Source organism: Sinohyriopsis cumingii, chromosome 18 (assembly GCF_028554795.1).
Source record: "Sinohyriopsis cumingii isolate HCF-2022 chromosome 18, ASM2855479v2, whole genome shotgun sequence".
NCBI classification, from domain to species: Eukaryota; Metazoa; Mollusca; class Bivalvia; order Unionida; family Unionidae; genus Sinohyriopsis; species Sinohyriopsis cumingii.
Genome location: NC_142978.1, coordinates 645124 through 789302, shown reverse-complemented (window position 1 = coordinate 789302; position 144179 = coordinate 645124). Strand labels below are relative to the sequence as shown.

The 144179-nt window shown below is 40.1% G+C and overlaps 1 protein-coding gene across 1 annotated transcript; it reads left to right on the top strand.

Annotated features, from left to right (window-relative positions):
* Positions 1 to 24859: 24859 nt before the first annotated feature.
* On the top strand, positions 24860 to 132116 carry LOC149775946 (uncharacterized). The gene is made up of 8 exons (XM_089941426.1): positions 24860 to 25612; positions 59260 to 59441; positions 83470 to 83578; positions 87198 to 87308; positions 89819 to 90009; positions 110381 to 110660; positions 112051 to 112191; positions 130962 to 132116. Exons 1-8 carry the CDS (start codon positions 25549 to 25551, stop codon positions 131042 to 131044), a joined length of 1161 nt encoding a protein of 386 aa, XP_089797552.1. The 5' UTR covers positions 24860 to 25548; the 3' UTR covers positions 131045 to 132116.
* The last annotated feature ends 12063 nt before the right edge of the window (positions 132117 to 144179 follow it).

Genomic DNA, 144179 nt, shown 5'->3' with positions numbered 1-144179 from the left:
TGACTTACGGGTCGTGAGAGAACCGTTTTCGAAAATGGAGTTTCACCGTGACTTTTCCTTTGGTGAATGGAATATTTTGTCCCAGATCTCCTTTTATAGCTATGTTGACCGTGTCCAAATACGACTTACTAACTGGCAAATAGTGATGATGTACAAATTCGCGGTGAACGTGATAGTGTTTCCACCTTCCTGGTCACTGGTCGTGGTAGAATCCACTTTGAAAGGAATGACACGCAGTAACTGTACTGAGGTGTGTCCCACCACGTTGTACTCCACCACATCTGAGTACACCAACATCAAATTCAGTCCTTGGTTCAGTTCTACAGGGAATCAAAAAACTTGTAAAATTCCGTATTGCTGTTGATCTTCGGTTTAAAATTTGGAGCCATTTTTGTGTCTCCACCTAAAATATCAAACAAGTCACGATTAAAACTGATGGATAACGTTTGGGTATCCTGAAATTCATCAGTAAGCGACGAGCCACTTTATGGTACTCCAGGGTGACACTTTTTTTTATTCTGTTCAGGGCTTTGCCAAAGGCTAACTCGAACCTGTAATCAATGGCATCCACCAAATGTTGGCCACTAAAATAAAACCCTGACGGAATTTTCAAGGTGTAGATACTGAAGGGTGAATTGTTGGATGGTCTTGTGTCCCCTGAAAACCCGATTTCATTCATGGCTTGTTGCATTTGTTCGTTCATTATTTCCACCTCAAAAGTGTTCTGCTTTTCAGTGATGTTTTGGATTTGTGTAGGGTGAATCATTTCTACTAAAGCCACTTCCCAATGGGCTTCGTGATCTAATTGGATGGCCTGAGGTAATTTGGCCATGTAACAGCACAACGTGTTGTGTGGAAACACCTCCAAGGAACTGTCTCTGGGTAAGGTTAAGTAAAATTGGTTTTAGTGACTCATAATTCCAGAGTTCTGTGACTGTCCGAGGGGTTACTGGAAGTCAGAGGAGTGTCACCGCCCAAAATGGGGTTGCTGTTGTTGGAGTGGTGACTGACACTGGCACTGGATACAAGGTTCCTGTTGTTCCCGTTGGAAGAGAATTTCAGAGAAGGATTGGGAAGCAGGTAACCGATGCAACTGCTCAATAAAATGGTCCACAATTGTTTGTCTCCTTCTTGCAAAGTCAAATTGGCAATGGCTGCCCCGATGACACAATACACCAAGAAGATTTGGCAGAAAAAACGATTTGCGTTTTAGGCACACGTTCTCCACACCACACCCACAAGGATTGTTTTTGTAAATCTTGCAGAAAAGAACTCGGTGAAGGAGTTGTCGCCGTAGCTGCGTCTGTGTGAAAGGGCATGATGGTCATTATTTTTATAGTCGATGACTTGCGAAGCGTCGATCCAAGAATCAAAACTGGGTGGATATCCTTTCCAACGTACTTTGACTTCTTTGACACGTCGATTGCCCACTTTACGGGTTCTGCGTTCGAGAATGCTTTCGATGTCGTACACGTCGTCTTCTTTTATGGTGACACGTTGTAACTCGGGCAAATAAACATTCCTTTGGGCACTTCTCCGTTCATGTCTTCCAATTTATAGACGGGAGGATGACGGCCATGCACTCGTTCAGTGACACGAAACAATTCGGTGGTCCTGTTAGGTAAGTAACCTTTGTCGAAAGTGCATTTGGTTTTGCCAATGCGTACCCAATCTACTACGGCCAACACTCCACTTTTCTTGGGGACAGCCTTCGTAGTGGGCGTACCAAACAGGCGATCAGACATCAACACCTCGTTCTCGGGTGTCACCTCTTGCGGGGCACGTCCAATGCTTCGATGGTAAGATTGGTTGTACGCTTGTACTAGGTGCGGTAAGATGTCGATGTACTTCAGAGTGTGTTGATGCGTAAAATATTTCCACATGCGGTCTTTCAAAGTGCGTTGAAAACGTTCCACGATGTTGGCTTTGGTTTCAAGATTCTCGGTGGTAAAAAAATGAATGGAACGTTTCTTTAATTCTTTTTGGAAAGCGTGGTTCAGAAATTCGGTACCTTTGTCCGTTTGCCATCGAAGAGGGTGACGACCGCTTTGTTTTAACACTCGTTGCAGGGCTTGCACTAACTCACTGTTCGATTTGGAAGTCAAGGGTACGACCCAGGCAAATTTTGAAAAGACGTCGATGACACAAAACAAATATTTGTAGCCGCGATTGTAGCTGGTCAAATGAGAGACATCGGCTAAATAGGCTTGGCGTTGATGATCGATGCCTTCCACTCGGGTGCGACTTCTGGCAAACTTGCGTCGAATGGGTTTGTGTAAAGTGTAACTAGCTTGTTCTTGAAACCATCGTTGCACTTGAGGTAAACGGAGACTTTTCAGTTGCGTTTTGGCAGCACGATACAATTTTTGAACTCCTGCGTAACCTGCAGGATGGGAGGGATCGTAATAAATGCTGGCTAACACTTTTTCCATTCTTTTTGTTTGTTAATAAGGTACCCACTCTTGGAGGATGCTGCTCTTTTTCTTTTGGGGTATTTTCTTGGATTGCAATGCTTTGCGTGTGCGACCGGCAATAGGTGTCGAAGAGGAGGATGTCTTAGTGGGGGATATCGGTTCTTGTTTCACTTCTGTCTTCACGTTCTTTTTCTCTTCGATGTAGAAGGGGTGGTCATCATCTTTTTAATCCATCCAATTCTGGAGGTAGGTGTTGTTGTTAACTTGCGTACTTTTTCTGGTGGAGTTTGAAACCCTTCTTCTTCTTCTTCTTCTCCTTTTTCTGTCTTGGTCACTGGTAGTGGTGGTAGTAGTAGTGATGGTGCTGGACTTTTCATCAAGGTCTTAAAATCTTTCAGAGTGGGAAGAGCTGTTTCCTCTGAGGCTTTTTGGTGAAAGAGTTACAGTCGTTGAAAGAGTTGACCGTACTTTTGCGATTTTTCTGTTTCGGACAAATCTTGGCGATCCATTAAGGACTGCAATTCGTGTTGTAACTGGGACATCACTCTCAAATTGGGATTGGGAGGTAAATGCGGGGTGCGTTGTTCTTGCCAACGATGATATTCCATCCATCGTTTGTAAGACACTAAAGCTAGTTTTCGTCCTTCCATGTGATGTCAGGGGTCAATTCTGAGATCTTGGGACTCCAGAGGGCCTTTTTATCTTGCTCCAACCAGTCCTCCCAACACTGTTCCCAAGACTCCTTTCAGTAATGGGCCTAGCAAGAGGGGTAAAATTCCTCCACTTTGGACCAACATCTTCTTTTTTTGACGAATGGGAATTTTCTTTTGAACGATTTGGCGAAGAACGTGACGATATTTGCCTAAGCATTGTTTCTGGTGTTTGGACAAAGGGATCGTGATTTTCAAGACGTTCAAACAACATTCGCACACGGTATCGATGACCTCTTTGGAGGCTGATTGAATGAGTGTTTTTCGCAGGGGTGGAGAAGCTTTGGACAGGACAGATAACATGTCCCCATGTTTGACTAAACGTGGAGGCAGTCCTTTCCTTTTGTTTCCTTGGGGTTTAGAAGAGGAATGTTTTCTGGAGGGTGACATCTTTGCTTGTGAGTTCCAGGACATTCACCAAACATACACTAACGTCTATGACTTAACACACGCCCTTTTATCTTTTTTGGGGGATTATCGCTTTGTCATAAAGGTCACAATGTTTTTTCCAAAATCGCCAAGGAATCCTCCCCTTTGTTGACGCCTCTTTTTCTTTGAACGACTGTATCTTTTCTTAGGGTAACGTCGATGCTTGGCTAAACGCTTTGTCGGATGACGAGCCTGCCTTTGTCTCTTTCTTTTTTGACGTCTTTGAGGTGACATCGTTTGGGAGTTTACTGATACCCCTACTTGGTCGCAGGTCTTTTTTATACTGGAACGCGTCGCCACTGATTGTCTTTACGTCGTATCAACTTGAGGACAGGCATGACACGTCGTGCAGGGGTACGCAACGGACTTAATCGAGCCAGTTCTTGCTTGGACAAATCCAGTAAACTTTGTAACATGTCCGATCTTTCTTGGACTTTGATTTTGGGAGAAGGCACTTTGTGAGCAGCGGCCACTGCCACTAAATTGGAGGGTCCTGGCACTGGGGATGTTCTTGGGGTCATTAACGGAGAAGTTCTTGGTGTGATCAACGTCTCCAAGTACTTCTCAGTTCTTGGTGTCATCAATGGAGAAATGAATGAACCTGAGGCTACCGGAGACGCGGTCACCGCCGTTGCAAGTCGTGGTTTGCGAGTGTAAGGTTGCGTCCTGGCCGATGTGCCTCTCTTGCGACTAGTTTTTTGTGGGCTTTTCTTTTTCTGGGGACTTTTTTCTCCTTCTGTTTCTGGGGGCTTTACTTTTTCCGGGGTGGTGTCTGGTAAGAGGAGGGTCCCGCCACTGGAGAAGTTCTTGGAGACACGGGTCTCCTTGGGGATCTGGTCTTGACAACGTGGCTCTTTTTTTTCTTCTTGGAGCATCGTTTGGCTTTTTCTTGGGGACAGCTTTGGGAGCATTAGGATCCCATCTTAAGAGAGAGCGAATGATGACCCCTCCTAGAGTACCGCTCCCTCCAGGTTTCGAAATGATTTGTTTTTTGGTTTGAGTGTCGATGCGGGGATGAGCCAGTTGGGTCAAAGCGACTTTGTTTCGATCAAAAAAGCATTTGTTTTGATGAGGAATTTGAATGATCCCATGTAGTAATTGACTTGCTGTCACCGTGAACCATCGTAAGACTTCTTTGAGACTAGCTTCTAAGACACGAGCCCGTATTTGGGGACTTTTTTCTCGACTGATGCCATACAAGGCACGAATCAATTTGACGGGAAGATGCGACTGAAGGGACGTCATGTTCAAACTGTATGAGACAGACGAAAAGTGTCTGAGGTTTTTATATATTTGTTTTGAGTGAAGTTAAATCGAGGACGGAGACGTGTACAGGACAGACCCTCCGTCTTGGCACCAGTGGTGAAACAATTGGGTACGAAATCGCAAATCCTCGGGGGTCGTAGGTTTCAAATCGACGAGTAAATAGGCGTGTGGAGTTTGAGTGGCATCGTCGTACGCCTGAGTCAGCCAAGGCGTTCCGAACTGTTTGGCTAAGACTTGCACTTGCGATTTATCTCAAGGGCTTTTAAACAAGACCACGTAATGCGCATTGAGACTGATGGTGCGATGGGCTTTACTTTGTTGAAACAAATTTTGAGTGATGTAAACGACACTGGCATTACGGTGATGCCCTTTGCGCGTAAACCACAGTTTAATTTCTTCTTCGTCTTCTCCTAACATGTTGTCGAAAATGACCAAACGGGTTTGACGGGAGTCAGAGACGATACCGTCGTCTTCTTTAGGAATGCCTTCCACAAACACGATGGAATCGCCTTGACTTTCTCGCAAGAGACTGTACGAGGATTGCCACTCTTTGTAACACCACACGATGCGTTGAGGTGGTCGATCGATCAAATGATGTTTATGTTCTATCAAACGTTTGACGAATTCGGTTTTGCCTGAACCGCTAGGTCCAGCAATGAGCATGTTAAAGGGATGGCGAAGATACAAAGCCTCCCAACTGGCACGATCTAAGTGTTCGTCGATGACTTTGACAGTGGAGGAAGAGGGAGCAGAGATAGCAGAGGTAGCCATAGTGTTAGGAATGTCATTTGTGACACGAAAACAGACAATACAAGAGTTTTTATATTTTTTTCAGGACACGTTTATTGAATGTTTTAAACATGAACGCGAAAGACAATAATACATAAAAGCAAGTACAACGATAAAAGGCACATGAAAACCAACGTGGAATACAAACAAGTTTTTATACAACATGTTTTGGGTAATGTTCTGACCAGTTCTATAGGGGGTAAGGTCACACAAGGGTGAAAGGGTCTTTCAGGAATGTCCACGACAGTCCTATCCTGAGTGACGAGTTCTTCTTCTGGTACTGTCACTAACACAGGTTGAAAAGTGACTTTTTTCTTTGGACGTTGAAAGGAAGGATCCCAACTCTCGAGCATACTGGGCCACTTCTTGGGTCCAAGCCTCAAATCCCCTTTTTTTTCCAGTCACGTACATCTGTCCAATGGGGGTGTAAGTCACAAGCTACACACACATGGTCATACACGTCTTGGGTCGCTAAAAGTTGACGAATCGTTTTTTCCTGTAGAGGTCGAGAAGTATCCAGGTGAAAACGCAAGGCTTTGAGCAAAAGGAGTCTTTCGTTACCATTTAAGACCATTTGGGTGATAAGTACTGTTCGTAAAGTGTCCACAAGGAATCGGCTGGTAAACGAAATCCCAGAAAACAAATCACTAAGACACACACCACTTGTCGACCCAAATTGAATGGATACAGTTCTTGTAATAATTGATGGTAATGATCCACGGTTTGATTATGGTCATTGAGTTCCTTCCACGGAATCTGTTCAATCACTTGTGACATAAGCCGTGGCATGGATTCCTGTTTTTATAGTCTCTTTATTTCGGAAACAATAAAGGTACTTTCTAACTAGAGATCTTCGTTCTCCAGTTGGGAATCTAAATCTTGCATACTGTAACCTACACTTCAGAGTTCGTTTAGAAGTTTTCTCTTCCGCTAAGCAGATTCCACGTAAACTATGTTGGTAATCCTTTAACTCGTCATCCTCAATGCGTTGCTCTAGGTGAATCTCAAAGTAACCAAATGATGAACATTTCGTTCATTCACTAACTCAAAGTGTTGAACAAGGTCTGACCACTGAAACAATTTCTGACGAATCAGTCCTCTTATCAGGTACCAGTGGTTAAACATCTGGTGACGTAACGGATGTAGCTGTTCTTTACGTTTGACTTGTATTTTGACCAGCTCTCGGTAAATGCGTTCTCTCAACTCCACATGCAAAGCACGAATGTTCTGTTGTAAAGTATCCATGAACAGGTCAGTCCGTACAATTCACAATCTTCTCCTAGAGCAAAAGTAATCCACATAGTAAGTAATTTCTGACCACTGCCACTCAGGGTAACGTCCAAGAATCTCATTGAACTCTTTTGATGCAAACGGTCTAGAATGATATAATAGGATGAATGCACACTTGACCCAGAGAAATCTAACACATTGGTTGACTTTTTTCACTTTCCTCTTGTGAATTTCTCGGCATAAAAGTTCTACAGTTACCCATTGATATTTCACTCTGGCAAGTCCCTGCCAAACTTCCTTGTAAATCTTCTCTTGCAGTTCTTTAGGTAATGATTCAATATCGTTTTTGAAATGAAGTTTAAATGCTGGTCTCGCTGATGTCCAACATTTGACTCCTAACCAATATGGTTTCTTCTTCAACGACATGGTAAGTTACTTAAATGTCTCGGTCCCACTAAGGGTAAGTAATGACAATTCGGTGACCATCGAGCATGTTCTAGGTAGGTCGAATCTTGTGGTTCCCAGTGGTGAAGTGACACACCGCAACTGAAGCACTTGACTTTATCCCCTTCGCCCAAGTAGAAAAATCCTGCTCTGGCTAATTCTTCGGGGGTCGGTCCTCCCAGATACTTAGGCCATTTTCCTTTGAACGATTGAAGACAATTTTCAAAGTCGCAGTATTCCGACAAACGCACAGGGAACGAATATTCGTCTTTCACAGGTTCTTTTCGATGAGGGTTGGGTGACATGGACAGGAGTTTGTTCAGGGCTGGATGACATCCGTCGGGGGGGGGGGGGTAGACGTGCAGGTGGACATCCACATTTAAAATGAACCCAGTAAAGTGCCTAAGAGGACGAGCGGCATCGCTTTCGCATCCCTCAGTTTTGACACGCACAGCATCACTTTCCATGATAGGGGCAGTGACACTGAAGTTCCTATGATGCTTTACGGCATCGCTAAAGTCACAGCGTACAGCATCGTTCCCATCGCAAGGCTCACAATCGCATTCCACTTCAGAAGCCCCAAACTTGAATTGTGCCTGTCTGAACTTGTTTTGTGTTTCTCTGAAAGTATTCATCTTGTTCGCTGGGTCTTGGTAGTCACAATGAACTATCGATCTTGACCATAGCCCCTTTGTATACTAGTCGCAATGCAGTCTCAAGCTTGTACATCGTTCCTTTTTTATGTCTAGTTTTGGAAGGTACCGGCTCTAAGGTACCGTCATAATTGTACTGTAGTGTAATGGGTGGAAAGGCCATAGAAAGGTAAGGGCAGTGCGGAGACCATCGAGTATGTTCCAGAATAGCTGAATCTTTATAGATACATAGATCCATTCGTAACTTCAGTCCATAAGCGAAACACTGTACTTCGTATCCCAATCCTGACTCAGGTCCCAAGTAGACAAATCCTGTTCTAGCTAAAACATTCGAAGAACGTAATCCTTCCCTATCCGTAGGCCATGCTTGAAACGTTTCCAATCGACGGGCACAATCACAATAGTCAGGTAAGAAGACCGGAAAATGGTAGGGTTTGAACTTGGAGTTCTCACTGGATTTCTCACTCGATTCTTGCTGTGGCGAAGTCATACTTCTGGTGGGTGGCTATCCTCTTACAACTAATGATTTATACCGACATGTCCATACGGCAAAGTAAAGTGGTTGGGAAGCCGCACTCCCTTCTGGTACACGATTTAATAGACTTTTTCCAAGGGTCGACTGACGATGTGGTGAGTGGGTAAACGTACAATCTTGTTGGGTTGATAGGTGGTCACTTTAAAGTGTTCATCTTCTCTACACTGCAAAGCTTCTTTCAATACGCCAAAGTTCACCACTCGACTGGTACGATAATTCAGAGTCAGTCCTTTCACTTTACACTTCGTGTGCACTTCTCCTTGTTTGTCCCGGTATTCGTAGCCGTAATTTGTAGGACCGCCACTGGCGAAACTTAGAATCTGGTCGTCGGGATGCTCCTAAACGGTCTCCTTCGATGTTAGGGTACTGTTGAATCGGGTGATCGATGTAGATGCAACTGTCCGTGTCAAAGTACAGGACACGTTCCCCTAACAGGTCTAAAGCTTCGTACAGTTTTAAGCGAGCATGAGCTGTCACGTAAGCCGCAATGATGACATTTCCAAAAGGGTCGGCTTCTACACAGTCCAGATCTTCTTCGTAATTGACTAATCAAATCTTCGCGAACGACGTCCACGTGTTTCATAAATTTAGTTTTGTCGTGAATCATCTGAAAGTAGCGGGAAGGTTCTGTCAAATATTCCGTCTTGGGTAAACACGGTCGTTGTGCCATTTTACCCCACAAGCAATTTAACATCACTTTGGCAAACGATCGCCTGCCTTCGTTTTTCTCGATGTGATCTAAAGTAATGCCTTCTTGTGCCCAGCATTTCTCTTTGAATGTCTTTTGGTCTTCGTTAGTGTGACACCAGGACGAATAACCACGGGCTTCTTGCTTTAGTTTCAAAAAGGCATCCACGTAGTCTGCTAAAATGGCTTTCTGCTTGGGGTCACCCTTGTGGTATTGTTGTGTCTTGAGAAAGTGACAAATTTCGTACACTTCTAACAGTTGGTATCCCATGTCCAGAGCTTTGAACAATTCTACGCTGACCCACGTCCCCGTCAAGGCACGTTCTTCCTGGGTGTGCTGACAAGGCTGGTCTTGGTTGCACGTTTCAGCACAAGTACGGCACAAAGGAAACATCAGTTTGCCTTGACAATGGTGAGGTAACACGGGATGGTACAAGTCCGTGGGAGGCAAAACTTTGCACTTGATCAAGCCTTCGTATTGTCGAATGTTTTTCAGGTCGATGTGTTCCGAAAACGACAATATTTGCACACGTAGGGATACAGCGAACACAAGTCCAAGTATTTGATTTCTTCTCCTTTCTCTTTGGTACAGCAAACAGGTGGGATTGGTCCTTTCTCCGTACAAACTATCCCTCGGGTTCAGGGGGTCCATGAACTGGTAACTTTCCACGATGCGTTTAAACTCGGGATCGGTTTTCATACGGTGATCGTACTCGTGTTCCCACATTTCCACCACTTGGTATCCTTCCTGTTCTAACTTTAGGCGTCGCTGACAAGTGGCCTGGTACAAGTCTTCCATGGTTCGATGTAAAAACTGATTTTTAGTGCCACTGTCATGGTAACAGACGGGGCATCCGTGAAATAAGCAACCGTTAAACTCGTACACGATCTTGGGGTTTTCTAAGTCCCAGCCATCGACCGAATGCGTTCCGATGGTCTTTTCGCCCCCTCCGTTGCGGGCATGCTGAATCCATTTGTCTTACTTGTCGCACAAGTATTGTAACTAGCGTAGGGCTTTGACCGAGTATTGACGTTTTACATAGTTTGTTGTTTGAGGACTGATGACAGCCACGGTGTTTTCAGGTATCAATCGTTACCGGTACACTAAGGAAAACGCTTTGGCAATGGTGCAAGCTTCTTTCAAAGGATCGACCCATCCGTGTTCCATGAACAGTTCTCGAAATTTTCCACAGCATCGCCGTAAAATGTCCAGGTCGGAACCACAATACTTTAACATTTCTTCCTGAAAGTCGAAAAGGTCGGAGGCATGAACCTGGTACCAAGCGTAGAAAGCTTCTCGTTGTTCGGTACGCATGTTGTCGGGGTCGTAATAGTGAGCCTCAGGCAAATGGGGTAGAATGGCATGTTGATTGGCTTCCGTATTGAAAAAGTGAGGAAAGTACCCTTTAGCCATTTCTGTCATTCCAAACGTTTTAGGCATTCCACTCAAAGGCATGGCCAAATAGCTCATCGAATCTTTAAACTGTACTTGTCCCACTTGCATGAAAATGATTTTGGCTCCGTTCAAAGTGACTTTAGGACGTTCGGTGCCATGTTCTGTATAGTATCTGAGAAGAAACTGTCCATCGTATCCGGAGAAATTGTGAGCCATCACCGTGGCATGACGATGACAATCTCCATAACGTTCGATGTCCTCTTGGCTCCACGTCTTGTCGATGGGGTCTAAGACCCATCGGACAAAATCTTCTAGCGTCTTGGGTCCTCGAAAGATTTTTTCACGTCCTCCAGGAATCTTGCTGCAGTGAGGGCAATAACTCAAGATAGGTTCTTGAATGCACTTCTCGCACGCTCGATGAGCCACGCAGAAATTAGAAATGTGAATATCGGTCTCTTGCATGCATTCGAAATCGAAAAAGATGAAATTGCCTATCTTCTTGTGACCGTTCTCTTTCTCTGGTTGGGATTGGTATTTTTTCACGTAGCATTGGTGTTCCAAGTCCACGATGTGGTTTCAAATGTGACATTTTTTCTTTCCTCGACATACGTGTGCCTTGGTATTATTGGTACATAGGCCTTGTCCACACGTGGGGCACAATCTCAGGAGTTGACAAGCGCATGTCTGCTGTGAAGCTCGTGTCTTCAAATGTTGCTGGTAACAGGCAGGGCTGACAAACGTGCGCAGACAAGCTGGACAATGCACTCGTTCTTGTCCTTCGCTCAGACAGGGTGGAGAGGCCATACATCCTGGGCATTTCGATCCACAATGTTTGTGTTGCTCTCGATTGTTATAACCATAGTCACATTTCTCACAGTAATAACTGTATCCCAGGAATGCAGTGATACTGGTAATGGTATTGAAATGGTCATCGTGATAACAGAGGTGAATGTATTTTCCATCCTTAAAGTCTTTCCCTCGAAACAACAGAGGCCCGCGTGGAGCTAGGACATCTTGCAATTTTTGCATCTCAGGAATGCCACAGTGTTTGTCTTTGGGCAGGCCGGCTTGTTGTAACAGGAGTTCTGCTTCGTTTCGTTGTTTGGCTTGGTCCGATTGTCGAATAGTTTTTCAGGCTCTTTTCCATTCTGCCGTGTCGTTTTTGTCGACATAGGTTCGTCCCACCACGTTAGCCCTGGCTAAACACATCTGGTCTTGAGAATTGTGAATTTGGACGAGGCTACGCTTAATGCTGCGAAGACCGTTCACCAATAACACCTTTTTGCGTTGTCCGGTCCCTTGAGGAGGAGAGACGTGGGTCATGTCCAGTGTGGCTTTTCCATCGGTGATGTCAAACTGGCCATTAGATTATTGCACGTGTTGAATCTTGTCCATGACTTTGGAAGCAGTCAATTCTGCAGGGCTGCTAAACTCGATCGAAACAGGGGATTTCAAGCCGTCGTGTTGTATGGAAAGTCTCAAGCGATCGTCTTCTTTGGGTTGACATTGTCGTTTGAGTGTGGTGAGCGAAGAATTCCACATTTCGGTGATGAACCCCTCTGCTTTCTCTATCGGTACTTCGGCCTTGAAATCTTTTAACTTCACCGTGTATTTGTATGCCGTGGTTCTAAATTTTCTAGAGGGACGCTTTTCCGTCTCTTGAATGGAATAGTACTTTTCAGGGTTGACTAAGGGTGGTAAACTTTGTTTAGAGGGTTCGGATTCTGGTTCACTCATGTCCTCTTCAAAATCACTGGCATGAATCTGTGCCAAGACTTCAGCCCTGGTACGAGGCGATAGATCACGTTTCTGCCTCTTACTTTCTTCTTCTTTCTTCCCGAATGAATTGGATCGTTTCATCTTGATAGCAAAACGTCAAATGACTAAAATTTAAACACCATGGGTTATTTTATAGTCATGACAGACCAGCGTATATAAAGGGTGTGTGTCTTGTCCTTCCACTATTCATTTCACTCTCAAACCGAGCACAATGATGGAAGAGCTACACAGATCGAACGTTTCATCAGAGCTTTGCGAGGGGTTATCCGAAAATTCTCTTCAGACCAGCCAAGGGACTACTCACCCTCCTATCGAGATAAAAGTCAAGATACTTGCTATATCTGTCAGAAGAAAGGGCATTGGTCTTCAGAGTGTCCAGGCCGTCAAAAAAAAGCAAAACAGGGGTTAAAAGAGACAAAAGTCAAGATACCTGTTATTATTGTCAAGATAAAGGACATTGGTCTCCAGATTGCCCTAAGAAACAAGAGGAGTCAGAAGAAGAGAGAGATTCTGAAGAGGAAGAGAAGAGGAAGAAGAAGAGGAAGAAAGCAGACAGGTGAAGAAAAAGAAACAGGAGAAGAAAAGAAGAAGGGAAGAAAGTGCGGATGTAGAGGAGGAAAAGACTGTGACGGTGAAGAAATTCAAAAAACAGAGAGAGTGAACAATGAGACAGAAGAAGTCTATGAACTTTTTAAAGTGCTCTGTTGTGAATTGTGAATTGGATTGTTAATATTTATAAAAGAATAAATTAGGTATACAAGGTAAGTGTCTTTGGGTTTTAATTTTAAAATAAGAAGCTATACTCACGCACTCATACGCAGACACGTGCTATAGGGGTAAAATGATTTTTTTTGAGTTATTGGCAATTGAAAGTCTATCTCTTTTCGAGAGACATGGGTGGCACTGAAAAGGGCCTTTGGGGTAGGAGTGAGTTTAAACAATTAACTTTAACTGCCTTAAGCCTTTGCCACGGCCAAGGCCTACTTCTGGACTGCGTACTGTTGATGATGATGATGATTTGGTTGAAATCACTAAGGGTGGTTCGGTAGGCTTAGTCACAGAGTTGGAGTGTTTAGCTCGGGAAGGTCGTATTCTCTTCGGTCGTAATAAAGAATTCTGATACATTTGTTTCAGACTTCTTAACTCCGCTAAAATGTCTAACAGTACCGTGACCGTTTGATTTTCACACCCTTGTTTCTTTGCTGCTGCTTCTTCTTCTTGTTTTTTTTTCCTACCTCGTTTTCTTGCTGCTGTTGCTGTAGGAGAAAAGCTTGTTCCGCTTCCTTTTGCTGTTGTATAAATTTCTCCAATTCTTCTTTCTGTCTCTGTCTAAAATTCTCCACGTGCGGTAATGAAGGAGAAGGTGACGAAGGTTCCGGAACAAATTCTTGCGAGGTAAGAAAATCCACAAAATCCCAATTCACCTCTTCTGAAAGTAAGTCCGGGTTCCCTTGGGTAGTCACCACGGCTGGTGCACCCCAATTTATCGTTTTTTGAGTTTCCGTCATGCTGAAAAAACTGTCAAATGGATTGACTGCACTTAGGCGCTAGCGAATCTATATAGGCCATGCGACGTCACAGACTACTCTCTTCGGATTGGACGTGAACTGACTGAATTTTGTAACGGGTATTTGGATTGGTTAACCAACTCAATCCGTTTCGATCCTTCCTCTACCTATAAATAAGCGCAGTTCACTGCATTCCTTCACCTGTTCTCAGCACCCCAACATGTGGACCGACGTGCAATCTTCAACACTTGTGTCTTCCATGATGTTCCAGACGGACATACCGATGTATGTCCGATCCAACTGGACAGTTATCCACAGGACAGACACCAGCCTGTGGATGCGAAGAATATATGTGGAGCGTCAAGGATGCCTAAAAAGAGTACTCATTTACGATCCTGCAGTGAGGCGCAGCTTTAGGACAAGAAGAAGACAAATGCGGTGCTCTTTATGTTAATATACCCTTAATATTAACATAAACCCAAAGGCCCTTTTCAGGGCCCCTTCAATGCCTCTAAAAGATCTTGACTTTCATTGCCTACCCCCCATTTTTTTTTATTTAAAAAAAGAAATAGAGACCCCTCCCTGTTTCAATTTTCCCCTGTTCCATTTTCATAGACCCATCAGGTCGGGACCGTATTAAAATAGGGTCCCGACTCTGTTCCATTTCCCCTTGAGGCTAAACAGGCCCAAGATTTTTTTTCCCATGTTCAAATTCCCTTGAGGCTAAACAGGCCCAGGGTTTTTTTTGTGCCCATGTTCAATTCCCTTGAGGCTAAACAGGCCCAGGGGTTTTTTTTGCCCGTGTTAAATTCCCTTGAGGCTATATCGCCCCAGGGGTTTTCGTAATGTTAAATTTCCTATTGAGGCTATATCGCCCCAGGGTGGGTTTTAATGCTAATTCCCCTTGAGGCTATATCGCCCCACTTCACTACTCATGCTATACCTAAATTTTCCTCTAATTAATGCAAGACCACAGATAAAGCAAACTGCCAAATATCTATCAACCACACATCTGCATGTTTAATCTTCATCATGTTTCCGTACCGCCAACCGTTCACGCCTTAGAAAATATATGAGTATCCCCTAACACTGGGAACTATTTTAACTCCGCCACCTTGGGCCAGTCAATGTACGCTTTCCAGGCACATTTCGCCAATATAACTGCACCATATTCGCCCGCATGGCGACATAAACGGTGTCTGCCAAGTCCCTTCTTATTTATACCCTTGTGCAATTTACCTGTTTAATACCGTAAATACTGCCCTTGCAGTCACACCACCAATGTACACCACTAAATGTTAATATGGACTATCTTACGACAGGGACATTCATTCGGTTTTGGCCGGAATTCACTACTAGTGAACCATGGAATCATGGAAACACACTAACACTTCACTCCGCGACGTTTGCTCCAAACAATTGGCTCATTATTTCGGGCTAGGAATATTTCCATGGCGCCGAATTCTAATAATCACACAAGTAATCACACAAATCTAAGAATTCCTTAAAACGGGGCGCTATATCCAAATGCGTATACTCCATATTAATTACAATATATATATATATATATATATATATATATATATATATATATATATATATATATATATATATATATATATATATATGCGCACCGTATGTGTTTGATGATGATAAAGACAGTACAAAAGACAGAACGAGAACGACTAAACGCGGCACATCTGAAGTTCACATCATGAAAAAATTCTGAATAACAGTAACTCCGCAACGAATGGTCGCTCATAGAAACAAAAAGTGTAAGTAATTTTTCCGAAAATCAATGGCATTGTTTGACCAGCGATATACGACCTCCTGTGACTGACAGCAGTTAGCACATAATTTTTCGTTTATATGGATTAATTTAGTTTTGAACGAATGTCTTCTCGCACAAACACGTTGGGGCTGAGGAAGACTTGAGTAATGTTTGCTCTCCACTCATAGATGTAATTAAAAATGGCGTGTGCGGGTTTTCTTGCGTTGCTATTGAAGCGAAATTCTTGTGGAAATAGCAAAGCATAGATTAATGCTCGCGCGAGTGCGAACAACATATTTCGTAGCAACGAATCTTCTTTTTTAACCAATGACTTTCAAACAGGTGATTTGCAAGGATTCAATTACGCACGTAACTCTTCTGAAGATTTTGTTGGAAAAGGAGGGTTTAGAATATCGACTGCGTTAGGTAAGAACAAATTTCACTTGAAAATGACCAGAATATATATCAAAGCTTTCAGCTGTGGTCTGATTTGTGCAGGTGGATATTTTATCTGAGGCCGGCTATCCAAGAGAGCTTTAAAAAAGCACGGTCAAAATCATCGTCTTCGTCAAATGAAAGATCTACACAATCGCAGCTTATGTATGTATATGTCAGCAAATCTGGGCTGCATTGCATAATGCAACTAGCTATCGTATTCATAACTCTGTCCCGACCATTCTTCACCACAAGCTAGTATTAAAAATTGATATTATCACTTGTGAGTGTGGATATAAAGCATCTGTTCCCCTTAAGGAAAATAAGCTAAAAGAGCTTAAGCACTGCCTTAGAAGATGACGATTCCCAATAATTGCATTAACTATGATAAGGACAAAACTGGAAACATTGGCAGAAATTCACTATTGTGATATGAATACAAAACCTCTAACAAACGCATCGCTTTCGTGATTATCCACCAAACAGATAAATCAGTCTTACAAAAGATCATTTAGAATAACTGGAATTCATTAAAGGATGTAATTCAAACACCGTTCCATCTAATATTCCGTGCAGACCATTGATGTCAAAACATTAATGAAATGTACATAATAGTCTGTGATTCCTTCATTTGTCTTTATCATGGAGAAAATTTAATGCATTTAGGTTTCTCCATATATAAAAAGCATTTACACTGATCAAAATACTTGTATCAGACTTGGGCAGTACCAAACCCATTCATCATGCAATACTTCATATTATTTGATCACAATACAAACAAGTATAATAAGAACTTCAGTACGGGCTGTGTCCGTAACTGCACGGACGTTCACCTGATGATATTCTTAGCTGCACGTAATCCAAGATTATGTTAATCTCATTGTGTTTTAAGTGCCATTTTCATTGTATAACAAAATTAGTTGCAAAGCATAGGTTTGAGGCTAGGAGGTAAAACAAGCAATCAAGTAAGATAAGTGTCATGTAGAAGGAAAAGATAGTGAATAGAAACCAGCATATCAAATGAAAATCTCATAATCGTTACTAGTCATATGTTGGTCAGTTACATATGTTTGTATCATATTAATTTTATTAATAGATCAATCAATTAATCGTATATCAATTGTAACAGTGTCTAAGATTTATAGAAGACAAATCTGTATTGTTCGAAGTAAGCATCTGCTTATCTAATTAGAATTGCTTGTTAACGCCCAATTGCTTTAGGTCAACAGTGTTCTTTTTACCCATATCCAAAATCAGAGGCGAAGTTTTGCATACATAATTAAGATAATCGTTTTTGTTAGTCCTGTGAGGCAGACGATGATAATACCTTTTAACTATTCAGATTTCGGTGAGAACGTGAATATCTGATCTAACTAATTTGTTTTCTTAAGTGTCTGTTGCATACTGGACAGAGGACATGCTTCAGTTCTGAGATTTGGTTTGCTCGCTCTGCAATTATCCTTACTTCATAGTCTGTATCTCTAGTATGGTTAATACTGAACCCTTGCGAGATGTTCCCAAAACTCAGGATTGATTTTGATGTGTTTAAATGATAACCTACTGGAGTAATTGGAACGTTTAAACTGACCTCCCTGATAGTTAGTCTCCTTCTTCAGCTCGCAGAAGACGTTCTTGATTTGTACTCCCTTGAATGACAGCTTTGCGATAGCCAGGAATACCTGACCGTGTTAAACCCGTTTCTGAGACCTTGTTTTCCGGTCGTATCCCCATCAGTTCCTTTATGCAGCCCTAATATGAATGGTTCAGAATCAAGGCATGATCTTTGTACTTTGATCAGCGTTCGTTTTGCAAGAAGCACGGTCAGGAAAGCTTGGAGTTCGTAAACTAGTTTTGTTTACCGACTAATGCATATGCGCTCGCACACATAGTCTGCCAAAGGTGACTCTTGCTTTAGCAATTCTAGTTCCGATTTCGTCATCGATACTAACTGGACGTGTGAGTGTAGTACTGACGTAGGTGAAATTGTTTAATGCCAGCACAGTTTGTCCAATGATTCTGATGACACTCTACGTAAGGTTTACTTGGCTCAGGATAGCATATCGCCTCCCTCTTCTTTGTAGCGACCGTGATACTAAAATTGTCAGAAGGTGAAGACAAATGATCCATATTATGTGTGTTAGACTAAGATTTAGTATTCAGGGAATAGTCATCAGCGAATAGAAGGCTACCAACATTTGCTTCTTGGGTCTTCTCCTTTGCTGTAGTCTTCTCAGATTGAAGGGTTTGTCATCTGTCCTACATATGATTCCAGTGTCACAATTATCGACAGCATCTATAAGTATTGCAGAGAAAATCATACTGTAAAGCGTTGGTGCCAACATGTAGCCTTGCAAATCTAAACTTCTGCCTGGAAAGGTTCACATAACTCACCATCTTCCAAGTCACAAGCAAGCATCCCTTCATGGAATTACCGAACAATTTAGTCGAAAGCTTTGGCTAGGTCGATTAAAGTAGTGTACAGATTGAAGTACATTTCCTGGTTTATCTACTCTAGTTGACGAGCTGCAGTCATTGTGTAGATGGTCCCATCGTCCTATTCTGAAGCCACATCTACCCAAAAGGTAAGAGCGCTTGATCGGCGTGATGCACTGAGCTATTCAATTGAACTTCGCCGGCTATTGACAGCATACTCGATAGTTTCGCAGGATTGTATTTGTCTTTCCGCAAGAGTGGAAGAGAAAAGCATCCTGGCCCCCTTGTGTATATTTCCCCATTTCCCCTTTGATATGAAGTGTTCTGTGAGTGTCTGAGCCATATCCGAACCTCCGACCTTGTAGTCTTCTGCTGGTATAGCATATGATCCTTGTTCAAGGAGCCGCAAATGATATGTTGATTTTAACATGGGCAGTCGATCAATTGCTTCCTCTTTGATAGCTATTGCTGATTGAGGACTGAGGATGTTGTAGAAGTGTCATGGCAATAAGTGTAGTCTTCCTTCTTCATCCGCCTGCAGCGTGGCGCCATCAGCACTTATTATGAAATATATGCTGATGAAGATCTCCTGTAGATTAACTTCAAGTCATGTCTTCGTAGACTCAGTCTCGTCTGCTTTGTTGTTAAACCATCAGTACTGCAACTCTCCGGGTTTGCGTTAGAGACACATATTGACGTTGTTTTAAGACTGCCTACGCACATGATCATGTACGGCTTTCTTAGACACAGCAGAGTAGACAGACACTCTGAACGATGCCCTGTTTTCCTCCAGGATCTATGAGTTCGTATGAATTGTTACTAGAAGACATTACAATTCTTTAAACACGCCCTTAATAGATTCTCCTTTTTCTAATTTGGAGCCACTATGTTTTTTTTCCGGGGGATGTATCTTTGCCCTGTGGTCGGATGTGATCTCATCATGGTTTGACATGTTTGGTGCATAAGTCTTATCGATTGTTGCTTGATTTTTCCCAAACATGTGGAGTCTCATTGCTCTGTCTCTCAAATATCCTCTACTGAGGATATGCTAGCCTGTGGACTAGTAGTGATTTAATGGCAATCCCGAATACCAACTTCACGTTTCTCTTTTTAACTTTGGCCACTCCAGAAGTATGTGTAGCCTGCTCCTACTTCAATGAGTTGTCCTAACTTGATCACTCTATTTTCTACCAGGCCCTCTACCCGCATGCTCAATCTATTCCGTCCTCTGTCGCCATTTTTATTATGTTTTCTGGTCTACCTGTTTGTGTACTGTCTGCTAGTATGCGCATATACCGGCCACCTTTGTTTTCTTTTGTGTTTTTCGGCAGTTAAGGTGAGATCCTCATCAACAGCGGTATGTAGACAGGACTGAGGTGAATGTGGCAATGTTCTATCTTACAATTCATTAAATGAAAATGAATGGTTATAGTTAAATAGTGTAAGATCGCATTTACACTTTACGCAGTTCATACATTTACAGTGTATTTACTTTTCTATATGCTGAGATTATACAAAAGATTACACAAAAGAGAAAAACGTCATCAGCATATGATGTATTGACTTTTGCAAACAAGTTACGTAAAATTCAATTCGGTTTGAAAGTATTGTTCGTGTTTTAAAAGTGTTTTAAACGTTTTTTGTTTATAGTCGCAATGTGCCACTCCGACTAGTGGGAAATGGAAGTTTGGTAATAATGCTTGATGCTTCTGTGTCAACCTCATTAACGCATAAAAGCCCGTTTATATATGTGAATATAGAAGCTCGATAATATAAATCAGTTCAGATATTGTATTTGCTAGCGATTCTAAACATTTCTCTCTATTAATCTGCTACTTATATACCAACTGCCTCTTGAGCAGCCTCACGAGACATGCTGACATTGGTAAAAGGCTTCTTTGTTATTATTTACACCCGTATAAACTAAAACGACTTAAAGAAACCCACAGGAACATTTCAGATTAAAGGGATCCATGCTGATGATATTAATAAACCAGAATGTTGTGCTTCTCTATCAATCAGCATATATCTGTACTTCTACTTTACCAGATGAACATTTTACCTTAACTAGAGTCACGGCAGTGTGTGTGTGTGTGTGTGTGTGTGTGTGTGTGTGAGCATCATTGAAAATATATGAAGAAAATGATTTAATATTTAATATATCCAAAATATTCTGTTACTTAAACTAAAGATAGGTCCAGATGCGTTAACTAGATTTCTAGTTTCCACGTGATTTCATAGATATATAAAGATATTCTCCTATAATCAGCTACATGAATGACACCATATACGTTTAAAAATATTGTTAAGTTATAATCTAATTTATTCGTTTCAGATTTCAGATTGCCTTACAATGGCGGTGACAACACGGTGCTAATTTGTCGACATATTATGAATAATCAGGACATATTGGCGTGCATTATTATCGCTTAATCGGTTGTATCACCTCACATGTAAAACATTACTGATATATATCTTGTGACAATATGTTAGTATTGTTGTCAGAGGGTGAACACATTGTTATTATTTTACTGGTCCTCATGAGTGAGGACAGCAACATTGTTCAGTAATGTAGAGCCTCAAAAGAGTTCGATGTCACCATTGTCACCTTTTGTTATTACGGCTATTGAACCGCAAAACATTTTTGCCATAAAACATGGTAATTGTCCCATTTAAATGGGTAAGTTATAAGGAGTACGCTTTTCATACAACCAAAATGGCTGAGTACCTGACACAATACATGTTGAACATAGTTCTTGTCATTCTTTCTTTGGTGTGTATACCTATATATATTTCAACCGACATATTGCAATTTGCTACTAAATCACGGTGACCTATTCTGATTCATAGCCACTGGACTAAACTGTATCAGACACAAGCAACAATTTATTTTAAATACCGTTCATTGCTCAATTGCGCTGTCAGCAAACTATGGTATGAAAATGTTCGTTTACGTTTCATTTTTTATTTAAACGTTTATTTGAACTTCTGGTGAAATGTATTGTATAAATATTATATTTCAATAATATTTTCAGATAGAAGTAATCTTGTACGGCAATTACGTATTTGCTGCATTGAGAAAAAAAATCTAATCAATATATATATAATTTATAAACTATATATAATTTAGCTTTTTGTCTCAAAAGCACATGGCCCAAAACGTGTACCACTTGCAGCTCCTACACTACACACTTTCTGACGCTTGTCACCAGGGGCGGATTAAGGCTCACTGGTGCCCTAAGCACTGACAAATCTTGGTGCCCCCCTCCTTTCCACGTACACCTAGTCAGATAACCCTAGGGTGTACCATGATCAAGAAACAGAACATTATGATCAATTTGCACTAGTTGTATCAATTTTTTTTTACAAATCTTCATTCGTTTTTTTTTTCTTTTCACCCTTTTCTCAACTTTGTGGTGCCCCCTTTGGTCCTGGTGCCCTAAGCACGTGCTTAGTCTGCATAATGGTTAATACGCCTCTGCTTGTCACCCACCTTGTATGTTACGAAACTGAAAAGAAAACCTCATGAGTAAAGTTGAAATAGGTGTGGTATGCATATTTAAATTTTTGACTAAAGCAGGGCAGGGCAAACTACGTCCCGCGGGCCGCATTCGTCCCGCCAAGGGTTTTCATGCGGCCTAGGAACAAGTCATCATTCTCACCGACTCTGTGTATGTTACTCTGTTTATCAAATAAAAGTGCTTCTTTTGAATTTTAAGTTTAAGTTTTCAAATATTAAAAACATTGAAAACTGAAAATTAATTATGCTGTTATTTAGAAAAACCTTTTGTTTCTGCTATTTCAAATATTAATTATTTTACTTAATGAACTATGCGGTCCGCGATAAGGTGTAAATTTGTGTATGCGGCACTTGCACTGGAAACTTTGCCCACCTCTGGACTAAAGGCTAACATTACTCATATATACACTTGTATCATAGTACTCAAGTCACAATTTTTACTTCCGGTTCAATTTCCACGAATGTCGCCCCGTATAATTTTAGAGTATTTTGCTAGTCTCATTTTGGTAGTAATGAGCGAGGTACATTTTGGTGTATTGATTTAAAGGTAGAAATTTTTTTTTGTTTAGAATATGAGCATTATGTTGTTGTTGTCAGTATTTATTTTGAAAGCAGTGGAAAGCGAGTAATGAGACATTAACGCTGATCCGGAAGTGAAATCAATGATTAAATGCATGTTGCTTGTTTATAGTCCAGCCTCTCAAAAGCATGCTAACCTATGACAAGAATTTCACCGTCAGTTTATATTTGAAGATACACAATATCGACATGTGATTTATTAGAATTTGGATACAGTGCAGTAATAACAAACATATGTAGAGAATGTATTGGAAGATTAACCGTGGTCAAAGGCCTGACAGTGTCATCGGCATTAAAGTTAAGGCATATCAAATTTGGATAATTTGCGTATATTGACGTATATAATAGATAAATGAGATTAAAATTGTTTTATAAAAGATAAAAGTTAATTCAATAGCAAAATTAAAAGTATGCGATATTTATTTATTTCACATGTGTAAACTCTTTGTGGCTAAGTGTTATCAGCATGCATATATTCCTACACCTGATACAAGAATCAATGGTGGATAGTTTTGAAATTATGTTAGAGAAAATATCTTTCAAAATTAGAACGAGGACTTTATTGGAAATATCGGAACATATGTTTCTTGTTGTTATTGTTGCTCCAGGTCATTTAGACTATTTATGTATGCAAGTAGACATTTTGATGTGTTTATGACTGGGAAATTATATGGGTTATGCAGACCTGCTTGAAGAGATCTCAACAATTATTAATACATAAATTTATGGCACTTCCTGAGAAGAATGAGATGAAACATCTGTAGATGAAGGTTCATGAGTTGTCTATTAAGTCATTTTAAAATGTCATAAAATGAAAAGTGTCAAAATAAATATAGGAGGTTAAAGAGATAATAGGCACTTCCCCCTCGTATATTTACCTTGGATGTAAGAAAACAGCAAAATCAATTAAGTCTAACACAAAATGGAGTCCATGTTATTGCTTATATTGGTTAAGATATCGATTGACAAAATGCGAAATTAAGGCATAATCAGATATCTCATTATATCAAACCATTCACTTTAGCCATTAATACCAATAAGTGTTAAGTGACACCCTAAGCATTACATCTGATGTGTTCAAATAGAAATTTTACATTAACTTTGTATAGTTGATCAGAACATGGTTTCGGATCGCACATGATGAATTGTCCGTATTTTGTAGAACAATATTTCACATTCAGTACAACATATAGGATCTCACTGTACCGTTAGTAGATCTGGCACATATTGGGTCCATGCACTCAAAACATCTCAAAATGTTACTTAAATCATGGTTAGGCTCATATCTGGTAAGATAACTCAATAGGAGTGTTTATTTTCTAATGCGGATTATCACTGTTGAATGAGGGTTGGGGGCTGGATCAATCAAGAGCAAGAACAAACTGGCAGAAAATGGCTTTTCCATGTGTTTGTCCGTAAACTTCGTCATTGTCAAATGCAATGCATACTTCAATTTTCTTCGATACTTTCACATCTAAAACTTAATTCTTTTTACTCTTAAAACTAAATAACATTGTTCTGAATGTCGGTCTTTGCCAGCCTGCGGAAACTAAACAAATGTCTGTAGTAGTTTTCGATTCAATGTTATTATCATCATTTATTAAAAACAAATATTAGATGAATTACGATTGAGAGATTACAATTATTTATTGCAGAAAAAAAATGAATTAGTTATAAGACATTAGGTTACGTTGAAGAGTAAGAACAATTTAGTACTGTGTCAGTACCATTGCCAATGGCTAGATCTTGTTTACTAAATCTTACAAATATGTTGATAAATATCTAATGGATGCTCGCTAATAATACCGACCTTTGAAGAAAGAAAATATTTGTGATTCTGTTAGTTTGATGTTCAGTATTAAGATATCGAAGCCACTACTAGTCACGTGATGAGTAACCGGAAGAAAAGATCACATGCTTGAAAGTTGTAATTTGTTTTTTACTATTTCCTTGCTGGAGTCGTATACATTTAAAAAAAAAAACTTATACGATCAAAATATTTGAAATTTTAGAGAGAAAGGTATTTTGAAACTACTTGTTATTATATATTGCACTTCATACAATGCTATGATCACTAGTAATATTATTCTGTAAGAAAAGTGTATATGAATCCTATATACCGCTCTCCCTCTGTTAACCCACTTACGGGCAGCCGCAACTTGATTCACACTCGTTGGGCTGCCTTTCCTGATCCAGACCAGATCCAGCCTAGCATGCTGCAGTGGTAGATCTATACTCTGCTCCCATTGGATCGACATTAAAAAGGCTTTATGTGAGACTGGGCCGCTTGAAAGCAACTAGTCAATTAAGCCAGCGTCATATACACACAGGGAACAGTACAACTGGCTGCCACACTCAATAACATTAGTCTATAGAGATTGAAACCTACTAAGAACATTATAAAGCGTACGTCGGTAAATAGAATATGCAAAATAATGATTAAAAAATATACTTGTGTAGAGGAGACGCTAACAGCAACTGAAAAGAAAACATAAACAGTGAAATACGTTTGAGTTTAACATGATCGTCAACTACGTAATGTGTTAAAGTTTAAATTACGTTTTTCGCAATCAGTTGTAATCGAGTAGTTTGGACCTTATTTATTAGTGTTCAGTGAAAGTGTCCTCATCATTATCGACACACAATATTAAAAAGGTTTTGATCCATTGGGGAACGACATTAATACGTTTGGTGTAAATTGAATACTTTGAAAAGATTAGTGAAAGACTGAGTTCTTTTGGTGTGGGCATTGCCCGTACAAGGCACATATTAATATTTACATGTACTGGACGAACCCTCTGACAGAGGCGTGTGTAAAATATTGCATTGTGTTGTAGAGGCTTGTGCAAAATGACTGCAATTTTGAAAGCTGAACTTTTATGATACGCGCATGACACTCACAGGTAGCATTTGTTTAAATGCAACGTCTGTGATTGTTTGAAATCTTCACTCTGTTTGCACCCAGGACAAATGGTGGCTCTACAGAATTCTAATCTACATAGGATGGAAAATTGTTTGTGGATACTTTTTGTGGGTAAGTTTGCTTCAAAATACTATACCTACCTAATGATTTCGAACTGCATCTTTAAAGATATTATTTTGATATAACTTATGTTAACAGCGTATTTGTCAAACACCAATATCCAATGTCACAGCTGCAAATAAATGTTATAGACAATGAGAAACAATGCAGCATAAGACGACATTAATGTTACCAGGGTGTACTGGGGATCTCTCTCTCGCTCTTTCTCTCTCTTCATGGTTGTGTGTGTGTGCGTGTGTCTGTATAAGAGAGAGAGAGAGAGAGAGAGAGAGAGAGAGAGAGAGAGAGAATTGAAGAGGGTTAAAGGGAAGAAAGATTGCTTGAAATAACTATGATTGGTGTAAGATATACCTTTAATATTATAAAGGTATATCGTCTGTTATTGACGAATAATTGCAGAAGGCGTTCTATTCTATTTATTAAATACCCTTATGTTGGCACCCCATGACTCCGTTCCAGCACACGCTGGTAAAGAGTTGTAGGTGTCACCCTGTTTTTTATTTTCTGAAGGTTATAATTTGTAGTTATGTATCCCTGCCCTCTCCTCCCAAATGTAGTTTTCGTGTGTATGAGTGGAAATAATTTGTTTAAATTAAAATTTTTAAATTTTAGTACAGTATTTTCTTCAAGGTTGATCTTGGCTTCGTTTCATCATATTTTAGAGTTGTCCCTACATGCTGGTTCCGAGATGTACTCGTTCCCGTCCGGTAAGCAGGTCTGTTTCCATTCTCATGGCAATACTTGCATATCAATAGAGCTTGTGAGTGTTTCCTTGACCTTGAACCTTTCATGCATGAAACTTAGGATGGTACTCCTATTCCCCTGGGCATATGTCCAAGGTTTTAGTTTCCGCTCCCGTACCCATTCGGTTATCATTATTAGATTTGAGTGACTTGCCATTGTCGTTATTGTCCTGGTGTGGTAGTAGTGAAAGGGGCCACATTAGCGACAATGGGAATTAGCATTACAGACCCCCCCCCCCCCGGGCCACTTTAGCGACAATGGAAATTTAACATTACGAAAAACCCTGGGCCACTTTAGCGACAAGGGGAATTAACATGGGAATAAATCGTGGGTCACTTTAGCGACAAGGGGAATTTAACACGGAACTATAGTGTGGGTCTGTCTAGCGACAAGGGAAATTAACATGGGGGAATAGAGTTTGAGCTTGTCTAGGGACAAGGGGAATTGAACATGGGATTTTTTTATTTTTTTTTTAAATTTAAAAAAAGGGGTAGGCAATTGAAAAGTCATTCTCTTTTCGAGAAATATGGGTGGCCCTGAAAAGGGCCTTTGGGTTTATGTTAATGTATCCATTAACATAAAGGGCACCGCATTGGTCTTCTTCTTGTCCTTAGGCTGCGTCTCACTGTTGGCCCGTAAATTAGCACTCTTTTCAGGCATCCTTGTCTTTCTACGTAGATCCTACGTATCCACAGACTGGTGTTTGTCCTGTGGACAACGGTCCACTTGGATCGGACATACATGAGCATGTCCGTTCTGAACATCATGGAAGACACAAGGGTGGATGATTCGACTGTGGTCCACATCTTGAAGCGACGAGAACAGGTGAATCAATGCAGTGAACTGCGCTTATTTATAGGTAGAGGAAGGATTGAAACGGATTGAGTTCATTCACTAATCCAAACACGCGTTACAAAATTCAGTCAGCCCGCATCCAATCCGAAGAGAGCAGTCTGTGACGTCACGTGGTCTATATAGATTCGCTAGCGCTTGTGTACAGTCAATCTATGCGACAGTGATTCAACATGACGGAAACTCAGAAAACGATCCATTGGGGTGCACCAGCAGGGGAGACTGCCCAAGGGAACCCGGACTTACTTTCAGAAGAGGTGAACTGGGATTTTGTGGATTTTCTCTCCTCGCAAGAATTTGTTCCGGAACCTTCGTTACCTTCTTCATTACCGCAAGTGGAGAATTTTAGACAGAGAGAGAAAGAAGAATTGGAGAAATTTATACAACGACAAAAGGAAGCTGAACAAGCTTTTCTCCTACAGCAGCAAGAAGAAGAGGTAAGAAAAAAACAACAGCAACAACAGCAAGAAGAAGTAGCAGCAAAGAAACAAGAGGGTGAAAATCAAACGGTCACGGTACTGTTGGACATTTTAGCGGAGTTAAGAAGTCTGAAACAAATGTATCAGACTTCTTTATTACGACCGAAGAGAATACGACCTTCCCGAGCTAAACACGTCAACCCTGTGACTAAGCCTACCGTACCACCCTTAGTGATTTCAACCCAATCATCATTATCAACATTACGCAGTCCAGAAGTAGGCCTTGGCCGTGGCAAAGGCTTAAGGCAGTTAAAGTTGATTGCTTGAACTCACCCCTACACCAAAATAAAAAGGCCCTTTTCAGGGCCACCCACATTTCTCGAAAAGAGATAGCCTTTCAATTTGCCAATAATTCAAAAAAAAAAAAAAAAAAAAAACCATTTTACCCCTATAGTACGTGTCTTTGTATGAGTGCGTGAGTGTACCTTCTTATTTTAAAATCAAAACTCAGTGACACTTACCTTATATCATTAATTTATTCTTTTATCCCTTGTTACAATCCAATTCACAATTCACAACATAACACTTTAATAAAAAGTTCATTGACTTCTTCTTTCTCCTTATTTAGTTTCTTTGTTTTTTGAATTTCTTCACCGTCACACTCTTTTCCTCTTCTTCGTCCTCACTTTCTTCCTTTCTTCTTTTCTTCTCCTGTTTCTTTTTCTTCACCTGTCTGCTTTCTTCCTCTGAAAAATCCCTCTCTTCTTCCGAAGAATCCCTCTCTTCTTCTGAAGAATTTCTCTTTTCTTCTGACTCCTCTTGTTTCTTATTTGGGCAATCTGGAGACCAATGTCCTTTTTCTTTACAATAATAACAGGTATCTTGACTTTTGTCTTTTTTAGCCCCTGTTTTTGTTCTTTTTTGACGGTCTGGACACTCTGAAGACCAATGCCCTTTCTTCTGACAGATATAGCAAGTATCTTGACTTTTATCTCGAAAGGAAGGAGAGTAGTCCGTGGGCTGGTCTGAAGAGAATTTTCTAATGACCCCTCGCAAAGCTCTGACGAAACGTTCGATTTGGTTAGTCTCTTCCATCGTTGTGCTCGGCTTGAGAGTGAAATGAATAGTGAAAGGACAAGACACACACCCTTTTATATACGCTGGTCTGCCATGACTATAAATTAGTCTATGGTGTTTAAACTTGAGTCATTTGACGTTTTGCACTCAATATGAAACGATCCTATTCATTCGAGAAGAAAGAAGAAGAAGAAAGTAAGAGGCAGAAACGTGATCTATCGCCTCGTACCAGGGCTGAAATCTTGGCACAAATTCATGCCAGTGATTTTGAAGAGGACATGTGTGAACCAGAATTTGAAACCTCTAAACCAAGTTCACCACCCTTAGTCAACCCTGAAAAATACTATTCCATTCGAGAGACGGAAAAGCGCTCCTCTAGAAAATTTAGAACCACGGCTTACAAATACACGGTGAAGTTTAAAGATTTCAAGGCTGAAGTGCCGTTAGACAAAGCAGAAGTGTTTATCACTTGGGTGTGGGATTCTTTGCTCACTGCACTCAAGCGACAATGTCAACCCAAAGAAGACGATCGCTTGAGACTTTCCATACAAAACGACGGTTTGAAATCCCCTGTTTGGATCGAGTTTAGCACCCCTGCAGAATTGACTGCTTCCAAAGTCATGGACAAGATTCAACACGTACAACAATCTAATGATCAGTTTGACATCACCGATGGTAAAGCTACACTGGACATGACCCACGTCTCTCCTCCTCAAGGGACTGGACGCAAAAAGATGTTATTGGTGGACGACCTTCGCAACACCAAAAAGAGTCTCGTCCGAATTAACAACACTCATGACCAGATGTGTTTAGCCCGTGCCATCGTAGTGGGACGAACCTATGCCAATAAGAACGAAACGGTAGAATGGAAATGAACCTGGAAAACTATTCAACGTTCCGATCGAGCCAAACAACGAAATGAAGCAGAACTCCTGTTGCAACAAGCTGGCCTGTCCAAAGACACACCCTGTGGCATTCCTGAGATGCAAAAATTGCAAGATGTCCTAGCTCCACGATACACCTTGAAAGTGCACCCTCAAGAAATGCGCGGGCCTCTGTTGTTTCGAGGCCAAGATTTTAAGGACGGAAAATACATTCATGTTTATTATCACGATGACCATTTCGATACCATTACCACCATCACCGGATTCCTGGGATACAGATATTACTGTGAGAAATGTGATTATGGTTATAACAATCGAGAGCAACACAAGCATTGTGGAATGAAATGCCCAGGATGTTTGGCCTCTCCACCCTGTCTGAGCGAAGAACCAGTGCCTTGTTCAACTTGTCTGCGCACGTTTGTCAGCCCTGCCTGTTAGCAACAACATTTGAAGACGCAAGGTTCACAGAAGAAATGTGCTTGTCAACTGCTGAGAATGTGCCCTACCTGTGGACAAGGCATACGTACCAATAATGCCAAGGTACACGTATGTCGAGGAAAGAAAAAATGTCACATTTGTCACCACATCGTGGACTTGGAACACCAATGCTACGTGCAAAAATACCAACCCCCACCAGAGAAAGAGGACGGTCACAAGAAGAAAGGCATTTTCATCTTTTTCGATTTCGAATGCATGCAAGAGACCGGCATTCACATTCCTAATTTCTGCGTGGCTCATCGAGCGTGCGAGAAGTGCATTCAAGAACCTATTTTCAGTCATTGCCCTCACTGCAGCAAGATTCCTGGAGGGCGTGAAAAAATCTTTCGGGGACCGAACACGTTAGCCGATTTTGCCCAATGGGTTTTAGACCCCATCGACAAGACGTGGAGCCAAGAGGACATCGAACGTTACGGAGATTGTCATCGTCATACCACGGTGATGGCTCACAATTTCTCCGGATACGATGGACAGTTTCTTTTGAGATACTATACGGAACAAAGCAACGAGCGTCCTAAAGTCACTTTGAACGGAGCCAAAATCATTTTCATGCAAGTGGGACAAGTGCAGTTTAAAGATTCGATGAGTTACTTGGCCATGCCTTTGAGTCGAATGCCTAAAACGTTTGGAATGACAGAAATGGCTAAAGGTTATTTTCCTCACTTTTTCAATACGGAAGCCAATCAACACACCGTTCTACCCCATTTGCCTGAGGCTCACTATTACGACCCCGACAACATGCGTACCGAACAACGAGAAGCTTTCTACGCTTGGTACCAGGCTCATGCCTCTGACCCCTTCGACTTTCAGGAAGAAATGTTAAAGTATTGTCGTTCCGACGTGGACATTTTACGACGTTGCTGTGGAAAATTTCGAGAACTGTTCATGGAACACGGAGGGGTCGATCCTTTGAAAGAAGCTTGCACCATTGCCAAAGCGTGTTCCTTAGTGTATCGGCAACGATTCATGCCTGAAAACACCGTGGCTGTCATCAGCCCTCAAACGACCAACTTTGTCAAGCGTCAATACTCGGTCAAAGCCCTACGCTGGTTACATTACTTGTGCGACAAGGAAGACAAGTGGATTCAGCATGCTCGCAACGGAGGGGGCGAAAAGACCATCGGAACGTATTCGGTCGATGGTTGGGACTTAGAAAACCCCAAGATCGTGTACGAGTTTAACGGTTGCTTATTTCACGGATGTCCCGTCTGTTACACTGATCGTAGCACTAAAAATCAGTTTTTGCAACGAACCATGGAAGACTTGTACCAGGACACTTGTCAGCGACGCCTAAAGTTAGAACAGCAAGGAAATGTGGGAACACGAGTACGATCACCGTATGAAAACCGATCCCGAGTTTAAACGTCTCGTGGAAAGTTACCAGTTCATGGACCCGCTGAACCCGAGGGATAGTTTGTACGGAGGAAGGACCAATGCCACCTGTTTGCTGTACCAAGCGGACGAAGAGAAAGGAGAAGAAATCAAATACTTGGACGTGTGTTCGCTGTATTCCTACGTGTGCAAATATTGTCGCTTTCCTGTAGGGCACCCGCAAATGTTAACGGAACACATCGACCTGAAAAACATTCGACAATACGAAGGCTTGATCAAGTGTAAAGTTTTGCCTCCCACGAACCTATACCATCCCGTCTTACCTCACCATTGTCAAGGCAAACTGATGTTTCCCTTGTGTCGTACTTGTGCCGAAACGTGCAACCAAGACCAGCCTTGCCATCACAGCCAGGAAGAACGGGCCTTGACGGGGACGTGGGTCAGCGTGGAATTGTTCAAAGCTCTGGACATGGGATACCAACTGTTAGAAGTGTACGAAATTTGCCACTTTCCCAAGACACAACAATACCACAAGGGTGATCCCAGTCAGAAAGGCGTTTTCGCTGACTACGTGGATGCCTTTTTGAAACTGAAACAAGAAGCGAGCGGCTATCCGTCCTGGTGTCACACTCCCGAAGACCAAATAGAATTCAAAGAGAAATACTATGAACAAGAAGGCATCACTTTAGACCACATCGAGAAAAACGAAGGCAGGCGATCGTTTGCCAAAGTGATGTTAAATTGCTTGTGGGGTAAAATGGCACAACGACCGTGTTTACCCAAGACGGAATATTTGACAGAACCTTCCCGCTACTTCCAAATGATTCACGACAAAACCAAGTACATGAAACACGTGGACGTCGTTCGCGAGGATTTGATCTTGGTCAATTACGAAGAAGATCTGGACTTTGTACAAGACGACCCTTTTGGAAATGACATCACTGCGGCTTACGTGACAGCTCATGCTCGTTTAAAATTGTACGAAGCTTTATAACTGTTAGGGGAACGCGTCCTGTACTTTGACACGGACATTTGCATTTACATCCATCACCCGAGTCAACAGCACCCTGACATCGAAGGAGACCGTTTAGGAGCCTGGACAGACGAGCATCCCGACGACAAGATTCTAAGTTTCGTCAGTGGCGGTCCCAAAAATTACGGCTACGAATACCGGGACAAACAAGGAGAAGTGCACACGACGTGCAAAGTCAAAGGAATGACTCTGAATTATCGTACCAGTCGTGTGGTCAATTTTGGGGTATTGAAAGAAGCCTTGCAATCGGGAGAGGATGGAAACTTTAAAGTGACCACCTATCAACCGAACAAAATTGTACGTTTACCCACTCACCACATCGTCAGTCTGCCCCTGGAAAAAGTCTATCAAATCGTGTACCAGAAGGAGTGCGACTTCCCAATCATTTCACCTTACCGTATGGAAATGTCGGTATTGGTCTGTATATAAAAAGGAACCCTAGGCAAGACCGATAGTTCATTGTGACTACCAAGACCGAGCGAACAAGATGAATACTTTCAGAGAAACACAAAACAAGTTGTTTAGAAAGGCACAATTCAAGTGTGGGGCTTCGGAAGTGGAATGCGATTGTGAGCCTTGCGATGGGTACGATGCTGTACGTTGTGACCTTAGCGATGCCGTAAAGCATCATGGGAACTTTGTTCTTACGACCCCTATCATGGAAAGTGATGCTGTGCGTGTCAAACCGGAGGGATGCGAAAGTGATGCCGCTCGTCCTCTTGGACATTTTACTGGGTTTCGTTTTAAAGGGGAATGTTCACCTTCACGTCTACCCCTCTACGGATGTCATCCAGCCCTGAGCAAACTCCTGTTCGTGTCACCCAACCCTCATCGAAACGAAGCTGTGAAACATGAATATTCGTTCCCTGTGCGTTTGTCGGAATACTGCGACTTTGAAAATCGTCTTCAATCGTTCAAAGGAAAATGGCCTAAGTATCTGGGAGGACCGACCCCCGAAGAATTAGCCATGTTTGTGCAAAGAGTACATTTCTTGTGTCAGACCAAAGAGGATTTAGTATGACCTATTCATGGATACTTTGCTAGAGAACATTCGTGCTTTGCCTGTGGAGTTGAGAGAACGCATTTACCGAGAACTGATCAAAATACAAGTGAAACGCAAACGCAAAGTTATTGAACCGTTTTTAAATTATGCTCTGTTCCAAAGTACAAGAAGACTGATTATGAGTGGATATTACATTAGGCACAAAGTTAAAGGAGGCTATTGGCCACCACCCAACGATTCCAAAAACAGTGTATATACTTATGGATACTTTACAAGAGAACATTTTGGGCTTGCCTGAAGAGTTGAGAGAAAGGATTTACCGAGAGCTGGTGAAAATACAAGTCAAACGTAAAGAACAAGTGCATCCGTTACGTCACCAGATCTTTAACCACTGGTACCTGAATGGTATAAGAGAACTGATTCGTCAGAAATTGTTTCAGTGGTCAGACCTTGTTAGTGACTTAGTGAATGAACGAAATGTTCATCATTTTGGTTACTTCGAGATTCACCTAGAGCAACGCATTGAGGAAGGCGAGTTAAAGGATTACCAACATATGCTACGTGGAATCTACTTAGTGGAAGAGAAAACTTCTAATCGAAGTTTGAACTGTAGGTTACAGTATTCTAGATTTCCTTCTGGAGAACGAAGATGTCTGGGTAGAATGTACATGTATTGCTTCCGAAACAAAGAGAGTACAAAAACAGGAATCCATGCCACGTCTTATGTCACAAGTGATTGAACAGATTCCGTGGAAGGAACTCAATGACCATATTCAAACCGTGGATCATTACCATCGATTATTACAAGAACTGTATCCATTCAATTTGGGTCGACAAGTGGTGTGTGTCTTAGTGACTTGTTTTCTGGGATTTCGTTTACCAGCCGATTCTTTGTGGACTCTTTACGATCAGTACTTACCACCTCAATGGCCTTAAAGAACTTCCCCAGTGGCAGGACCCTCCAATTTAGTGGCAGTGGCTGCTGCTCACAAAGTACCTTCTCCCAAAATCAAAGTCCAAGAAAGATCGGGCATGTTACAAAGTTTACTGGATTTGTCCATGCAAGAACTGGCTCGGTTTAGTCCGTTGCGTACCCCTGCACGACGTGTCATGCCTGTCCTCAAACTGATACGACGTAAAGACAATCAGTGGCGACGCGTTCCAGTATAAAAAAGGCCTGTGACCAAGTCGGGGGTATGAGTGATTTTTGTTGCTCCTGAAGACTCAAAGATGTCACCCTCCAGAAAACCACAAGGAAAGAAAAGGAAAGGACTACCACCACGTTTAGTCAAACATGGGGACATGTTATCTATCCTGTCCAAAGCTTCTCCACCTCTACGAAAAAAACTCATTCAATCGGCCTCCAAAGAGGTCATCAATACCGTGTGTGAATATTGTTTGAACGTCTTGAAAGGCACGATCCCTTTGTCCAAACACCAGAAACAATGCTTAAGCAAACATCGTCACGTTCTTCGCCAAATGGTTCAAAAGAAAATTCCCATTCGTCAAAAAAAGATGTTAGTCCAACGTGGAGGCATTTTGCCTCTCTTGTTAGGCCCCATACTGAAAGGAGTCTTGGGAACCATGTTGGGAGGACTGGTGGGAGCAAGATAAAAAGGCTCTCGGAAGTCCCAAGATCTCAGAATCGACCCCTGACAACCCCATGGAAGGACGAAAACTGGCTTTAGTGCCTTACAAACGATGGATGGAATACCATCAGTGGCAAGAACAACGCACCCCACATTTACCTCCCAATCCCAATTTGAGCGAGATGTCCCAGTTACAACACGAATTGCAGTCCTTGATGGATCGCCAAGATTTGTCCGAAACAGAAAAATCGCAAAAGTACGGCCAACTCTTGCAACAACTGCAACTCTTTCACCAGAAAGCTTTAGACGAAACAGCTCTACCCACTCTGAAAGATTTTAATACCTTGATGAAAAGTCCAGCACCATCACCAGTATCAGTACCAATACCAGTAGCACCACTACCCGTGACCAAGACAGAAAAAGGAGAAGAAGAAGAAGGGTTTCAAACTCCACCAGAAAAAGTACGCAAGTTAACAACACCACCTACCTCCAGAATTGGATGGATTAAAAAGATGATGGCCACCCCTTCTTCATCACAAGAGAAAAGAAAGTGAAGACAGAAGTGAAGACAGAAGTGAAACAAGAACCGATATATCCGCTCAGACATCCTCCTTTTCAACACCTATTGCCGGTCGCACACGCAAAGCATTGCAATCCAAGAAAATACCCCAAGCGAAAAAGAGTAGCATCCTCCAAGAGTGGGTGCCTTATTAACACACCAACCAACACAAAAAATGGAAAAAGTCTTAGCCAGCATTTACTACGATCCCTCCCATCCTGCAGGTTACGAAGGAGTTCAAAAATTTTATCGTGCTGCCAAAACTCGACTGAAAAGTCTCCGTTTACCTCAAGTGCAACGATGGTTACAAGAACAAGCTACCTACACTTTACACAAACCCATTCGACGCAAGTTTGCCAGAAGTCGCACCCGAGTGGAAGGCATCGATCATCAATGGCAAGCCGATTTAGCCGATGTCTCTCATTTGGCCAGCTACAATCGTGGCTACAAATATTTGTTTTGTGTCATCGACGTCTTTTCCAAATTTGCCTGGGTCGTGCCCTTGACTTCCAAATCGAGCAGCGAGTTAGTGCGAGCCCTGCAACGGGTGTTGAAACAAAGCGGTCGTCACCCTCTTCGATGGCAAACGGACAAAGGCACCGAATTTCTGAACCAAGCTTTCCAAAAAGAATTAAAGAAAAGTGACATTCATTTTTTTACCACCGAGAATCCCGAAACCAAAGCCAGCATCGTGGAACGTTTTCAACGCACTTTGAAAGAACGCATGTGGAAATATTTCACGCATCACCACACTCTGAAGTACATCGACATCTTACCGCACCTGGTGCAAGCTTACAACCAATCTTACCATCGAAGCATCAGACGTGCTCTGCAAGACGTGACTCCCGACAACGAAGTATTGGTGTTTGAGCACCTGTTTGGTACGTCCCCGACGAGGGCTGTCCCTAAGAAAAGTGGAGACTTGGCCGTAGGAGATTGGGTGCGCATTGGCAAAACCAAACGCACTTTCGATAAAGGTTACTTACCTAACTGGACGACCGAATTGTTTCGCGTCACTGGACAAGTGCATGGCCGTCATCCTGCCGTCTATAAATTGGAAGACATGAACGGAGAAATGCTCAAAGGAACGTTTTATTTGCCCGAGTTACAACGTGTCACCAAAAAAGAAGACGACGTGTACGACATCGAAAGCATTCTCGAATGCAGAACCCGTAAAGTGGGCAAACGACGTGTCAAAGAAGTCAAAGTACGTTGGAAAGGATATCCATCCAGTTTTGATTCTTGGATCGACGCTTCGCAAGTCATCGACTATAAAAAGAAGTGACCATCATGCCCTTTCACACAGACGCAGCTACGTCGACCACTCCTCCTTCACCTAGTTCATCTGTACAAGATTTACAAAAACAACCCTTGTGGGTGTGGTGTGGAGAACGTGTGCCTAAAACGCAAATCGTCTTTTTCTGTCAAATCTTCGTGGTGTATTGTGTTATCGGGGCAGCCATTGCCAATTTGAGTTTGCAACAAGGAGACAAACAATTGTGGACCATTTTATTGAGCAGTTGCATCGGTTACCTGCTTCCCAATCCCTCCCTGAAATTCTCCTCGAACGGGAACCACGGGAACCTTGTCTCCAGTGGCAGTGTCAGTCACCACTCCAACCTCAACCAGAACCCCATTTTGGGCGGAGACACGCCTCTGACGTCCAGTAACCCCTCGGACAGCCACAGAACTCTGGAATTATGAGTCACCAAAACCAATTTTACTTAACCTTACCCAATGACAGTTCCATGGAGGTGTTTCCCCACAACACGTTGTGCTGTTACACGGCCAAATTACCTCAGGGCATCCCCTTAGATCACGAAGCCCATTGGGAAGTGGCTTTAGTAGAAATCATTCACCCGACCCAAGTCCTCAATGTCCTTCCCAATCAAAATTTTTTTGATATGGAAGTTCATGACGAGCAAATGCAACAGTGGATGGATAGCAATGTCAAATACGACAAGAAAACCCGTTCACAAAATCAAAAGTACACTACCTATCACTTGTTCATTCCCCCAGGCTATTATTTTAGTGGTCAACATTTGGTCAGCACCATAGCCACCAGGTTTAATGGCGTGTTTCTGAAAGCTTTGGAGAGTGTCAGAAAAAGTGTCACCATGGAATACCACAAAGCAGCTCGTCGCTTCTCGATGAGATTTGACGGGAGTAAAATCGTGTCCATTTTATTTTGTCCTGAATTGTATGACATGTTGGGCGGAGACATGAAGATGAGAATGGCCATGATCAAGAAAAACGAATTACCCATCGTTTATGACAACGAGTCTTATAGCAAGTTATTTCGTACCGCAGTAGAACTGAATCAAGGACTGAATTTGATGTTCGTGTATTCCGATGTGGTGGAGTACAACGTGGTGGGACACACCTCCGTACCGTTACTGCGTGTCATTCCTTTCAAAGTGGATTCTGCCACGAACGCTGACGAGGAAGGTGGAAACACTTACCACGTTCACCGCGAATTTGTCCATCCTCACTATTTGCCTGTCAGCGAATCGTATTTGGACACGGTCAACATTACTATAAAAGGAGATTTGGGACAAAATATTCCATTCACCAAAGGAAAAGTCACGGTGAAACTCCATTTTCGAAAACGGTTTTCTCACGACTCTTAAGTCATGTATCCAGTGTACCGAGGGGTTGCTCGACAGCGAGGACACGGTTTAGGAGATATGTTAAAATCGGCCTTTCGTTCGGTGGCCCCAGTGTTGAAACCGATGGTGACATGCGGATTGCACGCATTGAAAGATGCGGCACTGACGCAAGTCAAAGAATTTCTCCAAAATGTCATCATCGACAAACAAAACCCTAAAGAAGCCTTCATGAGGGCAGACAAAAATGTCTTGCTTCAAACGGGCAAAGACATTTTGGGTCGCCGAGAAACACCTATAAATGCCCTGCACGTTACCGAGTCAGGCATTCAGCAAGGACAAGGCAGAAAGAGACGACACAGAAAACACCCTTTCACCAGACTTCAAGCTAGAAAGGCCAAGAAAAGAAGAACCGTTCGAGACTTAGACGTTTTCGATTATTGAGAAAGAACAAAAAAAATGATGCACCGAGAGTCTTGCGCTTGTTCCAAGTCGGAACTGGATCTGTTTGCCATGCCCCCCACCATGATGACCATGCAAGAATCCCAGTGGGTGGAATTTCACCTCGTCTCCTCTTTGACGGATTCCGCTCCCATCGACTTTGAAATCAAAGGACAGCCCGAAGATTACATCGATCTGAATAGCAGTTACTTGTACCTGAAAGTCAAAATTCTAGATAAGACTGGAGGTGCTATAGACGATGAAGCAGTAGCTCCCGTCAACAATTTCATCCATTCCTTGTTCAGTGGAGTGGACTTGTACTTGAATAACAAACTGGTCAGTAGCAGCATGGATACTTACCCTTATCGTGCCTACCTGGAAAATCTTTTGACGTACGGAATAGATGCCAAGAACACTCATCTCGATGCCTGTGTGGTATGGGAAGCTGACGAACCTACCAAGTTTGAAATATTGGAAACTGATGAAAAGAAAGACAACAATGATGGATTTCTAGAACGAAGAAAGAGAATCACGGGAGTCGACACAAGTTTAGAACTGATGGATCGTTTGCATTTGGACATGTGGTTGCAAGAAAAGTATTTGCTGAACGGGGTGGATGTCCGCCTGAGACTGAATCGTAGCAGTACCGCTTTCCATTTACTGGCTGATAGTGACGGTTACAAAACCAAAATCCAAGAAGCCAGACTCTACGTACGCCGTGTGGAAGTGTTACCTTAGGTGGGAAACGACATCAGTCAGACGTTGAGCAGAACGACCGCCAAGTATCCCATACGACGCGTGGAAGTGAAAACCTTCACCATTCCCAAGGGACAGCGATCCATGATCGAAGATCATCTGTTCCAAGGACAGTTACCCATACGTTCGATCGTTGGTATCGTCGAGAATACAGCCTTCAACGGAGCTGCCGGAAAAAATCCTTTCTACTTTCAACACTTTGGCGTGTCCAAAACCGAAGTCAGTCGCGATGGCAAAACCTTGTGTACCCGACCTTTTGAACCTGACTTTACCAAGAAGAATTACTTGAGATCGTACTTGTCCTTGTACGAAGCCACCGGACAGTTAGGAACCAATACAAGTCACGGTATTACGTACGAGGATTATGCAGGAGGCTATGCTTTGTGGGCTTTTGATTTCACTCCAGACCAAGGCAGCGACGAGGGACATTTCCACCCTATAAAATCCGGCCAGATTCGTGTGGAAATTCAGTTCAAAGACCGAGACCCTGATGAAACGGTGAACGTCATCCTGTATGCAGAATTCGATAATACCATAGAAATTAACAGTTTGAGAGAAGTCATTCTAGATTACTAGAAGCCATGGAAGACTGTTATCCCTCTTTACCTAGTGGAGAAACTTTGGACATGGAATGTGAGGAGACCATGGAAAAAGAAGAAGTGATCATGATGAAGTCGAGATGGCCAGAACAAGAAGCCCATTTAGTCTGCTGTTTTGCCAAACACTTGGTGGAAAAAATGACGGAATTGATCAAGAAAGATTGCTATGGATGTCAAAACAATCATCCCATTCAAATTCAACACGATACATGCCTGAAGTTGAGTTAAGAAGAAAAATTGGACGTGTATCTGGACGAGGCTTGGAGTCTCATCTCGGACGAAGACGTGTGGCACCAGTGGTGTAAAGACTTGCGTGAACATTCTTGTCCACCATTAACCACTCAAGAGATCCATCGTATCGAAGCTCTCCTGAATCAGAGTGAGGAGACGAAACGAAGAAACGGTTATTTGTCAGACATTTTCAAGCAAAAAGTCAGATCGAATTGACGACTTATTATTACCTGTGAAGAAGAAGAAAAAAAACACACAAAACATGGATACCTGGGAACTTTATTACCTTTTAAACCACAGTTCGTATACGGCTTCTTGGAATCCTGTCGTCTGTGCTAAAGATGAACTCCCTCATCGCAAACCTCAAAACCATCAAGCTTATGTCATTAACACGGACGACAGTCATCTCCCAGGAACCCACTGGGTAGCCGTTTACTTTCCTCAAGAAGGATGTGTGGAATATTTCGATTCGTACGGATTGCCCCCTTTGGAAGACGATATTATTGACTTTATGAGAAGAAATGCTCAAACCACCCGATTCAATAATGTGAAATTACAAGGCACAGATTCCTTGGTGTGTGGACAGTACTGCGTGTATTTTCTGCATCATCGCAGCCTGGGCTATTCCTTAGAACATTTAGTGACTCATTTTGATCCTCGTTCTTCTTCTAGAAACGATGTGAAAGTAGATCGATGGTTTTGTGACCATTATGCTTATCTTTTGTCTCAAGCTAGGAAACGTAGTGTCCATCAATGGCCTAATGACTTCCAACAGTGGAAATCACAATTTCATTCACAACGTTGTCAGCCCTGTTTAAAGTAGAGTGTGAATTGAGAAAAATGTTTGTCATTTTTTAAAAAAATGTTTGATGTTATCATGTTGGATTATTGTTAAAAATGTTAGAAATGTTGTTGTTTAGTGTTAAGTGATTTTTGAATAAAAAATGTGTTTTGAAAAAAATGCCTTTGTCTTTTGTTTAGCTATAAGAATGTTGGATTCATGCTCTTTAATTTCTTACTATCCCTCTCATGACACTCATTGAACGTTGCGGCTCGAGAACCGTGGAGGGATGTTTTCCTTCACGGCCGCGCTTTGACTTTAAGAACCGGGGTTGTTTCCAGTCTAACCATCCATTGTCGACTCATCCTCCTACGAAGATGTGCTCCAAACTAGCTAAGCTCAACGAAGCCTACGTGAATTTGCATAGGGTCAGACACAGTCTGATACCGAAGCCAGAAGAAATAGAGAATGTGAGAATGCTAAAAGTTACTGAATACCTGATAGAAGAGCTCTTCAGAGAAGAAGTGAACAGGGAGAAAGAAGAATGGACAGAGAAGTACAGACTTCAGAGACAGCAGCAACAGCAGCAGCTACAACAACAACAACAACAACAACAGCAGCAACCTGAAGCTGACAGAGGCTTTGTCGATTGTCGTATCGACACCAAAGAGTTCTTCTTCTCTTTCCGAAGAAGCAGACCTATCGCCAGAAAGTCTATCCTTAGAGGACATCGCATTCTTAGAAACTAAAAAAAGATTGCCATAGCAAACAAAACAAACAAAAAACAGCCCTTTTCAGGGCTACCCCAATACTCTAGAAAAGAAATAACTATCAATTTGCCAATGTGTGTAGGTAGAGTAGTGTGAATATAAACACTAACTCTTTTTTAAAAAAAATGTGAGGGTATGTGTTTGTGTATAGGATTGTGTGTTTGTAAGTGCTCACGCAAGTTGGTATGGATAGTAGATTAAAATAATGTTTTTTGGTGTTTCAGGTGTAGATTTGGGGTTAGATTGGATTGCTTTGCGTATGTAAATAGTCTATTGAAGTGATTTATAAAAAATTTTTAAATTTTAGTGATGGGTAGCATAAAAAAGTGAGTGAGTGAGTGTTTCTTTTAGGTCCGCGCGTTGTTGTTTTTGGTCATGATCTAGGTAAGATCAATTTTATGTTTTTTAGGGGGATGTTTTCCTTCACGTCCGCGCTTTCACTATAAATTGTAACTCGTTCGGCAGTCTAGCTACCCTTGTTGATTGATCAACACCAAAAATGAACACGAGACTGGCGAAACTGTTGGAACTTCATGTGCATCTGGAATATGCCAGGCGCATACTAAATGAACTAGCCGCGGAAGCCATTGTGGAAGAGGGAAGGATAAGAGAGGAGGAGGAAAGAAGAAACAAAGAAGAGGAGGAGAGAAGATGCAAAGAAGAGGCGGAGAGAAGAAACAAAGAAGAGGAGGAGGAAAAGGAGAGAAGAAGAAATTTCAGAATCCCAGAAACCGAAAATTGGGATTCTGAAGCCACATATCCTGCCTCTGCTCTCTCCCCCAAAAAAGTAAAAAGTAACTGGGGAACAAGATGTGTATGTGGCGCTAGGCCTGGAAGGTGTCACCATTAACCAGGTGTCCATGAAGTTCAAAAAAAAAAAAACAGCCCTTTTCAGGGCTACACAATACTCAAGAAAAGAAATAACCATCAATTTGCCAATGTGTAGGTAGAGTAGTGTGAATATAAACAATAACTCTTTATTCATAGTGCGAGTGTATGTGTTTGTGTGTTTGTGTTTGTGTTTGTAACTGCTCAAGTAAGTTTGTGTGAATAGTAGATTATGGGTTTCTTTATTATTTCTTAGCGTATGTGAAGAGTATAGTTTGGGTTTTATTATATGAAATGAGAAAAGTGGGGGATGTTTTCCTTCACGTCCGCACGTTGTTTGGTCATGATCTAGGTAAGATCAATTTTGTTTTAGGGGGATGTTTTCCTTCACGTCCGCACTTTTTAGTATAAGAACCCACAACGTTCGTCGTTCGCACCATTCTAAGGAATAAAGGAAAGAAAATGGTAGCTGTAACAGAATTGTTTAACCAGTTAAAGGACATTTGGTATTGGATGGTGGATGGAGCTTATGCAGTGGAAAGGATTGAACGTGAATGGAAGTATGAAGTAACCAGGGATTTTGTAAGAAGGCAAGTGACAAACCTAAAATCAGCCATGGATCTGGTGGCAGAGATGATAGAAGAAGAAGTAAAAAGACTAAGAGGCTTTATAGATCCAGAGTATGTAAAGATTGGCCACTTGAAAGAAGCCATGGATAATGTGCTAGAAGTAAGGTGTTTTTTGGAAGAAGTAATGGAATGGACAGAGTGGTCCTTTGTTAAAAAAGGCCTGGACCAGATTAAGAAATCGGAACAACTTATGAGAAAAGTGATGGAGGAAGAGGTCATGAAGATCAAAGACAAGTGGAGTAAAGAAAGAAAGGAGAAAGAAAACTTAAAGAAAAAAGACGCATTTGAAAAACTCAACAGCAATTGGATAAAGATACAAGAGAAGTTCAGGGCTATGGGGCACCCAGACTGGTTACCAGAAAAAGAAAAGAGGAAGAAGAAAGGAATTTTGGGAAAGATTAGGGGGTGGATGAGGAAATGGAGGAAATAGAAGAAGAAGCAGAAGAAACCCAAAGGCCCTTTTCAGGGCCACCCATATTTCTCGAAAAGAGAATGACTTTTCAATTGCCTACCCCTTTTTTAAATTTTTAAAAAAAAAAAAATCCCATGTTCAATTCCCCTTGTCCCTAGACAAGCCCAAACTCTATTCCCCCATGTTAATTTCCCTTGTCGCTAGACAGACCCACACTATAGTTCCATGTTAAATTCCCCTTGTCGCTAAAGTGACCCACGATTTATTCCCATGTTAATTCCCCTTGTCGCTAAAGTGGCCCAGGGTTTTTCGTAATGTTAAATTTCCATTGTCGCTAAAGTGGCCCCGGGTGGGGGTCTGTAATGCTAATTCCCATTGTCGCTAATGTGGCCCCTTTCACTACTTGTGGTGCTATTTGTGTATGTTGTGTTGCTACTGTATATTTTCCTGTAAGGGCTGGCACTATCTAGAATTCTAGATCATATCTTGAGAATTTTATGTTACCTATCTGATTTTCGGTGGTGGTGTGGTAGGGTTGTTTTATTAATTTCCTGCTGATGGTCATTTGCATGGATTTGTAATGTTATTAGGTTGGATTGAGTGTGTTGAGGCAATTTTGATAGTAGTTCTTTTCCAAATTTAGCTTGGTACTGTATTATGTCTTTTTCCTTTTTTATATTTGGTTAGATTTAAAGTGTGGGGCAATTTTGATAGTAGTTCCCTTCCAATTTATAGCTAGGTGGTTTTTGATGGCTGGTAGAGTTCTGTTTATTACTCTTTGGGGAGTGGTACTACCAACATCTTGAGGTTTATAAACTGCCTGTTAGTGGCTTTACGGTCTTGGGGTGTAATTAATCATTGTCAGTTAGAATTATAGAATTTGCGGGCATTGTTAATTAAAAAGGATATTTTTTATAGGTTAGTTTGTATATAATTAGGTTATTTAGTAATTTTAAGGGTTCATTAGTGATACTTATGGCTTATAGTCAGTTTAAAGTTTGAAATGTGACCCAATTAAATAGTTACTGAAGCGTTCACATACCTAAATGATTGTAAAAGCCTCTTTTACTATTTGAGCCTAGCGTTGCTCAGTTTATGACATAGCTCGTGATGCTAACGGCACCGTCTCTGAGTGCTACCGTGCTTCTGCGGTAGCACAGCACCTAGTCCAAAAGAAGATGCATCTACAGACACAACTGCTTCTCTATTTCGATCATAATGTGTTAAAAGTTGGTGAAAATATAATTTCTTGCTTGATATCATTAAAGGCTTGTGTTTGATCTGGTGATATGTTAAAGCTTACACTAGCATACTGTCTTACGGTATGTGTACATTGTGTCTTACGGTATGTGTACATTGTGTCTTACGGTATATGTACATTGTGTCTTACGGTATGTGTACATTTTTTTGGCAAATATCTAATAAAACAAGAATGGAAATCAAAGAAAATTTCCTCGAGTTAAAAGTGCGAAGTGTCTCTCTTATTCATCCCAAAGTATACGATGAAAACGAATATATCAGTAATATATCAGTAACATTAGCATACAGGTTCGAAGTTTGTTTCCAGTGGATCATTGATTTAGTGTATTACAAGTCATCCCCATTTCCATGTCGGAACCACACACCCCCATCAGAAACAAAGCTTTGAAAATCTGTAGAAACGATTTGGTAATAATAATATGATAATGGTGTCTCATAAACAAAACTAACAGTTTAACGATTGTATATGTTCTGTGAATTCTGAAGGGGCATGAAGGAGAAATGCAGAGCAATCACTTAGTCGAATAGCAAAGTTCGATTGGTTCGTAATCGCGATGACGTCGAGAATAAACTTACATTATGGATAGTGCTGTAATAACCAAAGGGATTTCTTTACCGAACGATGTAAAATTCTGACGCGAATCCCGCTAAGAGTCTTATGCTTCCCTTGATTGCAAATACTCTAATACAACTACTGTCATTAACTGGTAAGGTCAAGATGTCCATTCTGTATAGAATTTTACTATACTTAACACAAGACCACAAATCACACAATTTCCCAATTGTCTGTCAACTGCACAACGGCATGGTTTCTTTTCATTAAGTTTCCCTAACGTACCGCCAGCATTTCACGCCGTGAAGCTATACAATTCAACCACCTAATAAATGGAACTATTTTTACTACGCCACCTTAGGCCAGTCAAATATAAGTTTTAAGCCACATGTAGCATGTAACTTTGCACCATATATACCAGCAACAATAAATGGCGCCTGACGACGGCGGAACAGTCCCTTCTAGTTTATTCTATTGTATAATTTACCAGTGTCCAATCATTAATACTGCACCTGGAGTCACACAATCAATTTGCACAACTAAATTTTATTAGGCACTACTGAACTCGAAGGACACTCGTGCGGTTCTAACCTGAGTTGATAAAAAGTAAATCATGGTATCATGGAAACTTACTACAGGTTCACTCCGTGACTTTTGCTCATAGTAACTGGATAATTATTTCGGTCTAAGGACTATATTCCCAGCAACGACTTCCCATAATCAAACAAGTAATCACAAACATCTAAGAAATCCTTAAAATGGAGAGAAATAAACAAATAAACAAATGTGCATACTCCAAACATATTACAGTACTGTTTTCATAGAGACCATGTTTGCGGCTAGCCACTGAAAGTCAAAAGGAGAATAGATCTTAAAAACAAGTGCGCTATTACAGCGATTGATCAATATATACATATCGTTGTAAGAGGGCCATAATGCCACAAGTTTCAAATAAATCCATCCATATTTTCAAGACTAGCTACGATCACATAATAGTCCAATACCTTCCATACTGCTTAAAATTAAACAAATGCAATAGCTAAGTTTTATAGTTGCTTGTGTCGACCACTAGAATTCACTTATAACTATATCTCTTTACCTAGGCGATCGAGGATCGGGGTGTATTAAAGAGTTTATGGGTTTATGGCTGAATATGTGCTATAATCTAGGACAAACTCGATTTACAGTTTAACTTCTGGAGTTTTCTGTGAAACAATCGCTGAAGATAAAAGAATACCAAAACGACTTAATATCTCCATCAGGTGGATAACAACTACATTGAAAATTAATTCCATAGAGACATATAAGCAATAATTACTCGAAATAGGATAATGCAGTTCACGTGGCTGGCTGTTGCAGTGTCCACCACCAGTTGCAGATGCTAGCTTGCATGCTCCAAAATGCAACGTACTTGATATTTCAACTTGTCTTCCTCTGTATCTCTATCTCTCTACAGCAACAGCACCCTGGTTGACCTCCCGTCTGTCTTAACCAAGTGGCAAATGATTTTATATTTCTATTTTCTCGTGTGTAGTATGTGTGTAGAGTCAACAGGGCACCCCATTCCCCTGATTAACATATTTGTATCACTGAGCGTTTACAAATAAAACCAAGTGGCTCGAGACTTGCAACATGATAACAATTATAACCTTTTCTTTGTCTTGATTTTTTTTTCTAAGAACAGCATATATAGCTAAATTGTACTTAGATAATTATTCAGTTTTTCATATAAAAAGTACAACAGCTGATGACCTTTATCTAGAGTGAGAGGCAACAATAATACCCGAGGAATACTGTGTTTTGGATCTGCTAACTATAATGCAAAAGTTATTTTGATTTAAATGGAAAAAAATCATTTGGGTCAGACAAATAATGTATGTGGGAGTTTCAACCAAGATAAGGAAATTCCAGTTGCTGGGTTAACTTTCCTGTCTCCCTCTCCCCTCGGCAGAGCTTCGTGGAGATAGACTCTATTATGCCAAAATGGAATGGAAGTTTAGAAAACTGCCTTCAATTGAAAGTGGAAAGATAAACATTATTTTGTACTCATCAACATAGAAATTAGTAACGTCACCTAACAGAGCACATCGCAAACACAAGAGTTATACGCATAGGATGAACAATAATGTATTCCTAACTTTAACATACATGGCAGAAGGCTGCTTCCGGTGGGCGAATCCGGTTCATTCGAACCTTCTCGCCATTTTCACCAGACAGTCTTGAAAAACTTGCAGACAGCACTATCGGTGGTTGGCAAGATAGCCTGTTTGCGTTAAATTCAGCAAGTAAACGTTGGAAAATCAGATTTACCTTTTGATCTCAACTGTTAAATAACTGTCGATTTACAAAGATTTACACCTATGTCTATCTTGCCAGGATATCTTCGACTGTTCTTGGTGCTCTTCTACTCAATGGGTCCTCGTGATGTGGAACCTGGACCTTTTATTCAATGTAAACCTCGTGTCAAGTGTTGAATTTTGAAGTACAGAAAATTTAAAGTTGAATGCATTTAGCAATTAAAGTTATCGCAGTTAAGCCAGGAAAGTCTTTGTGAAGGGTCACTCTGAACTTTCGTCGCTCATCTCCCCCCCCCCCCCCCATGTCAGTGTAAACTTCAAAGGAGCAATACTTCCGACCCACTGAAATTGATCGGGGTATCTTTAAACGGTTTTTAGAAGTAAACATTTGAGCTACCGATCCTAACCTCTCGGTAGGAACCTATGTCCACTTATCATATGTTCAAAGGGAAAATTGTGACGCACTGTCGTACACAGATTATGAGCTGTCATAAACTGATTTAAGAAATTATTTCTTTGGGAAATATTAGGGACCCTTGCCTACGATTGGGTAGAATAAATTAGCACGTACACTTTATAGCAACCTGACTTTAAAGTGACGACCCTAGTGTAAATTCTTTAGTCTGGGAATTTCCTAGAAGAGGAAACTTTGTCTCTAATCCGTGGAAGCCTAAGATTAATGCTTTCCTCGTGAAACAAGAAAGGGACCAGTGGGTCGTCGTGTAAACAGAAAGGCATGTTTATTGCTAGGACGCACAAGTCCTGAAAGAAAGAAAAAAAAAAGAAAGAAAAACAGCGACGAGGTACGCAATTTTAGTTTCAAGTAATATTTTATTATTTGATTGCTTGCTTTATGCAAATGTGTTTGTAATGACTAGGTTTCCCTATTATGTACCGTTTATTCAATTCATGGAAAAGTGTTGATGTTAGAGTTGTTATGCAACTTGCTTTATTCAATTTCATGAAAATATGTTGATGCGAGAGTTATTATGCAATGTATTTTATTCAATTTCATTGAAAGTGTTGACGATAGAATTGTTATGCAATTTACCTTTTTAATTTTATAGTTATTAGTTTATTGGTAGAATTGATTGCATGCGATCCAAATGTTCACACGTGTAGGATTTCATATGGTTATATGAAATAACAGATCATCGTGAGTTAACGATAATCACCTAATTATATATGATTTTGTAATGCTTGGATAATCTTGTAGTCAAGGAATGCCATGAGTTACATTTCTTTTGAATTTCATGCAATAGTGATCGAACATGTAGTAGCATAGGTAAATTAATACGGTAAAACATAGTAGTCACGTGGTAATTTAAGACATGCCGCTGGAAAGTGAGGTTAATGTCCTACCGTACTAAGTCAGAATGTACGCTGTGTGTGGATAGCCACAGGCTCTGAATAACGATTAAGTGAATTGTAGTATGTGCCTCTGAACAGGAAGGATATAGTATACTGGGATAAATGTGTCCTTTAGGGAACACCTTTCCGAGAGAAGGACGAGACAGTCCGAAGACAGGAGTACGGGGAAAGAAAGAAAGAAAGAAGGACGAGGCCAGAGTAAAAGGACCAGGAAGTCCATGAAGGGCCAGAACCTAGAGTCCAGGAAGGATGAACTAGGAGACGTTGATATACGGTCAAAGTGAATGAAGGTGATGCAATCAATCGTGGATATTGCGCTCTTTCACCTCTCGGTATGATGATGTGATAACTCCTAACTGGACACACCTGTTAAATTCTACTTATATAATCTAACTTGAATTTGAATTACCGTTGTAATTTTTTTGATTAAATTTGATTTTTTCTTGTCAAAGGGGGCTCGTATTGTTTATTTCTTATCAGTATTCTCGCTCAGTTCTCTGTTGAAATTTCATTCTTCTTTCACTCCCGCCGAGCTATAATATCGAGGGAGGTCATCCTCTGGATAACGCAGCCAAACCCAATTACCCACCCCTCTTTATAAGAGGGGGACGTTAGACCTCGGTACTTCATGAATACCGTGATCTAACTGTTGTTCATGTTTTCCAGTAAGGACGAGAGATGCCGCGCCCCAGTACGAGAGACAAGGCATTCGACGTTGTATCTATTCTTTGTCAAATCATATCTATCCCTTTATCACAGGAATCAGACCCTCTCTTTCTTCTACCGTGATGCGTGAGCAGGGCGTCTTGCCGTCCTGCCGTGTGCTGAAGTGAAGTATTTTGTTAAAGGTTTCGGTTTTGAATGGAAGCAGTGGTAACAATGAAGTGATCGTAGTGTACAGCTGGCTACTACATTATCAGATTATTTTGCTGAAGTGTGGTGAGCAATGTTTTATTACACTTTTTATCTTTATATCCTTTGTGTTTATTTCATAGGGTCACTCTTCCTTTTTGCGATTTTATTTTCCTTTCTTCCGCAATCTCCTCATCTTCATCTTCTCTTTCGTCTTCTGTTTCTTTGTCTTCGGTTTCTTTCTGCTCATTTTCTTTCCACTTTATTATCTTCGCCTTAGCTTAAAAGATTGGGGACATAGCGAAAACATGACAAAACGGTTTTAATTAAATGAAACCGTTGCACGAAAGAGTCGAATAAAATATAAATGAATTGGGACTTCGGTAAATGTAGTCTAAAGCTATCAATTGTTTGCAATGAAGCAAGACAGCATCAATTCAGATTTATAGCAGTTACTTTGCACTATTTGTTTTCATGAAACTCGTATTAAAAGGCATGCTATTAAAATGTATAGCAAAGTGCAATTATATATATATATATATATATATATATATATATATATATATATATATATATATATATATATATAATGTCATTTGACTTCGAGAATGGACCACGGCTCGCTGTACATAACAAAGTTTGCCTATGTTTGGACCAAAAACAGGGTATTCGTCTGGAGACGACGAAAATACATACACTGATTGAAGCATACACAAACGTGACACATCTGAAGTAATCAGCATGCACATTTTGGCAACAGGAAAAAGAAACTATGAAAGAAAATGGACGGATCTTAACTAAGGGAAACGAACATAAATAACTGGAAGCAATCAATGTATCTGGGAAACGATTTATTATCTAAGGAAACTGCAAGACGTGTGATTTGCTAAAAGCTTTTAGTTAGTTCAATAACGGTAGATTGTCTGTCATATGATTCTTCATTGTTGCAAATATATCGAGTTTCATATATCGCCATAAATAATTGATAACTTTGTATCACATACTTCTGCTTTAGTAGTATCATTATGGCACTTTTTGGACCGAGCTTACTCATGTAGGCCAAAGTCTTCAATACCACTCGTCTTTCCCTTGAATCACATGCGAGCAAGTGCCTACGAACCTCAACCCGCTGAGGTTGCTTCCATGTGTGAGAATATATAGCTAGCGGAATGTATTTCACCGATATATGTTTTCTTTGTGTGAGAATATTTAGTATTGATTGTTGCTTAAATTACTAATGAATGTACTGTGCGAGAATATTGTAGTCGCATCATAATTCACAAAGATTGTGAGAATATATTATATAAAAGAATTATCTTATATTATATAAATGGGGAAAAACTCGGAGCTTGATACGTTTAGTTTCTTGGAAGAATTCATCAGCATATACAAATATGGGATTATGTTACGGGGGCAATGGAGTCTTTCTAACGTTACTAAAAAGAGTAAATTACTGTTTCGCTTAAATGTATAATGTAGGTTTATCAAAGAGGCTCAAAATATGTTGTATACTTTTTTAATATGTATTTGAAGCTTCTTCATACTTTAATTGACTAAGCTTGGCCAATCGTTTGAGAATAAATTGTGAAAAGTCAGCAAATACTCCAGTGACGTAATTATCGAATATGGTAATAGCAAAGATCATCAAAGATACATTAATTCAGGAAATGCCTTTAGCATTGTAATAGATGAAAGCACCAACGGCATTTTTTCGTAAGAATGTTATGAGCTTCGTACAAAGATATTCACATGCAAAAACACATAATACATAGAGTCAATACACAAGCAGCTCATGCTTTGTCATGGTACAAGCGGAGGCCTTTTGCAAGTTGAAACGGTGTTTTGTACTGATCATCGAGTAGTGTGATTTGGTCAAATACTCAATCGAAGAAAATTGTATTTAAACAAAAAAGTATATTTTATGGTAACCCTCAATATTTGCGATCTGGTGAGAAAAAAAAAGTTGTTTACAACTGCCCAGTGTTTGAAAATTAATATCGTAGGTAATAAGTGTTTTTACAACAAATGAACTACGCTGTCAAGCAATATCCACGGAGAGCGTGGTTCAATCAAAGTGATCCACAGTTACACCTGGAAATATTATACATTGCCCATGTAATTAGAACATGCAAAAAGTATTTTGGCAGAAATTATAGAATGCATCATAAAACATCATTTATTTACAATTATTTTAAAATGAATCACCTGGCAGAAACCTCGAATAACATCATTTAGTGGAGTTGTATGATTCACGGTAATTAATGATACGGGAAACTGGGGACCAGTCTAGAAAGGGGTTAGGATAAAATAGAGTGTTGATTTGGCTGGTCATGGATGACTTAAAATGAAATGTATAATCTAGTCCTTGAGTCTGTAAAACTTGTTTTTGAAATTAGCAACGGACTCTTTGGTGCGAAATTGGAAGTACATATTTCAAACACATGTATATCCAGAACATGCTGCAGTTTGTATGGTTTTCTCTACACAGACCTTGTCATCAAGATGTGTCTATACTGATAAATATACGTTTGATGTTGAGCTTTTAGAAATCTAGTGTCACTGAATTTTTAATATCATAGTGTTTTGCTTAGGTTTACATTGGAAGCTGAATTGGTACCATGAGCCCTACAGAGAATAACAGCCATACAGTGGTTCCACATGCATGTACAATTAATATTGATATAAATGCAAATGTATGGTTCTATTTATAGAGAACAAGAAAGATGAATACCATTTGTAAGCCTCCAAATTACTTTCAGTGGGTTATTAAACACACTTTCAGTGGGTTATTAAACACACTTTCAGTGGGTTATTAAACACACTTTCAAGTATGGCAAATGCTTCCATAAAAGGGTAGGGATAAAGTGTGTAGACTTAGCAATGCCTGGTGGAGTGTTTTGCACCATGGTTAATATCTATACAGGTATATAAAGGTGAGACAATGTACCATGTCTACAGTAAATGTGGACAGCAATGTGATATTTTCTGGTAGTGTTCTGAAACATTATGATACAGATATGATCACTTACCACCATGCTTTTAATGGTGACGAGCCCACACGACCAACTGTCCAACCAATTTCATTCAGTAAATAGTTTGAAACTTCACGTGTTATAGTTTTATTATCTTATGCCTACCTTACTTTAGTTTTCAATTATTTGTGATTTGGGGAACGTTTAGTCAATTTCTGACATTAAATTTCCTTGTCTGTAGTAATACATGCACATATAGTTGGTCACCTTAATCTTCCACTTATTTAATGCATACTATGACAAGGCTGGTAATATATTTCAATATCGACCTGAAGAGTGATAAATCTTGAAAATAAAAAGGGATCTCTTAATTAGACATGTTTATTAAGGTATTGTTTTCAAATTCTGAAAATGAACAATGTATAGAATGTCAAATAATATATAATTAGTGAAAAGGAATTCAGTAATTTCTTTCTGAAATAGGGTGAACTATTTCAAGCATTTCATAAAAGCAGTTAAAATATATGAGAACACATTATTCCTTTACATAACTCTTCATTTGCACACTCCAAATGCACTCTCCACGGCAACTCTATCGTTTGAGTGGACGTCATTATACCTCTGGTCTGTCCCATGCCTTGGTTTCAGTATGGGAGTATTTAGTTTGGGTCGATATCGATACCCTGAATCTACAACAAACCACCCATTGCCGTGGTGTGTGTGTATGTATGTATGTATGTATGTATGTATGTATGTATGTATGTGTGTGTGTGTGTGTGTATGTGTGTGTGTGTGTGTGTGCGTGCGTGCGTGCGTGCGTGCGTGCGTGGATGTATGTATGTATGCATGTATGTATGTATGTATGTATGTGTATGTATGTATGTATGTCTGTGTGTGTGTGTATGTATTTATGTATGTATGTATGTATGTGTGTATATGTATGTATGTATGTATGCATTTATGTATCTATGTACAGAGTGGATAGAAAGAGTGTTTTCTAGTGATTATCGATGTATACGTTACAGCTGTGGTGAAACAGTGCTACACTTGTTTTAGACTGCATAGTATATTTTAATGAATATGCATCTTCATTTTATTAAATGATGCAGAATGATAAATGAGTGCAGTTTTTTTTGTACATACATTATTATTATTATTAGCAATCATATATACAATAAATGTGAGACTGGTATGTGGATGAATATATTTCTGACCAATCACACTTGACCAGATGCCAATAGTCGGTCATCTAACCTGACCTGGTGTTCATCGAATTGAGTGGTCAATGGCCATTGTAATGTCTTCTGCATGAGAGTTGATTGACATTTGTCCCACTGATAGAGGATGTCAATAGAGCGGGGATAACGCTGCCTGGTGTTGCTTATAATGGTCAATAGCCCATGTAATGTCTGCTACATGATTTATAATTGACATTAGCGCTCTGATCGACACCGACAGTAGATACTGGGTAACCCTGCCTGGTGTTGGTTTGAGTAGTCAATGGGACATGTCTACATACACATTGTCAACAGAGCGGAGTTAAAGCATGTTGTTTGATTTCAACAGTGTAATGGCACAAGTTGCATCTTATTTAATAATAAACCATAAACCAATAATAAACCATCCTTCCTATCTCATCATCACACGTACACTCACCAGAAAGAAATTGATATAATGAAAGAATAGTTTTCAGTATTTCAGACTGTATTTATATACGTATATTTTATTTTCATTATGCTATCTGACCATCGTATTTAAGTCCATCAATAACTTTGAAGGGTGGGGAATTTTTTATGATTATATCACATCTACAAAAGATGGACACTAAAAGACACAAAAATTAATATTTAATTTTATTCATTTGAAAAAATGGATGTAAAGTTGTACAGGAAATTGCTAAAAACAATGTTAGAGTATGAACTATTGACATTAATCTTGTATTACATACAAAAATCATTTTTATGATAATGAAACAGGAAAAGTTATATCGCTGTAATTATACAATTCAGTTGGTATAAAACAATAAACACACATGGGGAGCCACATGCTTATACAGCCCCCTAACAGAGCCTCTAATATTTCAGGCAGGTTGAAATGAGTATATTACTGGCTTTCGCACCTATAGGTAGCCATAATTAGCATAGAGTGAACATTTACCAGTGTCGTAATGATTAATTTGAAATATAAATGCTAGTTACCCAAACATATCACTTGGACACAATAATTAAGCACATGGACCCGTTTCACGACGCAATGCAAGTTTACGCATACAAGTTTTTCGCCATTTTTAAACGTAAGAAACCACTATGCTATTCGTAAGTGTGTTCTCAAAGATATCCATAGGAACGTTTCGTATGTCTAAGAAAAACAATTGCGTAAGCTACTCTTTTGCATGTGATATAGATAACAAATCGGTAAAATACGGCAAGATCCTTACAAAGGACGTAGATAAAGATGACGAAAACAAGAACAATAACAATACAATAACCCCCAAAATATCGGGGCACTACATGTCTTGACCTATTGGTCATAGTGAATAAATATAGGCATTATTTATGATGTGTGTTTATATATATATATATATATATATATATATATATATATATATATATATATATATATATATATATATATATATATATATATATATATATATTTATTTATTTATTTATATATATATATATATATATATATATATATATATATATATATATATATATATATATATATATATATATATATGTATGTGTGTGTGAGAGAGAGAGAGAGAGAGAGAGAGAGACGTTCAACCAGTAGTCAGTGAATAAACATAATTTAATTTACTCATGAAGGAAACGGCTAAGCCATATTTCTTTAGTTATCTCTATCAAAATGGTCATCTAATCACTTCACTACATTTGCTGACTTTTATTGCTTTAAAATATATGAGTGTACCTAATTGAAGTCCTCATGCTGATATTTCCAAAGACAAAAATGCAGATTCCACCATTATAAACGAGAACGTAAACATAACAAGTGATGCAATTCTTTGTGTCAGCCACAACCATCTGAACTCTTTTGTATTTAGTGCATTACAAAGAATATAACTAGATTTGGTTTTAATTTCAATTTTGCGTCACTTCTTTGCCATTGTAATACCAAAATCTGAAGAGAAATAAATTAATTCATGCTTTAACCCAACACCCCCCCCCCCATGTGTGCAGGGTTGCCAGACCTTATAATAGAAAAGATTACAATGTATACAGTGGAATGTGATGTAGATTCATTGTCTAAAATGTGGTGATCTTCTCTAAGTGTTCTCTCTCTCTCTCTCTCTCTCTCACACACACACACACACACTACATAAAGTCTCCCATTATAGGATTAAGATAAGTTAATGACCATTTATGTTTACTATGTTTTATGTTTTGTTCCACAAAGCATCGCGAATTGTCCCTATCAATTAGAATAAGGGCCTTATGCACCCACCAACCCCCTTTCTACTATTTCCACTCATTAATTGTGTTGGACTAATGGGCTAAGCATCTAATAGTGACCACAATGTTGCGAACATTTGAAACAAAAACAAATTCCTAACTAATGTGTTTCATACTTTTGTAGTTTTCCTAGATATCATTTTTCCAAAGTTTCAACTGGCCAGATTAATATTTGGTTCTCTTTTCCAAATGTCTTATTCATACTGACGTTTAGCTAATTAAGACCTTGTAGTTGCACAGATTTCTCATCTGTTCTATCATCCAAGACATCAGGATCAGTCTCTTTTGACCTTCGTTGAGTAAACATTGCACTGCTTCTCCAATAGCGATCTTCGTCTTCTCACTTTTATCTCATCATTTCTGTGTGAAATCTTGAAGACATCTACACCCAATATTTTGCATTAGCAAGCCTTTTACAAACATAATGATTGGCTTTGTATCAATTGATTTAAATAGACATGAGGCAGTCATGACTGGTTCCAGATTCTTCTGCAGTGCTTCACTAATCCTTATGGAATAACACAAACTCCGACTGCAGAGTTTGTGAGCTTTTCCGCTATCGAACTTTTAATGTAGCTTTAACAATGTTTCAGTCATATCGCAGGTTATAGTGATGTCTAGCACTGGGGCATCATGCCGCAGACATGTAACATGATGTCCCACCCAGTCACATTACCCTCACCAGTCCTAACACTAACCTCTTAATGCTGAGCGCCAAGCGAGGCAGCTGTGTGTACCATTTGTGTAAGTCTTTGGTATGACACGGCCGGGGATCGAACTGACAACCTCCCGCATCCGAGGCGGACACTCTAACTAGGCCATTGGAGCGGTTAGGTAGAATATCTAAAGGCATCTATTAAATTATTAGGATTTATAAAGGTTGATATCAACTTTTGCAGTTTTTTATGTGCATCAGTGAGTCATTCACTTTTGCCTAAGTCTGATAATACCCAGTTAAAATACCCACCCCACCCCCATAATGCATGGTTGTAGAGCGTAACGCTGAATGTAATGGTTTGCAATAGTTTTAAAATTGGTTTTTTTTTTTTGTCGGGGGCGCTACTCATATATATATATATATATATATATATATATATATATATATATATATATATATATATATATATATATATATATATATCGATATTCCGTACGTTTCTTGTATTAAAATTCTGTCAAAGTTTTAGATTGAACAATTATTTTGTTAATTTTATTAGTAATACCGCTGATATTCAAAGTCAAGATTTGTAGGTTTATTCCCTCCGTCTTGGAGCACGTACTGATCCCAAAACTCTGAACTATGCACACTTCCAACACTGTGGAGATTAGGTGTAAATATCGTTAATTTTGAGTAGCAGACGGACTCGCTTGGCGTCCCAGTAATTACACCTTCTTAAAATATACGTTCTCTCCCGATTCGAGATATTAATGTACGCTATGCTTGAACCCTATTTGAGTTCACGTGAAATATGAAGTGAGATTAAATGTAGACAGAAAAGTAGCATAATGGTTATAGAATTAGAACTTATCCTCAACTGATATCCAGGTCTTGCAGTTATGGCACCTCTCGCCATGACTGTGCGCGATAATCCCTTCTCGACTAACAGTATTTACCACATAAAGGATATCACGTAGTCTTGAATGAAGGCATTCATGTATATCTGACAAAATCAAATAAGGTACCCTGTCTCGTGATTTCTGTCAGAGGTTGCTGGAGTGACTGTGCATTAGATGTGAGTTAATAGCTTGGAGTCATGCATCTGTGTCTGCTGCGCACAAATGCTTATACCAGCAACTATCTTCCATTCTTTTGGGGTATTATGTGCATGGAAGAGAGAGCGCGTGCGGGCAAAACAGTTGTTTCCCTAACCCGCGAATGTGCGTTAGAGTCTTGGTAGGGAACAAATTTAAAATGTTCTCTGACTTATACGATACCATTTTTTCACAGTTGTTTCATTCTCATGTATAATCCAAGACTTGCAATTTCTGCTCTGTCTGCTGTATATGTGTACCATTTTATATTGGTTTACGTACACCTTGTCATATGAATCCTGAGTGACTGTCTACTACAGGGGTGGGCAATGCAGCCCGCCAAGGGCTGTCATGCGGCCTAGGAACAAGTCATCATTCGCACTGACTCTGTTTATGTTACTCTGTTTATCATATAAATGTGCTTCCTTTGAAGTTTAAGTTTTCAAATATTAACAACGTATTAACAACTGAAAATTAATTATGATGTTATTTAGAAAAACCTTTTGTTTTTGCTATTTCAATTGTTAATTATTTTACTTAATGAACTATGCGGCCCGCGACAAGGTGTAAATTTGTGTATGTGGCACTTGCACTGGAAAGTTTGCCCACCTCTGGTCTTCTAGAAGAGAGCTATTTGCTGGGTCGTCATGCGTTGAGTCTGATACGCACTAATGTTGATACGACTATATTCCATCCTACAATAATGTTATGTGTGTGTCTATAAATATATATATGTGTGTGTGTGTGTGTCTGTGTGTGTTTTCCTGTTTTTCTTACAGAACACGTTTGACACTATCTGGGCTTGATAAAAACATATAAGCTATGCATAGTGCACGCGTACATTTTCATAATTGAGTGCTGAAATCTGCAATGCATTTCAAATCTTATTATCGAATTAAGGAAACATTTCAAGAGCTTGGACATAAAAGGACGCTTTGGGTGGAGATATAGTTTTGTATTGGCCTTGATACAAATGTGTTCATGTTTGCTACTTTTGTTTCCTTTCTTGAAACAAATGTGTTCATGTTTGCTACTTTTGTTTCCTTTCTTTACTTTCCACAGTGACAATATGCCATGCAGCCGATATCAACTACATGAATACCACGATACAAGAGCATTTCTCCAACATCCGCCATCATGAAACAAACCCGACGTACAAGGAGATGGCAAGAACATTCATTTACCAGGAATTTCAGAGAAGTGGGCTTGACACTGAGTTCCACAACTTTACAACGACTCTCAATGTTTGTTTCATCAATAGATTTATGTCATTCAACCATTGGGGGGGGGGGGGGACATAGTAACTGTCGGAAGCAGAGGAGGGGGTTGAAAACGTTTATATCTCGACGTAATACCACCAGTCACAATTCAGTGTCCTTGATATAATGCCCATATCCAAGTGCCGGCCAATTGTTTTTAGCATAATGCCCCGGGGAACCTATCTTTAAATATCTTTGCCCGACTTTTAACGGAAGAAAGTTTTCCCCCGATGGCGTTCCCAAGGCACAATGGTAAATGCGTGCGTGCGCGCGCGCGCGCGCGTGTGTGTGTAGGGGCTGAATCTCTTTTACCTTGCGTTTAAGTAACAGTAGACAATCGGTTCGACTCACAATGCGTAGTATTCACGTTAGAAGGCATATAATACCTTTTAAATCCATTTTAAAGTAGGCATTGTCTTAAAACGATCCAAACCGCTTTAACACGCAGGGCGGGAATATTTGAGATTTGGTGCTGAAAGGAGCAAATAACTGTTCTGTCATCCCTGGTAACTGCCATCGTTACAATTAACCTTATTGTTTAAACATTGAATGCCTTCTACAGACACGTATGTATCTGGGATACTACTGTCTCATTCCATAAAAATCAATAATCCTGTTTCAGTGACGTCCCCTTAAATTGTTCGCATCTGGGTGATAGCGCATGTTAGCGTCCTAAAATGTTTACATATTGCGCGTTTTAATAATTAAAGTGAAAAATAATGTAACTGAATTAAGAGTACATATATTAGCATGCTATTCTTTATTTCTGTACGCTATGACATGATTTAATATCAAACTCGTTTATGTTTTGAATTTTAAAAAAATAGCATCACTTGTTTCTTTAATAAGGTAATACAGCATCCTCTGTGTCAAATTGTCCTTTAACACGCTCTTGATTCTGGTCATCATATAATAATGACTTTCCATAATTTGAAAAGGAACATAACAATTTACCAATGGATGCACAAAAAGATGCAAAACTATGTGAACGCTAATTAAGGGCCAGTTGTGTGTATTCAAATAATCCTTACAGAATAACTAAGATAAATCACGTTGCTTCCTATTATAAACAAAATATCAGTGTGCTTGTCACTGTTTAATTTCTTTAATGAATCACTCAAATCGAATGTAGTGTGTGTGTGTGTGTGTGTGTGTGTGTGTTTTATTCTTAACGTAGCTTTAAAAAAATACAGCCATGTTACTACGATGTCTGTAGTTTAGCAGTTTATTGCACTGGGGCATCATGCTGCAGACATGCAGCATCATGTCCTACCCAGTCGCATTATCCCGACACCAAGTCGACCAGTTCTAGCACTAACCTCCTAATGAAGAGTGCTTAGCAAGGCAGCTGTTAGTACCACTTTTTTACGACTTTGGTACGAATCGGTAAAGGTTTGAATTCGCGACCTTCCGCATGCGAGGCGGACGTCAGTAGTGAAGGGGGACAGATTAGCGTCAATGGGAATTAGCATTACAGACCCCCCTGGGAACGATTAGCGTCAATGGAAATTTAACATGGAGAAAAATCGTGGGACAGATTAGCGTCAAGGGAAATTAACATGGGAATAGGGGACTGTATAGCGTCAAAGGAATTTAAACAGAGTGGGACTTTATAGCGTCAAGGGAAATTGAACAGGGGATTTTTTTTTTTTAAATTTTTTAAAAAATGGGGTAGGCAATTGAAAAGTCATTCTCTTTTCGAGAAATACGGCTGGCCCTGAAAAGGGCCTTTGGGTTTATGCTAATGTATTCATTAACATAAAGGGCACCGCATTGGTCTTCTTCTTGTCCTTAGGCTGCGTCTCACTGTTGGTCCGTAAATCAGCACTCTTTTCAGGCATCCTTGTCTTTCAACGTAGATCCTACGTATCCACAGGCTGGTGTTTGTCCTGTGGACAACGGTCCACTTGGATCGGACATACATGAGCATGTCCGTCCTAAACATCATGGAAGACACAAGGGTGGATGTCTCAACTGTGGTCCACATCTTGAAGCGACGAGAACAGATGAATCAATGCAGTGAACTGCGCTTATTTATAGGTAGAGGAAGGATTGAAACGGATTGAATTCATTCACCAATCCGAACACGCGTTACAAAATTCAGTCAGCTCGCATCCAATCCGAAGAGAGCAGTCTGTGACGTCACGTGGTCTATATAGATTCGCTAGCGCTTGTGTGCAGTCAATCTATGCGACAGTGATTCAACATGACGGAAACTCAGAAAACGATCCATTGGGGTGCACCAACAGGGGAGACCGCCCAAGGGAACCCGGACTTACTTTCAGAAGAGGTGAATTGGGATTTTGTGGATTTTCTCTCCTCGCAAGAATTTGTTCCGGAACCTTCGTTACCTTCTTCATTACCGCAAGTGGAGAATTTTAGACAGAGACAGAAAGAACAATTGGAGAAATTTATACAACGACAAAAGGAAGAGGAACAAGCTTTTCTCCTACAGCAACAGCAGCAAGAAGAAGAGGTAAGAAAAAAACAACAGCAAGAAGAAGTAGCAGCAAAGAAACAAGAGGGTGAAAATCAAACGGTCACGGTACTGTTGGACATTTTAGCGGAGTTAAGAAGTCTGAAACAAATGTATCAGACTTCTTTATCACGACCGAAGAGAATACGACCTTCCCGAGCTAAACACGTCAACCCTGTGACTAAGCCTACCGTACCACCCTTAGCGATTTCAACCCAATCATCATCATTACGCAGTCCAGAAGTAGGCCTTGGCCGTGGCAAAGGCTTAAGGCAGTTAAAGATGATTGCTTAAACTCACCCCTTCACCATGAAGAAAAAAGGCCCTTTTCAGGGCCACCCACATTTCTCGAAAAGAGATAGCCTTTCAATTTGCCAATAACTCAAAAAAATATTAAATAGCCATTTTACCCTTATAGTACGTTTCTGCGTATGAGTGCGTGAGTGTACGTTCTTATTTTAAAATCATAACTCAAAGACACTTACCTTGTATCATTAATTTATTCTTTTCTCCATTTTTTTACAATCCAATTCACAATTCATAACAGAACACTTTAATTAAAAGTTCATTGACTTCTTCTGTCTCCTTGTTTAGTCTCTCTGTTTTTTAAATTTCTTCACCGTCACACTCTTTTCCTCTTCTTCTTCTTCCTCCTCGCTTTCTTCCCTTCTTCTTTTCTTCTCCTGTTTCTTTTTCTTCACCTGTCTTCTTTCTTCCTCAGAAGAATCCCTCTCTTCTTCCGAAGAATCCCTTTCTTCTGAAGAAGAATCCCTCTTTTCTTCTGACTCCTGTTGTTTCTTTTTTGGGCAATCTGGAGACCAATGTCCTTTTTCTTTACAATAATAACAGGTATCTTGACTTTTGTCTTTTTTAGCCCCTGTTTTTGTTCTCTTTTGACGGTCTGGACACTCTGAAGACCAATGCCCTTTCTTCTGACAGATATAGCAAGTATCTTGACTTTTATCTCGAAAGGAAGGAGAGTAGTCCGTAGGCTGGTCTGAAGAGAATTTTCTAATGACCACTCGCAAAGCTCTGACGAAACGTTCGATTTGGTTAGTCTCTTCCATCGTTGTGCTCGGCTTGAGAGTGAAATGAATAGTGAAAGAACAAGACACACACCCTTTTATATACGCTAGTCTGCCATGACTATAAATTAGTCTATGGTGTTTGAACTTGAGTCATTTGACGTTTTTCACTCAAAATGAAACGATCCTATTCATTTGAGAAGAAAGGAGAAGAAAGTAAGAGGCAGAAACGTGATCTATCGCCTCGTACCAGGGCTGAAATCTTGGCACAAATTCATGCCAGTGATTTTGAAGAGGACATGAGTGAACCAGAATTTGAAACCTCTAAACCAAGTTCACCACCCTTAGTCAACCCTGAAAAATACTATTCCATTCGAGAGACGGAAAAGCGCTCCTCTAGAAAATTTAGAACCACGGCTTACAAATACACGGTGAAGTTTAAAGATTTCAAGGCTGAAGTGCCGTTAGAGAAAGCAGAAGTGTTCATCACTGGGGTGTGGGATTCTTTGCTCACTGCACTCAAGCGACAATGTCAACCCAAAGAAGACGATCGCTTGAGACTTTCCATACAACACGACGGTTTGAAATCCCCTGTTTGGATCGAGTTTAGCACCCCTGCAGAATTGACCGCTTCCAAAGTCATGGACAAGATTCAACACGTACAACAATCTAATGATCAGTTTGACATCACCGATGGTAAAGCCACACTGGACATGACCCACGTCTCTCCTCCTCAAGGCACTGGACGCAAAAAGATGTTATTGGTGAACGACCTTCGTAGCACCAAAAAGAGTCTCGTCCAAATTAACAACCCTCAAGACCAGATGTGATTAGCCCGAGCCATCGTGGTGGGACGAACCTATGCCAACAAGAACGACACGGCAGAATGGAAAAGAGCCTGGAAAACTATTCAACAATCGGACCGAGCCAAACAACGAAACGAAGCAGAACTACTGTTGCAACAAGCTGGCCTGTCCAAAGACACACCCTGTGGCATTCCTGCGATGCAAAAATTGCAAGATGTCCTAGCTCCACGATACACCTTGAAAGTGCACCCTCAAGAAATGCGCGGGCCTCTTTTGTTTCGAGGGCAAGATTTTAAGGACGGAAAATACATTCATGTTTATTATCACGATGACCATTTCGATACCATTACCAGTATCACCGGATTCCTGGGATACGGTTATTACTGTGAGAAATGTGACCATGGTTATAATAATCGAGAGCAACACAAGCATTGTGGATTGAAATGCTCAGGATGTTTGGCCTCTTCACCCTGTCTGAGCGAAGAACCAGTGCCTTGTTCAACTTGTCTGCGCACGTTTGTCAGCCCTACCTGTTACCAACAACATCTGAAAACGCAAGGTTCACAGAAGAAATGTGCTTGTCAGCTCCTGAGATTGTGCCCTACGTGTGAACAAGTCATACGTACCAATAATACAAAGGCACACGTATGTTCAGGAAAGAAAAAATGTCACATTTGTCACCACATCGTGGACTTGGAACACCAATGCTACGTGCAAAAATACCAACCCCCACCAGAGAAAGAGGACGGTCACAAGAAGAAAGGCAATTTCATCTTTTTCGATTTCGAATGCATGCAAGAAACCGGCATTCACATTCCTAATTTCTGCGTGGCTCATCGAGCGTGCGAGAAGTGCATTCAAGAACCTATCTTCAGTCATTGCCCTCTCTGTAGCAAGATTCCTGAAGGGCGTGAAAAAATCTTTCGAGGGCCGAACACGTTAGCCGATTTTGCCCAATGGGTCTTAGACCCCGTCGACAAGACGTGGAGCCAAGAGGACATCGAACGTTACCGAGATTGTCATCGTCATGCCACGGTGATGGCTCACAATTTCTCCGGATACGATGGACAGTTTCTTTTGAGGTACTATACGGAACAAGGCACCGAACGTCCTAAAGTCACTTTGAACGGAGCCAAAATCATTTTCATGCAAGTGGGACAAGTACAGTTTAAAGATTCGATGAGCTATTTGGCCATGCCTTTGAGTCGAATGCCTAAAACGTTTGGAATGACAGAAATGGCTAAAGGGTACTTTCCACACTTTTTCAATACGGAAGCCAATCAACACGCCGTTCTACCCCATTTACCTGAGGCTCACTATTACGACCCCGACAACATGCGTACCGAACAACGAGAAGCTTTCTACGCTTGGTACCAGGCTCACGCCTCGGACCCTTTCGACTTTCAGGAAGAAATGCTAAAGTATTGTCGTTCCGACGTGGACATTTTACGGCGTTGCTGTGGAAAATTTCGAGAACTGTTCATGGAACACGGAGGGGTCGATCCTTTGAAAGAAGCTTGCACCATTGCCAAAGCGTGTTCCTTAGTGTATCGACAACGATTCATGCCTGAAAACACCGTAGCTGTCATCAGCCCTCAAACGACCCACTATGTCAAACGTCAGTACTCGGTCAAAGCCCTACGTTGGTTACATTACTTGTGCGACAAGGAAGACAAGTGGATTCAGCATGCCCGCAACGGAGGGGGCGAAAAGACCATCGGAACGTATACGGTCGATGGCTGGAACTTAGAAAACCCCAAGATCGTGAACGAGTTTAACGGTTGCTTATTTCACGGATGTCCCGTCTGTTACCCTGACCGTGGCACTAAAAATCAGTTTTTGAAACGAACCATGGAAGACTTGTACCAGGACACTTGTCAGCGGCGCCTAAAGTTAGAACAGGAAGGATACCAAGTGGTGGAAATGTGGGAACACGAGTACGATCACCGTATGAAAACCGATCCCGAGTTTAAACGCCTCGTGGAAAGTTACCAGTTCATGGACCCGCTGAACCCGAGGGATAGTTTGTACGGAGGAAGGACCAATGCCACCTGTTTGCTGTACCAAGCGGACGAAGAGAAAGGAGAAGAAATCAAATACTTGGACGTGTGTTCGCTGTATCCCTACGTGTGCAAATATTGTCGCTTTCCTGTAGGGCACCCGCAATTGCTGACGGAACACATCGACCTGAAAAACATTCGACAATACGAAGGCTTGATCAAGTGCAAAGTTTTGCCTCCCACGAACCTATACCATCCCGTCTTACCTCACCATTGTCAAGGCAAACTGATGTTTCCCTTGTGCCGTACTTGTGCCGAAACGTGAAACCAAGACCAACCTTGTCAGCACAGCCAGGAAGAACGTGCCTTGACGGGAACCTGGGTCAGCGTAGAATTGTTCAAAGCTCTGGACATGGGATACCAACTGTTAGAAGTGTACGAAATTTGCCACTTTCCCAGGACACAACAATACCACAAGGGTGATCCCAGTCAGAAAGGCATTTTCGCCGACTACGTGGATGCCTTTTTGAAACTGAAACAAGAAGCCAGCGGCTATCCTTCCTGGTGTCACACTCCCGAAGACCAAATACAATTCAAAGAGAAATACTACGAACAAGAAGGCATCACTTTAGACCACATCGAGAAAAACGAAGGCAGGCGATCGTTTGCCAAAGTGATGTTAAATTGCTTGTGGGGTAAAATGGCACAACGACCGTGTTTACCCAAGACGGAATATTTGACAGAACCTTCCCGCTACTTCCAGATGATTCACGACAAAACCAAATACATGAAACACGTGGACGTCGTTCGAGAGAATTTGATCTTGGTCAATTACGAAGAAGATTTGGACTTTGTACAAGACGACCCTTTTGGAAATGTCATCATTGCGGCTTACGTGACAGCTCATGCTCGCTTAAAATTGTACGAAGCTTTAGAACTGTTAGGGGAACGCGTCCTGTACTTTGACACGGACAGTTGCATTTACATCCATCACCCGAGTCAACATCACCCTAACATCGAAGGAGACCGTTTAGGAGCCTGGACAGACGAGCATCCCGACGACAAGATTCTAAGTTTCGTCAGTGGTGGTCCCAAAAATTACGGCTACGAATACCGGGACAAACAAGGAGAAGTGCACACGACGTGCAAAGTGAAAGGACTGACTCTGAATTATCGTACCAGTCGAGTGGTGAACTTTGGGGTATTGAAAGAAGCCTTGCAATCGGGAGAGGATGGAAACTTTAAAGTGACCACCTATCAACCGAACAAGATTGTACGTTTACCCACTCACCACATCGTCAGTCGGCCCTTGGAAAAAGTCTATCAAATCGTGTACCAGAAGCGAGTGCGACTTCCCAATCATTTCACCTTACCGTATGGACACGTTGGTATAAAACATTGGTTGTAAGAGGATAGTTACCCCACCAGAAAGATGACTTCGCCACAGCAAGAATCGAGTGAGAAACCCGATGAGAACTCCAAGTTCAAACCCTACCATTTTCCAGTCTTCTTACCTGACTATTGTGATTGTGCCCGTCGATTGGACACGTTTCAGAAATGGCCTACGGATAGGGAAGGATTACCTTCTTCGCATGTTTTAGCTAGAACAGGATTTGTCTACTTGGGACCTGAGTCAGGATTGGGATACGAGGTACAGTGTTTCGCTTGCGGACTGAAGTCACGAATGGATCTATGTATCTATAAAGATTCAGCTATTCTGGAACATACTCGATGGTCTCCGCACTGCCCTTACCTTTCTATGGCCTTTCCACCCATCACACTACGGTACAATGTTGACGGTACCTTAGAGACGGTACTTTCCAGAACAAGACATAAAAAACGTAAAAAAGAAAAGATGTACAAGCTGGAGACTGCATTGCGACTAGTATAAAAAGGGGCTATGGTCAAGATCGATAGTTCATTGTGACTACCAAGACCGAGCGAACAAGATGAATACTTTCAGAGAAACACAGAACAAGTTGTTTAGAAAGGCACAATTCAAGTGTGAGGCTTCGGAAGTGGAATGCGGTTGTGAGCCTTGCGATGGGTACGATGCTGTACCTTGTGACCTGAGCGATGCCGTAAAGCATCATGGGAACTTTAGTGTCCCTACCTCTATCATGGAAAGGGATGCTGTGCGTGTCAAACCTGAGGGATGCGAAAGTGATGCCGCTCGTCCTCTTGGACATTTTACTGGGTTTCGTTTTAAAGGGGAATGTTCACCTTCACGTCTACGCCCTACGGATGTCATCCAGCCCTGAGCAAACTCCTGCCCATGTCACTCAACCCTCATCGAAACGAACCTGTGAAAGACGAATATTCGTTTCCTGTGCGTTTGTCGGAATACTGCGACTTTGAAAATCGTCTTCAATCGTTCAAAGGAAAATGGCCAAAGTATCTGGGAGGACCGACCCCCGAAGAATTAGCCAGAGCCGGATTTTTCTACTTGGGCGAAGGAGATAAAGTCAAGTGCTTCAGTTGCGGTGTGTCACTTCACCACTGGGAACCGCAAGATTCGGTCTACGTTGAACATGCTCGATGGTCACCGAATTGTCATTACTTACCCTTAGTGGGACCGAGACATTGAAGTAACTTCTTACCATAATCTGTTCATGGATACTTTACAAGAGAACATTTGTGCTTTGCCTGTGGAGTTGAGAGAACGCATTTACCGAGAGCTGGTCAAAATACAAGTGAAACGTAAAGAACAATTGCATCCGTTACGTCACCGGTGTTTGAACCACTGGTACCTGAAGGCTATACAAGGACTGATTCAATTGAAAGTGTTCCATCGGACAGACATTGATGAACGATCCCCTGGTTTTAAAAAGGATTGGTTTGGTATGGACGATTCTACCTACATCATTGTAAACGTACTGCATCGAATTCCAGAGGAAGAGTTAACGAATTACCAACATCTTGAACACAATGTCAACTTAGTGAAAGAGGAAACTTCTGAACGAATTGTAATGTGCAAATTAGTGACTGAACGATTTAAATTCGACACTGAAGTAAAACCATGTTTGTGCAAACAGTACATTTCTTGTGTCAGACCAAAGAGGATTTAGTATGACCTATTCATGGATACTTTGCTAGAGAACATTCGTGCTTTGCCTGTGGAGTTGAGAGAACGCATTTACCGAGAACTGATCAAAATACAAGTGAAACGCAAACTCAAAGTGATTCGTCCGATTTTAAATTATGCTATGTTCCAAAGTACAAGAAGACTGATTATGAGTGGATATTACATTAGGCACAAAGTTAAACGAGGCTATTGGCCACCACCCAACGATTCCAAAAACAGTGTATATACTTATAGATACTTTACAAGAGAACATTTTGGGCTTGCCTGAGGAGTTGAGAGAAAGGATTTACCGAGAGCTGGTGAAAATACAAGTGAAACGTAAAGAACAATTGCATCCGTTACGTCACCAGATCTTTAACCACTGGAACCTGAATGGTATAAGAGGACTGATTCGTCAGAAATTTTTTCAGTGGTTGAACACTTTCAGTTTGTGAATGATGATGGACCAGACGTTCGTAATTTTGGTTACTTCGAGATTCACTTATTGCAACGTATTGAGGAAGACGATTAAAGGATTACCAACATTTGTTACATGGAATCTGCTTAGAAAAAGACGAAACATCTAGACAAACTCTGACGTTTCAGTTACAGTATGTAACATTTAAATTCCCTACTGGAGAACGAACATGTTTGGTTAGAAATTACCTTTATTGCTTCCGAAACAAAGACACTATAAAATCAAGTTGCCATGCCACGGATTATGTCACATATCATTGAACAGATTCCGTGGAAGGTACTCAATGACCATATTCAAACCGTGGATCATTACCATCAATTATTACAAGAACTGTATCCATTCAATTTGGGACGACAAGTGGTGTGTGTCTTAGTGACTTGTTTTCTGGGATTTCGTTTACCAGCCGATTCCTTGTGGACTCTTTACGATCAGTACTTACCACATCAATGGCTTAAATGGTCACGAAAAACTCCTTTTGCTCAAAGCCTTGCGTTTTCATCTGGATACTTCTCGACCTCAACAGGAAAAAAAGATTCGTCAACTTTTAGCTACCCAAGACGTGTATGACGATGTGTGTGTAGCTTGTGACTTACATCCCCATTGGACAGATGTCCGTGCCTGGAAAGAATGGGGTTTTGAGGCTTGGACCCAAGAAGTGGCCCAGTATGCACGAGAGTTGTTCAAGGAAAAAAGTTACTTTTCAACCCGTGTTAGTGACGGTGCCAGAAGAACCCGTCACCCAGGACAGGACTGTCGTGGACAGACCTGAAAGACCCTTTCGGGAGGACACTTGTGTGACCTTAACCCCTACTATAGAACTGGTTAGAACATTACCCAAAACATGTTTTACAGACACTTGTTTTTATTCCACGTTCATGGTTATCATGTGCCTTTTATCCTTGTACTTAAGCCTTTGGCTTTTATGTATTTTTGTCTTTCGTATTCATGTTTGAAAAAAAAACATTCAATAAACGTGTTCTGAAAAAGTATATAAACTCTTGTCTTGTTTGTTTTCGTGTGACAAGTGACATTTCTCACACAATGGCTACCTCTGCTGTCTCTGCTCCCTCTTCCTCTACTGTCAAAGTCATCGACGAACACTTAGATCGTGCCAGTTGGGAGGCTTTGTATCTTCGCCATCCCTTTAACATGCTCATTGCTGGACCTAGCGGTTCAGGCAAAACCGAATTCGTCAAACGTTTGATCGAACATAAACATCATTTGATCGATCGGCCACCTCAACGGATCGTGTGGTGTTACAAAGAGTGGCAATCGGCGTACAACCTCTTGCGAGAAAGTCATGGCGATTCCATCGTGTTTGTGGAAGGCATTCCTAAAGAAGACGACGGCATCGTCTTTGACTCCCTTAAAACCCATTTGGTCATTTTCGACGACATGTTAGGAGAAGACGAAGAAGAAATTAAATTGTGGTTCACGCGCAAAGGGCATCACCGTAATGCCAGTGTCGTTTACATCACCCAAAATTTGTTTCAACAAAGTAAAGCCCATCGCACCATCAGTCTCAATGCGCATTACGTGGTCTTGTTTAAAAGCCCTCGAGATAAATCGCAAGTGCAAGTCTTAGCCAAACAGTTAGGAACGCCTTGGCTGACTCAGGCGTCCGACGATGCCACTCAAACACCACACGCCTATTTACTCGTCGATTTGAAACCTACGACCCCCGAGGATTTACGATTTCGTACCCACTTGTTTCACCACTGGTGCCAAGACGGAGGGCCTGTCCTGTACACGTCTCCGTCCTCGACTTCATTTCACTCCCCATAAAAAAATCTATAAAAACCTCAGACCCTTTTTCGTCTGTCTCACACAGTGTGAACATGACGTCCCTTCAGTCGCATCTTCCCGTCAAATTGATTCGTGCCTTGTATGGCATCAGTCGAGAAAAAAATCCATAAACACGAGCCCGTGTCTTAGAAGCTAGTCTCAAAGAAGTCTTACGATGGTTCACGGTGACGGCATGTCAAATACTCCAAGGAATCATTCAGATTCCTCATCAAACCAAACGATTTTTCGATCGAAACAAAGTCGCTTTGGTCCAACTGGCCGATCCCCGCATCGACACTCAAACCAAAAAACAAATCATTTTGAAACCTGGAGGGAGCGGTACTCTAGGAGGGGCCATCATTCGCTCTCTCTTAAGATGGGATCCTAATGCCCCCAAAGTTATACCCAAGAAAAAAGTCCAACGAAGCTCCAAGAAGAAAAAGAAAAAGACCAGGTCCCCAAGGAGAACTTCTCCAGTGGCAGGACCCTCCTCTTACCAGACACCACCACCCCGGTAAAAGAAAAGAAGCCCCCAGAAAAAGAAACAGAAAAAAAGTCCCCAGAAAAAGAAAAGCCCACAGAAGAAAACTAGTCGCAAGAGAGGCACTTCGGCCAGGACGCAACCTTACACTCGCAAACCACGACCTGCCACAGCGGTGACTGCGTCTCCGACAGCCTCACGTTTATCCACTTCTCCGTTAATGACACCCAGATCTGAAAAGTACTTGGAGACGTTGATTACACCAAGAACTTCTCCGGTGATGACCCCAAAAAGAACTTCCCCAGTGGCAGGACCCTCCAATTTAGCAGCAGTGGGTGCTGCTCACAAAGTACCTTCTCCCAAAATCAAAGTCCATGAAAGATCGGGCATGTTACAAAGTTTACTGGATTTGTCCAAGCAAGAACTGGCTCGATTTAGTCCGCTACATACCCCTGCACGACGTGTCATGCCTGTCCTCAAACTGATACGACGTAAAGACAATCAGTGGCGACGCGTTCCAGTATAAAAAAGGCCTGTGACCAAGTAGGGTATCAGTGGTTTTTTGTTGCTCCTGAAGACTCAAAGATGTCACCCTCCAGAAAACCCCAAGGAAAGAAAAGGAAAGGACTGCCACCACGTTTAGCCAAACATGGGGACATGTTATCTGTCCTGTCCAAAGCTTCTCCACCTCTACGAAAAAAACTCATTCAAACGGCCTCCAAAGAGGTCATCGATACCGTGTGTGAATGTTGTTTCAACGTTTTGAAAGGCACGATCCCTTTGTCCAAACACCAGAAACAATGCTTAGGCAAACATCGTCACGTTCTTCGGAAAATGGTTCAAAAGAAAATTCCCATTCGTCAAAAAAAGAAGATGTTAGTGCAACGTGGAGGCATTTTACCTCTCTTGTTAGGCCCCATACTGAAAGGAGTCTTGGGAACCATGTTGGGAGGACTGGTGGGAGCAAGATAAAAAGGCCCTCGGAAGTCCCAAGATCTCAGAATCGACCGCTGACAACCCCATGGAAGGACGAAAACTAGCTTTAGTGCCTTACAAACGATGGATGGAATACCATCGGTGGCAAGAACAACGCACCCCGCATTTACCTCCCAATCCCAATTTGAGTGAGATGTCCCAGTTACAACACGAATTGCAGTCCTTGATGGATCGCCAAGATTTGTCCGAAACAGAAAAATCGCAAAAGTACGGTCAACTCTTGCAACGACTGCAACTCTTTCACCAGAAAGCTTTAGACGAAACAGCTTTACCCACTCTGAAAGATTTTAAGACCTTGATGAAAAGTCCAGCACCATCATCATTACCACCACCACTACTACCATCCCCTTGGGTCACCAGAGATGCTACCCCACGAAGGCCTGAGGAAGAAGAGATGCGAGAAGTGTTTCAAACACCGTCAGCAGCTCCCATTTCGAGTAAGATTGCAGCATTCTTGTTGACCCCGTCCCCCACACCCCAACGAGAAGAAATGAAAGCTTGGGTTAAAAAGATGATGTCCACGCCTCCTTCGACAGAAGTGAAAAAGAAAGAAGGGAAACCAGAAGTGAAAAAAGAAAAGAATACCAAAGCCATTCCATTGCCACCTCCACCACCACCACTACCTTCGACTTCTACTCCCGTAGCCCATCGGACACGTAAATCCGTTTCCAAACCACCCTTTCGACCCACCCAAAGTAGCATCAACGAAGAGTGGGTGACCTATTAACACACCAACCAACACAAAAAATAAAAAATGGAAAAAGTCTTAGCCTTCATTTATTAAGATCCCTCGCATCCTGCAGGTTACGCAGGAGTTCAAAAATTGTGTCGTGCTGCCAAAACGCGACTGAAAAGTCTCCGTTTACCTCAAGTGCAACGACGGTTACAAGAACAAGCTACCTACACTTTACTCAAACCCATTCGACGCAAGTTTGCCAGAAGTCGCACCCGAGTGGAAGGCATCGATCATCAATGGCAAGCCGATTTAGCCGATGTCTCTCATTTGGCCAGCTACAATCGTGGCTACAAATATGTGTTTTGTGTCATCGACGTCTTTTCCAAATTTGCCTGGGTCGTGCCCTTGACTTCCAAATCCAGCAGCGAGTTAGTGCGAGCCCTTCAACGGGTGTTGAAACAAAGCGGTCGTCACCCTCTTCGATGGCAAACGGACAAAGGCACCGAATTTCTGAACCAAGCTTTCCAAAAAGAATTAAAGAAACGTGACATTCATTTTTTACCACCGAGAATCCCGAAACCAAAGCCAGCATCGTGGAACGTTTTCAACGCACTTTGAAAGAACGCATGTGGAAATATTTTACGCATCACCACACTGTGAAGTACATCGACATCTTACCGCACCTGGTGCAAGCGTACAACCAATCTTACCATCGAAGCATCGGACGTGCCCCGCAAGACGTGACTCCCGACAACGAAGTGCTGGTGTTTGAGCGCCTGTTTGGTACGTCCCCGACGAGGGCTGTCCCCAAGAAAAGTGGAGAGTTGACCGTAGGAGATTGGGTGCGCATTGGCAAAACCAAACGCACTTTCGACAAAGGTTACTTACCTAACTGGACGACCGAATTGTTTCGCGTCACTGGACGAGTGCATGGCCGTCATCCTGCCGTCTATAAATTGGAAGACATGAACGGAGAAGTACTCAAAGGAACGTTTTATTTGCCCGAGTTACAACGTGTCACCAAAAAAGAAGACGACGTGTACGACATCGAAAGCATTCTCGAACGCAGAACCCGTAAAGTGGGCAAACGACGTGTCAAAGAAGTCAAAGTACGTTGGAAAGGATATCCACCCAGTTTTGATTCTTGGATCGACGCTTCGCAAGCCATCGACTATAAAAAGAAGTGACCATCATGCCCTTTCACACAGACGCAGCTACGTCGACCACTCCTCCTTCACCTAGTTCTTCTGTGCAAGATTTACAAAAACAACCCTTGTGGGTGTGGTGTGGAGAACGTGTGCCTAAAACGCAAATCGTCTTTTTCTGCCAAATCTTCGTGGTGTATTGTGTCATCGGGGCAGCCATCGCCAATTTGAGTTTGCAACAAGGAGACAAACAATTGTGGACCATTTTATTGAGCAGTTGCATCGGTTACCTGCTTCCCAATCCCTCCCTGAAATTCTCTTCCAACGGGAACCTTGTGTCCAGTGCCAGTGCCTGTCACCACTCCAACAACAACCACAACCAGAACCCCATTTTGGGCGGAGACACACCTCTGACGTCCAGTAACCCCTCGGACAGCCACAGAACTCTGGAATTATGAGTCACGAAAACCAATTTTACTTAACCTTACCCAGTGACAGTTCCATGGAGGTGTTTCCCAACAACACGTTGTGCTGTTACACGGCTAAATTACCTCAATCCATCCCCTTAGATCACGAAGCCCATTGGGAAGTGGCTTTAGTAGAAATGATTCACCCGACCCAAGTCCTCAATGTCCTTCCCAATCAAAATTTTTTTACGGTGGAAGTTCTTGACGAGCCATTGCAACAGGAGTTGGATAAGAGAGCCACCATATCTGACATTCAAACCTATAATGACAAAACTAAAACCACGACCTACCACTTGTCCATTCTCCCAGGCTATAATTTTAGTGGTCATCATTTGGTCAGCGCCATAGCCTCCAAGTTTAATGGCGTGTTTGGGAAAGCTTTTGAGATTGTCAAGAACAAAAGTGTCACCATGGAGTACCACAAAGTAGCTCGTCGCTTCTTGATGAAATTTGAGCGGAGTAAAATCCTGTCCATTGTATTTTGTCCTGAATTGTTTGACATGTTGGGCGGTGACATGGAGCTGAGGAAGAAAGTAGAACGAAAAGGACAACCCGAATCATCAGGCATTTCCGACAACGAGACTTTTGCCAAGTATTTTCGTACCCCGGTAGAACTGAACCAAGGACTGAATTTGATCTTTGTGTACTCTGATGTGGTGGAGTACAACGTAGTGGGACACACCTCCGTGCCGTTACTGCGTGTCATTCCTTTCAAAGTGGATTCTGCCACGAACGCTGACGAGGAAGGTGGAAACACTTACCACGTCCACCGCGAATTTGTCCATCCTCACTATTTGCCTGTCAGCAAGTCGTATTTGGACACGGTCAACATTACTATAAAAGGAGATTTAGGACAAAATATTCCATTCACCAAAGGAAAAGTCACGGAAACGGTTCTCTCACGACTCGTAAGTCATGTATCCAATGTACCGAGGGGTTGCACGACAGCGAGGACACGGTTTAGGAGACGTGTTAAAATCGGCCTTTCGTTCGGTGGCTACGGTATTGAAACCGATGGTGACACGCGGATTGCACGCCTTGAAAGATGCGGCACTGACACAAGACAAAGAATTTCTCCAAAATGTCATCATCGACAAACAAAACCCTAAAGAAGCCTTCATGAGGGCAGGCAAAAATGTCTTGCTACAAACGGGCAAAGACATTTTAGGCCGACGAGACACACCTATAAATGCCCTGCACGCTACTGAGTCAGGCATTCAGCAAGGACAAGGCAGAAAGAGACGACGACGAAGAAAACAAGAACACTCATCTGGATGCTTGCGTGGTATGGAAACCTGACCAAGCGACTAAGTTCAACGGCATTACACTTGCTGGGGATGCTTCAAATCCAACGGGATTTGTAGAACGACAAAAGACAATTGCTGGAAGTTGTAGTTTAGAACTGATGGATCGTTTGCATTTGGATATGTGGTTACAAGAAAAGTATTTGCTGAACGGGGTGGATGTCCGCCTGAGACTGAATCGCAGTAGTGCTGCTTTCCATTTGATGGCTGCTGCTGATGCCACTTACAAAGCCATCATCCAAGAAGCCAGACTCTACGTGCGTCGTGTGGAAGTGTTACCTAAAGTAGGTAACGACATCAGTCAGACATTGAGCAGAACAACCGCCAAGTATCCGATACGACGCGTAGAAGTGAAAACCTTCACCATTCCTGCTGGACAGCGATCCATGATCGAAGATCATCTGTTCCAAGGACAGTTACCCAAACGTTTGTTTGTTGGTATCGTCAAGAATTCAGCTTTCAATGGAGTCTACAACGAAAATCCTTTCTACTTTAATCATTACAATGTGTCCAAGATCGAAGTCAGTCGCGATGGCAAGACCTTGTGTACCCGACCTTTCGAGCCTAACTTTGGTGCCGCGAAGAATTACTTGAGATCGTACTTGTCCCTGTACGAAGCTACCGGACAGTTAGGAATCAACACCAGTCACGGCATTACGTACGACGATTATGCAGGAGGCTACGCTTTGTGGGCTTTCGATTTCACTCCTGACCAAGGCAGCGACGAGGGACATTTCCACCCTATAAAATCCGGCCAGATTGGTGTGGAAATTCAGTTTGCGAGTCCACTGGATGCAGGGAACACAGTGAACGTCAACCTGTATGCAGAATTCGATAATACGATAGAAATCAACAGTTTGAGAGAAGTTATTTTAGATTACTAGAAGTCATGGAAGACTGTTATCCCTCTTTACCTAGTGGAGAAACTTTGGACATGAAATGTAAGGAGACTGTGGAAGAAGAAGTGATCATGATGAAGTCGAGATGGCCAGAACAAGAAGCCCATTTAGTCTCCTGTTTTGCCAAACACTTGGTGGAAAAAATGACGGAATTAATCAAGAAAAATTGCTATGGATGTCAAAACGATCATCCCAGTCAAATTCAACAGGATAAATGCCTGATGCTGAGTCAAGAAGAAAAATTGGACGAATATCTGGACGAAGCTTGGAGTCTCATCTCGGACGAAGACGTGTTACATCAGTGGTATAAAGACTTGCGTGAACATTCTTGTCCAGCATTAACCACTCAAGAGATCCATCGCATCGAAGCTCTTCTGAATCAAAGTGAGGAGACGAAACAAAGAAACGGTTATTTGTCAGACATTTTCAAGCAAAAAGTCAGGATCGAATTGACGACTTATTATTACCTGTGAAGAAGAAAAAAAACATGGATACCTGGGAACTTTATTACCTTTTGAACCACAGTTCGTATACGGCTTCTTGGAATCCTGTCGTCTGTGCTAAAGATGAACTCCCTCATCGCAAACCTAAAGACCATCAAGCTTACGTGATCAACACGGACGGCAGTCATCTCCCAGGAACCCACTGGGTAGCCGTCTACTTTCCTCAAGAAGGATGTGTGGAATATTTCTATTCGTACGGATTGCCCCCTTTGGAAGACGATATCATCGACTTTATGAGAAGAAATGCTCAGACCACCCGATTCAATAATGTGAAATTAAAAGGCACAGATTCCTTGGTGTGTGGACAATATTGTGTGTATTTTCTGCATCATCGCAGCCTGGGCTATTCCTTAGAACATTTAGTGACTCATTTTGATCCTCGTTCTTCTTCTAGAAACGATGTGAAAGTAGATCGATGGTTTTGTGACCATTATGCTTATCTTTTGTCTCAAGCTAGGAAACGTAGTGTCCATCAACGGCCTAATGATTTCCAACAGTGAAAATCACAACGTTGTCAGCCCTGTTTAAAGTAGACTGTCAATTGAGAAAAAAAATGTTTGTGATTAAAAAAAATTGTTGGATGTTATATTGTTGGATTATTGTTAAAAATGTTAGAGTTGTTTAGTGTTAAGTGATTTTTGAATAAAAAATGTTGTGTTTTAAAAAAAAATGCCTTTGTCATTTGTTTAGCTATAAGAATGTTGGATTGATGCTCTTTCATTTCTTACTATCCCTCTCATGACACTCACTGAACGTTGCGACTCGGAAACCGTGTGGGGGATGTTTTCCTTCACGTCCGCGCTTTGACTTTAAGAACCGGGGTTGTTTCCAGTCTAACCATCCATTGTCGACTCATCCTCCTACGCAGATGTGCTCCAAACTAGCTAAGCTCAACGAAGCCTACGTGAATTTGCATAGGGTCAGACACAGTCTGATATCGAAGCCAGAAGAAATAGAGAATGTGAGAATGTTAAAAGTCACTGAAGACCTGATAGAAGAGCTCTTCAGAGAAGAAATGAACAGGGAGAAAGAAGAATGGACAGAGAAGTACAGACTTCAGAGACAGCAACAACAGCAGCAACAGCAGCAACAACAGCAACGGCAGCAGCAACCTGAACCTGACAGAGGCTTTGTCGATTGCCGTATCGACACCAAAGAGTTCTTCTTCTCTTTCCGAAGAAGCAGACCTATCGCCAGAAAGTCTGTCCTCAGAGGACATCGCATTCTTAGAAACTAAAAAAGATTGCCATAGCAAACAAAAAAACAGCCCTTTTCAGGGCTACCCAATACTCTGGAAAAGAAATAGCTATCAATTCGCCAATGTGTGTAGGTAGAGTAGTGTGAATATAAACACTAACTCTTTTTTAAAAAATGTGAGGGTATGTGATTGTGTGTTTGTGTGTTTGTGTTTGCAAGTGCTCAAGTATGTTGGTATGGATAGTAGATTAAAATGATGTCTTTTTTGGTGTTTGAGGTGTATATTTGGGGTTAGATTGGATTGCTTTGCGTATGTGGATAGTCTATTGAAGTGATTTATAAAAAATTTTAAAATAGTGATGGGTAGCATAAAAAAGTGAGTGAGTGTTTCTTTTAGGTCCGCGCGTTGTTGTTTTTGGTCATGATCTAGGTAAGATCAATTTTATGTTTTTAAGGGATGTTTTCCATCACGTCCGCGCTTTCAGTATAAATTAAAAACTAATCGTCAGTTGGGCTACCCATCGTCGACCTGTTAACAGCAAGACAATGAATACAAGGATTGTGAAACTGCTAGAACGCCAGATGCACCTGGAATATGCCAGGCGCATAGTAAATGAACTATCAGCGGAGGCTATCGTAGAAGAAGCAAGAATAAAGAAGGAAGAGGAGGAGAGAAGAGAGAGGGAAGAGGAGGAGGAAAAGAAAATAGGAGAGAGGATGACTTATAAGATACCAGAGACAGAGGATTGGGGTGGTGAAGCGAATCATCCCGCCTCTGCACTCTCAAGACAAAAAGTGAAAAGAGACTGGAGTCGAAGATGTGTGTGTGGCGCCAGGCCTGGAAGGTGCAACCATTAGATAGGTGCATCTGGAGTTCAAAACCAAAAACCAACAGCCCTTTTCAGGGCTACCCAATACTCTAGAAAAGAAATAACGATCCATTTGCCAATGTGTAGGTAGAGTAGTGTGAATATAAACACTGACTCATTTTTTTTAAAAATGTGAGTGTATGTGTTTGTGTGTTTGTGTTTGTAACCATTCACGTAAGTTTGTGTGAATAGTAGATTATGGGTTTCTTAGCGTATGTGGAGAGTATAGTTTGGGTTTTATTATATGAAATGAGAAAAGTAGGGGGATGTTTTCCTTCACGTCCGCGCGTTGTTGGGTCATGATCTAGGTAAGATTAATTTTATGTTTTAAGGGGATGTTTTCCTTCACGTCCGCGCTTTCACTATAAGAACCCACAGTATTCGTCGTTCAAACCATTCTACAAAGAAGATGGCTTCTAACCAAATGGACAAAATGCAAACATTGCAAGACGTTTTAGACAATTTAGGAATGATGGAGCAGATGTTAATAAGACTCGTTGAAGACCACTATTCCTATAGTCCCCATCGTGTAAAGATGGAAATTAATAACTTAAGAAAGGTAAAGGACAAGATAAGTGGTGTCATGAAAGAGATAAAGGAGGAGAAGGAGGATGAAGAGGAAAGAATAAGAATACGCAAATGGACCGAAAAAATTGAAAAAGAAGAAGAAAATGAGAAGAGGAAGAAAGAAGAAGATGAAGAGAAGAAGAAAGAAGAGTAGGAGAAAAAAAAAGAAAGAAAAGAAGAGAAAGAGTGTAGGAGATAAAATAAGAACTTGGTGGAGAAAAAGAAGAAATTAGAAGCAGAAGAAGAAAACCCAAAGGCCCTTTTCAGGGCCAGCCATATTTCTCGAAAAGAGAATGACTTTTCAATTGCCTACCCCTTTTTTAAAAAAATTTTTAAAAAAAAAATCCCATGTTCAATTTCCCTTGACGCTATAAAGTCCCACCCTGTTTAAATTCCTTTGACGCTATACAGTCCCCTATTCCCATGTTAATTTCCCTTGACGCTAATCTGTCCCACGATTTTTCTCCATGTTAAATTTCCATTGACGCTAATCGTTCCCAGGGGGGTCTGTAATGCTAATTCCCATTGACGCTAATCTGTCCCCCTTCACTACTGACGTCGTAACCACTAGGCCACCGGAGCAGTTGCAAAACTATTGTTTAAGAGTTCAAGCGTTTTATTTGCCTGCTGTAAACACAGACCCAATAGTGTGGCATGGGCACAGTTTTGAGCACTGGCTACAATTGCTTGTTAAAGGCCTTTTTTATGTAAGGATATGCGCTCTTTAATAAGCGTTCATGTAATACATTCCACCTGCAAGCTTTGAGAAATATTTAAAATATGAATGCTGGCATAATCCAACGCATTTTCTTTACGTGCTATCAAAACAGTTAGAATTGGAATACGAAAATGCGCATTTTTGTTCTTGGATAGCTCCCACTTTAGTTAAGTTTTAGTGATCAAACATTTTGATTGTGTGCTTGTTTTCTGAGCGTCAATCACCGATGATATACGAATGGCGGTACGTGGAAAAGGGACCAAGAGCTCCGGTAGCAGTAGACTCCTACACATCACCTTTCCTATCTACGGCCCAGTATTTGGCTTTCGTCCTGCAGGCGACACAGTCAATCTTTGCCAAAAGATTTTCAATTTTGACTCGCTATTGCCCCCACTTTACATTTGCATCTATTGAGACCAATGGCATGTGTCACCGTGCAGGCACCAAACTCATCTTCATGCTTTCCGTTAACTTCTTCGCTGAAACGCTTGCTGCACAAGGTGCACGTATTGGAAAGCCTCTCCAGGTATATAGGATTCAGACAAATGGAATCCGTCACCACCTGCATGTCTTAGCTCAAGACCATTTTTAATATGCTGAAGCTATTAAGCGTTACATCCGGTGTTTTGTCTATTTCTACCAAACCGTTGGTCTCACGGAAGGTAAGCAATAAATAATAGAGCTCCTGAATCAGTCACCAATGTATGGGTTTGTAAGAGAGGGGCCCAGTCACTATCGTTGCGTGGCATGCCGATCATGCACAGATGCCTACATAGATCATCATTTGTCTCTGTGCCAAAAAAGCTAAACATGCATGCAACCCTATCAACCTCAAACTCTTTCTTGGCGTCTCAGTATGCTCGTCACCATGTCCATGACACATTATTTTTTTTACTTTAGTCGGATGAGTTACCGGCCTGTCGAGAATGTATGTTAACAACCTGGATTGGAGGGGCTTCAGGTGGAAGGGGAGGGTGCTCAATGACCCGAATGCTTAAAGCTGACATACGTTAACCCTGTTCGATGGGTGAGGGATCGATACGCCGGTCAAAGCCAATTGCTCTTGGTGCGGCACCCTCGCTCGCTTTGCGGGGTGGGGGTGGGGGTGGCATGTATTGTATGCATACCAAGCCGATAATAATTCTCAAAATAAAAACTAATTATTAACCCGTATTAACCCGGTGGTTATGCACCACTGTATATTATTTGTTGGAGCGTTGATTTACTTGGGCAACCGGTATTAAAATCATCATGTTATTTTCATTCAATAGCGGATAGACGGAGAATGTCACTGAGCTGATTAAAGTTTTTTTTTTTCCATTGTGTACCCGAGAATGTTTTATCAGTCTCCTCTGTTGCCCTTGGGAAACATCTGGAGAACGATCTTCCCCGTTAAATGTGTGGCAGTATTCTTTATCGGGAATGTTTTATATTTTTGTAACGGGAAACTTCACCTTTTTCCGGCTCTTTCTTCTCTCACGATCAGAGGTAACTTTTATATGAGATTTTAGTCCTTATTCACCAACATTCTTCCTTCATGAGACGGAATCTGGGACGTTATTTCTGAAATATTTTTCGTGCCGGACCTGGCATTCTGGGGTATTATGTCAGGAAAAAAGCATTTGAGGACCGATTCGAGATTGCGGGCGATATTTCGATTAAAAACCATTGTTATCCCCTTATTTAGGTTGCCCCTCCCCCCTCTCAAACATACCCATATAATCCTTGATTCTCTCTCTCTCTCTCTCTCTCTCTCTCTCCATTTCGCTCTTCATTCCTGCCTTTCGTTTCCCTTTTTTTTGCATTTATTATGTCATCTGTTCTATCACTCTTCTTTCCTTCTATCCTCGAAATTTGTAATGACCATGTAAGTTTATTTGTGCTAATGTTTTTAACCTGATTCTGTTAATTATCCCTTCTAGTTGAGAGCTTAGTATCAACTTTTAATTCGAATATAAAGCCACTTTCAAATGTTCATTTTGTCCTACGTTTATTAGTAAAGGAACAAGTGTTTGATCCTTTACAAGTGTGATGGGGGCTCCTAGTGGCCAAGTGGTCCAAAGCGCTGACCTTTCCTGATCACTGCCATCACAACTCTGTCTGCGAAGGTTCGAGTCTCAGGCTCGGCTAACGTTGGTACGTGAGAAAGCTTGCCAGTAGATTCTCGTGGGACGGTGGTTATTCACGGGTTTTCCAAGGTTCTTCTTCCACCAGTTATACTGACCGCCATGTTTAACCTATCTTGGACTGAAATATGGCGTTAAACCCATCAACAAGAACAACAAGTGTGATATATTATATTTAAGTTGCCCCCACCCCAGCTGTTTGTCAGTCTCCCTCCTGATAAAATATTGCGTAGAACAAATTGACGTACCTGTCATTGTTTACAATGTATATATATATCTATTGTGAGCGACCTCTGTTTTTTTTTGTGAACAGCAAAATATATTCCCTTTCACTTCATAAAGACCAGTTGTAACTATTTTTTTGTCCATGCATATCTTTATTAGCAAATACGTTTTTGCTGAAGAAATACATTTGTATCCATTTTTTGCAGGTAACGGGGTCCAACATTATTGGAATACTGAAAGGAAAACGGTTTGGTACTTTCAAAGACAGGATTGCAGGGATCGGTGCACATTATGACACCGTCAGAAATTCTGCAGGTATCGCTTTAGTACAGATGATTATGAACGCAGTCAGAAATTCCTCAGGTATCACTTTTAGTGCCAACAATTATGAACACTTTTGTGCAGACAATTATGAACAAGTCATGTGTGGCCAATCTAACTCCATGACTATCCGTATTAACAAGATTTTAGTTTAACGCTTCATCGTGCTAATTTAAGTCGATAAGATATCGGTGTTGTTAATACAACGTGACATATGCCTACTGATTATTAACACAGAGTCGGCACACCTTCCCTACAGTGTATGCAGTTTCATACTTTGATAGTATACACGTGAACATATCACTTTATGGGATTCTGATTGGTCAAAATAAGTGCAAGAAATTTTTGTGCAGTATTCTCTTTACTGATTGGCAGCGATCGTGGGAAAACATTTTTAACCCCGCCTTCTGGATGTTTTTGTCTTCACTGAACATTTTTCGCCGCCATTTTTTGATTCGACTTGCGAAAGGGAATTGGGAAAAAATGTCATCGTCTGTTTCAGTGTTGTCAATTTACTCCCACAGGGGTTTGTTATGTCATGTGTAACATATTATAACATAAAAAAATGGCAAACCCCCCAAGACAAGAACAATAACAACAAGTAAAACTACCGGTATTGCTTAGATGATAACGATGGTGGGGTGGGGATGGATGGACGGTTATATATGCAGCATGGAATCCACCCTATATACAAGCTTGGTTTAAATGTGAACTTGCTTAAGTAAATAAAGTCACCATTGTTCACAGAAAAATGTAGACATAAACCGGACTCACCAACTGACAGAACTTTATCCAACCACATCATATTTACGCGGTAAATCTGTGATGCAAGTCCGCCTCAAAAAGAGATTTGTTTACGTCTTCTGTATAATCTTATGTTCCAAATCAAATACTGCAAGTATCCGGTCACATATACATTACAGAAAATATGTGTATTTCTGCATCCAGTAATCTTCTTTTCACAAAAATATCGCAACAATGAAATGTTTAGTTGTGATGTGGAATTTAAAGTAAGCACTATCGCTGTGTCGTGTAGGCCAGCTTAAAAACCGGTACTGTGCACCGTATCAAACAATGTGACATCACACGCACTGGATATTTTGTGTTGACAAATGTTTTATCTTTTGTAAAATGTTCTGTTCATTTGGATGGACGCTTATTCTTTGATTTATAGTTATCAGAAACGTATAATATAATTTTGCTATTTCAACTTTGTTTGAGACTATTTTGTACGCACAACAAATAAAAGGTACAGCGTCTGTCAAAATGAACGAAATTATTCGTTCTTCTCTCTGTCTAAATAATTTCTACTGAAATAAAACTATGTGATAAAAAGAATCTCAAATGGGTGATGATTTAACAATAAATTTATGAAACTCGTTAAATAATTTAACATTATTAAATCCGTTTCATAAATTCAATATTAAATCGTTACCCATTTCAGATTCTCTATATGTGCACAAGATATGAAGATTGCAAAATGTTTAAGTTTAATGCCAAATGACCATTTACCAGCGATATATATGTTCGCCTCAGAAGGTCTACATATAGATTATAGACTATTGAACCACTTCGTTTGGGGCAGAGTCTGCCCTATGGGAAATCGAACGGGGCAACCGCCTTGGGCCCCGCGCTATCAGGCAATGCAGTTGTTTTGCTTGGGACCCCGCTTTCATCGGTTGCTGCTTTGGGTCCCGCATGCTGCCTTTGGCCACTCACATCCTAGAGCCGGCCTGGTTTGAGAAAATTTCTTAATTTACCTTCCGAAATTAATATCGAAAACCTTTCATCAAGACAAGAAACCAACATATGTGTTCCTCATTTACATATGTGCCTAATAAATTTATTTAAGCTTGGCATTGCTGTCAGTATATGCTAGAGCATATGCAAAGACCTCGCTGTATCTCAGACAGGCTTCTTTCCCGTGACCTTAGCAACAGTTTGTTCTGGATTTCATATCAGAAACCTTCCTGGCAGGGAGATAAATTTTATATGTATGTACATTATTTGTACATTCCTGGTTAAGATCCTTGCTTTTAATCACTACGCTTTATGAAGGTGTGTGTGTATATATATATATATATATATATATATATATATATATATATATATATATATATATATATATATATATATTAACGACTACTGCTCCTAAATCACCTAAGTAGGTTAATGTGGCACACTCGTCCCACAATCAATGGAGTTTGGTTAAAATTGTAATTTTAAGATGATTTCTCCTGCTTCTGTTCGTACCAAAATCATGAAACTAAAATACTCTATGCATAAATATAACTTCCATACAACACAAAAGAAGATCGTTGTGAATTACATTTCGTATTTTACAGGCTTAAGTATGTTATACTTTAGTTTATGCACACACAGACGTATTGCACCTTGTCTGCGCACTCTTTAGCCTGAAATCAGGAATCTTGGTGAAAGAAAGCACTGCTACTGGTGTTATATCATCATCTAAATAAATGTGACTTAACTCATTTTCGCGCATAAATAACTTTGGTTAAATCTGTGTTTTATCTTTATTTCTTTTTATAGCAGATGAAAGTGTACCTCTATTAGTCCACATCAGTATAAACAATATTGCTGTGGCCTTCATAATTATTTTTACAGTTATTTCATAACCACTCAGTTTTGAGATTGCTATATCCATCTTAATCTATCTAGCATCCTTAAGTACGATGAGAGGATTCATGTTGATGAGAAATACTTCCTCGATGCTTCAGAAATAAGTCATTTTGTCTGCATAAATTATGCTTCGCCGATCTTTGTTACAGTTTGAATTTCATGTTCACTTCTGATCCATTCGTCACGCTATAATCATGAAATTTATACTAACACACCTTATCACCCTATAGCAGAAATGAAAGGAACCTATGATCGGTACAAATTCACTGGTCGACAACAGGCAGAAGGCGAAAGTATAGATCCTACATCACGGCGTTAAGGTCACGTCAAAAGATCATCAAGATCGATATTAAATCTTATACTGGCTTTGGTTATGTTTTTTGTGTGTTATCGTAAGATATTTGTTGTCATGGGTTTTGGATTATATCCTTCTTAGATTAATGAAACTTCGCTAGTGGATGAGTATATCATTATTTCAAAAAGTGGTTAATGTGACCTGTATTTCATGATTCATTGAATTTGTCTGAACATTGTGTTTAATATTCATTCATTCAATTGCGCTCTGTGTTATGTTCTGGTCATAAACCTTGATAACCGTATGTACCTGTGTTAACAGTATACCTTATTGCAGAAGAGGGTCATCGACATGTTACGATTTACAAAGATATATTAAGTTTTGTGTTTAGTGCATAACCACATAATAGTAAACTTTCCATATAAATGAATCCTGCATTATTTACTACGTAGTTGATGCCAAGAGATAAAAGTTTGGAAATCTAAAGATAAAACATTGTAACGAAGAACAATAATTAGAAAATGACCCAATATTTCGATGTGAACATTTCCTAAGTCAGAATTTATTTTCTACTTGATAATTAGCATTTTATGTGGTTGCTGGAAAATAGAAAAAGGTTGAAAGAGGCAAGTTATATAATTGTCATTATATTCTGGCTGAAAAATGTTCTTTCTTTAGGTGTCGATGACAACGGATCTGGGATGGCGGCAATGTTGGAGGTCGCGAAAAGACCCAAAACTCTGGATAGACTTAACACAGTTATATTTGTCTCTTTTGATTTGGAGGAAGGTAATGAGAACATTTAAAAGTTAAGCTTCAAGCAAGCATTTGGAGAAATGGAGGATGTGAAATATAAACTTTCATTAGAAAGGTCACCAACATGCATTTTTAAGCCTCAGCAGTAACAAATTTACTCGAGATCAGTGCATGTTGACTGCTGGTTCTATACTGGTCAGTCATATTATGATTTTCTTATTTAGTTAAACTTTGAGCATAATAGCAGTTAGTATTAACATAGACTCTAACATATGGCACTCTCTATTTTATTCTCTACCTGTATTTGTGTTTTCGAGCTGTACGTAAATTTATTTAAACATTTCTCTTTCATAGAACATATAGGCAAATACATTAAATTAATTTAATATAGCTACCGATTATTTTGAAAGCAAGGTATCACACCTGATCAGGTAGTAAGACAAATCTTTGAATTATTAAGAGCTTAGAGATAATCGGAGTGCTTCGTATGAGATCATGATACTTCAAGAGACGTACAATGTGATTCTGAAATTTCAGGATAATCGAGTATATCCTGTAAGTATTCGTTGGTTTATCGATAACTGTCAATCAGCTGCATTTTATCGATTATTCGTATCGACCGCTGAGCACTCAAACCACTTCTTGCAGCTTTAAATTATAATTTGTTCACCGTTTGTCTGTCCGGACCCGAACACTGTCCAACAGTAAAAACTCATACAGCTTAAAAGATTTCACCATACGACATGTAAAAGTCACAATGTTATAACTTCGTCATTTTTCGTAAAATTTGGATTAATTCTGTTTTTCGGTATATATTCCAAGACTGTTATTGATGTTGAGAAGAAAATTTGGATTTTTGAATAGTTATGAGGCTAATTAGTAGAAGAGGCATACTCGATGAGTCACTGACCATTCGCTACAGAAGGGATAGTCAAACCCTTTATTTGCAAGATATTTAAAATGAATAAAAATTGTGTTGTTGCTGCTGTTGTTGTGTGTTTATGACTGACTTTATTTCCTCTTCAACATATATTGCATCAGATTAATAAAAATCAGGATAATACAAGACCGTGAAACACAACGATGAACCAAGGTGACGCAAATAAGAGTAGTACTGTGTCATCTAAAGTATTGACAAATCGAAACACCTAAACACCTGCAATCATACAAATATTTAGTGATAGCTAAGTAGCATTTGGCTTCGCATGGCACTGATCTTCTATAAACATTTGCTGGATGATGATAATGATACAACGTATGTCATACGTATATATTGTTACATGATTATAATTAACTTTTAAATAGTAAAGAAAAGGAAATAGAAAACGTACGTAAGTGTAACAATATGTGTATTTCTTCTGTATGACAAATATATGCATGCATACATTTTTGTATGCATGCGTGCGTGCGTGTGTGCGTGCGTTCCTGTGTGTATGACTGACTAACTGACTTTATTACCTTTTCAGCAAAGATTACATCTGGTTAATCAAACCAATGATTATTAGATATGCTGAGTCAGCTAATACCTTTACAAGAATAAACATTAATGCATGCAATCATACAATTATCTCAAAGAAACTGTGGAACTAAATATTCCTTGGCACAGTATGGCCCCAATCTATTTTAAATATTTGCCTGGAACTGCTAATGCTGCAGCTATTGTCAGTACATCCATCATGTATTGATACGTGATTAAAAAAAAACTTGGAATAGGAACGTCACCGATTTCTATGCGTTTTTGGAATATGTGTGAGAATGATATAATTAATTCTAAAGCTGGTCGCTGATAGGTTAAATAAAAAGAAATACAAAAATTGGAAACTGTATACATGTAAAATGTAAAATAAACAATATTTAGCACACTGTTGTGAATGTATGTATGTATGTATGTAGGTAGGTAGGTAGGTAGGTAGGTAGGTAGGTATGCATGTATGAATGCATGCATATACAAAGAATGTAAAAGAAACAAGATAACGAATAATAGAGCTACTTCAGCAGAATTTCCGTAAGTTATTTAGCATATAGTAAGCATTTGTCGGATCTGCGCTTCCTGAAACGCATGTGCAACGGATTAAAGCTTGCATTACAGTCCGAGTTGTTATAAGTTATTACTTTGCTATGCATGTGTTCAATAACATATTGTTTAAGCTCACATGGAATTATTTTTTTTAATAACAGTTTTTCGAATTACCCAAAAGAAACGACCTTTAACCAATATTATCCACAACTATGGACAAGTAATAATTAAGTATTTTTGATGATACCTTGATTTTGAATGTACCTAAATGTAACCGTCGGGTTAGTGCTTTTTATTAGAGTTGTTACCCCTTAGAAATATCTACACGAAGAATGGCTATTAAGTAATATATACATATTTGCACACCGTACCGCTAAAATCCATCCACACATCGATACACGTCCACCTTATTGCTTTATCTAAGAACATCGTTCTCATCGCAACTTGATGTTTTTCCTGGTGATAAATTGGATGTAATTTAATTAATTTTTAATGAAATCTTATTTGTGTATTATTAATGCACCAGACAGTTTGACGGGAAGTGAATTTTTTGTTGAACAATGGCTGCCCCAATTCCTGGTCAGTAATTACAGAGCAGATCCGTTGAGATATGCAGATCAGATGAAACTTCACGGATTCTATATCTTGGACACCATTATGGAGTATAATACAAGCAAGCAATCTCAGACGTTTCCCCTCATTTTGACACCGGAAATGGTAAGTACCATGCCCATATCTAGCCTGATACTCTCGCACTTATTCCACTCGTACCTCTTTTTGCACAGTAACGATGTGCGCTGGTAAATAGTCCAGGGAACTGTGCGGGTGACTTCATCTAAAATGGTATCCAATAAAATCTCATCCAGCTATTTGCATTTATATCAATTTATGTCTGTATTATAAATTCCAGGTACAAAACTGAACCTTTATATTTCTGCTGAAGAATAGTTCCATACCTACAAATCTTAGGTCTATTGCTTGTTGGTGGGTGACTTAGTGTAAAGTAGATGATTGGGATTCATCCAATAGACTACATTACAGAAGATTGCATCAAAAGAAAGTGACAATAAAGAAAGACACACCCACACACCCACACCCACCCACACACACACACACACACACACACATAAGTAGTAAAGTGGGGCACATTAGGGACAATGGGACTTAAAAAGACCCCTGGGTCAGATTAGGGACAATGGAAATTTAACATGGAGAGAAATCGTGGGTCACTTTAGGGACAATGGGAATTTCACATAGAGTTTGGGTCTGTCTAGGGACAAGGGAAATTAACATGGGGAATAGAGTTTGGACTTTTGGGATTTTTTTTTTTTTTTTTAAATTTAAATTTAAATTTAAAAAAAAGGGGTAGGCAATGGAAAGGCTATCTCTTTTCGAGAAATATGGCTGGCCCTGAAAAGGGCCTTTGGGTTTATGTTAATGTATTCATTAACATAAATGGTACCGCATTGGTCTTCTTCTTGTCCTTAGGCTACGTCTCACTGTTGGTCCGTAAATCAGCACTCTTTTCAGGCATCCTTGTCTTTCTACGTAGATCCTACGTATCCACAGGCTGGTGTTTGTCCTGTGGACAACGGTCCACTTGGATCGGACATACATGGGTATGTCCGTCCGGAACATCATGGAAGACACAAGCGTAGAAGATTGCACATCGGTCCACATCTTGAAGCGACGAGAACAGGTGAATCAATGCACTAAACTGCGCTTATTTATAGGCAGAGGTAGGATTGAAACGGATTGAGTTCATTCACCAATCCGAACACGCGTTACAAAATTCAGTCAGCCCGCATCCAATCTGAAGAGAGTAGTCTGTGACGTCAGTTGGTCTATATAGATTCGCTAGCGCTTGTGTGCAGTCAATCTATGCGACAGTGATTCAACATAACGGAAATTCAGAAAACGATCCATTGGGGTGCACCAGCAGGGGAGACTGCCCAAGGGAACCCGGACTTACTTTCAGAAGAGGTACATTGGGATTTTGTGGATTTTCTTACCTCGCAAGAATTTGTTCCGGAACCTTCGTTACCTTCTTCATTACCGCAAGTGGAGAATTTTAGACAGAGACAGAAAGAAGAATTGGAGAAATTTATGCAACGACAAAAGGAAGCGGAACAAGCTTTTCTCCTACAGCAACAGCAACAGCAACAAGAAGAGGTAAGAAAAAAACAACAGCAACAACAGCAAGAAGAATTAGCAGCAAAGAAACAAGAGGGTGAAAATCAAACGGCTACGGTACTGTTGGACATTTTAGCGGAGTTAAGAAGTCTGAAACAAATGTATCAGACTTCTTTATCACGACCGAAGAGAATACGACCTTCCCGAGCTAAACACGCCAACCCTGTGACTAAGCCTGTCGTACCACCCTTAGTGATTTCAACCCAATCATCAGATGTAGGCCTTGGCCGTGGCAAAGGTTTAAGGCAGTTAAAGTTGATTGCTTAAACTCACCCCTACACCAAAATAAAAAGGCCCTTTTCAGGGCCACCCACATTTCTCGAAAAGAAATACAATTTCAATTTGCCAATAACTCAAAAATAAACCCCACCCATTTTACCCTTATAGTACGTGTCTGTGTATAAGTGCGTGAGTGTAGCTTCTTATTTTAAAATCAAAACTCAAAGACACTTACCTTATATCATTCATGTATTCTTTTATCCATTTTTTACAATCCAATTCACAATTCACCACAGAACACTTTAATTAAAAGTTCATTGACTTCTTCTTTCTCCTTGTTTAGTCTCTCTGTTTTTTGAATTTCTTCACCGTTTTTTCCTCATTTTCTTCCCTTCTTCTTTTCTTCTCCTGTTTCTTTGCTTCTTTTAAATAGAATTGTCTTCTTTCTTCCTCTTCTTCCTCTGAAGAATCCCTCTCTTCTTTCGAAGAATCCCTCTCTTCTTCCGAGGAATCCCTCTCTTCTTCTGAAGAATCCTTCTTTTCTTCTGACTCCTCTTGTTTCTTTTTTGGGCAATCTGGAGACCAAATGTCCTTTTTCTTTACAATAATAACAGGTATCTTGACTTTTGTCTTTTTTAGCCCCTGTTTTTTTTCTATTTTGACGGTCTGGACACTCTGAAGGCCAATGCCCTTTCTTCTGACAGATATAGCAAGTATCCTGACTCTTATCTCGAAAGGAAGGAGAGTAGTCCGTCGGCTGGTCTGAAGGAAATTTTCTAATGACCCCTCGCAAAGCTCTGACGAAACGTTCCATCTGGGTAGTCTCTTCCATCGTTCTCCTCGGTTTGAGAGTGAAATGAATAGTGAAAGGACAAGACACACCCTTTTTATATACGCTGGTTTGCCATGACTATAAATTAGTCTATGGTGTTTGAACTTGAGTCATTTGACGTTTTGCACTCAAGATGAAACGATCATATTCATTCGAGAAGAAAGAAGAAGAAGAAAGTAAGAGGCAGAAACGTGATGTATCGCCTCGTACCAGGGCCGAAATCTTGGCACAAATTCATGCCAGTGATTTTGAAGAGGACATGAGTGAACCAGAATCCGAACCCTCTAAACCAAGTTCACCACCCTTAGTCAACCCTGAAAAGTACTATTCCATTCGAGAGACGGAAAAGCGCTCCTCTAGAAAATTTAGAACCACGGCTTACACCTTCACGGTGAAGTTTAAAGATTTCAAGGCCGACGTACCCTTGGAGAAAGCAGAAGGGTTTATCACCGAGATGTGGGATTCTTTGCTCACCGCACTCAAGCGACAATGTCAACCCAAAGAAGACGATCGCTTGACACTATCCATAGATCACGACGGTTTGAAATCCCCTGTTTGGATCGAGTTTAGCAGACCCGCAGAACTAACCCCTTCCAAAGTCATGGACAAGATTCAACACGTACAACAATCTAATGACCAGTTTGACATCACCGATGGTAAAGCCACACTGAAAATGGCTCACGTCTCTCTTCCTCAAGGGACAGGACGCAAAAAGGTCCTACTGGTGAACGACCTTCGCAACACCAAAAAGAGTCTCGTCCGAATTAACAACCCTCAAGACCAGATGTGCTTAGCCCGTGCCATCGTGGTGGGACGAACCTATGCCAACAAGAACGACACGGTAGAATGGAAAAGAACCTGGGAGAACATTCGAAAATCGAACCGAACCAAACAACGAAACGAAGCAGAACTCCTGTTGCAACAAGCTGGCCTGTCCAAAGACACACCCTGTGGCATTCCTGAGATGCAAAAATTGCAAGATGCCCTAGCTCCACGCTACACCTTGAAAGTGCACCCTCAAGAAATGCGCGGGTCTCTGTTGTTTCGAGGCCAGGATTTTAAGGACGGAAAATACATTCACCTTTATTATCACGATGACCATTTCGATACCATTACCAGTATCACCGGATTCCTGGGATACAGTTATTATTGTGAGAAATGTGATTATGGTTATAACAATCGAGAGCAACACAAGCATTGTGGATTGAAATGCCCAGGATGTTTGGCCTCTCCACCCTGTCTGAGCGAAGAACCAGTGCCTTGTTCGACTTGTCTGCGCACGTTTGTCAGCCCTGCCTGTTACCAGCAACATTTGAAAACACAAGGTTCACAGAAGAAATGTGCTTGTCAGCTCCTGAGATTGTGCCCTACGTGTGGACAAGGCATACTTACCAACAATGCCAAGGCACACGTATGTCGAGGAAAGAAAAAATGTCACATTTGTCACCACATCGTGGACTTGGAACACGAATGTTACGTGTAAAAATACCAACCCCCACCAGAGAAAGAGGACGGTCACAAGAAGAAAGGCAATTTCATCTTTTTCGATTTCGAATGCATGCAAGAGACTGGCATTCACATCCCTAATTTCTGCGTGGCTCATCGAGCGTGCGAGAAGTGCATTCAAGAACCTATCTTCAGTCATTGCCCTCACTGCAGCAAGATTCCTGGAGGACGTGAAGAAATCTTTCGGGGACCAAACACGTTAGCCGATTTTGCCCAATGGGTCTTAGACCCCATCGACAAGACGTGGAGCCAAGAGGACATCGAACGTTACGGAGATTGTCATCGTCATGCCACGGTGATGGCTCACAATTTCTCCGGATACGATGGACAGTTTCTTTTGAGGTACTATGCGGAACAAGGCACCGAACGTCCTAAAGTCACTTTGAACGGAGCCAAAATCATTTTCATGCAAGTGGGACAAGTACAGTTTAAAGATTCGATGAGTTACTTGGCCATGCCTTTGAGTCGAATGCCTAAAACGTTTGGAATGACAGAAATGGCTAAAGGGTACTTTCCACACTTCTTCAATACGGAAGCCAATCAACATGCCGTTCTACCCCATTTACCTGAGGCTCACTATTACGACCCCGACAACATGCGTACCGAACAACGAGAAGATTTCTACGCTTGGTACCAGGCTCATGCCTCTGACCCCTTCGACTTTCAGGAAGAAATGTTAAAGTATTGTCGTTCCGACGTGGACATTTTACGACGTTGCTGTGGAAAATTTCGAGAACTGTTCATGGAACACGGAGGGGTCGATCCTTTGAAAGAAGCTTGCACCATTGCCAAAGCGTGTTCCTTAGTGTACCGCCAACGATTCATGCCTGAAAACACCGTGGCTCTCATCAGTCCTCAAACGACCCACTATGTCAAACGTCAATACTCGGTCAAAGCCCTACGTTGGTTACATTACTTGTGCGACAAGGAAGACAAATGGATTCAGCATGCCCGCAACGGAGGAGGCGAAAAGACCATCGGAACGTATTCGGTAGATGGCTGGGACTTAGAAAACCCCAAGATCGTGTACGAGTTTAACGGTTGCTTATTTCACGGATGTCCCGTCTGTTACCCTGACCGTGACACTAAAAATCAGTTTTTGCAACGAACCATGGAAGACTTGTACCAGGACACTTGTCAGCGACGCCTAAAGTTAGAACAGCAAGGATACCAAGTGGTGGAAATGTGGGAACACGAGTACGATTACCGTTTGAAAACCGATCCCGAGTTTAAACGCCTCGTGGAAAGTTACCAGTTCATGGACCCGCTGAACCCGAGGGATAGTTTGTACGGAGGAAGGACCAATGCCACCTGTTTGCTGTACCAAGCGGACGAAGAGAAAGGAGAAGAAATCAAATACTTGGACGTGTGTTCGCTGTATCCCTACGTGTGCAAATATTGTCGCTTTCCTGTAGGGCACCCGCAATTGTTCACGGAACACATCGACCTGAAAAACATTCGACAATACGAAGGCTTGATCAAGTGTAAAGTTTTGCCTCCCACGAACCTATACCATCCCGTCTTACCTCACCATTGTCAAGGCAAACTGATGTTTCCCTTGTGCCGTACTTGTGCCGAAACGTGCAACCAGGACCAACCTTGCCATCACAGCCAGGAAGAACGTGCCTTGACGGGAACCTGGGTCAGCGTGGAATTGTTCAAAGCTCTGGACATGGGATACCAACTGTTAGAAGTGTACGAAATTTGCCACTTTCCCAAGACACAACAGTACCACAAGGGTGACCCTACTCAGAAAGGCATTTTCGCCGACTACGTGGATGCCTTTTTGAAACTGAAACAAGAAGCCAGCGGCTATCCTTCCTGGTGTCACACTACCGAAGACCAAATACAATTCAAAGAGAAATACTACGCACAAGAAGGCATCTCTTTAGACCACATCGAAAAAAACGAAGGCAGGCGATCGTTTGCCAAAGTGATGTTAAATTGCTTGTGGGGTAAAATGGCACAACGACCGTGTTTACCCAAGACGGAATATTTGACAGAACCTTTCCGCTACTTCCAGATGATTCACGACAAAACCAAATACATGAAACACGTGGACGTCGTTCGAGAGGATTTGATCTTGGTCAATTACGAAGAAGATCTGGACTTTGTACAAGACGACCCTTTTGGAAATGTCATCATTGCGGCTTACGTGACAGCTCATGCTCGCTTAAAATTGTACGAAGCTTTAGAACTGTTAGAAGAACGAGTCCTGTACTTTGACACGGACAGTTGCATTTACATCCATCACCCGATTCAACAGCACCCTGACATCGAAGGAGACCGTTTAGGAGCCTGGACAGACGAGCATCCCGACGACAAGATTCTAAGTTTCGTCAGTGGTGGGCCCAAAAATTACGGCTACGAATACCGGGACAAACAAGGAGAAGTGCACACGACGTGCAAAGTGAAAGGACTGACTCTGAATCATCGTACCAGTCGAGTGGTCAACTTTGGGGTATTGAAAGAAGCCTTGCAATCGGGAGAGGATGGAAACTTTAAAGTGACCACCTATCAACCGAACAAGATTGTACGTTTACCCACTCACCACATCGTCAGTCGACCCTTGGAAAAAGTCTATCAAATTGTATACCAGAAACGAGTGCGACTTCCCAATCACTTCACCTTACCGTACGGTCACGTCGGTATTGGTCTGTATATGAAAAGGAACCCTAGGCATGATCGATAGTTCATTGTTCATTGAAGTAACTTACCATGTCGTTGACGAAGAAGAAACCAGATTGGGTAGGAGTCAAATGTTGGACATCACCGAGACCAGGGTTTTGAGGCTTGGACACAAGAGGTGGCCCAGTATGCACGAGAGTTATTCAAGGAAAAAAGTTATTTTTGAACCTGTGTTAGTGACGGTGCCAGAAGAACCCGTCACCCAGGACAGGACTGTCGTGGACAGGCCTGAAAGACCCTTTCGGGAGGACACTTGTGTGACCTTACCCCTACTATAGAACTGGTTAGAACTTTATCCAAAACATGTTGTACAGACACTTGTGTTTATTCCACGTTCATGGTTATCATGTGCCTTTTATTCTTGTACTTAAGCCTTTGGCTCTTATGCATTTTTGTCTTTCGTATTCATGTTTGAAACATTCAATAAACGTGTTCTGAAAAAGTATATAAACTCTTGTCTTGTTTGTTTCTCGTGTCACAAGTGACATTTCTCACACCATGGCTACCTCTGCTGTCTCTGCTCCCTCTTCCTCTACTGTCAAAGTCATCGACGAACACTTAGATCGTGCCAGTTGGGAGGCTTTGTATCTTCGCCATCCCTTTAACATGCTCATTGCTGGACCTAGCGGTTCAGGCAAAACCGAATTCGTCAAACGTTTGATCGAACATAAACATCATTTGATCGATCGACCCCCTCAACGAATCGTGTGGTGTTACAAAGAGTGGCAATCGGCGTACAGCCTCTTGCGAGAAAGTCAAGGCGATTCCATCGTGTTTGTGGAAGGCATTCCTAAAGAAGACGACGGCATCGTCTATGACTCCCGTCTAACCCATTTGGTCATTTTCGACGACATGTTAGGAGAAGACGAAGAAGAAATTAAACTGTGGTTCACGCGCAAAGGGCATCACCGTAATGCCAGTGTCGTTTACATCACCCAAAATTTGTTTCAACAAAGTAAAGCCCATCGCACCATCAGTCTCAATGCGCATTACGTGGTCTTGTTTAAAAGCCCTCGAGATAAATCGCAAGTGCAAGTCTTAGCCAAACAGTTAGGAGCTCCTTGGTTGACTCAGGCGTACGACGATGCCACTCAAACTCCACACGCCTATTTACTCGTCGATTTGAAACCTACGACTCCCGAGGATTTGCGATTTCGTACCCACTTGTTTCACCACTGGTGCCAAGACGGAGGGCCTGTCCTGTACACGTCTCCGTCCTCGACTTCATTTCACTCCCCATAAAAAAATCTATAAAAACCTCAGACCCTTTTTCGTCTGTCTCACTCTCAGTGCGAACATGACGTCCCTTCAGTCGCATCTTCCCGTCAAATTGATTCGTGCCTTGTATGGCATCAGTCGAGAAAAAGATCCACAAACACGAGCTCGTGTCTTAGAAGCTAGTCTCAAAGAAGTCTTACGATGCTTCACGGTGACGGCACGTCAATTACTCCAAGGAATCATTCAGATTCCTCATCAAACCAAACGCTTTTTCGATCGAAACAAAGTCGCTTTGGTCCAACTGGCCGATCCCCGCATCGACACTCAAACCAAAAAACAAATGATTTTGAAACCTGGAGGGAGCGGTACTCTAGGAGGGGTCATCATTCGCTCACTCTTAAGATGGGATCCTAATGCCCCCAAAGTTATACCCAAGACAAAAGTCCAACGGAGCCCCAAGAAGAAAAAGACCAGGTCCCCAAGGAGAACTTCTCCAGTGGCAGGACCCTCTTCTGACCAGACACCACCACCACCCCGGAAAAAGAAAAGAAGCCCCCAGAAAAAGAAAAGTCCACAGAAAACTAGCCGCAAGAGAGGCACTTCGGCCAGGACGCAACCTTACACTCGCAAACCACGACCTGCCACGGCGGTGACTGCGTCTCCGGCAGCTTCACGTTTGTCCACTTCTCCGTTAATGACACCCAGAACTGAAGAGCACTTGGAGACGTTGATCACACCAAGAACTTCTCCGTTGATGACCCCCAAAAGAACTTCCCCAGTGGCAGGACCTTCCAATTTAGTGGCAGTGGCTGCTGCTCACAAAGTACCTTCTCCCAGAATCAAAGTTCAAGAAAGATCGGGCATGTTACAAAGTTTACTGGATTTGTCCAAGCAAGAACTGGCTCGATTTAGTCCGTTCCGTACCCCTGCACGACGTGTCATGCCTGTCCTCAAACTAATACGACGTCAAGACAATCAGTGGCGACGCGTTCCAGTATAAAAAAGGCCTGTGACCAAGTCGGGTATCAGTGTTTTTTGGTGCTCCTGAAGACTCAAAGATGTCACCCTCCAGAAAACCCCAATAAAAGAAAAGGAAAGGACTGCCACCACGTTTAGCCAAACATGGGGACATGTTATCTGTCCTGTCCAAAGCTTCTCCACCCCTACGAAAAAAACTCATTCAAACAGCCTCCAAAGAGGTCATCGATACCGTGTGCGAATGTTGTTTGAACGTTTTGAAAGGTACGATCCCTTTGTCCAAACACCAGAAACAATGCTTAGGCAAATATCGTCACGTTCTTCGCCAAATCGTTCAAAAGAAAATTCCCATTCGTCAAAAAAAGAAGATGTTAGTGCAACGTGGAGGTATTTTACCTCTCTTGTTAGGCCCCATACTGAAAGGAGTCTTGGGAACCATGTTGGGAGGACTGGTGGGAGCAAGATAAAAAGGCCGTCGGAAGTTCCAAGATCTCAGAATCGACCCCTGACAACCCCATGGAAGGACGAAAACTAGCTTTAGTGCCTTACAAACGATGGATGGAATACCATCGGTGGCAAGAACAACACACCCCGCATTTACCTCCCAATCCCAATTTGAGCGAGACGTCCCAGTTACAACACGAATTGCAGTCCTTGATGGATCGCCAAGATTTGTCCGAAACAGAAAAATCACAAAAGTACGGTCAACTCTTGCAACGACTGCAACTCTTTCACCAGAAAGCTTTAGACGAAACAGCTCTACCCACTCTGAAAGATTTTAAGACCTTGATGAAAAGTCCAGCACCAGTACCAGTACCAGTACCAGTACCACCAGTACCCGTGACCAAGACAGAAAAAGGAGAAGAAGAGGAAGGGTTTCAAATTGCACCAGAAAAAGTACGCAAGTTAACAACACCACCTACCTCCAGAATTGGATGGATTAAAAAGATGATGGCCACCCCTTCTTCCTCACAAGAGAAAAAGAAAGTGAAGACAGAAGTGAAACAAGAACCGATATCCCCCGCTCAGACATCCTTCTCCTCTTCGACACCTATTGCTGGCCGCACACGCAAAGCATTGCAATCCAAGAAAGTACCCCAAGAGAAAAAGAGTAGCATCCTCCAAGAGTGGGTGTCTTATTAACACACCAGCCAACACAAAAAAATGGAAAAAGTCTTAGCCAGCATCTACTACGATCCCTCCCATCCTGCAGGTTACGCAGGAGTTCAAAAATTGTATCGTGCTGCCAAAACGCGACTGAAAAGTCTCCGTTTACCTCAAGTACAACGATGGTTACAAGAACAAGCTACCTACACTTTACACAAACCCATTCGACGCAAGTTTGCCAGAAGTCGCACCCGAGTGGAAGGCATCGATCATCAATGGCAAGCCGATTTAGCCGATGTCTCTCATTTGGCCAGCTGCAATCGTGGCTACAAATATTTGTTTTGTGTCATCGACGTCTTTTCCAAATTTGCTTGGGTCGTACCCTTGGCTTCCAAATCGAGCAGCGAGTTAGTGCGAGCCCTGCAACGGGTGTTGAAACAAAGCGGTCGTCACCCTCTTCGATGGCAAACGGACAAAGGCACCGAATTTCTGAACCAAGCTTTCCAAAAAGAATTAAAGAAACGTGACATTCATTTTTTTACCACCGAGAATCCCGAAACCAAAGCCAGCATCGTGGAACGTTTTCAACGCACTTTGAAAGAACGCATGTGGAAATATTTTACGCATCACCACACTCTGAAGTACATCGACATCTTACCGCACCTGGTGCAAGCTTACAACCAATCTTACCATCGAAGCATCGGACGTGCCCCGCAAGACGTGACTCCCGACAACCAAGTGCTGGTGTTTGAGCGCCTGTTTGGTACGTCCCCGACGAGGGCTGTCCCCAAGAAAAGTGGAGTGTTGGCCGTAGGAGATTGGGTGCGCACTTTCGACAAAGGTTACTTACCTAACTGGACGACCGAATTGTTTCGCGTCACTGGACGAGTGCATGGCCGTCATCTTGCCGTCTATAAATTGGAAGACATGAACGGAGAAGTGCTCAAAGGAACGTTTTATTTGCCCGAGTTACAACGTGTCACCAAAAAAGAAGACGATGTGTACGACATCGAAAGCATTCTCGAACGCAGAACCCGTAAAGTGGGCAAACGACGTGTCAAAGAAGTCAAAGTACGTTGGAAAGGATATCCACCCAGTTTTGATTCTTGGATCGACGCTTCGCAAGTCATCGACTATAAAAAGAAGTGACCATCATGCCCTTTCACACAGCAGACGCAGCTACGTCGACCACTCCTCCTTCACCTAGTTCTTCTGTGCAAGATTTACAAAAACAACCCTTGTGGGTGTGGTGTGGAGAACGTGTGCCTAAAACGCAAATCGTCTTTTTCTGCCAAATCTTCGTGGTGTATTGTGTCATCGGGGCAGCCATCGCCAATTTGAGTTTGCAACAAGGAGACAAACAATTGTGGACCATTTTATTGAGCAGTTGCATCGGTTACCTGCTTCCTAATCCCTCCCTGAAATTCACCTCGAACGGGAACCCCGGGAACCTTGTGTCCAATGCCAGTGCCAGTCACCACTTCAATCACAACCAGAACCCCATTTTAGACGGAGACACGCCTCTGACGTCCAGTAACCCCTCGGACAGCCACAGAACTCTGGAATTATGAGTCACGAAAACCAATTTTACTTAACCTTACCCAGTGACAGTTCCATGGAGGTGTTTCCCAAGAACACGTTGTGCTGTTACACGGCCAAATTACCTCAAGCCATCCAGTTAGATCACGAAGCCCATTGGGAAGTGGCTTTAGTAGAAATGATTCACCCGACCCAAGTCCTCAATGTCCTTCCCAATCAAAATTTTTTTGATGTGGAAGTTCATGACGAGCAAATGCAACAGTGGATGGATAGCAATGTCAAATATGACAAGAAAACCCGTACACAAAAGTACACCACCTATCACTTGTTCATTCCCCCATGCTATTATTTTATTGGTCAACATTTGGTCAGCACCATAACCTCCAGGTTTAATGTCGTGTTTCTGAAAGCTTTGGAGCATGTCAACAAAAATGTCACCATGGAGTACCACAAAGGAGCTCGTCGCTTCTTGATGAAATTTGAACGGAGTAAAATCCTGTCCATTTTATTTTGTCCTGAATTGTTTGACATGTTGGGCGGAGACATGGACATGAGAAAGACCATGATCAAGAAAAACGAATTACCCATCGTTTACGACAACGAGTCTTTTAGCAAGTTATTTCGTGCCCCGGTAGAACTGAACCAAGGACTGAATTTGATGTTCGTGTATTCCGATGTGGTGGAGTACAACGTGGTGGGACACACCTCCGTACCGTTACTGCGTGTCATTCCTTTCAAAGTGGATTCTGCCACGAACACTGACGAGGAAGGTGGAAACACTTACCACGTCCACCGCGAATTTGTCCATCCTCACTATTTGCCTGTCAGTAAGTCGTATTTGGACACGGTCAACATTGCTATAAAAGGAGATCTGGGAGAAAATATTCCATTCACCAAAGGAAAAGTCACGGTGAAACTCCATTTTCGAAAACGGTTCTCTCACGACTCTTAAGTCATGTATCCAGTCTACCGAGGGGTTGCTCGACAGCGAGGACACGGCTTAGGAGATATGGTAAAATCGGCCTTTCGTTCGGTGGCCCCGGTGTTGAAACCGATGGTGACACGCGGATTGCACGCCTTGAAAGATGCGGCACTGACGCAAGGCAAAGAATTTCTCCAAAATGTCATCATCGACAAACAAAACCCTAAAGAAGCCTTCATGAGGGCAGGCAAAAATGTCTTGCTGCAAACGGGCAATGACATTTTAGGCCAACGAGAAACACCTATAAATGCCCTGCACGCTACCGAGTCAGGCATTCAGCAAGGACAAGGCAGAAAGAGACGACGAAGAAAACACCCTTTCACCAGACTTCAAGCGAGAAAGGCCAAGAAAAGAAGAACCGTTCGAGACTGAGACGTTTTCGATTATTGAGAAAAGAGACAAAAAAATGATGCACCGAGAATCTTGCGCTTGTTCCAAGACGGAACTGGATCTGTTTGCCATGCCCCCCCCCCACGATGATGACGATGCAAGAATCCCAGTGGGTGGAATTTCACCCCGTCTCCTCACTGACCGATTCCGCTCCCATCGAGTTTGAAATCAAAGGACAGCCCGAAGATTACATCGATCTGAATAGCAGTTACTTGTACCTGAAAGTCAAAATTCTAGATAAAACTGGAGGTGCTATAGAGGATGAAGCAGTAGCTCCCGTCAACAATTTCATGCATTCCTTGTTCAGTGGAGTGGACTTGTATTTGAATAACAAACTGGTCAGTAGCAGCATGGATACTTACCCTTATCGTGCCTACCTGGAAAGTCTCTTGACGTACGGAATAGATGCCAAGAACACTCATCTCAACGCCTGTGTGGTATGGGAAGCTGACGAACCTACCAAGTTTGAAATATTGGAAACTGATGAAAAGAAAGACAACAATGATGGATTTGTAGAACGAAGAAAGAGAATCACGGGAGCCGACACAAGTTTAGAACTGATGGATCGTTTGCATTTGGACATGTGGTTGCAAGAAAAGTATTTGCTGAACGGGGTGGATGTCCGCCTGAGACTGAATCGTAGCAGTGCCGCTTTCCATTTGATGGCTGATAGTGACGGTTACAAAACCAAAATCCTAGAAGCCAGACTCTACGTACGCCGTGTGGAAGTGTTACCTAAAGTGGGAAACGACATCAGTCAGACGTTGAGCAGAACGACCGCCAAGTATCCCATACGACGCGTGGAAGTGAAAACCTTCACCATTCCCAAGGGACAGCAATCCATGATCGAAGATCATCTGTTCGAAGGACAGTTACCCAAACGTTTGATCGTTGGTATCGTCGAGAATACAGCCTTCAACGGAGCTGCCGAAAAAAATCCTTTCTACTTTCAACACTTTGGCGTGTCCAAAATCGAAGTCAGTCGCGATGGCAAGACCTTGTGTACCCGACCTTTCGAACCTGACTTTAAAAAGAAGAATTACTTGAGATCGTACTTGTCCTTGTACGAAGCCACCGGACAGTTAGGAACCAATGCCAGTCACGGTATTACGTACGAGGATTATGCAGGAGGCTACGCTTTGTGGGCTTTCGATTTCACTCCAGACCAAGGCAGCGACGAGGGACATTTCCACCCTATAAAATCCGGCCAGATTCGTGTGGAAATTTAGTTTAAAGACCGAGACCCTGATGAAACGGTGAACGTCACTCTGTATGCAGAATTCGATAATACCATAGAAATCAACAGTTTGAGAGAAGTCATCCTAGATTACTAGAAACCATGGAAGACTGTTATCCCTCTTTACCTAGTGGAGAAACTTTTAGTGTTGCATTGTTGTTAAAAAATGTTAGAGTTGTTGTTGTTTAGTGTTAAGTGATTTTTGAATAAAAAATGTTGTGTTTTGAAAAAATTGTTTGATGTTATATTGTTGGATTATTGTTAAAAATGTTAGAGTTGTTGTTTAGTGTTAAGTGATTTTTGAATAAAAAATGTTGTGTTTTGAAAAAAAATGCCTTTGTCTTTTGTTTAGCTATAAGAATGTTGGATTGATGGTCTTTCATTTCTTACTATCCCTCTCATGACACTCACTGAACGTTGCGACTCAAAAACCGTGTGGGGGATGTTTTCCTTCACGTCCGCGCTTTGACTTTAAGAACCGGGTTGTTTCCAGTCTAACCATCCATTGTCGACTCATCCTCCTAAGAAGATGTGCTCCAAACTAGCTAAGCTCAACGAAGCCTACGTGAATTTGCATACGGTCAGACACAGTCTGATACCGAAGCCAGAAGAAATAGAGAATGTGAGAATGTTAAAAATCACTGAAGACCTGATAGAAGAGCTCTTCAGAGTAGAAATGAACAGGGAAAAAGAAGAATGGACAGAGAAGTACAGACTTCAGAGACAGCAGCAACAAGAACAACAAGAGCAGCAGCAGCAACCTGAAGGTGACAGAGGGTAAGTCGATTGTCGTATCGACACCAAAGAGTTCTTCTTCTCTTTCCGAAGAAGCAGACCTATCGCCAGAAAGTCTATCCTCAGAGGACATCGCATTCTTAGAAACTAAAAAGAATGCCATAGCAAACAAAAAAAACAGCCCTTTTCAGGGCTACCCAATACTCTAGAAAAGAAATAACAACCGATTTGCCAATGTGTGTAGGTAGAGTAGTGTGAAAATAAACACTAACTCTTTTTTAAAAAAAATGTGAGGGTATGTGTTTGTGTGTTTGTGTTTGTAAGTGGTTAAGTAAGTTGGTATGGATAGTAGATTAAAATGATGTCTTTTTTTTTTTTTTTTGGTGTTTGAGGATAGTCTATTGAAGTGATGGGTAGCGTTGTTGTTTTTTGGTCATGATGTAGGTAAGATCAATTTTATGTTTTTAGGGGATGTTTTCCTTCACGTCCGCGCTTTCACTATAACTTGAAACTCGTTCGGCAGTCCAGCTACCCTTGTTGATTGATCAACACCAAAAATGAACACGAGACTGGAGAAACTGTTGGAACTTCATGTGCATCTGGAATATGCCAGGCGCATATTAAATGAACTGGCCGCGGAAGCCATTGTGGAGGAGGGAAGGATAAGAGAGGAGGAGGAAAGAAGAAACAAAGAAGAGGAGGAGAGAAGATATAAAGAAGAAGAGGAAAGAAGATACAAAGAGGAGGAGAGAAGATACAAAGAAGAGGAGGAGGAGGAAAAGGAGAGAAGAAGAAGAAATTTCAGAATCCCAGAGAGCGAAAATTGGGATTCTGAAGCGACATATCCTGCCTCTGCTCTCTCCCCCAAAAAGGTAAAAAGTAACTGGGGGACAAGATGTGTATGCGGCGCCAGGCCTGGAAGGTGCCACCATTAACCAGGTGTCCATGAAGTTCCAAACAAAAAAAAACAGCCCTTTTCAGGGCTACCCAATACTCTAGAAAAGAAATAACGATCGATTTGCCAATGTATGTAGGTAGAGTAGTGTGATTATAAACACTAACTCTTTTTTAAGATAGTGTGAGGGTATGTGTTTGTGTGTTGGTGCTTGTAAGAGCTAAGGTATGTTTGTGGGAATAGTAGATTATGGGTTTCTTTATTGTTTCTTAGCGTAGGTGAAGAGTATAGTTAGGGTTCTGTAAGCGCTCACGTACGATTGTGTGGATAGTAGATTATGGATTAGTTTATTGTTCTTAGCGTATGTGGAGAGTATAGTTTGGGTTTTGTAACCGCTCACGTACGATTGTGTGGATAGTAGATTATGGATTTGTTTATTGTTTCTTAGCGTATGTGTTTGTGTGCTTGTGTTTGTGTGTTTGTGTTTGTGTGTTTGTGTTTGTGTTTGTACCCGCTCACGTACGATTGTGTGAATAGTAGATTATGGATTTGTTTATTGTTCTTAGCGTATGTGAAGAGTATAGTTTGGGTTTTGTAAGCGCTCACGTAAGATTGTGTGGATAGTAGATTATGGATTTTGTTTATTGTTTCTTAGCGTATGTGGAGAGTATAGTTTGGGTTTTTATTATATGAAATGAGAAAGTATAGTTTGGGTTTTATTATATGAAATGAAAAAGTAGGGGGATGTTTTCCTTCACGTCCGCGCTTTTCGTATAAGAACCCACAGTATTCGTCGTTCAAACCATTCTGCAAAGAATAAGAAAAGAAGATGGCTTCTAACCAAATGGACAAAATGGAAAAATTGCAAAACGTCCTCGACAATTTAGGAATGATAGAGCAAATGTTGGTTAACCTAAACGAGGATCACTATTCTTATAGTCCCCATCGAGTGAAGATGGAGATAAACAATTTACGAAAAATGAAGGTAATCATCAGTGATCTGTTGAAAGAAATAAAGGAGGAGAAGGAGGATGAAGAGGAAAGGATACGGATGAGAGCATGGAATGAAAAAATTGAAAAAGAAGAAGAAAATGAAAAGAGGAAGAAAGAAGAGGAGGAAGAGAAGAAGAAAGAAGAGCAGGAGAAAAAAAGAAAGAAAAGAAGAGAAAGAGTGTTGGAGATAAAATAAGAACTTGGTGGAGAAAAAGAAGAAACTAGAAGCAGAAGAAGAAGAAGAAAACCCAAAGGCCCTTTTCAGGGCCAGCCATATTTCTCGAAAAGAGATAGCCTTTCCATTGCCTACCCCTTTTTTTAAATTTAAATTTAAATTTAAATTTAAATTTAAAAAAATTTAAAAAAAAAAAAAAATCCCAAAAGCCCAAACTCTATTCCCCATGTTAATTTCCCTTGTCCCTAGACAGACCCAAACTCTATGTTAAATTCCCATTGTCCCTAAAGTGACCCACGATTTATCTCCATGTTAAATTTCCATTGTCCCTAATCTGACCCAGGGGTCTTTTTAATGCTAAGTCCCATTGTCCCTAATGTGCCCCACTTTACTACTCACATATATATATATATATATATATATATATATATATATATATATATATATATATATATATATATATATATATATATATATATATAAAAGATTTACTCAAATCACTCTACACAACATTCACACATTGAAAATAAAACAAAATATTAAATCAATATGACGTACAGATCCAAGAAACCTCAGGGACTGCAGATGCGCTTCAAACAGTATTTTACACTACAAGAGAGATTCACATAATCTCGAATATTAACTCTATTAAGATTCAAAATAATCTTATGAACACAACTAAGATTCAGAATAATCTTATGAACACATAGACGTAAAAAAACCAAACAGCCAACAATGTCGTCGGATTTATGCAACCAACTTCGAGTACTTACTGCTTTTCAGAACGACAAGATAGCTATTAATGATTCGATACACAAGGTTAACCTTTTATCAAGATATGTCGCATTTGCTGCGAGCACGCATACTTTACCAAACTAAATCAAATTGAAAACAATCTTTCCAACAACATTAAAAACTTCGAGTCATCTACAACAATCTGTCATCTTGTCGTAAAACAGGAATCAATTGTCACAGGCACAAACAGCCACTGCGTTCACAGTTGAGGAATATATGATGACATTCTGTTCTTCGGGAAAGTTGTCAAGTCCTGAATAAAGTTGACAACATTATCCCACATAAAGTGATAAAGTATTACGTAGGTAAATACAGATTTTCTAAGCATTTTTATGGAATAAAATCGTATTATTACAAGCAGTTCCATTTCCTTTAACTTTACACGAAACTTTATTTTCCACTTAAGAACTATGATCAAAATTATTTTTCGTTTCTTAGATTTTCAGATGACCTTTGACACTGTGAATACGTACTTTTCCTCAGACCCAGAGAATTGTTCATGCAATATATATATATATATATATATATATATATATATATATATATATATATATATATATATATATATATATATATATTACACGTTTTCAATGAATTAAAACGTTTTCTAAAATGAACGAATCAGAACCAGAACATCTGTTCGATCTTGCTTATGTAAGTGACCCTTTACTGGTTAATTCTATATCAGATAGAAAACAACATTTTGCAACACGCTTAAAAAGAACAATGCAATCATAATATATACAATTCAAATATAACCGGTCTTATTATAATGAATGTGTGTTCCAATATAAACTGTTTATCCAAAGTTGATAAGGCTTGTTCTAAATGTCGAAAATCTTTTTTTTCTTTCTCTTCCTTTGTTTGGTAAAATTAAGCTATATCTGTCTGATCCCCTTACTTGCACCATTTTGTACAAATGCACTATGATTTCAGCAGCCTTTTATAGTTATGAAGTCTGGTCGAGTGTCAGGCTGAAGGACATACGAAAACTCGATGCCTTTCAGCATCATATTTCCGAAAATCCCACAAGGCATTCCTCATACTATACGATCCGGAATCATATTTCCAAAATCCCACAAGGCATTCCTCATACCATACGGTCCGGAATGAGAGAAAATTTACTGCGTATTATGAAACTTGTATCGGAAATTGATTCAAGCAGGCTCAGCTATATTGGTGAATTATGCCATCTTCTATAAAATATAAAATGTAAAAGAATTTGCTTCTCAGATTATAGCCATATCTCTCTGTGAAGGACGTTTCAAAACAGAGAAATTTTATTTCCGATGTATGTAACCTATTGTACAAGTATAATAGTATTAATTAATTGAAAATTTTGATAGAGGCGGAGTATTTCCAGAAATACTACACTGGAGACAAATTATGAAACAGTGTACACATAAGTATAAAAATCAGCGCTTAGGAAACTTGTGCATACTGACACATCCTTCAAAAGATTTAAAATGTAAATGCTACTATACATTTCTGAGTTTGTCGCATATTACAAAAGTAAGAAGAGACTTACAGTTAAGTGCATCTACTGCAAATGTTCTGATAAATATCATACAGGTTCGTAGACACTGCAAATATTCTTAGACATGTACAAATCTATTCCTGTATTTGCTGTCAAAGTACTGTGCGACAAAGGGAAATATTTTGCACATTTGTTCTAAATAAATTGTAAAGTTCGTCTTGATGTGTTCCTAACAACCTGGGATGATGAATTTATTCAATATCTTCTGGGTAGGGACTTTCCCAACCGTGTCGGCTCGGCTTAGATTATCCTCAAATAAAAAGAAATGTTATAATATCTGATTCATTATTTTAGAAATCTCCATAGTCGTGTGACCTCGCCGACTTATTGTGACATTACTAATACAAATGTATTTATTTTAAAAAAAATATAAATAATGTTCGGTTGAATAGTCTTTCTCAGTAATGGGATATATAAAATTCTGTTTTTTTTTTGTGTGATAGCGTGACTTTGTTTTGCACGGTTTCCGTTTGTGACAGCGCGCAGAAAGTTATTAGTATGGCTAATGTGCCCAAATTTGTGTATACTACATTTTTTTTTTGTCTTGGTTATTGGCTTTCCAGAATACCTTTGGATATGTCGATCCCAAAAAACACAGAAGCTTTGTAAAACTAATTGTCTTGCTGTCTATTGTGTCATATTTTCAGTTATATTGCGATCTTTTATGATAACAATTATCAATATACAGTTTGCAAAATATTTTCTTCAACCGAACTAGAAATAGTGAACTTACAAAAATGTTACCTCAAATAGATTAAATTAATTTCGATTACAAGTATATAGCAAAGTAGTACTGTATGTATGTATGTATGTGTGTGTATGTATATATATATATATATATATATACGGATAGGAAGATTCAAATATCGCACTGAGACACATCTCCATTGCGTCAAGCCCAGCGTCTAACAATGACGTCACTGGCATTCAGCTGTGTTCGTCTCGTGCTTTAGCTCATGGCAATTTGTTGCAGATACAACGGCCATAAAAATAAAACTTAAAAGCTTATGCAGAAATTACACGGTATATACATGTAAGTAAATAAATACATCACATTCATGTCTTGCAGCTAAGAACTCTCTTCACCAATGTGTACAACGACATGGTTGCAGATGACTATCAAGGGGACTTTATTAGCAGCATCTACCGTAAAGAAGATGAATCATTAGACAAAGCTCTTTTTCAGGCCTGGCAGTCACTATCTGATCCCTTGTATCAGATGGAAAGTTTGCAGATTCCAATATCAAACTTGACTCTGTTAATTGCTGGTGGCTTCCAAGATTTCTTGAGAAGCGACCATACTAACTTTTGGAGAAAATCTTTACCGGCGGTATTTATGACAGATTCAGGTACAATTACTTAGAAGCATTACATTCTACTTAGGGTACGATCTGTCGACTACGCGCAGGAACATAAAATAATCTTTTACACACATATTCATTAAGAAATTTGCAATGTATTCACATCGGTTTCACGGACGGATATGCAGCTAAGAGGAACAAAGATATTTTCTTAGGAGATAATAATGGTCATCATAGATATTTCATATCTGCTGGAATGTGCCATCAATTACAATAACACCCATCATCACCAACCGTCGTCGTCATGGTGATGATGTCAATAACAGAAACAAGAACATAATGAAACATGATAAATTATTTATAAAAATATAATACAATCTGTTATTATTGTTATTATTATTATTATTATTATTATTATTATTATTGTCATTTTCATTTTGATGAAAGACAAGTGTGGTAAATATCGTCATTATCATGTAACAATGAAACAAATAATTATATACAAACGTTATTTTACTTGTAGCAATTGTTGAAGATTTTATTCAGTCTTGTTCTTACCCAGCCAATTGCGGCAATTTTATATCTACATTTGTCTATGCATACACAAAGGCAGACAAAAATTAGATACCTATCGCAATTTCTCATTACAACCCCCTCAGCCGTATGAGGCACTTTTCAATCAACGGACAGCTAACAATTTGATAGATTGCCAACTCCGTTCACCAGTTAGTCAGACTTGAATGTGTCACTGAAATTTAGAAATTAAATACAATATGGACATCGTGACATAAAGAAAAGTGGAAGTTCCATCAAACTAGCTTAACTACCTATCAGAATAATAAAATTTTAAAATAAAGTAAAGGGAACTAACTTTTGTCAATCTTGTATGGTTCATTCACAATCAACAATATATGATTGTTATTCTTACGTGATCAACTACTTAGTGAATAAATTATATATCAAATGTCTACAAGGCAGTCTAAGTTTTCAACTACTCAGTAGGCACATGCCATAGAGGTGTTTCAGTATCTCTACGTAACAAAAAAGCAATTATAAACGAGTAATGTATAGACTAAATTCTGTAATGTTACGACTCTATGGTCTTAAACTAACCAAAAGAGACAAGATATACCATCAGCTTTGCAATTTCTTTAAAAATGAAACAAGTCATGCCCCTTTGACTACAAAGTGAAAATTCAAAAGATACAGTATTTTGAATCAAATCCTAATTAATTCTGAATGTGCTGATGTACCAATAAAAGTCATTGCGTACTTTGTAATCCCAATGAATAATATAAATTCGTCTTGCAATTAGAGACAGATACTTTCTTCCATATATTAAATTCGCTAAGCATCATTTTAGAGAACGAGAGAGATTATGTGGTTCTTTATAATTACAATAAATATCAGTGTGTACTAGTATTTATTTAATTTGTAGCAAATTACCGTGGCGACATGATTGACTGTTATCATGAACCTTGTGACAACCTGCATGTGATGCTGACATACGAAAACCTAAAGTTTCTAGGAAAACAAGCAGATGCCTTATATAACAGTCTCCAGTATCTGGCGGAAACTGGTAAGTAAATATATAAAAGTAGTGACTTATAACTTGGTTGATTATTATTATTATTATTATTATTATCATTATTATTATTATTAGGTAAGAAAACAAGTAACATAGTAGGTATGTAAGTTAGTTAAAAGGAGTTAGGTGAGTAAACTCGAAAGACAGAAGTTAACATGTTAATAAAATGAATTCAGGTCATGGGTTTTCTTGAAAACGAGGAAGACCTAACTCCTGATTGGCTCGCTGCTAAGGTACTTGACCTTTGTGACAAAGTTAGAGTGGTTTTTAAATGATTATTCAAACCACGTTCTGATTCTCAAAGTGCGTCTTAGGTTTTCAAATAACTGAAAATGAGTAAATTCCTGCATAAACATTATTCTTAGTGAAGACAAATATTTGTGTTCAGTGTCGTTGATATGATATAATTTATATATTTAAAGCATTCATTGGAACTGCAAGATTCTTAGACTTTAGGATCTAGTAACTGTTTTCAGATTGCTTTGAATTAATTTAAAGACATTTTGGATTATATTATTGTGATGTATCAAGACTATTGACACATCAGCACAATATATTTGACTTCACTCGGAACACAACTGGAACTCATTTGGAGTGCTCTATAATTTCGACTTGTTATAAAATTTTATGACTATTTAGGATTTTCATTCACCATACTGTTAGTTATTTTTAAATTTTTCATTTTGTGTTTTAGGGAAATAAATTATACTATGAATTTTACAAAACTTGTTGTATTTCACTCTGCTCTTCTGTTACACACACACACACACACACACACACACGTGTGTGAATGTGTGTGTGTAACAGAAGAAAAGAGTAAAATCCAACATCTTTTCGTTTTGATACATTGAAGAAAGTACACACATTTTTAAAACGGAACTCTAATGAAAAGCAATTTGCACGTATTGCAGAATTTTACAATGTGTGTGCGATTATGATTTTTAACGTAGCTTTAATAGTTTTTCAGTCATATCGTTATGACGTCTGCAGTGTGGCAGTTTATAGTGATTTCTACCTTTGAGACATCATGCCACAGACAATAGCATAATGTTCCACTCAGTCACGTTATCCTGACACCAGGCCTATCAGTCCTAACACCAACCATATTTATCAGTCTTTGGTTTGATTCGGCCGGGGATCAAACCGCGACCTCCCGCATCCGAGGCGGAGTCTCTAACCACTAGGACACTGGAACTTCCCAGTGTATTATGTTTGTGTATGTGTAAATATACGTGTGTGTTTGTGTTAATTTGCTGTTAAACAACTGAAACATATTTTCGTTTTGATACAATGAAGAAAGGACACATATTTTTAAAATGGAACTCTATTGTAAAGCAATTTGCATATATTATAGATTTTCAATATTATGTTGAATCCTTAGTTTTAATGTATTTTTATCCATGAATTCAACCTTCACTGACATACCACTTTATTATCTTTTATTCAAGATCGGGGCCACCACTAAATATATAGTCAATACTTTGTATGCTGTAATAGAGGTCAGTCGGTCTGCTATTTCTCAATGTACTGCTTCCTTCCAAAAGCAATAAGATTCTCATATGCGAGACCTCAGAGGAATGGTCCGATGTTCCATTTATGTGTCATTCCTAACGTAATACGTTTAATCCACGTGGAAACAGTAAAGGACCATATGTGCTTTCTTTTTTATTTTCTTAATGTTACTAGCTTTATTGTTACTAGCTTCTCCAAATGAAGCTTCTGTTATAATGGTAAAAAAAAATACAAGATGTTTATTACAATACATTGCTTCCAACATAAGGCATCAACAACTGGATCAAGTTAGTGCAATAATGTAGCCGTCCAGCCACAATATATGCTTTCTTTCCCATCACAGAACAAAAATATAAATAAATCATGGAGACATAAAACTTAATATTTCTATAAATGTTCAATGTGTAAGTATCAGCCCTTTCTCAGATTGGCAAAATAATTCCTATCTCAGTTTGATTGTAGCGATCAAGCACACATGTTCTGGCAAAATAATTCCTTTCTCAGTTTGACTGTAGTGATCAAGCACAAACGTTCCACTGCGAAGTAACATACATATATAACAGTCATTTTACCTGAAACAAACACAGTTCGATGCAATCACACGGGGTCGAAAATGACATTCTCTGTGTTACAAGACATTGCTTCCAACATAAGGCATCAACAACTTTATCAAGTTAGTACAATAATGTAGCCGTCCACCCATAATCTATGCTTCGTTTCACAGAACCCAAAAAATCAACAATGGAGTGTTCAATGTGTAAGTATCAGCCCTTTCTCAGATTGAGCAGCAGGGGGGGGGAATCCTACAAAGGTCTAGAGACCACCAAATGATAAAATAAGCCTTAAAAAAAAGCTAATCCTACAACAGCAACGAGACAAAAAAACGCGACCCCCCCCCCTCAACTTGTTGTCGCCCCCGGGGCTGCTCTCTTCGAGTTTCTCACGTTAACCATACAATGTATCAAGTCCAATACGGTATCGTGTCCGCGGGTCGTGTAAATTTATTGTTACAAATCCATGTGGGTTTCTTTGAGCGCGACTAAAGAAATTCTTAAACTTATTAATATCCATATCGCCGCTACACCATGTCTGATGAATATTTCTCAGCGTATGAACATCAACTCCATTGAATATCGCAAGAAGATTACAGTTATCCCTGATTACCTTTGGTATTTGTGTGTAACGTTGAGTAACATAAATGACATCGGTGTTTTTATGACGACCCCGGGAGAATATCCTTGCAGGATTTTTTTGCTTGTCCAGCATCACATCATCATACACTACTAGGTTATTTTTTTCCCCGTCGAGGTCCTCAACGCTGGGAGCTTCTTCGATATCAGTGATAAATTCAACTACATCCTCGTCACTCAGCGCTTTTGCACTCTCATTAAAATCTTTTATAACATTATAGCATCGCTGATCGTCTACAGATGGTGCTACCAAATACAGCTTATCCCACTTCATCCACTTCATAATCAGGTTCAGCAACAACTGCGTTTTACCCGATCCTGACGGTCCAATGATAATCATTCTGATAGAATTTGGCAACACCGAATTATGCTTGATTGGCTCCCTTCGCCGCGTCGCAGAAAAGTCTGTAATTTCCATTTGTATACAAAGAATAATAATTATGGATCTATATTGTGTGAAGTGTCGGGCACGAACCCCTACGAATGATCTAACAACGGTTACAACAAAAAATAACAGACTAGCAACTTCAGGTACGTGTACGCGATGTGGCACAAAAAAATTTAAATTTCAAAAAAAAAACGAGGTGGTGACATTGCAGCCGCCCTCGGACGACTTCCAGGTACCCCTTGGGGAAAGTATCCCGGAGAAAAACATCTCCCAGGATACAATTACTGCGGTCCGGGAACACGACTAGATATCAGGCTTGACAGCAACGATCAGCCCAAACCCGGCGAGTATCCGATAAACGCTATCGACGCAGCGTGTCACATACATGATATTGCTTATCGAAGTAAAGATCTACAAGACAGGCATATCGCGGATGTGAAATTAATTCATGCACTAAGCGCCATAAAAAATAAATCATTTAGGGAGTCACTCGCTAATTGGTTAGTAAGATCAGCGATGAAATCTAAATTAGCATTAGGCGCTGGATAATTAATAACGATGCAGACAAGTCCAAGGACTTCCAACGCTAGTGTTTCCATGCAAGCGATTTATTATTCCCCAATCGGATATTGGAGAGGTAACTCAGCAATTAATAAACTCGCCAACGCGGCATCAGTAACACGCGAGGCTGCCAAAAAATGGCTGTCAAAACAAGCAATATGGCAAATCTACTTACCACCACCTCGACAAATCAACTTTGCACATTTTGATGTTAGTACCCCCAATGAAGTTCATCAGGCTGACATACTATTCCTGCCTCATGATACTGTCCGTAGAAAAACATACAAATACGCGCTAACAGTAGTTGATGTTGCTAGTAGATACAAAGAAGCAGAACCGTTAGCGACTAAAACAGCGTCCGAAGTCGCCTCTGCGTTTTCGCGAATTTATCAGCGAGGACCTCTAAGCTGGCCTCGATTATTACAAGTTGATCCTGGCAAGGAATTTCAGGGCGCGGTGTCATCACTGACAAAGCAGCATAACGTTACCATACGACGAGGACATACTGAAATTCATCGGGATCAGGCAATTGTTGAGCGATTTAATAGAACACTCGCTGAGAGATTATTCGGATACCAGTACGCGAGGGAATTCATTTACGATACGAGATCTCGTGAATGGGTTGCAAGACTGCCAAACGTGATAGCCGCACTGAATAATGAAATTACCAGAACAACAAACATGAGACCTGTAAATGCAATCACAAAAAAATATATACCCCCGATCACTAAAGTGATTCACGGACATGTTTCAACGCAGCCAACGACGCTAGCGGGTAATGTCACCGTTAGGTATTTATACGAACCCGGCGAACTCGAAGGAGGAAAAAAAAGAGCAACCGATCCAACATGGAGTGTTACCACACACAAGATATCCAGCATAACCAGATCAACTGGGAGAAACGCAATCTACAGATTAGATTCGACTGCTCCTCAGCGTGGATTCACACGCGAGCAACTTCAGGTGATTCCCACGGATACACAATTACCACCTCGATCGCTTAAATAACTGCAGCAACACCTCTGCGTCGATTACACTCAAGACAGGTCAGCATTACATTTTCACGCGTATGACCGCGATTGCTGTCTATTCTATCCACGGTAAATTGTCTTGGGTCGTTTTTCGGATACTGCCACAGCAATAAACAATTACAACTCGCACAGTGATTATTCTGACGCTCACGTAACGACAACACAGCGTTGATATCCAGGTTAAACTCTCTATTATTTTTCTTGTCGCTTTGTCGGTAACTGTCTAATTTTTTTCTTATTTGATCTTTTTGCGTTAACTCAACAACGGCTGACTTCGTTGACGTATCTAATGCAATTCTTCGTAACTGAGCCATCTTTCTTACTCTGGACACGGCTAAATAAACTAAATTTGACCATTCGATGCGGTCATCAACGATCCAAACAGTTGTATCAGAAATAGTTAATCCTTGTGCTGAATGAATCGTCATAGCATATCCTAGTGTCCACGGTGATTTATTTATTGCTAATGCATCTTCGACCGCATCGACGTTAACTGTTACTATATCATTCAATACTAAATTTTGTTTCTCTGGTTTTCCGGGAATATCAACATCAGTATTCTGCAATCGTGTATCATCTGGTCTATAACATAACGGCACTTCCAACGTTGGAAATTTCTGCCGCTGTAACTGAAATAGTCGCCGCTGAAGTGTATCTCTGACTGATTTTCTACTTGCAACAATTAAATCATCTGGTTTCCACGCCGTTAAAAAGTTATCAAATGAAGTCTCTGGAATTATTTCACGCATTATTTCACATTGGACTTTATTGGTTTGTAGCCTAATTAGTTTTTTAAACTCCTTTAATGTGTCATCAAGCGCTCTGATGTCATCACGCATTTCCTCGTAATAATCAACAAACCCTCGTAACCACTCGTGGGGGGATTCGCCGACAAATGGTGGTGGTTGACCATGATCGCCGCACATCACAACTGCGGTATTTTTCGTTAACAACCACGTCAGGAACCGTTGTAATGTATCCAGCGGCACAGTGTCTATTTCATCCCAGATGATTTTCTCCGGGATATACTTCGTTCCCATTCGCGTAGGAGTCCATGTACCGCCGCTGTATTTGAAAAAGCCGTGATAAGTGCAGGCCTTTACTCCCCGTTGTATCATTTCTCTGGCAAGTCTGTGTGTTGGTGTTAGCACGACCAAATCAGAACCGCGGAATAGTTCGATTGCACGAGTTGTCTTACCACATCCTCCAGGTCCGTTCAAATAAACTGTTCTGTGTCTAGCAATTGGATCGTGCACAGAAGGTCCCGATGAAGGTGTCCATGACATCCCTGTTGATTTCCGATATTCATCTTTAATTTCGACATCAGCTGATGCGCAGTACGAGTGTAATTCTTCTTTTTTTACTCGCCATGTTCCCCATTGACCATCAGATTCTGGCAAATCTAACACAGTCAAATCGTCTTCGTGAATATAAAACGAATCTGTCGCAACTCTTGCCACGAAGGGAACTCTATTCACCATCGACAGTAAATTTATAGAAACATAAGCCAGCATAGAGGATCTCAAATGAGTATACTGAGCTGAATCACCGTCTATATAACTAACAACTGTTCCTAATCGTTTTCCGTCCGGGATTATTATGTCCTCGCGGGAGCAGAATGTATCTTTCGCAGTAGTATCAGCGATAATGAAATTTAATTCTTCCTCATCCATAATTAATCGACTGTGATGTCGTTTATGATCATATGCTCCGCCTTGAGTAAATTTACCTATCAATCTTCGGCCGAGATCTTTACAGTTGCGCTCTTCCTCGGACGTGTCCGCAGTTGGTAACCAAACTGAGGTTTGTTTTGAGTAACAAATAATCCCCGTACTGACAGTAATAGATTTTAATATTCCTTTATCAACCATAAATCGCAACAGCGAAAACGGTACCCATTTCTTTTCGTGGAAATGTCTGCCAAACCAAGCATAATTAATAGGATGTAACCGTGTTGCAAATTCGAACGATTCCACGTGAGCAAATCCAGTCAGGTCAAAATCAGGTAAAGGTCCGTTAATAGCTACTCTTGTCATTAAATTTGTGGGATGTCCAAACCGCGCAAAGTATTCAGCGCATTCACCACGGCCAAGAAAACTTCCTGGATAGCACGCAATCATATCCACCGATACCATATTATCACTAACAAATACACTATTCCATAAACCGCCGTGTCCGTATTCGATGCAACTCTGCTGAACATTCTCGAGAAAACTCTTCATGGTTGGTTTCCAATTATTTTTTTGTCGTGCTATATGTGCGGCAACACTTGGAACAGTAAAACAATTAGTTAGTAATTGATCAACTTGCTCAGTTGAATATTTTTCTGTGAGCGCTTTCATTTCATTTTGTAACTCCGCAGTTCTATATATTTCTCCGTTCGGGGTCACGAACTGGTCATAATCACCAACTTCAGAACTTCTAAACAACCATACCGATACCGGATCGGTTTTACTCATTTGATAAATACAATCAAACATACCCGCGGAATAATACCTTATAACACGATCGCGTGGAAATATTTTAACTGATTCCGTCCAGGCGTGGCTGTTATGATCAATAATTGTTATTGAAGCTCCACTACGGTTGTATTTCGATTTATACAATTCCTCGCCTGTTAGCGATAATACCGTTATAGGAAATCTTAATAATTTTTCTAGCGCGGCAACATCCTTAATTGACGCCCCTACATCTTTGACTCGATTAGCCCATGTTGTTATTTTATTTTTTCTGATCTCAGTTAGACCATTTCCACGTGCTGCGTTTTTAAAATGTTCCATTACTCGCTCAGCTACACAATTTAACACCACTGATGTTTTCATTGGCGTGAGTTTATCTACACTTGGTTTCTTTATCGGATATATTCCGTAAACGACTGCAGTTACTGGATACGATCTGGCGTAATACGGTATATCAACCCCCGTCAACATTCCTGGTCTAGAATTATTGCTCAACAAAATAGTTTTCCTTTTAATGTCAAGGATAGGATCATTTTTATCACGGATAATCCACGTGTCATCGTCGTTTTCGTTGACCACTTTGACAATAAATTTTATCTGTATGAAATATCTTCTATCGTCGAGATACCCAATTATGTTACGCGCGATTGTATCGTTCATGGTAGCATCAATGATAACGCTCGCGTGAGCGATGCTAGCATCGCCAAAAACTCTTCGAGTTTCGGGGATAATTTTATATGTCGACCACACATGTGCGGCACCATCACGACGAAACTCTTCCTTGGCATTCTTGATAACACCAAGCAGTTCCTTTAACTCTCTTCGTCGTACATCGCCGGTTAACCGGTCAAGATCGAATCGAGAACCTGATACGGGTTTTATTCTGGATAGTCTTTCAAAACTCATTATTATAATTACGACAAGTATTTAAATAGACAAATATATTATATAATGAACCATTGTTGCTGGCTTCGACTTAATTCATCAACTCCGTGTAACAAACCCTGCAGGGGCGAATACTGCGGACAACACGCCCAACAAGTAAGAAATGGAAGTTTAGGACCAATACCGTGTATCCGATGCCACGTTGGAGTTAAAGGAAAAACACAATTATGTGCACGTTGCGGTGGGAAACGATACCGCGAGCTTAAACGATATTATACTAAAAAAAATAATATTTCCGCGGTTGATTTTCATGAGCGTGATTACATAAATAAGTTTTCAGACAAATTATGAATTAGACAAATGATTTGCTTATAGTATAATGAATCAAGAATTCGTCCCCGAACAAGAATTTGTTCCCGAACAAGAATTTGTTGCACATCCAACTATTCCAAATTATGAGGCAAACCGAGATGGCACGGTGCGACACTGCACGCGAAGACGACCAGTTGGTACAGTTGATAATAATGGTTATTTAAGATTTACTGTTACCAAAGGGAGGTATTTATGTCATCGTTTCGTCTATGAATGTTTCCATGGAGTAATCGAGCCGGGTTTTGTCATTGATCACATTAACGGTAATATACTTGATAACTCTATAAACAATCTTCGCATGGTCACTCAGAGCAAGAACTGCCTACTGGGTAACACAGGGCGTTGTAAAACAGTTGGGAAACGAGCTGTTAGGTCTCAAAATATACAGACTCGTGAAGAAATTGTATTCCAGTCAATGGCCGCAGCCAGTAGGTATTTCGGTATTTGTCCACCTGTTGTACAGCATGTCGCAGACGGGATCAACAAAACAGCATTTTCAAAGAAGCTCAAACAAAAAATCTCATTTTGTTACGTCGACAACTCGGAAGTCTAAGACGCAGAAAGTCAATGACTTCCGCAGAAATGCAATGCATGAGAAGTCTTTAGACTTCCAGTTAGATAAAAAAAAATGGTTATAATATATGAATTACGAAAATATAAATATCGTAATTGATGAAATTCAAAAATTGAAACAGCGGGGTTTTAATATTTTAACAGACGCTGAAACAATTATGTCTGATTTTGAATCCTTGAATGAGCTATCAACGAAGAAGAATACTCTTCCCGCGAGATACAGGTTCATTAAAATGCTGCAAAATTGCATTTATAGATCACTTGCCGAGATCACCAATGAACAAATATCCGAATTTATTCCACTGACGCGTGCAGTTGAAAGTATTCGTCGCACACTATCACACGAGTATGAGACTCGAAAATTAATTAATTCCCGAGTGAGATTGTTAAAAAATCAAATAAAGAATTCCGACGCGGCAATCTCCGATTGCTCTGAAATGCAAGCATTTCCAGAAATGCAAGGACTTCTGGATACATTAAGCATTTCTGAGAAGTCAGAGACTTCCCTGGAAGTCTAACGTAAAAACGCTAGCGTTTTCAGAAACACCATTGTGAGTTTACAAGGGTAAAAAAAAAGTATTATTTTTTTTTGTCTTTGAAATTCTACTATGGAAACGCTAGCGTTTCTGGAAATATGCAAGCATTTCTCAGGAAGTCCTTAGATTTTTAAGATTTGCTTGAGTGTTTCAGCATCAATACACGAATGAGAATAGTTCATGATGTGTTCTTGGTCACAAAAAACTGTGATCGTGTGATACTTCTGTAACTGTTCCTGTTGCGGCCGTGTCAACAAGAAGTCTTCGTTGCCGTGGTCGTCAACGACTTGGTCGTCAACGACTATTCCGACGGGGAATTCGACAGTGTCAGGGTCCGAAGAAACGCCTGCATGAGAAATGCTTGCATTTCCAAATGCGGTCCTGATTGCCGTGTTGAGAATTTGTTTGTCATGTATGCGAACTCGGACATGGATATACTCGCGCATTATACACAACTGCAATTTTTTAAATGTGGAAACTCGAAGAGTTTCTCAGAAATGCCAGCGTGGAAACTCTTCCAGAAATGCTTTGCATTTTCAGTTTCAGGATTTCACCAGTAAGTTTATACTAACAGTCTCGCCACGCAGGTCCAACAGATTCCCGTGTTGGTCGACGAGTTTAAAATTTATCGTTGACAACCACGGATTATTACACCGCAGATAGACCACATTGATTGGTTCTTGCACAATCAGAAAACCGGGGGGGTCTTTTGGCGTGAACGTATACAGGATAAACCCCTGCGTCGCCGTAGTATTATCTGATGCGCTGTAGCTACCGTCGATGACGTCACATACAAGATTAACCGCGACCACATCTGTGATATTTACGATCCCCGGAGATACGTGTCTGCCATCGGATGCTGTACTGTTGTCGTGCTTGAGAATAACCGGCTGCGGTTTTGTTCGCGTGTACGTGGCAGAAATATCTTCGAAAGATTCCGCGATGAGATCCTGGACTGATTTTCGCAGCACGGGTGCGTTATATCCAGGAAGTTTAAACCCGGGAATGTCTTCGACGCGGATATTATACAACGTCGCAAATTTTATTCTTCTGTCCGGGGTAGGATCATCCAGCAATTTTTGAATTACTTCTTGATTTATAAATTCCATTATGGATGCGAGTTTGTTTAGTTTTTCTATGGTCGTTATAATACTATTACGAGTCGCGATTTTATCACTGGAAGAAATATACTCTTGAAAATATCCCCGCAATAGTTTTAGTTGTTCTTGATGATATTGTTTGATCGGATTAAATAAACTAGATTCTATCGCGGTTATGGTCATAACACGAAACGCAGGCACCCTGGGTTGGGAGAAACTTACATCCAACGAGTCTATGAAGAATGGATTGAAACGAACTCCATCAACTATTGGTGGATTTTGAGGTATACCAAATATGTCGGTCCGCCGTTCCGCGAAAAGGTCGTGTTCTTCTTCCTTCGTGGTCGTGAAATCCGACTTCGGTGGCAGTTCCGGACCTGGCACAAACCCGGGTTGTATTTGTGGCCATCCTAATACTGTTCGAAGAGAGCTTTTATAAATATCCACGGCGTATCCCGGTGTTGAGATTTCAATGACCGCAGACAGCGTTGGTTCATGAGCTGTTATAGATATTTTGGCTTCCTTGCCGGTGGTTCGTTTTATTTGGCGTTGTATTTCCGCGTTGATTTCTTCGATTTGATAACTCCCAGTGGGTAGCGTAATTGTATCCCATTCAAATTCACGTTGTGGGTCTGTACTTGGTTTTCCGAACACGAACGAATTATTCGACTGCAGACCCGAAAATGATGCTGACCTGATATTGGGCCAGCTGTGATACACACTGAGCTTCGCCAACGCGATTTCGTTCACGGCAATTGGAGTTGGAAAATTAATACCGAATTGGGGTTCCGTCGACGATACTGAGATCATCGTTGTTTTTACCGGTGTTGTGTTTGTGGCTATTTGTTGAAGCAATTCCTGTGACGTTGCCATCGTTATTATTTACTGAACTTTTCAAATAGTCATTGTACGCGTGTGACATCGCCGTAAATTCAGAATCTGATATCGTTCCGTCGTCGAGACTTGATGATATCAGCGATGACAGTTTCTGATATGCGGTCACGGCGGTAGTTAATTTGGTTGTGTAATCGTGCAGTTTTGTATTCGCGCATGATGATATTTTTTTTGCTATTATTCCAAAGACGCCGGCGGTGGTTGTTGTCACAGAAACACAAATTGTTGCAGCGACTACTGCAGTCACGGGAGTTATCGCTGATAGTATTAATCCCGCGGATGCAACAGCGGTAGATACCGAATAAACCATAACATCCAATACTACAACGCGGCGTTTATACTTCCTTACTTTACGATTAAGCTCGTCGATGACGGTTTTTAATTCTGATTGCCACTCATAGACCTGATTGTATCTATATTCATTCCCGCGCGGCGTTGAAACGCTTTGCGTTTGCGTTGACATTATTTAAATCGCATGCGATTCAATTACGCGGTAACCAATTGAGGCGTTGCAGCGACGAATTCCAAACACCACCAGTAAGATGTTGCTGTTAAAGTATCGTCGGCGGCTTCAAGCATAAATGTTTCCTCGGTTCCGCTGTTTAGTATTACAGTGCAAACCCCGGAATACTTATCGGTGGAATGTCTCCAAGGATATGTTGTGAAGATTTCAAATTTAGCGGCTGAAAACACAGACAACCTGTAAACACCGGTGGCTGTTGCTGTATATTTGATAGTGTTGTTATTTTGTCGTGACCATGTTGCGAATCCCGATGATACCGTGAATACGATGTTGGTGATATGCCCGGGAGTAACTCCAGTGGGAACTTTAATCAGACTGGTTTTGTTAACGATCTCAGGAATACCCGATACTATATTCTGCTGTGTTTGTTTGATCGTGTTAATGTTATTTTCTATTATCTGAACTTGATCTGAAAAACTTTTTTCCGTTCTGACTACACCTAACCGGGTATTAATCTTATTGATATCGTTGGCGTTATTAGTAAGATTTGGTATGATTTCAGAAAGTTTCGTGTCGACGACTGGAGGATCCCCAAAGAACTTATCCACGGCCTCATCAGTTTTTGAGAAGTTTCTTCGAAGTCTTGTAAACGCGCCCACGTGAACATCATACTCTGCACGCAGCGTATTTAGTTTACCGTTGACGATGTCCACGTATTGTTTGTTTGACGCATCCTGGTCGGATTCGGGATTTGCTAACGCGGTTATTTTGTTGCCGCTCATGTCAAGTCCGCCGGTCATTACGTCGCCGGATTTTGTTACTTTGTCGCTGACTAGGTCAACAACGAGTTTGTACTGCGCGTCGACGTATTGTTTGTTTGCTGCATCGTCGTTCGAGGCTGGATCTCTGAGTACGGTTATTTTGTTTCCATTCATGCTGAGTTCGCCTGTCATCGTGTCACCGGCTTTTTTCACACATTTATCAACACCTTTATCAATACTGTCTTTGATGCTTGCGATTGATATGTTCGAGTCCTTGATCCGGCCGCCATCACTAAATGCAACGAAATTATCCTTGGTAGCTCCAAGAACTCTGCGAATTATATCATTGAACTTAATGTTGCTCGTTCTTAGTTTTCCTTGCTTGTCTTGGAAAATAGCAACTTCATCTGGGTCAACTCCAGCTATATTCAAAAGACTATCGACTTCATCTCGGGTCGCATATTTTGAGAGATCAACATCTGTGCTTGATTTACCTCTTCGCGCGGAAGGTCTTCCGTAAATATCCACCATTATTCTTGTTACCGTTTTTTAAATGCTAAACATTTCTCGTGAGAAATCTTTGATTTCCAGCGGTGTATTCATGCACTACTCGATGAGGAGACTTTGCTGGATTTCTTGAGATTGCATCAAGAACACTCAGAACCTCGTTTCCACAAATGGGCGGATCAATTAATGTTTGTGTTGGTAGCGTCAACTGCCACACTGGAATTGAAAATCCTTTAGATTTCTTAGAAAATCTGGAAACGTAATCGAGGAATTCAACTGGCGGTGCTAGTCCGTACGAATCGAAATAAATAATTCCGCGTGGATCGATCGCGTAAGCAACCCAGTGAGTTCCCGGACCATCTTTGTTGTCGAGATTGATAATGCCAGTTTCTGGATTATTCGGCCGCGTCGGTAATTGATCTCGCATAAATACGCCTCTGAAATGTTTTACACGCAATTTTTTAACAGCATCGAGTAAATCAAAATTGCTCAACGGCGTTAGAATTTTTTTGGATACCATGATGGTGGAGTTCCTGGTAGTCTTAGCCCTGATCCGCGAGTGGATCTCCCCTTTTTTTTGTACCCGGATCCAAGGGATTTCCGGGCTGCCAGCGCGCTAAGAGCTGGTACAACAAGACCTGACATGAGTGCTCGCCTTGCGGGGGAATTTGATGACGATGAAGCTAAAAGTGCCGGAAGGGCCGCAAGTGGTAATATACCACCCGTTGTCGTACCCCGTTTGCTATATCCGTTTCCCGTTGCCTTTTTTAGTGCCAGTCCAGCTGCGGTTCCAACTGCACCGAGTGCTGCGGCTTTTGCTACGGCTGGTGCTGCCGCGGCAATCAACGCCGGTATTGCTGCGAGAAGAGGAAATATTCCACCGGTTTTAGTCATGTCCTTGATAGCTGCAGCAGAGAAATCAAGTCGGACACCGGTTTTTGCTGTTAGTGCCTTATTAAAATGTTTAATCTGAGTATTAGTCAACGACAGCTTGTTTGGACCACCAACAAGTTGATCTCGTTTTAACGTTATTGATGTCCCGCACGTGCTTGCGTTCTTTGATTGCAATTTCTTCGTTTGACCGGAAGTCAAGGTGACATTAACGTGACTGTATGACATTATATCCTAAGTTTGATTTTAATTGCGTTACATATTCTCGATTGGAGCGTCAATAACTCTCATTCGTCCGCCAACACCTTCAAGCAGCATTGCTTTATCGGAGAGTATGACAGCAATCGCTCTGTAACCACCAGCAGGAGCATCTACACGAGCTCGGAAATGCAGGTCGACAACAGATTGTTTAACCAGATCAAGATGTTCCAGTGAAAAGTAATAAATCGGATATAAACTCATAAAGTCTCGCTGTGATATTTGCAGGCCAGTGTCTACATTAAGGTCGCGCCCCATAAATGACATCAGACGATGATACGCGCGTGCGACACGATGATGTTCGAAATCTATTAATATATCCTCAGATGGCTCCTGATGCCCATTTATTCTCAACGAAACTTCAGAAACTCCAAGTGTATCAAATACCATTGGAGTTCTTGTCTGGTCACTTATTCTAGCACGGTATTGAAATGCAATGAAAATATGTCGTGGTGCTGATACTCCTTGTTGCGATGATATATGCCATGTAAACAACCCGCCGTGATCACCCTGAATAACGTCTGTGGTTGTTGTTTTCCAGGATAGCAGTGATTTACCACCCGTGTCCATAAAAGACAACAGTCGTTGTTCTTCGGTGATTGACGGAGACAACACTGGCATCCACAACCACAGTTTAGTTAGTATTACCTGACCAGCGGCAACAGCAGCATCTCGCCAGATAGCGTCATTATCATCAGGTTTTCGCACAAGTATAACTGTGTGTTTGGCACCGAATATAACCTTTTGAACATCTCTGCAGAATCCAAAGATGTGAGACAATGGAATCACACCTGAGAACTCTTCATCTCCACTTAACATCGATCTACGTGTTGCAAAACCCAAATTAAAATTTTCGTTCATCGATGCAACTTCGGTACCACCAGCATTCATTGTTACATTCCTGTTCTCGGGGCTGTCGGTTATATCCTTTGCAAACATCATTGATGGTCCGGCTGATCTAGTGTAATCATCCGAGTATCTCGCCAACCCGAGAATTGTTGTGGCAACATCGACGTTATCATGAATTGTTTCAATTTCTTTTCCATCTATCATATAAATAGCGGATTTAAATAACGCCATGATGCCGTTGTTAACAAATCCAACTCGGTCGCCGATTCCGTAGTTAGTGTTATCATTCTTTAAAAGCCTACCTTCAACTTCGATGAAGGCCTCAGCGGGCAAGAAGTATCTGCTTGTATCCTGGACCTGTAGTTCAATTCTTCCCCGTTGGTTAGGATTACGTGCTTCATAAGAATAATATTGAAAATCACGTACAGAATCATCTTTAAGTACTGGTTTGGACATATCAAACGCGTCATTGGATTTTCGTGCAAACATTATTATTATTTGTGATGGTCTAATTAAAATGTTATCGTCACCGGAAACCACTACCAGCTATCAAATTAGCAGTTACACTATCTTGCAACGCTTTGGAGGTAATTCCCGCTGTTGCGATCTCAGCTAATTTCTGATTTACGGCCTTATTTACTACGCTACTAACATTTGCCGGCATAGCTTCAGTGGATGGTAGTTTTACTGGCGCGGACTTCTTGACTGGGGGTTTTTTTTGTATCAGCTGTGCTAGTCGATCCTTGATTGATTGAAATGCTTTTCCGGCAAGACTACCAACAGTGCCAATGGCTTTATCCTTGACAACATCAGCGGCTTTCATCGCGAATTGTTTTACTAACGGTCCAGCTTTCGGAGCGATTCTTGTGACTAAATCCCTAACAACATCACCGACTCCATCTCCGTAAACAACCTCGTATACTGGTAATCGTGAGTTTACTACTCTGACACTTCTTGGTCTGCGAAAAGAATCGTGTAGTATCATTTTATTTAATTATTGTTTCTCTAACTAAATTTACTAGTCGCTGTGGTAACCATCCGTGAGTTCATCAATGAGCCCCCGGTAGATGCTGATATCCATAATGCCACGCTGAAATAGTCTCTGACAGATATCTGCGGCTTCATTTATAATTTCCGGAGAGTTATTTCCGGCACGTCTTCCTCCGATGAGAACTTCCAACCGTGATACGTCATTGACGATATTATCAGGGCAGGGAATAAAACCGGATCCTAAACCACTCCCGGATATTTCCGTGGATGGCGCCGACGATGATTGTTTTTGTTGTTGTTGTTTTTGTAGTCGTTGTTGTCGTTGTCGTTCAGCTACCTCTTCCATATCATCCTGTAATTTTATGTAACCAGGATCGTTTACATCAACGGGCAGATCACGATGACCGAAATATACCGCTTTTGCCCAATCTTCGAAGGCGACAATTTCTGGTAAATTTTTTACTCTTAAATATTCTTTTCGTTTTTTAAAATTATTTATAATAAAAGTGGGAAGATCCTTACTCCGAACTTCTATCTTATCAAGACCAACTTTCGTAAACATCCCCCGTGGAGTTTTTTGTGGAACTTTAGTTTCCGGAGTCTGTTGCAACGGAGGAGGAAGTTGATACTCTATCTCGGGTTGATCGATTTCCGTCTCCGAGAAAGGTTCTTGTGGAACTTCATAATACTCTCTCGTTGGTTCCGTTGTCGTTATGCCGGCTTGTGGTTTAGCTATTTTTCGAGTTGGTTTTTTATGTCGCTTTGTCTGTCGCATTTGGACATCAAATCGATCTGATCCTGACATATACTCTCGATAAAATACATCACTGGTATCTAACCGTTCGATACCCTGTTTTATTTTATAAATTCCATCGAGAAATTGTTGCTTAGATATCTTTTGATTAGGATCTTTTATAAATTTTTCTCGAGAGTGATATGCCCTAGCAGCGTCAGCACCAAAAGCAATTATTTCATCTCTATTTCTGACTGGACGATTTTTAATTTCATCCACAAACCCTTCAACGAAATCCGTTTTATAATTAAATCCTTTGATCGGTTTCGGTTGAGCCTTCCTAAGTTCTTCTATCGCTTGAAGAAGACTTTGTTGCGGTTTATCAGGATCAGGTTTTCCTATGATAGCAGTTTTTATTGTTTCAGTAGCTTTGGTCACGGGTTTAAATAATTCCTCCGCGGATTCTGCAAAGACTTCCCGTGCTTGCTGTCTTAGTTGTAATTTTTGTCTGACACTATCACGGACAGGAAGAAATTTCTGAATTGCTTCGAGACGTTCTCGAGCTAATCTAGTAGTAAGTGCTTCTCCGATATTTGCCATTATTTATTTGTCAATGATTTAATTTCCCCACATGGATTTGTAACAATAAATTTACACGACCCGCGGACACGATACCGTATTGGACTTGATACATTGTATGGTTAACGTGAGAAACTCGAAGAGAGCAGCCCCGGGGGCGACAACAAGTTGAGGGGGGGGGGTCGCGTTTTTTTGTCTCGTTGCTGTTGTAGGATTAGCTTTTTTTTAAGGCTTATTTTATCATTTGGTGGTCTCTAGACCTTTGTAGGATTCCCCCCCCCCCTGCTGCTGATTGGCAAAATAATTCATATCTCAGTTTGACTGTAGCGATCAAGCATAAACGTTCCAATGCGAAGTAACATAGATATATAACAGTCATTTTACCTGAAACAAACACAGATCGATGCAATCACACGGGGTCGAAAATGACGTTCTTTGACACAGTATTCAGATTATATAGACTGTTTCAACCTTTGAATAAGCTATGCTGATCCGTTGATATTTATCAATATAAAAAGTTATATGGCTATCTTAATTTATATTAAGTTGGGAAGGGTAAGGATTCCCAGTAATGTTGTAGTGAATTTCAGCCAAAATTAGACTTCTGTGTCCTTTTCCGGATCTAGAGATTCACTAGGTTAAATTTTGAAGCAAACCATATCGGTGGCAAGTCATTCAAATATCCTTCCTCCGTCTTGACATGTGTATTGCGAAGCATATGGAAATTCAATGAATTAAATTAATCTTCTGGTCTTAGGTTTTCACATATTTTACTTTAACATCGTTATCTCTACATTATATATGCCATAAAAACTGATGAATGACAAAGTGACTATTCAAATTTAAGTAAGGAATAACTGGTTGGATATAGAAGAGATATGTGATTTTCTAAAAATAGTGTCATTAGTATTGCAAAGAAGGATTATTTTATTTGATGCTTCAACATTTCTTAAAATGTGGGCCTTGATGTATTCGAGTAAATTAGGGAAACTGGCAAATATATCAGCTAAGATGACTGTTTGTGGCTGTGGATTGGTTGTGAATTCGAGACAAAGGTGGAGTCGATATTTCCTAGTTTTATTTTAAAATCGAGTTCTAAAATATTCAGGAAGAAAAAGTTGAACCAATGGTTCTCGTTAACTGGCAGCTGTAAGGCTGCAAGGAAAATGAGAAAAAAAAAATACCCAGAAAAACTAGTAAATGATGAGTCTACATATCCTTTCTTTCAGAAACCGCCGGTTCTGACGCCATCAAAGGGTATCTCTGTTTTCTCATCGTATTGATGACTAAGCTAGCTTTTGTGCAGGTTTAAAGAGAGTGTTCGCTTGAACCGTCAGATCAGGATTTCTATATCAGGTGGAAATATATAATATGTATTTTCATGGTTCTTTTGTAAGTTTAATAAATAAGTATTGTGCTCATTTTTGTCTGCAATGTTAATTTTGATATTACTACTTTTAAGTTTTCTGCTCGTATGTGTCATGTCATTTTCGCCTCAACCTGCATACGAAAACAAATAAAGAACAATTAACCTGCATACGAAAACAACTAAACAACAATTAACCTGCATACGAACATAACTAAAGACCAATTAACACTTATTTTGGTTTTAATACTATCGAATAGAATTCACGCTTACAAAAAAAATATAACGTTTCCTGGACATTATTTAAAAAAGCTTAACTATTTGTACTTTAGTCTTTAAAAAAAATTGTTCGATATTTATACACGAAAAAATTGTAATGAATACGTTATCTTTAGAATTCTCTGTATTTTCATATTTTTGCATAAAACCTTCTATTTAAAGATATTTCACTGCATGGGTCAACAAATGTGTGTTTATAAATATTGCAATAATATGTTCTTTATATACTGTATGTATGTATGTATGTATGTATGTATGTATGTATGTATGTATGTATGTATGTGTGTGTGTGTATGGATGGATGGATGGATGGACGCACGCACGTACGTACGTACGCATGCATGCATGCATGCATGTATGTATGTATGTATGTATGTATGAGGTGGATAAACATGGTTTGACAACTCATATATCTGTATTCATTATTAGATAGCTGCTGTATGGATGGATGGATGGATGCATGCATGCATGCACGCACGTACGTACGTGTACGTACGTACGTACGTATGCATGCATGCATGTATGTATGTATATATGTAATTATGTATGGATGTATAGATGGATGGATGGATGCATGCATGCATGCACGCACACGCGCACGTACGTACGTACGTACGTATGTATGTATGTATGTATGTTAGTATGAGGTGGATAAACAGGGTTTGACAATTCATATGTCTGTATTCTATATTAGATGTCTACTGAATATATCATAATTGTCTCTGCTTATATGAGTATTTAAAATAAAAACCATCTAATTTAAACTTTATCTGTTCTTTATGATTACATTTGTCCCATGTTTTAATTCTCAGATAATACAATTTTATAAATTCCATTACAAAATTTAAAAGTGATACTTAATATGCATTCCTTGAAAACTGTGTGAGCAACGTTCCAAAACCTTGGCACAATTTTATGCATCGGCCAATACTATTTGTAGAAAAATTCAAAAATTTACATCAAGTTTAAAACAACTACTGTAAATATCTTCATTATATTTTTTATATTTAGTTTCACAAATAATTTGTGTGTTTTATTTATATGAAACATGTGCATATATTTTTTGTATAAATTCTTAAGGAGAGTTACCAAAGACTTATGCAAATGGTATTTGCACTCGCCTCGCTTGGCACTCAGCATTAAGAGGTTAGTCTTAGGACTGGTCGGTCTGGTGTGAGGCATGATGCCCATGTGCTAGACATCACTGTAAACTGCCACATTACAGACATCGTAGTGTTATGACTGAAAACAATTAAACTTACACTAAAAATCAAAATCGCACACACAAACACACACATACACACACATATAAATATATAATGCAATTGTTTAATCTATGAAAGTCGTTCTATACATGTATACATTTTCGCGCTGTGTGAATTTACACCATCTACAGAGACATTGACAAAATTAATTATTAAGTGGTACAGTCAAACCCACTTCTACCCAGTGTCTTCGCGATATTAGTTACTGATATCGTTGAAAAGTGATTGAGTACATATCTCGTAGGGACGGACGGACAGATGTAAGTAATTCTGTATGCCTCCATAGATTGTGCAGGTATCACAAAGATCGGACGACATGGAAAATCAACATGAAACGTGTCTTATATTCCAGCAAGCCTTATGAGCAAATAATTGAAACTGTCAAAATAAAAAGCATATTAGTTGAGCACTTTCGCCGCTTTTTTGTACCTATTTAGACACTTTATGTCCATATATTTCTGTTAATTGGACGATGGGGTGGAGATCGGGAGATGGGATGGGGCTTGCGGGCCAGTAGGTTGTCTTTTTCATTGCGTTTTGAAGCAGTATTGTTTATATCACGCCGAGGAAATTGTAACTAAGTGCCTTTCATATGGACACGTATCCCGGTATGCAATCCGAGATCCACAGAACACAAGCTTGACGCAATACAAAAGGATCTCCTTCAGTGGCATTAGGCATTCGAGATTATTCCGTCTGAAACCCTTTATAACTCGCAAAAATAGAGACTGATCCATCTAATTATTAGGGTAAAATTCTAATTCTTTCGTTTCTAGAAAACTCCATATAAGTTTACTGTGAAAAGTTTGTGAAAATTGGATGCGAAAATTGATCCCCTATTGCTTAATAATGTTACCATTAATACCTAGCTGGAAGTGAAAATAATACATCAGCAGAACAGAGATCGCCCGCCTCTTATTTGCAAACCAATATTTATAATATTCAAAGTCATTACCATGGAAACAAACCTATATAGATTGTAAAATGAATTATTTATGCATACGTAAAATTTAACGAAAATTTGACGAGAAAGTCTGATGTTGTGGCAGTTCAGATTTGCACATACTATACAATGCCAGCCTTAAATCTTTATTCCAAAATGTAATAGTTTGTGATCCGATGTTACTTATCACGATGTGATAAATGCTCTAACGTGATACCATAATCATACGCATCTATATTATATTAGACATAATTACGAATATTTTGAGGTTCAACATTCGGCTGTCTACCTAAAATCGTTTTATGCCTTGCTATGAAATTTTGTAAATGGTTAGAGTTAGGTTAGTTAGGCCTAATATATATATATATATATATATATATATATATATATATATATATATATATATATATATATATATATATATATATATATATATATATATATATCTTAGCCATTTTGATTAATAATAGAGAACGTAACGATATATAATTCGACTATTTCAAGAATATAATTTTAAATTAGAAGTTATTAACCTCTATTATTCATGCTTATGTTCGATTCGTCATTATAAAAAAAATGATTGGCTATATTAATATTCTCTTTCTAACTTCCTGCTTTCCGTATCTTGATCGTGGTAGTACTTTCTTGTGCAGTATTCTTGATTTATTGATCATCTGGACTTGTTGTTACCGTTTTATCCCTGGACGTGCTGGTACGTTTGATTTAATTGAAAATATAAAGGACGGCTAACTGGAGGTTTTGTATTTGTGCTGAATTGGTTTAAACTTAATCAGTATCCAGACTAATAAGCTACGTGCTTCTGCGTAAGTAAATAGGCAACAATTGGATGATGCATCGTGTATGTACCAGATGAACACTAGAAGTGGTTTTATTATTTTTTTTTTTTGTTTCATGATGCTAGGTCGTTGGAATTATAAAATCTGGTGATGGGTACCTGAACCAGGAACCATACTGTTTAGGAAACATTATCATAAGGAATAGGGTGTTTTTTTTAAATATTGTCACGTTGGGTATGGTTGGGTGGAGTATAATGTTAATTTTTAAGTATCTCGTTGTGTCCAATATAATACAGCCTTTACAAATCTTATTTCGTTCGCCAACAAGTTCTAATACTATAGTTCCCCACCAGACTTTTAATTCGTTCATTGGTAGGAATTGCTAATGTCTGATAATATTTTTCAGTTTGATTGTGTTGTTCAGATCATTCACACGTAAAATGAAGACCGTCCTGATAGATCTATTTATATTTTCAGTTACATTTAATAAAATCTTGTTATCTGTCTATATTTTGTTTCTATTAAAATATTCTTCTATTGCAAAATTAACAATCAATCAGTACTAGCGGGGTATCATAACTCACAGTTTTAATAAAACCATTTTAAAGTCACTAACCGTATTTACAATCAATCGATCGTTTTGTATTTGTTCGTTATAAAAGTCGTTCTTTAAATGTTATCGCTATAAATACATTAATCTATAAAGCTTTGATCGCTCTGTATAAACATTGTCTTATGCGTGGTAAGGAAGATGGAATATTTGTTATCCCACCTGTTCTTTTTTCTGTAGTTAGCAATACCTTATAGCATTATCCAATGATTAATATCTCTTGTAAACGCGTCATGCGCACAAGATATGTCTTGTTTTAATAAATCCTTTTTTGATGTATCACTTCATTGCTAGCAGTCTTTCTGTGATATTCTGATATCCAACTGTTAATTTCATATCTTTTAGTTCTCTCATGCTTTAAAAATCATAAAATTTAAAATAATCGTCCTTTCAAGTGTGTCATATTGCGCAGCCATTCCTTTTTGTACATGCTCGTTGATGGTAGCATATTTTATACAGGATGATCCTTCATTTGTTACATGGTCGTTCTTTAAGCCTAATTTAGTTTCTCTGAGACGTTAGTGCATAAAATGTAGTTACTTCAGTAATGGCATAAACTTTAACACCTCTTTTCAAGAGGCGCAAACATTAAGAGCAAAACAACCGATACAACTTTTGTCAGGAGTACTGTCAATAATGTTTTCGTTTAAAAATTGCCTCAGTCAGAGAGATTGTTTTCCAAAGAACACAGCAAGCAAGGATGTCATCAGACTGTACTCAATTTAGATAGACGTAATTCAAATGTAACCAAAAACTCACCGGTAACGCATCTCATATAATTGTCTTTCAGTTAATTATGTAACCACTTCAAGTTATCAATTGGAGGAAATCTGACAATAAACGGAGATACAGTGAAACTTCACATATCTAAGAAAAGTTAGACATTTGCAAGAGTCTTTAGCGTCTTCACGATTTATTTCATCTTTTGAACGTTTTGTTTCCCTCTTCACTAGTTATATTTCTATATGTTCCATTTGCAATAGTTATGTTCGGTTCATCCTTGTACGCAGATCTGCTTAAAGTTTGTATTTAAGATTTCATGCACAAATTTTCTTTCCTAGAACAATCCATTTATATTGATATCGTGATTTTAATAATGGCATCGTTTATCAGTTGTGATTCCTTCTACAATAGATATACATGGTATAAGCCAAGCGTGCACCAATTACTGAACTTCTGTAATTTGTTCTTCTATCCAAAGATGCTTCCCATTTGCATAACCATATCTCTTTCTATAGAGTAATGAAAACTCTGTTTTGTGCCATTGGATTTTATATGCGGATTGCATATACTTTATTGCTTTGATTCAGAATCTAATGATGAAAGTACAATTATGATGTTATAAAAGGACAATTTCAATAGGATACAATAAGCAGCTTTTTTACGATTACGTGTACAATTGGGGTAAACATTCCTGGATTATAGTGATATTCCAATATTAGTCATTTAGATCACGTTAAACACAGTATTCTTGAACGCATGTCTATATTTAACAGCATGGCTGGAAACAATTAAGGTAGACAGGCCATTGCTTGCTTCATAGTACAGATGATGTTGCTATATATGTTTGGAATATGTTTAAAGTACGTCTTTTAATATTCAGTAATACGATAGATGGTTTGAAACTGCAGATCTATACAAAAGTGTCAGCTACTAACCATGTATAAATTTGTTGCTTTGTGCGTTTAAAAATATTTTATTACGGCAAGCTTAAATTTCGTTCCGTGGCCATTGGCAAACCAGGTCATGACCTACCTATTATGTACGCATGTTCAACATTATCATATATTCTACGGCTAATTACAGAGAGAAATATTGTACCAAGATCGCTGCTGTCTTCCCTATGAGGACAACTGTTTCGATTATGCATATATCCGTTTTGTGTTTAGATTCAGGGGGCCGAGTTTCCAGCTTTCAAACATCAGTGTTGAATCCAATGGAAAAATTAAAGGATAAATATAAAAATCAATCAAATATAATATTTATAACATTTCTTAAACAACGAGACCAGGCCCACTTTCTTCACCATCCTTTTGCAACAGATCGGTATAGTTCGAATCGATCAAACATAATAGTTTGCTGGTGTGAAGTCGAGGTTATGCATATTGCAAATGATGAAAGAAACGTGGATTGAACAGTACTGGCTATTTAGTCAAGCTTACAAGTAAAAGTGATAATTGAAGAGAATACAAATTCTGACTCGTGGTAAGAAACACATACACACACGCTCACTCAAAGAGGCAAAGCCAAATAATTTGTTGCATAAAGCTTTTGCAATATGATCGAGAGACTTATCTTCATCACACAGTTTTTACTGTGCTGCGATAGGACGTAGTCGAGCGTTCGTGAAGCCCGATTTAAATACCTGTATTTGTTCCTATTCTGACGTACTCAAACATGCTTGTGCAAGGATTTGTCTTTCTTTCTTTGCCTAATTTTAATGTCACAATAATACGTTTACAAATAATAAAATCGTGGGCCTTTGCTTTATAAACAGGGAACTGCCATTGCTTATTTGCTTCACATCTATAGAATACTGATAAATGATTTTTAGAGATCACGTATTTGTTAATGGTCTTATATTGTTCCAACTTAAAAATGAGAGAATATGTTTATGTCATATTTATATACGAACAATTGAAATTCCAGCATATCTGTTTAGTCCTATTAATTTTCATTTCTCTGTTACAGATAATATTCAACATCATTGCGTTGCGATCATAATTTTGTCTTGGGTGAGGATTTCACGTTCGGAAAAAAAAAAACTTTGATTTATTTTTGTTTCTATCTTTTCTAGTCGAAAATATGTCACAACGGTTCTGCTTTTGAATGGTGGAGAAGGTACTGTATTTGCTTATCTATGGTATTTTAGTCTTAACTATTACATTTTCTGGTTTTCCTTATTAATGTTCAGGTCCTTTCACTAACCGTTTTCGAAGTTTTAAATGTTTTCATTACCTTTGCATTTAAGAAATATATTTTGCTTGCTTGTTGGAATTTGCATTTTATTTCATCCTTGATATGCTCTGTACAGTGTAATTTGAGATGATAGTTTGCTGGTGTGAAGTAGAGGTTATGCATGTTGCTAATGATGAATGAAACTTGGATCGTACAGGACTGACTATTTAGTCAAGATTACAAGTAAAAGTGATAGCTGGAGAGAATACAAATTCTGACTCGTGGTAAGACACACACATACACGCTCACTCAAAGAGGCAAACTCAAATAATTTTTTGCATAAAGCATCTGGAATGTGATCGAGAGACTTATCTTCATCACATTTTTTGTCTTTCCCTTTCCTTAACAATATTCAGTTAATCTTTTACTTTTGTGCATTGCTCATTCGTTTGTATGCTTTGTCGAATGTTTCTTCGAAGGAACGAAATTCTTTTTGGAATTTTGTTAGTTATCATTAACAGAGGACAATATTGATACGATATAAGCATACATGTTTATCTAGAAAAAAGCCTTGTCAATATAATTTCTGTTGCATAACTGTCATTGCATTTCTTGCAATGGTTTATGCATTAACATATGTGCATGTGTAGTTCGAATGATTGATAGTAGCGTTGCTATTTTTTGTTGTTTATTTGAGTTTTTATGTGACAAGATTAATTAGTTGTTCGAGATCATTAGTCACATATAGTTTTAATTCATCTATGATAAAAATTGTACTAGAAAAAGAACAAACCTATTGATACATGTTCTTATGACCAGGGTCCAAATATACAAATTAAGTATGTAGAAGAACAATCAAAGTTGATACGTTTTGAAAAGGAAGATGCCATATACACACAAGATGTAGAAATACATGTCTCTTCAAAGCTATAATTAGAACAATCTTGCGAAGATATCACCTAGTTCGTGTAATGTTAATCCAAATAGAGGTAAATAAATTAATATACCATTAGATTCATTATCCGTGCGATTATATTGTTAACTCTTAGGCAATAAGGACCAATCAAATAGGGTTATTTCTTTAAGTGCTTTTAAAGAGATTAAACGTTTACGTTCAATTTAGCATGGACTAGTAAAAGTAATACAATCCATTATAGGTCTCCATTATTTTTTCTTGTTGAAATGTTTACTTTGTATTCCATTCTCTTCTAAGGTAGTTTGTTGGATGACTCCCAAACTTCCACATCGAGAGTTTATTTGCAGTAAGATATATCGCTAAGAAGTAACTAACTGAAGTTACGAGTTATTGATTTCTTCATGAACCGAATGACAACGGTTCCATCGTGCACCTGAATTTTATTAGAAAGAACATTTGAGATCCAACCAGGCCTCAAACAACGCACAAGATCAGGTTTATATTTTTCCCATATTCCAGTAATGAGAAAGTTTCCATTTCCGTCGCGGTGCAATGGTATTCAACCTAAACGTGCCTAGTTGTTCACTATAATGAAATACGCATAGAATAACAATTAGGGTACCATACTACAAATGGGACAAGATATTTACCTTATCCACTGTTAAGCTGTAGGAAACATCTAAGAACGCGCACTAGTTTTATAGTACATGATGCTGTCCAAGTCATAGAACCAGTGTAGTTTCATCTGATGAGCATAACTCAATGGTTATGTGCTGTAAATAATGACTATGAATTGAGAAAGTCATTCCTCAACAATATGTCAACTTCCCCAATAATCCTCTGGAGGAAAATAGGAATACATGTATGATATTACATTGGAAACTAATTAAATTAAACAATCAGTCATGTGGAAACAAACATCAAGCTATGATCAGAACAATGCTTGTAAACAATTCGATAAGGATTCATTGTTTGAATGTATGAATAGATCGGTATCGAAACGTGACAGGTTAGAATGAAGAGGTAGTCAGGCTGATGGGTATTCAAAAAGTAGAACGGTGGATGGTGAATATATCGTGTTTTCACATTCTAATCAGAAGCACTATGTAATTTGTTCCTTATAACAGTAATATGTAAATATGTATGAGTGACATAACAAGTATAAGTTTTGCTAGAATATCAACTGTACTGAGAAAAGAAACTACGATATCCCTTTACTTTATTGCCGTTCTTCATGGCCGCAATTTTGAAGTACTTAGTTAATGCTTCTCCTCTGCTTGCACGAATATAAGTTTAGTTTTGTATGGCAGTTGCTGTAGTAGCCTGACGTTTGGATTCAGGTACACGCACACTTAAAGCATTATAGGCAGATTTGATTCTATTGTTAATTTACTCTAGTTACAGTTGATAATAATTATGTGTTGCCTCTTTGGGAACGAAGTTAGAATTATTATTTCAACATTTTTTATATATTTATGAACAACTTAAATACGCTTATCAATATGTGCACAACACAGCCATTACACATTTAGGCTGTACTCGAAATATTTACTCCGTTGCATATACACAGATTAGACAGTTGAATAGCTTGGATTAAATATCTCAATGAAATTGACAATGATATATATTTACTATTATTGAACTATGCTTTTTACGTTCTCTGTACATATCAAAACACTACATGTATATATTATCATGAACAAACCACAATATGCAAATACATACAAACATATATAAACAACAAGATCAACAACAGACGCTTTCGTAATTGTTTGATGTCCTGCAAGCAAATGGTCCTGGCTATCTGTAGCTAATGATCAGTGACAAATCAAGCATGCCCTCCTACCAATGAGTATTTTAATTTCTACAAAATATCAACATTAGCTTCTCCAAATTAAGTCATTAAATACACTAGCTGCTTAAAATATGTAATGAAAAGTTTTTTTAAAAAAATTATACGTAAAAAACATTTTACTTGTTATATGGGGAAATGTATCAAAATGTAAATATTTTCATTATTTAACAGTTCTTGGTTTAGGATAGACAATAGGTGGACAAATTATTAGGTAACGCTGCAACAGGAGACTTTAACATTGATTGGTAAACAGTCCAAAATTTGGTAAAGTCACTTTTGTAAACTTGAGAATCCAACACTACGCTATAGGGTAAGTGATCTTTGTGTGATACGCTATTCTCAATATAATGCAGTACTCACCCTAGCATTCACGAGAAGTTTTTCTCTACCAATTGGAAAAGGAATCCGCATTATAATTAATGTGTATCAAGTCTGTACGAGCTTAAGCCAAATGAAAACCATAACATAAACCTTAAACATGAACTATAGGCCATGATATTCATTTGTTGTATGGGCATATCACTATTGATAATGCGTAGAGTTTTGTAAAGTTTCATACTTTTGTCATGAACATAGCATAAAAAAGCATTTTAGAAACAAATAAATTTACTAACATGAGTTCAGGGTGAGATGTAAATAGCATTAACATACTTTCAGGATAAAGTTTCAGCAGTGGTTGAAATGCATCCTTTAATATAGTGCTTAATTAAGGAACAAATCTATTTACCACTTTTCTTTATTAAATAAAGAATCTCAAAGGTAAATACTGAAATTCTCTGGAACTGAATGGTTCCCGTAATGAACAATATCAACGTTGCAAAAGAAATTTATCAACTTATCTGCTAGAAAACATAATATGCTGCAAATTATTATAATGGGTCTACGAAAGATTTCCATGATCTTCTATGTAGGCATTAGAGGTTGCCGTAGGTCCAGCAAAGCATATTCTAACTTATGCGTTATCATTTGACGCTGTACATGGTATAGAAAAGTTTGTTTTTAGCCTACGTATAGGCATTTGATGCTGTAGTGTGCATAGGAAAGCGTTCAATTAACATACATATGTAGACATTTGAGGCTGGTGTGAGCTTAGGAAAGGTTTCCAGTGTGTGTATATATATATATATATATATATATATATATATATATATATATATATATATATATAAATATATATGGGCCCCGAGTGCCCGAATGGTCTAAAGCGATCACCGTTACAGATCACTGCCATCTCACCTCTGTCTGCGTGGGTTCGAGTCCAAGGCTCGGCTAGCGTGGGTACGTGGGAAAGCCTGCCAGTAGCTTCTCGTTGGTCGGTGGTTCTTCCCTGGGTTTTCCAGGGTTCTTCCTCCACCATTAATACTGGCCGCCATGTATAGCCTATCTTGTGCTGAAAAATGGCGTTAAAGCCTAGAACAACAACAACAAATATATATATATATATATATATATATATATATATATATATATATATATATATATATATATATATATATAAAATTGTGTCTGCAAATGGAATAAACTCCAACCTAGTTAATCTATGTTGTGGTGTTCCAAAGGGTCTGTTCTTGGACCTGTATCTTCATTCTATGCCCTCAGCCGTTCTCAAATGTCATACATCATCATCCAGTTTCTCACCAATTGTACGCTGACGACACCCAAATATAGAAATCCAACTGAAGTTGATGCTACCATCCAAGGTGTAGAAAGGTGCATTTCGGATGTGAAAATATGGATGACATGTAACAAACTGCAGATGAATGATGATAAAACCGTGGACATTCTGATCAAAATACAAAGACGTTCTCAGTCACGTCCTTTATCTCAAATAATAAATATCAGTAACGCCCACATTAAATTCACACAGTCAGTACGAACCCTAGGTGTCACTCTTGTCAGTACTCTCACGTTGCACCAAAATGTCATGAACATATGCAGGGCCGAATATCTTGAGCTGAGACGCATCAGCTCCACTCGCAAATATCTTTCAGCTGATGCCACTATAACTATGTTCATTAGTACTTTCAAGACTGGACTACTGTAGCTCAATTCTTTCTGGTTCATCTCAATATCTACTTCAGAAACTTCAAAAAGTTCAAAACACACCTGCTCAGATCATACTTAAAGTACCACGATCAGAGCATACCTCAACACTGTTCTGTACCCTACACTGGCTATCCATTCGATACAGGATCAAACACAAAATTTGTTCTCTGTGCTACGTTTCACTGACGGACTCCAGTCCAACATACCTATCCGACATCACCCATGTGTACACACCAGTAAGATACTTACGCACCTCTTCTGACAATCATATACTCATTATTCTCACTACGAAAACGAAGTTATATGGAAAACGTTCTTTTTGCATACCAGGGCGCATCAACGTGGAATGAATTGCCCACTGAATTTAGAAACAAAGACACAGTGATTCGTTTCAAGAGTGCTCCTGAAACTCACTTATTTCGACTGCAAGAACAAACTTACAGACCTAATAATGTTCCCTTCCCTTCTTAAATATTTTCAGCATGTTCTTTTATATTTTCTAATTCCATGGTGTTAGTTTTTTTTGTGTAAATATCATTATATATGTTTATTTATGTTATGGGTGTTGTCTAATGTTGTAAAGCGCTTAGAGCTTCTAAAGATTAGACACTCTACAAAGTCCTCATTATCATTATTATTATACAGATATATATATATATATATATATATATATATATATATATATATATATATATATATATATATGTGTGTGTGTGTGTGTGTGTGTGTGTGTGTGTGTGTGTTTCCACTAGAATATATGTAGTCATTTGCGGTTTTATTTGTTTTAGAAAAGTGCTCTACTAGTATATATGTAGGAATCTGAGGCTGTCGTGGACTCATGAAACATTCCCAGTAGAGTATATTTAAGCATTTGAGGCTATAGTGGGGCTAGGATAAGTTTCCATTAGAGTATATGTAGGCATTTTAGGAGAATACATGTCATGTTCTATTCAAATCTATTGATAATTGGAACTATGGTATGGGGCAATGTTCAGTCTGTCAGAAACAAAGCCTAAACATTGATATCTCACAGGAGTTAGCGCACTAAAGCATTTATTTAAATATGTGATAATTTAAATAGTGTTGCATTTAGGTTTGTCACATCTGACATTTTCATAATGGTCTATACAAAAGCGATACCTGTGGAATTTACGATGGTGTCGTAATGTGCACCAATCCCTGCAATTCTGTCTTTGAAAGTATCAAACCGTTTTGTTTCTTCTCAATATCCCAATAATATTAGAACCCCTTTTGGACCCTTTTGTCTGAAAAAGAGAGTGGTATTTCATCAAACGTAATTTGTTAATTCAAATACAAAGGAAACAAATGAATCACTGAAATTAATCTTTCCGATGTTAAAGGTTACATATTTTACTGTCCACAAGAAAAGTGGCCGTTCATGCTACACATAGATGGACTGCAAATAATGCATAGTAAAGTCCTTTGGTCTGTGGTAAGTATCAATTTTCTCA

Bases quoted from the DNA above. Each gene is read 5' to 3' on its own strand.
- LOC149775946 (XM_089941426.1), top strand. From the start codon at position 25,549: ATGGTGGCTCTACAGAATTCTAATCTACATAGGATGGAAAATTGTTTG. The intron at 59,442-83,469 runs GTTTGTTTCATC...CATTTTTTGCAG, and splicing joins ACTTTACAACGACTCTCAAT to GTAACGGGGTCCAACATTAT. The intron at 90,010-110,380 runs GTAAGTACCATG...CATGTCTTGCAG, and splicing joins TCATTTTGACACCGGAAATG to CTAAGAACTCTCTTCACCAA.